General features: G+C 43.6%; 1 protein-coding gene and 1 long non-coding RNA gene across 9 annotated transcripts; both read right to left on the bottom strand.

Annotated features, from left to right (window-relative positions):
* Positions 1-9,749: 9,749 nt before the first annotated feature.
* On the bottom strand, positions 9,750-49,008 carry LOC113613366 (uncharacterized). Its single transcript, XR_003430206.1, has 7 exons — positions 48,089-49,008; positions 41,407-41,566; positions 27,051-27,160; positions 16,613-16,714; positions 14,369-14,533; positions 11,619-11,696; positions 9,750-10,024 (listed from the first exon to the last, which is right to left on the bottom strand). It is a non-coding gene; the product is annotated as an uncharacterized LOC113613366 (long non-coding RNA).
* A 2,174-nt stretch (positions 49,009-51,182) lies between these two features.
* On the bottom strand, positions 51,183-123,072 carry MAP3K21 (mitogen-activated protein kinase kinase kinase 21). 8 transcript variants are annotated; one of them, XR_003430260.1, is made up of 13 exons: positions 121,986-123,065; positions 106,936-107,116; positions 100,949-101,097; positions 99,959-100,134; positions 91,071-91,311; positions 83,389-83,511; positions 81,266-81,416; positions 80,564-80,661; positions 76,946-77,731; positions 75,271-75,446; positions 70,930-71,024; positions 53,317-53,397; positions 51,183-52,233 (listed from the first exon to the last, which is right to left on the bottom strand). XR_003430260.1 is itself a non-coding variant. In XM_027094150.1 (12 exons), the coding sequence occupies exons 1-11, from the start codon at positions 122,821-122,823 to the stop codon at positions 70,962-70,964; spliced, it is 2,982 nt and encodes a 993-aa protein (XP_026949951.1). In that variant the 5' UTR covers positions 122,824-123,065; the 3' UTR covers positions 51,184-52,233; positions 70,930-70,961. The 8 variants fall into 8 exon arrangements, 6 of the variants coding, with proteins under 6 accessions (XP_026949951.1, XP_026949950.1, XP_026949948.1 ...); XM_027094150.1 differs by lacking the exon at positions 53,317-53,397 and having other exon boundaries at positions 51,184-52,233; XM_027094149.1 differs by lacking the exons at positions 51,183-52,233; positions 53,317-53,397 and having other exon boundaries at positions 69,231-71,024.
* Positions 123,073-128,768: the final 5,696 nt, after the last annotated feature.

The raw sequence follows: 128,768 nt of genomic DNA, 5'->3' as shown, positions 1-128,768 counted from the left end.
CAATACAATTGAATGGGACCACAGCTTGTCTGGAATACCCTTGAGCGTATGCTGGAAAAAGTTGGCTCTAGTATTGGAAAGGTCAAACAAGGAATCTGCACCTTGTATTGCCTTCTGTGGAGATCCCTGTGGGCCTCAGCCCCTTTCTGAGGAATTTCTTACACTTTGGTCAAGATTCTGTATACCAAATGCCCTACTACCCTGGAAAAGTGGATTTACCTGTGCTGGCATCCTTGGATAGGAAGAGAAGGGGCATCCACACGTTGCGTTAACTTTCTGAATCAATCAGATCTTTGTTGGGTGGGTGAAGAGGAGGTGATGTAGAGAAAGAACATAACCATAGTGCGGACAGATGCTGAGGGATACCTGGAAAGACGGTGGAAGGCAAAGAGCATCAGAAACTAGGAGAAGTAGAAATCAGCAGAGGGAAGGACAAGGACGGAGGGGAGTATGATTACACGCGGTAGCGTGCTTGAGTCACCGTAATGATAAAGCATTAAGTTGTGAGTAGAGACTGTCTGTGGTTGGAAAGATAACCTTCTCACCAGCTTGCCTCCTAAATGACCTAACGACCCACTGCCCGCTATATTCTCACTCCCCAAGTGTCCTTACCCTGAGGTGACCCACGGACTCCCACCGTGAAGTAACCTAAGTACCTCACCACCCCCTTGCCTCCTAATAAAAGGCAAATTCAGAAATAAATGCTGACTTAGTCTCTCTGGCTCACTTATCTCAGCTGCAACATTTGGGATTGTGCCGGGTCATCGACAAAGGTCTCTTCTGCTGCAACTTTTATTTTGACACGAGATAGCACTGGGACCAAATGGATGGTTGACACAGCAATGCTCTAAGAATATGAAAGAAAGACAGGTCAACCGTCTGGAGTTTTTATTCCTGGCTGCCCAGACCTCCACCTGATCCTACATTTGACAGAAGGTCAGCTGGAGTGTACTGTGGGTGTCAGCTAGTTCAGTCCTTTTGTGTTGCTGTCTCTGCATAAAGAGTTTTTTCTAAAAACGTGGGTGTTTTTCAACGATAAATACATATTTATTGCAAGGAGATGTAAGATGAGAAAAATAACATCGTAATCACTCCTACTATCTAGAGACAGCAATCGTTAATAAATTCAAGTATCTCTCTCCTCTTCGTGCTCTTTTCATCATGAACATTTTTGCCGTGAAATGTTTTATGGAAATTAGATGTTCATAGCTACACAGCATTATGTCATGTGGATATACCAAAATGGAATTAATTCTCTTATTGAAGTTGCCTCATTTCTCAATGATTTAAATAATGCCCCAAAGAATATACTTATATGTAAATCTTTTTTGTAAAGAAAAATATCTATTTCAGAGAGTTATAATTCTTTAGTATGCTAAATATTACACAATAAAGTGTAATAAAATGGAAAGAAAATATAAGCAATAGTGAGCCTCTTCGAAAATTTTTCTATAGTAGATTCTCTTTTATGTGTGTGCATGGTTTTACAATTTTATTTCTAAAGGTCATTTTCAGAAGACAGAATTTTGCGAGTTTTCATACTAAGTGTAGGGACTTCCCTGGTAGCACAGTGGATAAGACTCCGAGCTCCCAATGCAGGGGGCCGGGGTTCAATCCATAGTAGGGGAGCTAAGGTCCCACGTGCCACAACTAAGGAGCCCGCCTGCCGCAATTAAGACCTGGTGCGACCAAGATAAATAAATAAAAGATGAGTGGTAATTATTTTAAAAAATATACTAAGTGTACAGGATGGGTTAGTTTACCATATCTTTATGTACATCTCTGATACTTCTTTCGTATGAGCCACTGAAAGCTGAAGTTTGAACATTCATGGGTTTGACACCCACTGCTAAACTGCCACTCCCCAAAAAAGTTGTGTCTATTTACGGTCTCACCAGAAGAGACTATAAAGGCACCCCGTTTCCTTACACCCAAGTCAACATTGAGTATTACCTTTTTTTAAAATTAATTAATTAATTTATTTTGGCTGCACTGTGTCTTTGTTGCGGCATAGTTGCGGCATGTGGGATCTTAGTTCCCCAACCAGGGATCGAACCTGAACCCCCTGCACTGGGAGTGCAGAGTCTTACGCACTGGACGACCAGCGAAGTCCCGAGTATTATCTTTTTTTCTCTGTGCTTTTGTCAAATTGACATGTGAATGTGACATCTCACCTGAATTTGCATTTCTTCGATAATTCGTGAAATACCCCTCTCTTCATATATTTAATGACCATTTACATTTCTCCTTTCATGAATCATGTCTTGAAATCATTTGCCTATTTTTTTCTATTGGTGTGCTTATCTTTTTTCTGATTGATTTTAAGAGTTCTTTATATATGAAGGAAGTTATTTGCCTGTATAAGGTAAAAACAAACAAACAAACAAAACCCCTGAATTTTCTCTGTTGCTAACAGGGAAAAAGATTTCCCCCACCTCTTTTCAAGGAACATTTCCTTGGAAATAACTACTATTTTTAAAACCTTCCTCTATGAATTTGACATGTATGTAAATCTTTTCAGAGGCTAAACAAGCCTCTTGCCAGCCTTACAACTCTGCAGTTTCTCTTTAGAGCCTGGGGTTCTCTTTTTGAAGTGCAAACGTTAATGAAGACTCTCTAACTCCGAGTCACTGTGGGAGGTTGACCTGGACTCCTTGCTCTAAATCTCCTGATTGTCATGGAGATACAAGGAGATGTTTTATTTTTCCTTCAAATAAGGGCAATTAACTATCAGAGATGGCTACCTCAGTTACCGTGGGTATACTTAACAAATGGTGGGGTCAAGTCCTCTTACAAGAGGGAAAATTACTGTGAATCCTGAAAACCCATGTATGATGGGTTGCATCTTCTAGGTTATACACAAAGGTGGGGTTTCTTTCTGTCTTTTTAATCTCATTAGCATATTACCTGTGATGTGCCTGGCAGTCAGTCTGTTTTAATGTGAATTCAGTAATAAAACTGGTTTCTTTATTTTGTACATCTGTGCAGATTTCCAGAATAGACTGGAGATTTTACTCTTAATTTTTTTCCCAACAATTATATGTTCCAAGCTGGTTTTGCATTTTGTTTATTTCTGTGTTTCTGATGTGTTAATTGATGGGCCGATGTTCTGTACTTGCTCCTCCATCACCATGTGAATTGCCTTCCTCCCCTTTGAAGTCCCAAACCTCTTTTGCGTTGAGCTGAAGATGGTTTTTTTTGTTGTTGTTTTTTTTGTGGTACGCGGGCCTCTCACTGCTGTGGCCTCTCCTGTTGCGGAGCACAGGCTCTGGACGCGCAGGCTCAGTGGCCATGGCCCACGGGCCCAGCCGCTCCGCGACATGTGGGATCCTCCCGGACCGGGGCACGAACCCGTGTCCCCTGCATCGGCAGGCGGACTCTCAACCACTGCGCCACCAGGGAAGCCCCCTGAAGATGGTATTTAAGGGGAGGGCTTGGGCCATTTCGGCAAGTTACTCAGTCTTCCTGGGTCTCTCCCATCTATACATGGTATTAAGCTTTGTTTCATTTCCTTCTGTTAACCTGCCTCATGTCAAATTAATTCTTAGACCAGCTTGAAGAGCTTGGAAAGGTAGAGGAACGTTTATTCCTTCCTGACAACAGTAAAGCACGTGGTGGATTAGTTTGCTAAGGCTGCCACAGCAAAGTACCACAAACTGGGGGGCTTAAACCACAGATATTTGTTGTTTCACAGTTCTGGAGGTCAGAAGTCTGAAACCAAGGTGTTGGCAGGGCTAATTCCCTTTGAGAACTGTGAAGGAAGGGTGTGTTCCAGAAGGATCTCTCTCCTTGGCATGTAGATCCTGATGTCCACAATGCATCCCAGTCCTGTAAGACTGCCTGTGTCCAAATTTCCCTCAGTAGTGTTGGATTAGGGTCCACCCTAATGACCTCACTTTAACTTGATTATCTCTGTAAAGACCCTATCTCCAAATAAGATCGTATTCTGAGGTCCTGGCAGTTAGGATTCAACATATGGATTTGGGGGGAACACAGTTCAACCTATAACACACGGTGAAGTCCTCTATTTGTTATGTCAACAACTGGAGGTGACCATTGCCAGCAGCACCGAGGTGGAACCTCTCCACAAGCCATTTCCCCAGCAGGCAGTCCTGATGACCAAAGGAAAAATGTATTTGCAAGCAGAAGACTCAGTGCCGTCCTATCTCTCTTTTTTTTGTTTGTTTTTTTTTTTTTGCGGGACGTGGGCCCCTCACTGCTGTGGCCTCTCCCGTTGTGGAGCACAGGCTCCGGACGCGCAGGCTCAGCGGCCATGGCTCACGGGCCCAACCGCTCCGCAGCATGTGGGATCTTCCCGGACCGGGGCACGAACCCGTGTCCCCTGCATCGGCAGGCGGACTCTCAACCACTGCGCCACCAGGGAAGCCCCCTATCTCATTTTTAAAGAGGCTTCATTTTCACTTGAGGGAATGGCCTTTACTACAGAAACAATCACTTAAATTGTTTCCTTCTTCACCTTGTCTTTCCATATCTGTTAATTGAGAATAAAATCTCACATATGTGGACTCTGCATACAATTTAGAGGACATTAGAAAACTTTTGTGTGAAAACCCTTAGTAAACCTTTATGGATCCAGAAAAACTGTCAGGTTCTAACGTGATTAATGTGTAACCTACATGACTGGGTAGATTTTTCTCATTTTGCTGACAGACTGTGCTTGAATCGATTTACCAACATCAGACCAAGGATGGATGGGAAAACAATGGCACTGAGAGTTTTCCTTCCCTCCTGTTTCATACTGACAGCATGAGAAGAGGAAGAAAATGGAAGTTTCCAGAATGGGGGATGGGGGGAAGGGGAGGGAAAGTAGCTGAGGAATGTAATAGGATGCAATCAAAGGTCTGTGTGACAGAGGAAATTGTGGGCTTATCTTTCTCCAGTGTAAAGGATCAGCATTCACGGTGGTACAGCTAATTCATCTGAAGTCAGACCTAGGTGTGTTGACTGAAAAAAAAAAAAGGCACAACCTGAAAGTTCAGAGTTATATTTTATTCAGCAGACTTGTTAAGGACTTAAGTCTAGTAGGCAGCCTCTTAGATAACTCTGAGGGACGGCTCCAAAGAGGTAAGGGAGGACCCAGGATATAGAGGAGTTTTTGCAGCAAAGACCAGGTAGTTGGAACATCAAAGGGTTACAGTTAACGAAAGAAAACCAGATATCTCAAGTTAAGGGATTTAGCGCTTTTCTATGTAAGGGAAGATGCAAGAGTCTGGGCTCATTAAAACCATTCCTTTGATATGTACCTAAACCATCTAGGACAAGTATCTTGTTTTCTCCATCCTGAATACCCTCAGGGTGCATCCTCGCGTGTGGAAAGGGGGGATCTTCAGTGGCTGACGGCTTGATGGACCCACATTCTTTGTTTACTGATATGGCAGGTGACATTCTTGGTCCACAGTTGGAATCCTACTCCTTCCACTTACAGGTTCTGAATAGTCACTCAATTTCCCTGAACCTAGGGGTGAACAATGCCCACCGTGCAGAATTCCTGTGTTGATTCGCACATCCCAACACATATGGGAACAACTAACAAATGCCTGATTTGAACCAATGGTTCATTTCCAGGAAAGTAAGGAAGTAAATTAAATGATCAAACAATTCCCTAAGCTGTGGCAAGATGTCCTCTTGTGCTCTTTTTGGTTGAGTAGACAAAGGGTTTAGTTTCCCTCGGGGATGACATCATGGGAGTGAATGTCACAGCCCAGAGAAGAAAGGGGAGAGTTAAAAGTGATTCAGGGGCTTCCCTGGTGGCGCAGTGGTTGAGAGTCCTCCTGCTGATGCAGGGGACGCGGGTTCGTGCCCCGGTCTGGGAAGATCCCACATGCCGCAGAGCGGCTGGGCCCGTGAGCCGTGGCCACTGAGCCTGCGCGTCCGCAGCCTGTGCTCCGCAACGGGAGAGGCCACAACAGTGAGAAGCCCGCGTACCGCAAAAAAAAAAAAAAAAAAAAGTGATTCAGGGTCTTACAACTGTTATTGCAAAAGCACTTTTCTGTATTTATAATTTTCAGGAAGTGGATTATTAGAAAAACCCAGAAGTAACGGATCGACAGTGAATTAGCTACTTGATTGTTGTCAACAGAGGAAAAAACTATAATACAACTTAATCACTGACCGCAATGTGATTTCTTTAAAGAAGGATCTTGTTTTGCTGGTTCCACGTCTGGAAAAGAAGACTGTGGGTGTAGGAGGTGACTGTTGCACACTGTGAATGCTTCTGTGTGGGTGCAGAAAGTGGGGAGGCTGGAAATGAAAATACTGTCATTATTTCTCCTTAAAGGCGAAGCTAAACAGAAGTGGGAGCCATTTGGATGGCTGCTGGTACAGAAAATGCGGTTTAAAAATAAGTTAGGGCTTCCCTGGTGGCGCAGTGGTTGAGAGTCTGCCTGCCAATGCAGGGGACACAGGTTCGTGCCCCGGTCCGGGAAGATCCCACATGCCGCAGAGAGGCTGGGCCCGTGAGCCATGGCCGCTGAGCCTGCGCGTCCAGAGCCTGTGCTCCGCAACGGGAGAGGCCACAACTGTGAGAGGCCCGCGTACAGCAAAAAAAAAAAAAATAAGTTAACATTGCCACTTTAAATTGAAAACAATGCACCCTCCTCGATAGATTGTATTTCGTCTTTGCTTCCAAGTTTATTCTGTATAATGTAAGCAATAGTTCTCAATGTTTTTCCCGGTAGGCAATCTATCGTTGACTTTGCTAATCACTACGTTGCAGGAGTACCTCATCCTGGTAGCCAGCACCCTGGAGGGGTAATTAATCTTTTTGTCTTAAAAATATCCAGTTCAGAAACATGTGTTGAAGGGCTTCCCTGGTGGCGCAGTGGTTGAGAATCCGCCTGCCAATTCAGGGAACACGGGTTCCAGCCCTGGTCCGGGAAGATCCCACATGCTGTGGAGCAGCTAAGCCCGTGCACCACAACTACTGAGCCTGCGCTCTAGAACCTGCGAGCCACAACTACTGAAGCCTGTGCACCTAGAGCCTGTGCTCCGCAACAAGAGAAGCTACTGTAATGAGAAGCCCGTGCACCGCAACGAAGACCCAACACAGCCAAAAATAAAACAAATAAATTTAAATAAATAAATAAAAATGTAAAAACCCAACAAACCTATAAAAAAAGAAAGAAAAAAAACACATGTTGAGCTTGTATGTATTCGAAAGACTGCCATAATGGGGGCTGTGGAGATGCCTGAGACATGACTCATGCCCACTAGGATATCAAACATCTTTCCAGGAGGAGATGGGATTCCTCACAATGGTGGGGAGAAGGGGTGGCTGGAAGTGTTTGAGTTAAAATTTGAAGGATGGGTAAATAAGATGGGGGAAGTCACTCTAGAAGGACCAAATTGAACAAAAACAGGAAGTGAACAATGTCCATGGACGGAACAATTTAAGCCACATTGTTAATAAATGATCATCTCCACCTTAGCAAGGGGTCCTGTATAGTGACAAGGTTCGGGGAAGATACTGCGGGATGGCGGCCATTTGTTACGTTCTCAAATTGCAGTCTGGGGCACATCAGACTGGACAGGAGCGGGAGGCGGCCAAGCGAGAGCAGACGGACCTTTACCTTCTCTGTGTTCTCCCAACTGCTCGGCATTTTGTTTTTAAACAATGCTACTGTATTCAGTTTTAATCTTGTTTTTAAAAAAGCTTAAATCGACCATCCACACAAAATAACAAAACTTTACCTTGTGTGGGTGACTGCCTGTACTGATCAAATAACAACCTGCAGTGAACATGACATGTACGATTACAAGGTGCTGTGTCAATGTCAAACACTTCCAGTATCGTTCCTCTGTCCCCACGTACGGTTGGTCCTGAAGTCTTTTACAGAGAGGAGTCCTGCACTGGCCCAGCTCTGAAACAGACCATGTACAGGAAAGGTCCACTGTGCCCACTCCAGGTGCCAGGTCTCTAGGAGTCCTCTTCTTATTCACAAACTAGGGTAATGTATGTAAGAGTTAAGGGAATGGGACTTCCCTGGTGTGGCAGTGGCTAAGAATCCACCTGCCAGTGCAGGGGACACGGGTTCGATCTCTGGTCCAGGAAGATCCCACATGCTGCGGAGCAACTAAGCCCTTGTGCCACAACTACTGAGACCATGTGCTGCAACTACTGAAGCCCGTGCACCTAGAGCCCGTGCTCCACAACAAGAGAAGCCACGTCAATGAGAAGCCTGTGCACTCCGACAAAGACCCAATGCAGCCAAAAATAAATAAGTAAAAATAAATAAATAAATAGATAAATTTATACATATATATACATATATATATATAAAAAATAGGGGAATGTGCTTAGTCAAAGGCTCTTCTGTCCAAGGACAGGAGGGAGGGGATGAGAAGAAGAACATCCTCGTGGCCTGACTAGAAGACAGAGCTATTGAGTCAGTGGGACGAGATGGGGAGAAGAGGAAATAAATACTATTAGACTTGTTTCTGTAGAACCAAAATCCTCACTGTTCCACATCACGTAGAAACTATGTATTTTCCCAAACCCAAATGTAATGTGTTATTATCACTAAGAACCATTATTTTCTGGTGATTCATTGCCAGCAATATTTATATAATTATGAGCTGGATTAGAAAAATATGGTATCATTTTAGACTTCAGTGAGGATAGTAAGATAGCCCATCAGCCTCTCATATTTGCTCTATAGGACAATATATTCCACTTTAATTTTCTTTTTATTGTTTCATATTCAGATAGGATAGGTCCATAGCTCAATAAATGTCATTTTCTCATTTGCATACAATCACAAAATGAGTACAGGTTTCAGCCTCCAGGCACAAGAATGCCCTGAATTTCATAGCACGAAGCCCCCAGTACTATCACAGCCAGATGTGACAATATCATGTTCTATTACAAGAAATAATTAAGGTCCTCGTCATCCCTTTTCCTTGCAGCAATTTTCTTTAGAATGACCCTTTGCTTTTAAATTTTAGTCTAGGGCTTCCCTGGTGGCGCAGTGGTTGAGAGTCGGCCTGCCGATGCAGGGGACAAGGGTTCGTGCCCCGGTCCGGGAGGATCCCACATGCCGTGGAGCGGCTGGGCCCGTGAGCCATGGCCGCTGAGCCTGCGCGTCTGGAGCCTGTGCTCCGCAATGGGAGATGCCAAAACAGTGAGAGGCCCATGTACCGCAAAAAATAAAAATAAAAATAAATAATAATAAATTTTAGTCTAAGTGGAAATTACTATCAATGCAGCAATATGAGATTTACAACAAATCCTTACCATTGTCTTGGACAATGAGTGAAGAAGGTCTCGAAGACTTATTGGTCCTGCATTCCCTCATGTCGTAGAGCATCTGATACCTGGAGAGAAGGGTCTGGTTCAAGGTCACGATGAATCGTTTTTTAGCAGAACCAGAAGCAGAGGTGGGAGAGTAGTCGTGCTGATGTGAGCTGAGTGAGTGGGACGTAGCAGGAGACACAAATGTGGACAAGTATTTTCAGCATCTTGTCAATGGAGGGGAAGAGGAGTAGAGTGGGGATGGGGGGAGAGGCACGCAGGAGGCGCCATCGTGGTTTTTTTTGGCTGCGCTGGGTCTTCGTTGCTGCGCGCGGGCTTTCTTTAGTTGCAGCCAGTGGGGGCTATTCTTCGTTGCGGTGCGCAGGCTTCTCATTGCGGTGGCTTCTCTTGTTGCGGAGCACGGACTCTAGGCACGTGCGCTTCAGTAGTTGTGGCATGTGGGCTCAGTAGTTGTGGCATGCGGGCTTAATTGCTCCGCAGCATGTGGGATCTTCCCGGACCAGGCTCGAACCCGTGTCCCCTGCATCGGCAGGCGGATTCTTAACCCACCGAGGCGCCATCATCTTTAATGGGTGGGCGGTGTTAGGCTCCTTAATGGCTGAGGGAAGAAGGTGACAGAAGGAGGAAATGTAGACCCAGAAGCAGCAACACTGAGAGAAGGAAGCTGTCTGCCCAGAATATTGGAGGACATGGGGTCGGGGAGCAGGGTGGGGAAGCAGTCTGCAGCCAAGGTCAGACGCCAGCACCTCTTGCCTAGAAACAAAGAGACAAATCTCTTGCTGAGCAAACTAGAACAGAAATAAAACCCGAGAGCACACAAGGTCAGTCCTGAAAATAAATAATTAGCAGCCAGGTTCGAGTCTGTGGCCCAAGAGTCCGTTGCAGGGTTTTAGGAGGACAGAGGACACTGGGAGCTGCTAGGTGATGCCGAGAGCAGAAAGGGTGAGATGCTGAAAGCCACAGTCCCCAGAAGGACATAAATATAGAGAAACCAAAGCTATCAAGGAGTTCGGGGCTGGGAAGATGGAAATAGCAACACGGAGACAGCTACTAGAAGGATCCAATGAATTCTGCTGAACTGTTTTCCTTATATGGGACTGGAGTTTGTTTGGGGAGGACCACGTTTACTGAGGATTGATATTCCAGAACAACCTGTTTTTACCAATGAGAACACTTAAGCACACGGGGGGGGCGTTAAGCTCCTCCCCCCAGCTTATGGTGATAGGTGGTGGGGGGAGGATGACACTCACCCCAGAGCCTCCAGTGTCACATGACCTTGCCTCCCAGTCCTACCAAGTTGACTGAACCAGGTTTATTCCATTAGACAGAATTTGCAACAGGAAGGAACAGGGGTGACTAGAACAACATGTATACAATCTCAGCTTCCAGAGGCTCGAGAAGCCCCAGCATGAACAGTCATGGTCACAGGTGATGTTCCTATGGGGTGCTTCCTCCCTGCTCCCAAGTGGACAGACCTTGTTTTAAAATACAGGTTTATTATTATTTGGGTGTGACAAGCCGATGGATTAGGAGACAGCTGACATTGAAAAGGTAGGTTTACTCACAGTTCCCAAGAGGAGGGGCACACTATGCCATGGGCAGGGGTGGGGGGCACTTGGGAGAGCACCAGGGTCAGTCACAGGCAGAGGGAGAGAGGGAACTGAGACAGGAGCTTTTATCGTGGTCTCTTTAAGCAGGAATAGGCAAGACAGGGCCAGCAGGCTCAGGTCTGGCTAGTTTGAATCATTCCAGGGCTCTGAGGCATGGGGACTGCCCCTGGTTGTCTGGTACCTGGGCCTGGGGGGATTAGGGCGGGGGGAGAGTGAGCCAGGGTGAGAGCCCAGCACAGGAGGTGGCTGGGGTGTGTGCTCTGGATGGCTTGGTTTGTATTTGAAAGGTGTGCTCAAGGGCTAGTTATTTGCCATCTCTAGGAATTAGCTAACCCTGTGAGGGGGAGTCCCTCCGGGGTCAGCCTGGCCCCAGATGTCAAACCATCAGAAGTACAGGAAATAAAAGGCATGATTCATCCCCATCTGCATTGGCATAATACTCCTGGCCTCACCCAGGGAAAGTAAATGACTTGTCTGTTGGGAATTTGGAAGAAAACTGGGCCTTATTTTCATCCTTTCCCTCTCAGGTGGGTGGCTGACTTCAGAGAGCACATCTTTTTTTCCCTGAGTCCTGCGAGCAGCTCAGCCACAGCTTTGCCCAGTGGTGGAGGGCGGCGTGAAGTGCCTCTAACTGGAAGGGGAAACAATGTCCACTTCTGGAGCTGAGTATCAGGAAGTCCGCTTGCCTGAAGAACCGAGCCGCATTCACCAAAGCCACTACCTCAGTAAAAACCCACCTGATATTTGGTTGTATTTCTCCAGTGTTCGGCACTCTGGTGTTTTACTATCGTTCCAGGAACTTGTAAGGGTAACAACTGCAATTATATGGAAATAGATTTTGATCCTGAATACCAGTCAGTAAAATGGCTGGGACCCCAAATACCCTTTCTACCTGGCAAAGAAAACTGAGTGGCTCAAAGAATCTGGGCTGTCATTTAACTTCTTCTGCTAAGGTTTTGTTGCCTTTTCTTTATGAATATGTGGCATATTCCCTTGGGCAACACACAGCATCCAAAAAGACCCTTTTTGTCACTAGTCACTTAATGACAGAATTCAACTCTCTTGTCCATTAGGGTGAGTTTCTGACCTAAGACAGTCTAAGAATGATCAGCAATCCCCTGGGTCCTTACTCTTGCTTCAAGAATCTTAATCCCATGACCAGCCATAAATCCTGAAGCCTTCTTCATTATTCCTCTCTGGCAGTTTACTGCATCTTCTGAAATTGATCTCAATTTGGCATTCCCTGATGTGCCAGAGTCACCACGAGACGGCAGATTTCTCAATTCAGATGAAAAAGATGGGGGGAGAAATGGGACACTGTGGTTCGCTAGTTCACGTACTGCATTTTGTTTACCATAACGCAAGAAATTAAGCCAATGTTTGAGACAGATTTACGCACCATAAAGTATACATTTAAGTGTACATTTTGATTAATTTTGACCTATGTAACCACAGTGTAAACCAAGGTGTAGAATATTTCCATCACTCTTTACAATAGCTCCTCCCTCACCCTTCACACAGAGGCAACTTCTATTCTGATTTGCGTCACCATAGTTTCATTTCGCTTGTTCGAGAACTTCATATAAATAAAATGAAATAGTGTGTACCCTTTTTTTAAAATTAAATTTCTTTTCCTTTCTGTTTTCTTTTGGTTTTGGCTGCGTTGGGTCCTCGTTACTGCATGCGGGCTTTCTCTAGTTGCGGTGAGCGGGGGCTACTCTTCATTGCGGTGTGTGGGCTTCTCGGTGCGGTGGCTTCTCTTGTGGAGCATGGGCTCTAGCCACATGGGCTTCGGTAGTTGTGGCACACTGGCTAAGTAGTTGTGGCTCGCGGGCTTTAGAGCACAGGCTCAGTAGTTGTGGCACACGGGCTTAGTTGCTCCGCGGCAATGTGGGATATTCCCAGACCAGGGCTCGAACCCATGTCCCCTGAACTGGCAGGCAGATTCTTAACCACTGCACCAATTTTTAAAAAAATTAATTTATTTTATTTTATTTTTGGCTGGAAATAGTGTGTACCCTTTTGTGTAAGACTACTTTCATTAAATTTTTTTACATTGCTTCATGTTATTGCACCTATCAGTGATTTATTCCTTTTATTTATTTATTTTTTACTATTTATTTATTTGGTTGCGCCGGTCTTAGTTGCAGCAGGTGGACTCCTTTAGTTGCAGCAGGAGGGCTGCTTAGTTGTGGCATGTGAACTCTTAGTTGTGGCATGTGGGATCTAGTTCCCTGGCCAGGGATCAAACCTGGGCCCCCTACATTGGGAGCAGGGAGTCTTATCCACTGTGCCACCAGGGAAGTCCCTATTCCTTTTTATTGCTGAGTAGTATTTCATTGTGTGGATGTATCATAATTATTTATCCATTCTGGTGAAGTACAAATGTGCATTCTCTCCTTTTGGCTACAGAGATGCTATGAACATTCATATACAAGTTTTTTGTGGACATACAGATTCATTTCTCTTGGGAAGGAGTTAAAATGATGTTAGAGTGTAGGTGTATGTTAACTTTATAAGAAACTGCCAAGGAATTTATTTTTTTTTTGCGGTACGCGGGCCTCCCACCGCTGCAGCCTCTCCCGTTGCGGAGCACAGGCTCCGGACGCGCAGGCTCAGCGGCCATGGCTCACGGGCCCAGCCGCTCCACGGCACGTGGGATCCTCCCGGACCGGGGCACAACCCGTGTCCCCTGTATCGGCAGGCGGACTCTCAACCGCTGCGCCACCAGGGAAGCCCTATCTTCTTGTTTTTATGGAGGAGTCTTGTTCTATCTCACCACATCACAGACACAGAGTGACCTCACCTGATGTTACTGCTCTGAAATTTTTTATAGTTAGCAGGTGACAACCTTGGTCTGGCTCAGAGTGCCAGACCAGCTACCAGCTACCAGAGCTGCTTTTTTTTCTTTCTTAAAATATAAGTTTTTAGTACAGAATATGGCATAACATAGCTCATGCTATATATCTCTCCATGTAGTCTGGGATGTATATGCCTGTCTCCCCAGACATGCTACCATGACTGGTAGACAGAGACACACTTCACCCGCTCTCCATCTGCCACTGCGGTCACCCCCATGGGTACCACTTCCCAGGAGCCATCATCCCTCCCACAGGATGGAGCCTTTACTGTGGTCGAGCCACCAAATTCTCACGGTCGTTTCTACGACTCATCCTTATTAAGTATCAAATCACACAGGGTATTAAGGTAGGCATTGTCTGATGATGATTAGACACACCTCATCTTGGTACATCATGGCAAAAGCGAGGAAAATATTATCTACCATGATAGGATTTTACCTATCTCTATATTTCCCACACTATTTCCACATTACCTGACACATCACTGTCTACAGGAGAGAATAAGATAGAACAGAATATGTAAATAAAGATGTTAACCTGCCACAGTCTGCAATAGTACAGGATTTCCAAACACATCTCTCACATTTCATCTTTGTGAAGGGATCAGGAGGTGCTGTGAGCATTACCTTTATAGCCATTTTCCTTTGACGCCGTTACTCTTCTCCCTTAGAAGAAATTCCTTCCTCAGAGGCTCCTATCATGCAGCTAATTCAATTTAAGAATCAGGTTGAGTGCTAAAGGAATATTTCAGTCATAGCTCTACATAGGACTCTGGTTGGCATCCACTGTTACTAGGGACCAAACACATCTAGTAAGACTCTTGGCTTGGGTTACTTTCAATGCTTGTTGCATAGTACTTATGATGTCTATTTGTGAAAATGGGTACGTTAATGCTCAGAGGGGAAGAAACCCGAATATAAAATTGTACTTATCTATAATGATAACATGTGAAAACAAGGTAACCACATAGATAAAAACCATTAAAGAACATGGAGAAATGGAAAATGTTCACTACTATAAGTTGTATCTGTCTATCTATGCAAAAAATAAGGAGAAAACGGAGTGATTATAAATCTGTGGGAATGACCACTCTCAAATGCAGCGCCCTATGTTCCCACAACCCCTTACGCACACGACTGTAGAAATACTGTATTCTATTTAAACTGATTTGCACAAGTTGGACTTAGTTCCATTTTTAGAGGAAAAAATATTGCATTACAATTTTGTATTATAATGTATTATTTACATGCCAATCTATGAACTCCTTGAGAGCAGGTCCCATCTCATTTGTATTGAAACCTGTAGGGGGCGCACATAAGCTGAATGGGTGCTTAAGAGGCATTGGCTACTGAATGGTTTCACTAGCTGCTCACATCTCTCCACCTGCTGGCCTTAGCCTTGAAGTTCAGGAGCTGCTTTGAAGAGTTCCCTAGCTCAACTTACGAGATACACTTGAAAACCTAGTCATACAGTGACAGCTTGGTGACAATAGGTTTAAGAAAGGAGCGGTGTCAATGACGCTGGTAGCTGTCCTTTCCTATAATCTTTAAACATTTTTGCCCATGTGTCTCCTAAAATTTTTTGTAAAAACAAGTATTTTTAAGTTGACATCAGAAAACTTTTATTTTAAATTTAAATAGTTGCAAAGTATATTAGAGTTTTAAATATAATTTTAAAATATTTATAGAAATTATAATAAATTATTATTATATTAGATAGTGTTATACTGGATATATATAAATTTAAAATAGTAAAAAATAATTCATTTAATTATTTCTGAAGGAGTATAAATACCATATATCCCCTGAATTCTAATAAATACCAGAGCAATTTGATATCCTCCAACATACATAAGTATGTATATATGTATTTTTTTACAAAAAATTGGTGACCCCAAGATCTGATAAAAATAATTTCTTCTGAATTCAATTATGTTTGTAAATATTAATAGGATATCAATCAAAATAAACAGTTATATGTTTTGATAACTACTAAGTGGAAAATACAAATTTTTATTAGAAATGCCTTTTTAATAAGTTGGGTAAAGGTTTTTTTAGATTAGTTTATGTTTCCAAAAAAAAAGATTAGTTTATATTTCCATGCGTGAATATTATAAATTGTAAGGCAGTGTTCATCATCAGTTTTATTCCTATTTTCATGTTTTATAGACAAAAATTAAGAAACACATATGCAAGTAGATGGGGATAGAAGGAGTTTCATTTTAACAACATTACTTTTTAAAATGTTCTTCTTCTGACTTGAATACCTAACGTAACAGTGATCAATCTTTTTCTTTCTTTTTTGATGATCAGCTGACAAAGTGATTCGTTGCACCTTTAATATTCTTGAAAACAAAGTATTGGAGACCATCTGACTTGCAAAAGCATTTATTTCTAGTCTTTGGTGTCATTTCCTTTCTTAGTCTCTGGGACTATACCAAAAAGGATTAACCTTAAGTTATTCAATACCTACTAATTACACCTGGCATTCTTTCCCTTGGAGACATTTATTTAACCCAGTCTAGTGGAGAGGTTAAGAAACTTGAAATTTTGTTCATTTCAAAACATCATTTTCATTTTTTTGAAAAAGAAATACTCATTATGTGTTTTTAAAAAATTTTCTTCAGAACACTGTTTAAGATTTACCTTATGGAAAGTATGGAAAATTTTCGCTGTGTCACCTAAATGCCAAATCCAATCCCTGTTATCAAACAAATCAGCAAAACCAGAATAACTTGTGCCAGAAAAATTGTCCTTGATTTTCCAATTCAATTAAACTTTACTTATATGCATTTCTACGTCCCCCCTCTTACTTCTGAATCCAACTCTAAGAGAGAGACAGACAGACAGATAAGAGATAAAGACACATACCTCTGTTGCTGGGAGAGTACAATACCTCTCCCTGCCTTCGTTATTCCTTAGGACGTCCTCTTTGCTTTGCTCTCAAAGATTCTTCTTCAAAAGCAATAAATTCTTCCACAAAGACCAGAGGATGGAAGAGATAAGGGCATGCAGATAAAAATAGTCAAATATGTATATGTATAGCTGATTCACTTTGTTATAAAGCAGAAACTAACACCACTGTAAAGCAATTATACTCCAATAAAGATGTTAAAAATAAATAAATAAATAAAAATAAAGGGGAAAAAAAAAACCCCAAAATCTCTATGGTTCCACTCAACAACGTAGCTGTATTCAAAATATTTATGACATTGGCCCAAATCAATCACTTCTAGTACCATGCTTTGCTCTTAAGGTAAATATGCATATATACGAAAAGACTAGAATCCCCACCAGGATGGTTCTGCTTTAATAAAAGAGGCTGTGTCAATTATACCCCAATAAAGATGTTAAAATAAATAAATAAATTAATAAATTAATTAATTAAATAAAAATAAAAGAGGCTGTGTGATACCGTTATTTTGACTTGTCCCTTTGATTATATCCCAGAGGGTTTTTATTTTTATTTATTGTTTTAAATTTTATGTGGGATTCTAGTTCCCCGACCAGGGATCAAACCCGCATCCCCCTGAACTGGAAGTGCAGAGTCTTAACCACTGGACCACCAGAGAAGTCCCTACCCTAGAGGTTTTTAGATCCCCTGGGCAATGCACCATAGTAAATTTCAGGGTTGGTTATGGGCGTGTGGTTCTCTATTGCAAAGTGGGCAGAGGGCAGTTTTAAAAGCAGGGGTGGTTAAAGAAGACTGGTACTATGCTTTCTAAAGCAGATCACTTTCAGATGGACTGTATAAATGGAAGTCACACTGGAAAATGATTTCCAAGACTCCCCTGGAAAGTCTCCATGAGTCCCTGCAATCGCACCTTGCCGTGGTTGGAAAGTACTGCCCCTCTTAATATCTATTCTTCTCTTCGTTATTACTAACAGAATCCCAATTTCCCTTGGGGTGGCATTGTACACAGCTAAAATATTCACCTGGCCAAAGCGCTTTGCATTATGACCCATTTTTGCTGATGAAATCTAAGCTGGGGCGGCCAGGGGTTGGCCTTGTCTCTGGAGCAATTGTTTTTCCGATAAAATGGGACCAACTCAGCTGGCATAACCCCTGGTCTTTCACTTTCCCCCTCCTTTATCTTTTTGGAAAGCAGACACACCCTTTGGAGGTGTAGCAGCCATCTTATAACCAGCAGAACAAAGCCACGTGTTCATAAAGGGGAACGGATTAATGGACAGAGCCTGGATCTGGGTTGAAAACCTTGGGAGCTGCTCCAGACCCATGCTGCCCACATCTAGATTTCACTGCATGAGAAAAATAAGCCCTACTTGTCTAAGCCTTTGTTGTCAGGTTTTTTATTTCTTGGCCTCAAATCCTAACTGGAACAAAGGACCCTTCTCTTACTCACCTTGGGCGATACATGATTTCATTTTCTGGCCTCAAAGGTTTTTGCTTTAGGGAATTGCTGTAGGGAATGCTAGTACAATCATATCTACACATTATTATAGGTATTCATTTTTCTGATCAAAATAAGATACATTTATAAAATAAATGTTTTGAACACCAATCAAAACATCACAAGGTTTTTGTAGGCATCACATCTTTGTAACTTTTGTTCCTCGAAAGAGTAGGAGGTCAGTAAATATTTCTCCAACTGTCAACAGTGTCAAGGGTGAAAAGGCCAACTCTAACATTGTTTTTTTGCTTAATTATAGGGAATTTTAATGCATGTTTAAGGGTGACTTGTGAAAAGCTAAATTCAATTCTAACTATTCATGAAGTAGTTATAAATCATGATATCTGAGACGCTGCGAAATAAAATACAATGAAATATAATATATGAATAACTAGGGAAACATCGCCTGAAATGAGAATGGTAGTTTGTAATTGAGGATTTAACACATTTATGAAAATTTATCAGTGAGCTTCATCTAGTGCTATCCCAAATAATACAATGCCTGAAAATCTGAAATGAATCACAATAATTATTCATTGAGGAAATGGCTAAATGCATTGGTAGAAATCTCAAAATGATGCAAAAGGAACACTCTCAGCTATATAATCATCATCACCATAATATTCCCGAGCATTTCAGACATATTTTGTCATATAATCTCTCAACAATTCTAAACATGGAATAATATTATTTTCCCTGTTTTACAGACAAGGAAACTAAGACACAGATGAATTAAGTAACTTGCCTAAATGTACACAGGTAGTAAGTGACAAAGTGAGATTACAACCAAACCAAAGTAATCAGTTCCACTGATGATACGGCCGAGTCACCCCCAACTCCCAGAGATGACAACTGTCAACACTGGGTATAACATAAAAACAGCCACCTGAATGCTGTGGGCAGTAAACAGAACAGGCAGCTTTCGGAGTAAAGCCAACACTTGGAAGAAAGAAATGGCATGGAGTTCGTTTCCCATTTTTTATGGCTTTTAGCCTGATGGCAGGCTACAGGTGCTACGCAGGGCAACTAAAACCCAGAAAAAAACCCCAGTCATCTGTCTACTCAGTATTCTGTGATAACCTATATGAGAAAAGAATCTGAAAAAGAGTGAATACATATATGTATAACTGAATCGCTTTACCGTACACTTGAGACTCATACAACATTGTAAATCAACGATACTCCAATAAAGTATTAAAAAAAATAAGACCATAAATTTTCCTTGAAACATTTTTGCTGCATTCTACAAGCTTTTATATGTAGTATTTCCATTATCATTCAGTTTCAAGTACTTTTAAACAATGCTATACTTTCTTCTTGATTCATGAGACATTTAGAAGGTTTTTTTTTTAATATATAGAAAATGTTTTAAATCATCCTTTTGTTATAAACTTCTAATTGTGAATTGTTTTGTAAACAGAGAGTCTATTATAATGCTTACACTTCAAAATATGTAGGGAAATTTTATGATTAAATTTTATGAATGTTCCATTTACACTTGGGAAAAAAACATGTTTCCTAATTGTTGGATGCCAAATATTATATAGGTCCATTATAACAAACAAACAAACAAACAGGGCTTCCCTGGTGGCGCAGTGGTTGAGAGTCTGCCTGCCGATGCAGGGGACACGGGTTCGTGCCCCGGTCCGGGAAGATCCCACATGCCGTGGAGCGGCTGGGCCCGTGAGCCATGGCCGCTGAGCCTGCGCGTCCGGAGCCTCTGCTCCGCAACGGGAGAGGCCACAACAGTGAGAGGCCCATGTACTGCAAAAAAAAAAAAAAAAAGAGGGAGAGTTGGCACAGCTCTGCCCAGTATTACAGCCTTGTTCATAGTAGAGGATGGGAGACTGAAAAGTATAGTCTGCCACTAGGCTGTTCTCCATGGATTCATCTCTGAGTTCTAGAGAGAGGTGTATGGCAAATAAAACTTAACACTTCCTCACTCCAAACTCTGTAAGACATTTGTCTTATCAACTGAGCATTTATTGCATTTTTTTTCTGCCCAGCGTTCCTTATTCCCCTATTCAGATAGTAATACTTTCTCTTCTTTGTGGAATTGCCTATCTTTTGTGAGAACTGAATGGTGCTCCGAGTCTCAGTATCTTGTCCTTCAAATGCAGTGATTGACCCAAGGAAGGGTGCCTGACCCGAACTGAACGATATCGTGTCCTTGATGAGTTGTTACATAGGGCTGTTGAAAGAGAGAAGCAGTGTCTTTCCTGCTAAGCTGGAATGATGTAAGCCTGAGTCAGTTGGAGACCATTTCTCATCAAACCCATCACACTTGCCCAGGAAGGAAATCTCTCCACAGTAGGAGGGAATGAGGCCGACAGAGAGAGAAATGGAGGGCTTTGAAATGGTAAGAGATGGAGACTAAGGAAGAAGGGAGAGAGTAAGAGGGAGAGGGAGAGAAGCGGGGGGGGGGGTGGGGGGGAGTGGAGAGAGATTGATTCTAATATCGTAAAGCCTTTGAACACTCTAAAACCATATTGTAGATTTTCTGGTTATATACGATCTCATACATTCCCATTTTCTAAAATTCAGAGAGCTGTTTAACAGAGATCAACATAAAAGTAGAGGAAAGGGATGTTCCTGTAACACCAGAAGTATGTGGCCCTATGGGGCCTCTCCAGGATGTGGCCAAGCTCTAGTACAAGTGCTGCAACACATCAACAGCAAACTCAGAGGGATGCACCCAGAAGAACTCTACGGGGAGAGACCCGTGCTTGAGAATTGGCAACTGTGGAAACAGTGTTAGCAGCATCAAGAAGCAACGTAAGTGGTTAGAAAGGGTGCAGGAAACTTCAGAGGAAGTGAGCGGTATCGTGTCTTCGGCACCCATGGCAGGACTCCTGACTTCCACCAGTCACACTCATCCTCACAAGTTGATAATCACTGATGTACCCAGCTATAGACACGTCACTAAGAGGGGGATGGGCAGGTTTCAAAAGAGAAGAGGAGAAAATGATCAGACCCCACGTGAAAGCTTAAGTGAGAAAACTTCTGAGGCCTCGGAGAAACAGATGGGAGCAGGTCATTTAAGGGCAACAGCATTTGTGGCGGTCATAGCTGTAAATGTGACCCTGCTTTTACTCTCGGACTGAAAAGTTCTGGGAAAAATGAGTTACACAAAGCTTCACTTTCCCAACTGGCAAAAAATATATATATATAATAATAATGATGATGTCCATGCTAAATGTGAGAGCAATGTGCTCATCTTGAATCATGTGGAGATATGAGACTCACGGAGCTACCAGAATTAACATGAGAACGATAAAGCTAGGAACAGGTGCTAAGCTTGTGTCCTTGGGAGGCTTGTCAAACACTGAGCTGGGCCCAAGGTCAGGAGAAGAGTCAACATCTAGAGGGAGCAGAACAGTCAGACCATGAGGAATGACCCGAGGACAGAGCTGGCCGGGGCTGGCAGAAGAAGTGAAGTCCTCACTTCTCCAGACAAATTTACTGTAGCAGGTCCACATTAGAGTCCCTCACAGGGTGCAACGGCAAGGGCCTCAACCCAGAATCTGAGTTGAAACAGGTTTACTTCCAAGCCAACTTGTAGAGGAAGAACTCTATAACTCTCTGACCTAAGAGTTAGAAGATGATTTCCTAATCTCGTCTTTCTAGTTCTCTACTGAAGCTATAAAGCAAGACTATTTTTCTATTTTTGATAATGAGGATAAAATGAGAGAAGGTGAAAGCACTTTGAAAAGCTGAATGCTTTTAAAAAATAAGAAATCTTTATAAATAAGTCACTAATTAGTGTAGTGGGGCAGCACCCTACTACTTGGGTGAACACTATCTCCCTCCTCTTTCTCCATCTCTTTCCTCTCTCCTCCTGGCCAAGGCACTTTCATTTCTTTGTCACATTATATAAGCAACACATATATAGTTGGTGCATTCACACACACAAGCATAACACACACACACACACACACACACATCATGGCTGACACTCGTCTAATCCAGTCTGCACTGGTCTAGGAGTGGCTGCTTGTGGCTGATGTCTGTTCTGATTGACAATGTCCTTGAAGTGCCAGGGGTCAATTTTTAATGTCATCCTCATTTGTATGTATTGTGAGATATAGATATAGATATAAATATATGGGGTTTTTTAATTGGAAAAGAGATGGACTATTACTATTAAACTTACTACTATCCCAACATATGCCCCACCCTCAACCTGAGACCTTTTGGTTTGGAGTTGAGGAGCAGTTTACTGCTCAATTTGTTCTAGAACATCCTAAACAGAAGAAGTATTCAAATAAATAGTGGGGCTGCAAACAGGATTGATATTTCTGGTACTCTTTTACAATTTACTAATTGTTGACAGGCATTTAGGCCATTGACAGGAGGACTTTAAGAGAAGCTAGTGATTCGTGGGTAATCTCTCCTCCCCTGGCCGCCCTGATCTTTAAGTGGAAGTTGAAATTTCTTTAGAAATGTATTCTTTAACACTTGCAGAGATGTGTCCTCTTTGTGTTAGAATATGAACTTTTGTAAGATGTAAGGATGAGAATGTTGTATCTTTGCCAAGATATAATGCTGATAAAGGGTTCGATTTAAGGAGTTTAGTTAATTAAATCATTAACGCATGTGAGAAAACTCGTAATGACTCAAATATTTTGGATCAGGCAATTCAGCAGCATTTTATGATGCTTTTAATTAGAGAAGACGCTGTGAAAGATGTTTCAGTTTACAACTACCACCATAGTCAGTAAAATAAAATAGATCCTGGTAGTAAGAGCAAGTGTCCCCATGTTGTCATGAAAAAGATAATGGCTCCAAACAGCCAGTTAGTTGTGGAAGTGCTCTTTAAATAACTACCAGTTGTTATTTTCCTTCTGAAACCTTGTTACTCTGAAATGTAAATGAGTAATTAATGATCCAATGAAAGAGAGATTCTTGTCATTACAGAAATTCTTGTTGTAAATGAACTGGGCTTCAGCTAGTCCCAAGGAAGATGTTAAGTTTTTAACAAAAATGTAGGGAACTTGATTTTACTTAGAAGAGAAACTGAGTTAATTCTGAATATACGCTGGCTTTGAAAAAATGATAATAATAGAAGGAAAGATATAATACCTTAAAACAGTCTGTCAGGGACTTCCCTGGTGGCGCAGTGGTTAAGAATCCACCTGCCAATGCAGGGGACACGGGTTCGAGCCCTGGTCCGGGAAGATCCCACATGCCACAGAGCAACTAAGCCCGTGCGCCACAACTACTGAGCCTTCACTCTACAGCCCACGAGCCACAACTACTGAGCCCGCGTGCCACAACGACCGAAGCCTGTGCACCTAGAGCCCGTGCTCCACAGCAAGAGAAGCCACCGCAATGAGAAGCCCGTGCACCACAACGAAGAGTAGCCCCTGCTCGCCGCAACTAGAGAAAGCCCGCATACAGCAACGAAGACCCAACACAGCCTAAAGTAAATAAAAAACAAAACAAACAAAAAACAGTCTGTCAGCCTGAAAGAACGAAAAGGAGCCAGTCACACAAATTACATAAATTGACTTAAGAAGAAATAAAAAGCCTCACAGACCTAAAATGAGAGATGGAATCAGTAATCGAAACCTTCCCAACAAAGAATAGACCAGGATGAGATGGCTTCATTGGTGAATTCTACCAAACATTTTGAAAAGAATTAATCACAATCTCTCCAAACTCCTCCAAAAAATAGAACAGGAGAGTTCTTTCCTAACTCATTCTATGCGGCCAGTATTACCCTAATACCAAAACCAGATAGAAGTATCACAAGAAAAGAAATTATTGACCAATATCCCTTATGAATACAGATGAAAAATTTCTCAAGAAAATACTAGCAAACTGAATCCAATATCATATTAAAAGGATTATACACAGGAACCAAGTTGGATTCACTGCACCATGAATACAATGGTGGTTCAAAATAGAAAATCAATCAATGTCATAGGCCACATTAATAGAATAGAGTAATAAAACATGTGATCATCTCAATTAACACAGAAAAAGCATTTGACAAAATCCAACACATTTTCATGATAAAAACATTCAGAAAGCTAGAAGTAGAAGGGGACTTCCTCAAGATGATAAAGAGTGTTTATAAAAAACTCACACCTAACATCATAGTAAACAGTGAAAAACTGAAAGCTTTTCCCCTAAGATCAGGAAGAAGCCAAGGATGCCTGCACTCATCACTGCTGTTCAACATTGTAGTGGAAGTTCTAGCGAGAGCAATTAGACAAGAAAAAGAAATAATAGGAAAGGAAGAAGGAAGCTATCTCTATTCACATATGATATGATCCCATATTGAAAGATCCCAAATAATCCACAAGGAAGCTACTAGAACAATAACAATAACAATAAACAAATTTAGCATAGCTGCAAGGTACAAAATTCACACACCAAAGTCAGTTTTGTTTCTAGACACCTGCAACTAACAATCTGAAAAGAGAATTTAAAAAGCAATTCCATTCATAATAGCATCTAGAAGAATAATATACTCAGGAATAAATTTAACTGAAATTTATTTCATTTAAATTATTTTATTTAAATTTATTTCCTTTAAATTTATTTCAGTTTTCACTTATAACCTGAAAACTCCAAAACACTGCTGAATGTAATTAAAGAAAATCTAAATAAATGGAAAGACATCCCATGTTCATGGGTAGGAAGACTTAATATTGTTAAGATGTCAATACTACCCAAAGCAATCTGCTGTTTCAGCTTAATCCCTATGAAAATTCCAACAGAAAAAATAACAAACAAACAAATAAATGTACCTAGTAATTTCTGTTAGTGATAAGTGCCATTGACATAACAGAACCAGGCAATGTGATGGGACTGACTGGAGAAAAGGGTAATTTAAAGTGGACGGTCAGGAAGGGCCTCTTGAGGGTGGTATGGAAGTCAGAGTGATCGGAAGGGGGAAGCCCCACAAATATGAGTGCAGATTCTCAAAGCTGATTTCATTACAACTCTTAGGGAAAACATGGCTTCCATATTGATACAATGTACATAACTGAAAATCACGGTGGATAACAGAAATAAAGATCTAAGACTTTAATTATTACTTCGCTGAGCTTCTTACATTTTCAGTTAATGGGAGGGAGATTGTGTAACTAATTCAAAATAGTGGATAATCTAACAGGCTTTGGTGAGCAGTTAAAATACACACACACGCTCATGTATAAAAAGCACCTGCCATGGGCTTCCCTGGTGGCGCAGTGGTTGAGAGTCCGCCTGCCGATGCAGGGGACACGGGTTCGTGCCCCGGTCCGGGAAGATCCCACATGCCGCGGAGCGCCTGGGCCCGTGAGCCATGGCCGCTGAGCCTGCGCGTCCGGAGCCTGTGCTCCGCAACGGGAGAGGCCACGACAGTGAGATGCCCGCGTACCGCAAAAAAAAAAAAAAAGCACCTGCCGTGTTCACAGACCAGCACCTTCCCTTTGGCTTGGACTCCATGGTGAGGTGCCAAAGTACCAGATGAACAATGGCAATGATTCAATGGTTATGAATATTCTCCAAAATACAATTCATATAATGACCACCAGAGTGGTCTAAAGTCTGGAAAGCCTGAGGGTCACGCTTAGTCACCAGGCAGCTAGTTTAATTAATTAATTAATTAATTAATTTATGGCTGCATTGGATCTTCGTTGCTGCGTGCGGGCTTTTTTTAGTTACGGCGAGCGGGGGGGGGGGGGGCTACTCTTTGTTGTGGTGCCCGGGCTTATTGCGGTGGCTTCTCTTGTGGCGGAGCACGGGCTCTAGGTGCACGGGCTTCAGTAGCTGTGGCTTGCGGGCTCTAGAGCGCAGGCTCAGTAGTTGTGGCGCATGGGCTTAGCTGCTCCACGGCATGTGGGATCTTCCCACACCAGGGTTCGAAACCGTGTCTCCTGCATTGGCAGGTGGATTCCTAACCACTGTTCCACCAGGGAAGCCCCAGCTATGCCAGTTTTGAGAATATGGTACTGACAGGCAAAAGTGATGTGCATGCCAAGGGGATGAAATTCATTTATACATGCTTGGTCAAAATGTTATTAGAGAGAATTGATCCATTTTAGCAAACACTGCTTCCAAACTGGACGTGTCCCACTTGGAACCCTGGCACTATGTGTTGCTGAAACAGGCTTTAACCTGAAGTGGCACTGAGTGTAGATAGCTCCGGAATGCAGAAGACATGCAAGCCAGAGCTCCGGGAAGCCCCACCTGCACACAGAAAGCCAGGTATCGTGTACCTACTTCCTACTTCATCTCCCAGCACTGGCTTCATGGCCCAGGACACAATGCTGTCAGGGACAGAGAAATGCTTTGTGCTTCCTTTGGGGCTCAAGTTACCTAGGAAATGGGCAAAATAATTTATTCACGGACATTCTCTCAAGAAATTGAAAAGGAATACTTTCCAAACAGGATTTAAAAGATGGGAGATGTGTTGGGACAGAAAACAGTGTGATTTTACGACAAGCTCTGCAGGTTTCTTTGAAGAAAGATGTTTCATGTGCTATGTATGGTTCATCACCTTCAAATTACCCCTTGTCACAGGCAGGGAAAAGAGTTCACATGCATACCCTACTCCAGTCACGGAGACGAGGTGCCGTTCAGAGAAAGTTTCAGATGCGCATCTATGCGCTACTTACATTGAGCTAAATGCTGCTTCCAGAAAGATCTCATATAACAATCTAAGTTTTCAAAATATGTATATTGATGATGATTTCTGTAGGACAGGAGGGTGGCTGAGACCAGGAGTAGAAATGAAGACCTGCATATAAGATGCCTAAATACTTGAAAGTTAAAAGTGCTACCTTTATCTATATACCTTCATTAGACCCAGGAGGCCAGGCTCAAATTTAGAATTCTCAGACTCGTGGAATTTTGCTCTAGAAAGTGATGGCACAGGAGAGCTGGCCCCTGGCCCTACTCACCTCCCTTCTCTTCCATCACCAGTTCTGTCCAGAACCAGAGGTGCCTTTCATCCTTGTGTCACTGCCCAGTTTGTTTATTTTCTGCTCCACTTGTACATCAATTTCTCTGCCTAGAAGAGAAGCCAAGGATACTTCATATTTACCACCCAGGAAACTCAAGGAAGAGCAAGGTATCCAAGTAATTGAGTTGAAACAGATTTGCAATAAGGCTAACATTTGACTCTGTTTGATCTAAGAGGAAATCTTCCTGTGTTCTGTTTTCTTGCCTTCAATGTAAAAAAAAGGATCAGATCACTGTTACTGTCAGATTGTTTTAATATTCATCCCAAATGTGAGAAGGCTTAGATTATTGTGAGAGGTAATAAAATATGGCAGGGACAGAAGATAATGATAGTTCTTACTGCTAATTACCTTCCGTGTAACTGAACTTTAAATAAACTTATTGGGATTAAAAACAATTACTTCAGGACTTCCCTGGTGGTGCAGTGGTTAAAAATCTGCCTGCCAATGCAGAGGATACAGGTTCGAACCCTGGTCCGGGAAGATCTCACATGCCGCGGAGCAACTAAGCCCTCGAGCCACAACTACTGAGCCTGTGAGCCACAACTACTGAAGCCCACGAGCCTAGAGCCCGTGCTGCACAACAAGAGAAGCCACCGCAATGAGAAGCCCGCGTACCACAACAAAGAGTAGCCCCCGCTCGCCGCAACTAGAGAAAGCCCCCGTGCAGCAATGAAGACCCAATGCAGCCAAAAGTAAATAATAAATTTATTTTAAAAAATTAAAAGAAATCTGACACTTGTTTGTTGACCACAATTTTAAAATGAGTTTAAAATTTATGAGGCAGTTATTCTCCCTCCCTCCCCCGCAAAAAGGTAACATTATTTTGGTCTGTGTCCAAAGGACAGAAAGTAAGATTATAGATCAGTATAATCTTAAGCACAATATAAACTGTAAACTCCCTGAGTGGTCTCTGTAAGCACCCAGGGAGCTTACAGTTCAACAGGGGTGAGGATGGGGTGGAATCCTTTATCCTAAATACAGCTGTGCTTCTTATTATATAATTTTCGAATTTAAGTCATCGTGACCACATAGGACTTGATCAGTGGTTCTCTTAAGAACTCAGTTTCAAGGTCTCTTTATTATTATTGTTTTCATTTTTACTGTCACTGTGTCCTTGTAATTTCCACAATTTTACAATGAACTGCTCTAATGTAGTTTACTGAGCATTATGTATAATATCTACTCTAGTCTTAGTCAATATGTTTTGGTAAATTCACAATAAAATGCACTTAAAAGCTTGATTGCTATATAATATAAATATACGATATATAAAAATATAATTTAAATACAAAATAATATTAAAAATTCTAGAATTATGTAAGAGAGAGTGAAAAAGGAAACCAATATTAAGCATATTTCACTCTCTTCATTTTCTCTGGGTTTCCTAACAACCATGGCAAAAGGTAAATCCATAGATTGTATAGAGGCTATTATCATTTTAATGAGCACATTAATTTTTCAGGATAGACAGACATTTTAATTTTGGGCACTGAACTCAAAAGAGGAATAAATCGCATTAATTGTATTTAAAAGTTTTAAACAATATAAAGGATCATGTGCTTTTATTAGCATGTAATTGACATATATATATATTAGTTTCAGGTGTGCAGCATAATGATTTAATATCAGTAACTATTGTGGAATGATCATCACAGTAAGTCTAGTTAACACCCACCACCATCCATAGTTACAAACTATTTTTCTTATGTTGAGAACTTTTAAGACCTACTCTCTCAGCAACTTTCAAATACGTGATACAGTGTTATTAACTACAGTCGCCCTGCTGTACGTTACATCCCCAGGACTGACTGACTTTGTAGTTGGAAGTGTGTACATTTTGACTCCCTTTACCCATTTCAGCCCACTGGCTACCTCCACCTCTGCAACCCCCAATCTGTTCTTTGTATCTATGAGTTTGTTGTTCTTCGTTTTCTTGGATTCCACATAAAAGTGAGATCACACGGTGCTTGTCTCTCTGTCGAACTTATTTCACTTGCCATAATGCCTTCAAGGTCTATCCATGTTTTCCCAAATGGTAGGATGTTTTACAAATGGCGGTGTCTTTTTGAGATGAACCTCACTCACTGTAATCAGCTTGGGCCACTTTATTAGCTGTCGGTGCACGAGGAAGCTCTCTACCTTTAGCAGTGCTAAATTCTGGATACAGTTCCCTTTGCTGCTTTATATTCTCTCCCCGAAGAGCATTTATCCTCTTTACCATTATTATTATTTTATTATTATTATTTTTTTTAATTTTTCTTTTGCGGTACGCGGGCCTCTCACTGTTGCGGCCTCTCCCGTTGCGGAGCACAGGCTCCGGACGCGCAGGCTCAGCGGCCATGGCTCACGGGCCCAGCCGCTCCGCGGCACGTGGGATCCTCCCGGACCGGGGCACGAACCTGTGTCCCCTGCATCGGCAGGCGGACTCTCAACCACTGCGCCATCAGGGAAGCCCTTTACCACTATTTTTGATCTAACGATCCATTTTAATTTGGGGATCTTCTTGGAAATTTTATTTTAGAAGGCTGAAGAGGTATTCCATTTAAAAGTTTTATTGTTTTTGTGGTGTGCTTAAAGAATAAGAAACATATCAGGGAAAAGAAACCTCTCTTTTTTGCTCCCTTACTTCTGGGCACTTTGGGATTTAAAGGCCACTTTGATCTTCCTGCCATGACCATCACCATCATTTTTATGTTCAGCTCAGTGTTTCCCTCTCTATTTAGGAAAGCATGTTGCCTGGGTATAAGAACTTAATCTTTTTGGTTTTATCCTGAAACCTTCCCTTTTTCATCCAGATTCATTTTCCTAACTGGCTGGGGAAAGCCACAGGCTCTGTCCTTGAGAAACACAGGGCCATATGCCGTTCATCTGCTCACAGGAAGCGGGAGTGAGCGCCACCCTCGGGGGGGCTGAGATTCTGGCACCAAGCGGTAGCCAAGAGAAGGCCACCTGCTATGCGAGGAAAAGCTCTGTCTCCATAAAGACTTCAGGGGAAGATCCTGGTCACTGCCTAGTTGGGAGTTGTCCTCGAAGTGAAGGCCGTCGGAAATTCTCACTTGCATCTGAAACTGATCAGTATTCTTTCTGCAGTGTCACCTCCCACCATCAAATGAGGCCACAAGTTCACGCATGACCCTGTTTTCTGAAATGTAATCGCTACTGATCTGTAAGTGATGCTTTTGCAACTATGAAAAAGAGCGATGAAATACACAAATGATTGCTTATTCATTTCACATGCTCTTCGCGCCCTAAATATTGAAACCTTGTTTACTGAATGCCCAGCATAGACTAGTTTCCTGCTACATGGTTGTTTCCTGGGACACTTTATCCCCACAGCTGTTGCAATATATCAAGAAAGGCCAACCTGACATGGTTTGAGCAACTTTTCTCATTTCCCTCTCTGGGATATCAGAGCCCTGGCAGTTGGAAGCAGCAGAAAGAAGCTAGGCGATTTCCAGTACAGAATACCTCCCAAGGATGTGGCTTCATTTAAATTTTCCCCTAAGGAAGTCCATTTTGATTGCTGGTAATATTATAATATGTTACAGTTGAAAGAATCAACAAAGTGTCCTTTTCCTTCTGGAGTCTAAAGTATATTGAGATTTTCCAAGTCAGAGCACACTGTGGGATCTTAAAAGTAAGTCATTAGCCTTGCACTGGCTCACTCAATCAGACTGCCTACTCCTACCCTGTAGTCTTCAATTGAGTGGGAAATGAAACTTGGCACCTTCAACATAAAGAACACCATCGATATACTCATTTGTGTGCCAGGCACTGAAACCAATATTCGCTTGCTAGATTCTTTCAGTCCGCTGAAAATCATACCTACGTATCCTCTGTTTTCTTATTTCTCCTTCAATTTGATATAAGGTTTTGGAAGAATTAAAATAGCTAGCTTTCTTACAGTTTCTACTATGTCATCACGAAAGAGAAGCTGAACCACGTGCACAGAGCGGAACCACGTGCACAGAGCGGAACCACAGCGTGGTAGGTCGATCCAAACAGCACGTCGGTTCTTAATCTCCGATAAAGTCATATGTACTTGCTTTGGTTACAATGCCATCTTCTTGACGCTTCTGGGAAAATTTTAGTTAAGCAATGAAAGGTTTATCTAGGATACCTACCATACTATCCAATCTCTAAGAGGATTGCTCAAAAGGAAGGACAAAAGTAAGGCTTCATCTGTTTAATCCCCCAGTTCCAAGCATACAGTGACTTGAAAAGAAACATTTGTGCTTATGCACGCATGCTCGTGCACACACACCCACACACCCACACACCCACACAGACACATTCTTCAAGGCTTTGTGGCTGGCTGATTGGAGGCTTAGCTCTGCTGCTGTAAACAACCTCCTTGCTAATGACTGTCTCTGTTGTATCCATGCGCAAAAGGTTTTGTTTGCAACTGGGAAGAAGGAAGAGTTTAGTGAACAGCAAATCTCAGGGAGGGGGAGAGGAAAGAGGACGATGCAGGAGCCAAGATCCATGGCACCTGCTGGCCTCTCCCTTTGCACTGAGCTTCAGAAACTATAATCAGGAAGGATGAGCCACAAAGGTAAGCCAACTGTTTTCATGGGAGATTTTTGGAAATTTTCAGAAAACAGTAACAGAGATTGAAGGAGCTGTTTTTTATATAGTTTATTGAAGACTGTGGGCATACACAGAGATGCTCGGGGGTCTATGTACCATAAAGTATGGCACTGAGATGGCATTTCTTCCTACACAGAAGCCAGAAGGGGTCTGGCACCCCAAGGACAGGCCATTTGGCAAGTACCGTGAGATCATTTTCTTGGCCTCTTATAATTGAAACCATGCAGAGGGGCTGTGGTGAGTGGAGAGAGAAGGGATTGATTTTGTATAAGGAAGAGGCCCACACAGTTATGGAGGCTGACAAGTCCCGAGACCTGCAGCTGGCAAGCTGGAGGCCCAGGAGAGCCGATGGTGTAAGTTCCATTCTGAACGTTGGCAGGCTTGAGACCCAGGAAAGGCCAGTGTTTCAGTTCTAGTTGGAAGGCAGGAAAAAAAAAAAAAAAAGCTCTGATGTTCAGATGTCCCAGCTTGAAGGCAGTCAGGCAGGAGACCTTCACTCTTACTCATGGAGGGTCGGCCCTTTTGTTCTATTCAGGCCTTCAACTGATTGGATGAGGCCCACCCACATCTGCTTTACTGTCTACCCGTTCAAACGTTAATCTTATCAAAAAACAGGATCACAGACTCACCCAGAATAATGTTTGATCAAATGTCTGAATGCCTCGTGGCCCAGTCAAGTTGACACATAAAATTAACCATCATACTGCCTATAGCAAGTTGGGGGTCAAGAGGTCTTTTTATGTCTTTAACAGTGTCAGTCTCTTTTCCTCTAGGCTGGCAGGGTTTTTGCCGATACACATCTCTCAAAATGTGGGTTCTCTATGAAAGTCATTTCAGTGAACTTGCCTGTGGCAAAAGGCACAGCCATATACCTTTCAAGATATGCCTCTTTCCAGCCTTAATTATGGGTACGTTTGAGAAATCAGGCTTCTGCGGAATCATGTCCACCATCTTTCTAAGAGCCCTTCTGTCCAGCTGAACGGACCTATAGGTGCCATGTGAATCCTTTCAGATGTCTTTACCAAGAGTGTTTCAGGCAGACCCTTGATGTCTTTTTACTCCAAGGCTGTGTCATGTTAGTAGGAAGAACTAGTAGATTTTTTCTTTGCCCTGAGGCTCTGTTATAATGATCCCAAGCCTTGACTTTGTGAGAAATTTCTCACGTTGTAACTCTGCCTCGCAATTTCTGGACTCCCTAAAATTCTTCTCCGTTCTATTTGCAACTAACCTGTTCTTCCCTGAACATTTTCCTCTTACCTATGACACTTTACCATGTGCACCTAGGAGCAACCGAGTCCTGTTCCGATATCCTCCCTTCAAACTTCCTCACCCAAGACTAAAGCTTCCACAGGTACGTTTTCTTTTTTCCAAATTTCCACCAAGTAGTTTTAGCGAATGCTTTCCCACAATGCAATGGGCATGACCATTTATTCAGCCTCCTGGAACCGCTTCCTCGATTTCTGCCCCTCACTACCGAAACTCATTCCACAAAATTTTAGGTTCAGGTTAGGGCAACACCCCAATTTTCATATGAGTTGGCAATGACCACAATAAGGATGCATTTAAAAAAAATCTCAAAACTCACTGGCTGAAAAAACAATAATCTGTTTTTATAGTTCCAGGTCTGCGCGTTGGCTGCAACTCTGCTGATCTTGGCGGGACTCCAGGCTCCAGGTTCCAAGGGTTGATGTGGACTCCATGCAGCTCTCATCACTCTCAGACTAACAGCTACCCAGGGCATGTGGTCTGTTTTATTGTCTCCTTCTCAGACCCAGGCTGAGGGCAGGTGGGTACTTGAGGCGTATTCTGCTCATGGTGGGTCAACCAGAGTGCAGGAATGCCAGCCCAAAGACACAGCCATATTTTAACCCTCTGTTTGAGCCATGTTCACTAACATCTCATTGACCAAAGCAAGTCACATGGCAAAACTCAAAGTTAAGGAACACAGAAGTGCACTCTGCTAACCTGGAAGCCAGGGTGAGTTTGCCAATGGATAATATTACTACAGGTAACTGGAAAGTTGGGACTAATTATTCAATCTACCTCAGTGCTAAAGAGATTTTCTCTCTGTGTGTGAGTCTATCTCTTTGTGTCTGCCTGTCTTTCTCTGTCCCTCTCTCTGTCTTTGGAAATATTAGGAACTTACAGGTCCTAGACTACTGAATTTCAGGTTCCTGACACATCCGTGTCATTTTGCTTTGTTTAAAGTGTGATTATTCTAGACCAACTTAACTTTCATCAATGCATCACCTGTGGTTTCTCTTCTGCCATATATGTACCTTTTGCAATATATGTGAACCAAAGCCAACGAATTTAATTCTATAATATTAGAAAACAACTTTTCTTTTTTTTTCTTTTTTTTTTTTTTTTGCGGTACTTGGGCCTCTCACTGTTGTGGCCTCTCCCGTTGCGGAGCACAGACTCCGGACGCGCAGGCCCAGCGGCCATGGCTCACGGGCCCAGCCGCTCCACGGCATGTGGGATCCTCCCAGACCAGGGCACGAACCCGTGTCCCCTGCATCGGCAGGCGGACTCTCAACCACTGCACCACGAGGGAAGCCCCTTTTCTTTCTTTTTTAATGATTTATTTATTTATTTTTTTTTTACCACACTACGCAGCATGTGGAATCTTAGTTCACTGACCAGGGTTTGAACCCGTGCCCCCTGCATTGGGAGCGTGGAGTCTTAACCACTGGACCACCAGGGAAGTCCCAATTTTTCTTTTTTATTGAAGTATAGTTGATTTACAATGTTGTGCTAGTTTCTGGTGCACAGCAAAGTGATTCAGTTATATATATATTCTTTTCCATTATGGTTTATTACAGGATACTGAATATAGTTCTCAGTGCTATACAGTAGGACCTTGTTGTTTATCTATTTTATATACAATACTTTGTATCTGTTAATCCCAAACTCCTAATTTATCCTTTCCCACCTTCCCCCATTGGTAACCATAAGTTTGTCTTCTGTGTTTGCAAGTCTATTTCTGTTTTGTTCATTTGTATCTTATTTAGATTCCACATATAAGTGATATCATATGATAATTGTCTTTCTCTTTCTGACTGACTTCATTTAATAGGATCATCTCTAGGTTCATCCATGTTGCTGCAAATGGTATTATTCTTTTTTATGGCTAATATTCCATGGTATACATATACCACATCTCCTTTCATGTGTCAGTGGACATTTAGGTTGTTTCCATGTCTTGGCTATTGTAAATAGTGCTTCAATGAACAATGGGGTGCATGTATCTTTTCAAATTATAGTTTTCTCCTGATATATGCCCAGGAGTGGGATTGATGGATCATACGGTAATTCTATTTTTAGTTTTTTAAGGAACCTCCATACTGTTCTCCATAGTGGCTGCACCAATATATATTCCCACCAACAGAGTAGGAGGGCTCCCTTTCTTCCACACCCTCTCTAGCATTCATTATTTGTAGACTGTTTGTTGCTGGCCATTCTGACCGGTGTGAGGTGATACCTCACTGTAGTTTTGATTTGCGTTTCTCTAATAATTAGCGATACTGAGCATCTTTCCATGTGCCGATTTTAGCCACCAAAATTCTAAACCAGTTATAAGTCGCCTTTTTCACCCTCTGCCAGCACTCATGTTCGTTCCCCAGCCATTGTGTTCCACAGCCTTTCCCAGATGGATCCACAAGTTTCTCTCCAAGAGTCTCTGACCATCCTAACTTCTGAGTCATCTAGGGCCAGCCCGTGGGATTTGGAATGATGTCACTCTCACAGACTGGGAACACTGGGGCTCCGTTCCACCTGCTAGGATCCTCCTGAGAACCAGACTTCTGTGTCCCCAGCAATTGATTGCTCTTATCACAGCTGTGCCTGCCTCTGCTTCTCTCCATCCAAGGTGGCCTGGACTGGGGGGACCGGGACAGAGGGTACTAACTGAAAGGGACACAAGGGAACCTTCTAGGGTGACAGATATGTCCCGGAGTCACAGGCATATCCTATGTAAAAGTCATTAAGCTGGGTGCTTAAGATAACGTTTCACCACATGTAATTTATTCCTTAATAAAGCAATGGAAAAAAAAAAACAAAACGAAACAAACCAAAAATCTGCATTATTAATTTCAGGAAAAGTAAAAACTTATATTAAAAAGAAAATGTAATCATAGGACACTCCCTGTCATCTGGACCTAGCTTGGCTGTGAACAATAATTACACAGTTGTAATAATGGATAAATACACGATATATGGATTCAACCAAAAATCTATATTGGCAGGACGGGCAGAAGGGCAGTGTTTGTGTGTAGCAGAGGATTGGGGGGTGAGCAAAGAGAGCTGAATTCTAATATTTTGTAGTAGGAAGTCAACAGACAATGTCTAAAGTCAATAAGCAAATACACAAGAACAAACAAAACAGAACAAAATGGCCTGGACCTGGAGGACCCCTTACCCACCTGCTCACATTCTAGTTGGTTCTATGCAGGTGCCCTTCTAGGCGTCCTTCTCCTCCTTGGCTGGGCTAGTACCTCATCTTGATAGATGAATTTTTTGACTGGGGCCCCGCTGGCCGGGCTCACTTCCCACCACTTTTCCTCACCAGAGCGGAGGTCCTCTGACCAGCCGCCAGGGATATTTTGCCACAAGCAGACAGACCTAAAAGGATCAAAACTGATATGTGTTTGTATCTCAAATATTGGACCCAACAGATTTCCTGACTGTTCTTGAAATTCCCCACACCCACTTCACCCCTGCCCTCTGGGGTGGCCAGCCTTCCAGCTCCGCCAGTTTCTCTTTGACAGATCTTGTTTTTCAAGTCCAGTAGGTCCCAAACGGTTGACTCATTGCTTAACAAAGTCATTATTTACCCCCCGTGAAGGCCATAGATCTGCTTTCAGCACTTCCTGTCATTTTTTAGAAATGTATTGAATGTCTTAGGTTGTTCTAGCAAAGGATTTCGGATTTTCTAAACATAAAGGGTTTGAAGTCCCTTCTGCCTGGAAAATAGCTAACTGTGGCCCTAGAGCATTCAGGAATAATCTTATAAACGTAGCCTGTGTTATTGGGGTAAAGAGTGCTAAGTAGCATCACTATGGGAATGAAGACAGGCACAGTGGGAAGTGTGGACCCCCCGGTGGAGGGGAGTGATGACAGGAAGGGGAGAAAAACAGGGTATTCCTTGGGTGCGATTCAAATGTTATTCTGTGTCCAGAGGGCAAGTGTAGCAGGTGGAATGTTAATAGAGCTCAGAACTCCTGTGGCTTCCATTCTTTGATGAGTGGGATGAGAACAAAAACATTAGCCAGTTATATTTTCCCTACTGAGTTCAGCACAGCAATGAATCTACGTAGTGTGGGCCTGCGGTTCGTATCATTTGGGACATCTCTTTAAGAAAACACTTAGCAAATTAATGGGGCTTCCCTGGTGGTGCAGTGGTTAAGAATCCACCTGCCAATGCAGGGGACACGGGTTCGAGCCCTGGTCCGGGAAGATCCCACATGCTGCGGAGCAACTAAGCCCCTGTGCCACAACTACTGAGCCCACAAGCCACAATTACTGAAGCCCATGCACCCAGAGCCCGTGCTCCACAGCAAGAGAAGCCACTGCAATGAGAAGCCCGCACACCACAACAAGGAGTAGCCCCTGCTCGCCCCAACTAGAGAAAGCCCAGCAACAAAGACCCAATGCAGCCAAAATAAATAAATAAATAAACAAATAAAATGAATTAAAAAAAATTTAAACAACAAAATTAGTTTGAAAGCAGACAAATTCACTGAGTTGTCACAAAATCACTCAGAGGCCACATGAGTTATCAGTGCTTGAACTAGTGGTTGGAAACATGCATTTTCAACCAATTTATTTTGGGCCCATTTACCTTGCTCCAAAGATAAAATTAAAATTCATAAAAACATTGCCAGAGGCACACCAGGACACATCTGAAACAAGACGATGCCGAAAGAAGCAAGATACTCCGTGATGAATCGCCCCCAAATTAGCAATAAGCCCCTAGAAAATTCCAAAATTTGAACAAAGCTACTAAAGCATAAATTATTTGAGGAAAACAGCATAAAAGTTATAAGGGAGTAAAAAATGAATGACTGAAAATATTTCTTTTTACCAATTAATCATTTTGGGGTTTATTATTTATTTACTTATTTTCTTTAAGTAAATTCTGTTCTCTGTCCAGTGCTCATTGAGGAGAAAGGGAAGAAATGGCAGAAGCAGAGTGGAGAGTTCGAGACAGGGACAGAGATAGGGGTTGGGGGAGAGACAGAGAGAGAAGAGGAAACGCAAAAGGCCGAAGAAAGATGTATACCATTTGGAAAGTGAAGCAAAAATTTATGAGAAATTCCACACACATACCAACAGGCACACACAAACTTATTTGATAATAGAAGCCAGGTCTCATGGGGCTACAGATGGATTTTAGTTTTTTTAATTAATTATGTATTTATTTTTGGCTGCTTTGGGTCTTCGTTGCTGCACACAGGCTTCAGTAGTTGTGGCACGTGGGCTCTAGAGCGCAAGCTCAGTAGTTGTGGCGCATGGGCTTAGTTGCTCTGAACGATCTTCCCAGACCAGGGCTCGAACCCGTGTCCCCTGCATTGGCAGGCAGATTCTTAACCACTGTGCCACCAGGGAAGTCCCACAGATGGATTTTTCTTTCCATTTTTCACCTGGCATTTAATGGAAACAGCTGTCTGGCCTGCTGGCAGATGCCCTCCTGGTACCTGTCCCACGAAGTTCCTGGGCATGAACTGTTCTCACACAACACAGGCCCAGGGCAGTCGGGGGGCAGCTGCTGACCCCAGCGTGTCTGGCCATGAAATTGAACAACCAGCAGCTCGCTGCTGCCCCAGGAGAGCTAGGATTTACTCCCGAAGGTGTCTTCTTGCCCCACTTTACACACAGCCACTTCCCCTGTTAAAAGGATAGGCTAGCAGAGCACAAGTGACAGTGGCAGGACCGCGTTTCTATCTCCTAGCGTTTTACAAATAGACTCAGAACTGGCAAAGGGGACTCTGGAGCTGGAAGGCCTGTTGTGAGTCTGTCGCAGTGCTGCAGGTGGGAGACCAGGAGAGCCTCAGCTGCGGCAGTGGCTCTGGGGAGATTTAAAACACATGAAGGGTGCAAAACTAGCAGAGCTTGTGACAGCAACCAGGGGACAAATTGAAAAAGCTGTTTAGATATTTAGCTTCTCAGGTATCTATTGCTGGATGACAAGCCATGGAGAACAGTCTGAAGATGAAGGAACTTGCTGACTTGATACAGATGCTATAAGGAAAGCCCATTTTACAGAAACAGACCCACAGACACAGAAAACAAACTTATGGTTACCAAAGGGGCAAGGCGGGGAGAGACAAATTAGGAGTTTGGGATTAGCAGGTACAAACCACTATATATAAAATAGATAAACAACAAGGTCCTATTGTATAGTACAGGGACTATATTCAATATCCTGTATAAACCATAATGGAGAAGAATATGAAAGAGAATACTTACACATATGAATAACTGAATCACTTTTTCTATGCCAGAAATGAACACAACATTGTAAATCTAGTATACTTCAAAAAAAAAGAGAAAAGAAAGCCAGTTTTTTGTTTTTGTTCTTTTAATAAATTTATTTATTTTTGGCTGCGTTGGGTCTTCGTTGCTGCGCGCGGGCTTTCTCTAGTTGCGGCGAGTGGGGGCTACTCTTCTGTTGAGGGAAATGCATGGGACTTTCAAAAAAATTCTGGGGGGTGATTATTTTATTGCTCAGGTGTCTCCCCCAGCTCCTTCCCTTTATTTATAATAAAGAAATAATATTTATTTATTTCATTTTTTTCTTTTGGGCTTCAGAGAGAACAGGTCTCCTGAAGACTGAGGCCTAGACCCTACGCGGTGCTCCTCTATCCTCTCTCTGAAATTAGGGTAAATTACAGGATAAGCCACTTCTCTTTCTATCCCGCACACTTGAGCCACAAGAAGGAGCTAAAGAGTGCCTGAGTCTCATCCCGAGATGGAGGAAGTAAGGCATCGCCACCTGAGGGGCTTCGCCATGGACGTGGTATTAACTGGCAAAATCGGGAACAGAATTCAGTCAGATATTTGAAAGAACATTTGCAAAAGAAGGTTATAAAAACAATTTCTCAGTGTATCTTGTGGAAATGATTTTTTAAAAAATTACATTGGCCATCTGTATTTAGATGAATTGGTTTGAGTGTAATAGTTATATTATAAATGGCAATACTTAGTATGCTAATATTATATGGATCATGAAAAAAATGTTCTCTGAGATAATAAATAAGTAAATAAATATAAAAACAGTTTCTCGGGCTTCCCTGGTGGCGCAGTGGTTGAGAGTCTGCCTGCCGATGCAGGGGACACGGGTTCGTGCCCCAGTCCGGGAAGATCCCACGTGCCGCGGAGCGGCTGGGTCCGTGAGCCATGGCCGCTGGGCCCGTGAGCCATGGCCGCTGGGCCTGCGCGTCCAAAGCCTGTGCTCCGCAACGGGAGAGGCCACAACAGTGAGAGGCCCGCGTACCGCAAAAAAAACAACCAAAAAACAAAACAAAAAACCCCAACAGTTTCTCTTTTTCCACCAAGAGCTCTATCCCCTGAGTCTATATTCCTCTGGGACGCCAAAAAGAGCAGGACCCAATTCACTAGTTCCACTCGGCATGAGTTCCTCGTCCTCCGTTGGCCAGACCTTGCCTTCCCCAGCAGGAGGTGGATTCTCGGTCTGTCTCACCGGGAGCCACGGAATCTTGGCTTCCTCAGATGCTGCTGTTCTGACTTCACCCACATCCTCAGCCTTCTCATCCCCAGCACACTTCCCACTGCAGTCCCTCGACAGTCGGAAAGTCCACTGGTCACACAAATGTGAGTGTTCTGGTTCCTTCATAATTAATAAATTGGCTTTCCACCTTTCGGATCAATCTTCTGAGCTTAGTTAATATATACCTGCTTCTAAGAGACAAGTGGGGAAATTAAATATCCGAGCCTGCAGGCGGAAGGCGGGGCCTGGCAGAGCGCCGAGCTGCGGAGGGCCTCCGCGTGAGGTCTGTGCGGAAGCACCAGCCGGTCTTCGAGACACCGCTTCAAGGACAGATGCAGGAGGGCAGTTTAAATTCTTCCGCATGCTTATGCTTTCTGTTTACAGGTGCACGTTGTTCCGTCCGCAGCGCAAATTCCCCACAGGCAGTAATCGGCCCTAATGGATCTTGTAGATCTTTGCACAATGTTGAGTGCAAGATACGAGCTTAAATTCTCACTGAGGGGGAATGACTGTTCACTGGAGACCAAGTTTTGTGTTTCTAGTTGTTCTGACCCAAGAAATGCAGTGTTCACGTGGCCTGGCAGATGCAGACAACAGCCAAAGAGGACCTTCGGTCTGTGGCTCTGGTGGCTTTGGTCCTCCATCAACACCGGCCTTTTATGGAGCACTTCCTGTGTGCTCAGCTCAGAGTTTATCTCAGTTAAGTGGTGGAGCTGGGATGTTGATGATGGGCTGATAAGGGGAGCTGAGCTTAGAAGGCAGTAGCCACGGCCCCGTTCCGTAGCATCTAGACAGAAGCGTCACACGGTCAAGTGTAATACGGGAAGTAAGATACCCACGGCTTTTTGTTGTTGTTGTTCTCTCAGTTTGGGAACTCCACTTATGTGTGTATTTTTAAAAAGTTGAATAACATGTGATTACCACGCACGCATTAAACAATAGGAAACGTCTAACCACGGTCGCTGTGCTCACCTGTCTCCTGTGAATATCCTCCCCCGTCAGGACAAAGATAGCAGGTCATTCTTCCAATGGCAGCACGGCATTCAGGGGGCTTGGGGTCCTTGGCTGTAGGCACAGTGGACTCTCCTGTCCGGAGCTCTGCTTCCCCTTCCTTTATCGTTGATCACGCTGCCTGAATGTAGGAATATCACAGGGTCAGAGGCCCACGTGTGCTGATAGGCATCTGAGGCTTTGGCTGTAGGTTTTGTTACCCCCAGACCTGGGTTCACCTCTTGGTGGGTGTCAAGCCAAAACACACGACCAAGCCAAAGATCGGGAGAATAAAGGATTGATTACTGGCAGCAAGGAAAGAGAACACGGGGAATCTTATCTAAGGCGGTGTCTCCCGCCAACAGCAAAATTGGGGAAGTTTTCAGCTAAGGGTCCATGCATGTTCATGAAGGGGCTGAGGCCTAGACGGAGGCCAAGCTTTAGCTGATTGAAGTCACCAGGGTCAGAAAAGGTCAAGCTCATCACCCCTTAGGTTCCAGTTGATCGGGTGGTTGAGCTTCAGGCTAATCCTTACCATTGAAACAGGACTGGGTGTATTTACACCTGCTATATTATCCTTGCTATTGTTACTGCTCTTGCCTGGTAATAGCCTTTTGTTCTGACATTCTTTTGTTTCCTTAAGATCATTAATTACCGAGACCTGTTCAAGGGCAAGCATTGTGGCCAGGCTTAGATCACAGAATGGCTTAGGCCCAAAATGGCTTCTCTTATGTCAAGAAAGCCATGTCGGGTTCCTTTTCTCCAGGGACCCCCTACCCTGTGTGCTCACAGTTATGAGTTCAAGGGTGGCCTGCTGGCCCAGAAGCCTGGGTCATAGTGTGCTGTTTCCAGCTGACAGGGGCAACCGTCTGCCCTCGGTGACTGCAGATCAATGAATTCATAGTTCAGGGGCCTTGTCATCCTCCCTTTTTACTTGTTTCCTACTTCCAGTTATTTTCGTTTCTTAGTTTGGCCCCTGCTCCCCACAGGCCCTGCGAACTCCTTCCCAAATCCTGAGGCTCAGTGGCCCACGGAGAGTTTTATTTTTTGAGTGGGCAGCTGATCTAGCCTCCACCTAAAACTGAATTTGAAATCTTCCCAGGGTTGGGGGTCTGAGTAATCTAAACACAAAGTGAGACAGAAGGTTTTATCTTAATCCATTTTCAGTAAGCGCATTAGTAAATATTCAGCTTTTCAGACACACATCGGCAGAGCCCAGGCAAGCCCAGTGATAAGACATTTTCGGATGTTAATTATGTTTCCTTTTCACTGAAACTCTCACAAGCAAATTCTGTGAGATCAGATGGAATTTTCAGTAGACTTTTCCAGCCAATTTTGTCATGTTGAAAAGCATAATGATTTTCAGCTTGCGTTAAAGCTCCAGTGAGATAATTACCTCTCACTGACAAGGTCAATGGACAGTTCAGGATCTGTTCATTTAATTCTAAGACAATTTCAGCTGCTAATACTGAGCTCCAAAGGCAATGATAACAAAGGGGTATCCTTTGTATAGGAAAGTACAGGTTTCTTTCAGTGTAATGAAGTCTCCATGGCCACAATCCTCATCCTTACCCAAACCCTTCAACTCACCATTTACCCTGGAGGCAAAGGACTGTTGGAAGAAACTGATTGTCACGTTTCATTCCCTTGCATGTTGGAGGGAAAGGAAGGACAGATAGGACTGCCATGGACTTGGCCTTACCTGGTCCATGTTCTCAGACTGATGCTGAAAACTCGGCCTCTGTGCACCAGTGCTGAATCACATCTCGGAGACAGAGTTTTGGGTGAAGCAGAAAAGAACAGCCTTACTGCTTTGCTAGGCAAAGCGGGATACAGTGGGCTCGTGCCCCACAGTACCTCTGTGTCCCAAACTTGGAGGATTTGGTGAGGAGTTTTATAGCAATGTTTCAAAGGCGGAGCTGCTACTAAGGATCCGGGTGTGTGCAGGGCCTGCATTTTTTTTTTTTTTGCGGTACGCGGGCCTCTCCCTGCTGTGGCCTCTCCCGTTGCGGAGCACCGGCTCCGGACGCGCAGGCCCAGCGGCCATGGCTCACGGGCCCAGCCGCTCCTTGGCATGTGGGATCCTCCCGGACCAGGGCACGAACCCGCGTCCCCTGCATCGGCAGGCGGACTCTCAACCACTGCGCCACCAGGGAAGCCCCAGGGCCTGCATTTTTTAAATCTGGCCTCAGGTGGTCTCCGGATGAGCTTCTCTGGTTCTCGAGGAATAAAGAACGCTTCATCAAGTAGTTAACATCTTCCATTTGTTGGGGGTTTTAGTTCTGCAGAAGAGTGCACAGATACTCTTATGTGTATCCCTTGAGGGGGAACCAGGACCTGCCCCAAGGCTGCGCTATTGTTTCTTGACTGCTTCTCCCTTGTCTCTGCAACCCCTCCCTTCCCTGATTAGCAACTGTTTGAATGTGCCCTTGGGACTCAGGGAAGGTCACGGAGGCTGGAGTCTGTTCCCTACAAACAAGAAATGGACACAGAAAGGCTTCCATGTCCAGGAGCCCCACAGGGTCCTGCTCAGTTTCAAGACCTACACCCAGAGAGCTGATCAGGCCCTGGGAGGAGCAGGCATGTTGAAGACCAGCGGGCATCCACTGGCCCCCACCAACGCCGCCCCAGTGTGATGTAACAGCTGCTGCCCTTGCAGATTTTTTCTCAATCCAGCCAGACTGACTGGGGAAAAACAAAAAGAGTGGTGATAATGTCATGAATATGTATTTGCTACTCCTCAGCCCACAGAAGGCAGGGAGGAAGATGCCAGAACAGGGGTCAGAATATGGGGCATGGAGTCCAGGTTTGCCATTTACTCTCTGTGTGATTTGGGGCAAAATACCTAAAATGTCTCAGTCTCAAACGCTTCATCCTTTTTTTTTTTTTGACTGCTTTGGGTCTTTGTTGCTGCGCAAGGGCTTTCTCTTGTTGCGGCGAGTTGGAGGTACTCTTTGTTGAGGTGCACGGGCTTCTCATTGCGGTGGCTTCTCTTGTTGTGGAGCACGGGCTCTAGGCGCATGGGCTTCAGTAGTTGTGGCACACAGGCTCAGTAGTTGTGGCTCGTGGGCTCTAGAGAGCAGGCTCAGTAGCTGTGGTGCACGGGCTTAGTTGTTCCGTGGCATGTGGGATCTTCCCAGACCAGGGCTCGAACCCATGTCCCCTGCATTGGCAGGCGGATTCTTATCCACTGCGCCACCAGAGAAGTCCCCAGACGCTTCACCCTTAAAACGACTGAAGTGTCTATAGTTGGGAAGGATTCAAAGAGATAATGAAAATGAAAGTACTTTATACAGTTTAAAAACATCCTGTGCATGTCAGATTTGTATAATTGTTGCTAAGGAAAACATCCTTTGCCAACAGTTTAAAGGCTGCCAACAGCCAAGTAATAACCTTCTGGCTCGAAGGCCAATTCCAAAGGAAAGCTAGTTTCCTCCCTGAAACAGGTTGTAGAAATTTAAGTTTATCGAATTAGTCTTATAATATGGAGTCCAATACCACCCAGGCAGCCCCTGTCTCATTAGGGTGCTCAGCTCAAGATTTCTCCTGGGTGTTTTAGTCTCAAATGCGTAGGTGTCAGTCAGGGTTAGGGGTTGGGGGGAGTTAAGTTACAAAAAAGACTAGGGGCTTCCCTGGTGGCGCAGCGGTTGGGAGTCCGCCTGCCAATGCAGGGGACACGGGTTCGTGCCCTGGTCCAGGAAGATCCCACATGCCGCGGAGCAGCTAAGCCCGTGAGCCACAACTACTGAGCCTGCGCATCTGGAGCCTGTGCTCCGCAGCAAGAGAGGCCGCGACAGTGAGAGGCCCACGCACCGTGATGAAGAGTGGCCCCTGCTTGCCGCAACTAGAGAAAGCCCTCGCACAGAAACGAAGACCCAGCACAGCAAAAATAAATAAATTTATTTTAAAAAGTCTATAAATGCACCTGGAGTATTTACTTAAAACACGTGCGTGCACACACACACACCCCCGATACACTGGGACGAATGTGCACCGTGTGGAGAAAGACATGAGCAGATAGATTTGTGTTGAAAGGCAGAGGCTCAGGAATTTGGTTAACTAGCTCGTCCTCATATCCATTTTATTTTTCTCTTGGGGAGTTTTCTATTTCTGTCAACCACTGTATTTTTGGTGGAGACGCACTGTGGGTAGAGTGTATGTTATTCTTAAACTTAGGGGTCCAGGTGACCTATTGTTTATCAGAGGGAAGGCTTTTCATGAGCAAAGGAAGCAGAGCATGAGAAAACAAACACACTATTGAAATGGCAGCTTCAGCCAAGCTGCAGCTGTGTCTCACAGCGCCCAAAGCTCCAGAGGTTTGTTTAAGGAAACCGAGGCTTCAGCAGGAAATAAGGAGTGTCCTGGGAGCACTAAGATAGGATAAATCTTTGCATCACTGTCGCTCCTCTACGGCCTGAGCAAGGAACCACTGAGTGGAGAGAAGGCATAACCAAGACCCCATGCAGATTCCAGAGTGGAGACGGGCAGAGACAGAGCCAGCAACCTGGGTGTGAGAGCTAAGCGTCCTGCCTTCCGTGCTACCATATTTACAACTTAAGCTGATGGTAATCAAAGGGGGTTCAAGTGAACATAATTTAACCCATTTCTGGTTCCTGTGTGATATTTGTGGAAAGGGTAAATTTATCTGAAAGGCTAAATCTATTCTGTCTTTGAAATCCTAGTTAAGGCTTAAAATATTAGGAAAACAGAAAGTACAATACCCCAAACTGCATAAAAAGTTAATTAAAAATTCTCACCAAGGACTTCCCTGGTGGTCCAGTGGTTACGACTCTGCACTTTCACTGCTGAGGGCCCGGAGTCGATCCCTGGTCAGGGAACTAAAATCCCACAAGCCATGTGATGTGTCCAAAAAAAAAAGAAATTCTCGTCCAGGTTGTTAACCATACAAAAGGAATGAATGCTCAGTATTGAAAACACTGAAAAGTCATTTATTGACTCATTCAACAGATATTTCCTCAGCATCCATTAGGTGTCAAGTCCCAGATATTTAAAAAATGCTTATAAACAACCTGGGGAAAATAGATGATTCCAATAGAGTTTGCTAGGTGTTTTGACACTGGTGGGGTGAGGTGGGGTGTCAGGAAGGAAGACATTTTCTTCTGCCCTTCTAGGTTCTCCTGGTTGGCCTAAGAATTAACTGGCATGAGACAGATGAACAGGAGAAAATCAAGCAGAAGTTTAATAAGATGTATGTACGGCAGAGACCCAGGAGAACTGAGTAACTCACCAAAATGCTCCAAGCCCTCACCTTAAACACCACCTTCAGCTAAAGACAAAAGAGCAGGGATTTGGGACTTGAAAGGGGAGGAAGGCAATTGACATGGAGATGAAAAAGCAAATGTTCCGCAAACAAATGTTTGCTGGGCCAGGCAGAGACAATGGGACACGGAGTGAACTCTGATCTCTAAGCCCTGTTGCGTTTCCCCACCACACCTAGGCCATGTTCTCTGCAGATACCTCTGGAGATAGCTCTATTCTGAGAACTGACCCTTTATCCAAATTCTTTAGTTAGCTAAGAGGGAGGGAAAAAGAGAGACTTCCTGAGTCTTCTGTCTCTTAAAAATAATCAGCCTAGGGACTTCCCTGGTGGTGCAGTGGTTAAGAATCTACCTGCCAATGCAGGGGACACGGGTTCGAGCCCTGGTCCGGGAGGATTCCCCATGCTGCGGAGCAACTAAGCCCATGTGCCACAGCTACTGAGCCTGTGCTGTAGAGCCCGCGAGCTACAGCTACTGAAGCCCACACGCCACAAGTACTGAAGCCCGTGCGCCTAGAGCCCGTGCTCCGCAACAAGAGAAGCCACCGCAATGAGAAGCCCGCGCATGGCAACGAAGACCCAATGCAGCCATAAATTAATTAATTAATTAATTAATAATTTAAAAAATAATCAGCCTAAATTAATCCTTATGCCAAAGAGACACATTTTGGGGTGGCAAATTCTGCTCCCCTATAAGGGAGAGATGAGGTGGGCATGGAGGGGCTGCTGGGGGTTTCCCAGAGGAGAACGGATCAATCCTGGACTAGGGCAGGTCAGCCTGTGACCAGAAAGGGAGCTTGCGTCAGAAGGTAAATCCACACACTGCTTCCTTCATTGAGAAAGAGCAAGAACTGAACTAAACAGTGTGCTCAGTGAGTCAGTCATTTAACATTCTTGTCTCGTCACAAGCCACTAACGGATTGTCCTAGACCAGCAGCTGGTGTGTGGCACTTTTTTTTTTTTATTGGGGCGCATGGGCTCTGTAGTTTGTGGCACGCAGGCTCTAGGTGAGGCACGCGAGCTCAGTAGTTGTGGAATGCGGGCTCAGTTGCCCCGCGGCATGGGGGATCTTAGTTCCCTGACCAGGGATCGAACTCGTGTCCCCTACATCGGAAGGCGGATTCTTTACCACTGGACCACCAGGGAAGTCCCTGTGTGGCACGTATTTTGAGCACTGTAGCAAAGGACGATTAGGAGTTATTCAGGGGAGAGGGAGGAGGGCATCCCACAGAGAGAAGTCTGGGCAGAGCCAGAAGGGCCTCCACAGTAGAACAGCTGCACAGGATTTGGGGGAGGTAAGGGTGAGAGGTCAGAAAGTCCAGCAATTCAGGGGCCAAGCTTGTTTTAAATGAAGGGAGCAGAGGCAGAGAGAAATCTCGGTCCTACCTTCAACGCTGGCTCACACCAGTCTCCTGTGAAGTCTTCCTGGAGAAAACATTCTGCAGAAACTCTGAGAAAAAGGAAGTGTCCACAGGTAGAAACTGCACAACCTAAAAGGTGAGAATTATGTTTTATTTGGTGGACTTGCTGAGAACTTAGGCCTGGGAGACACCCTCTCAGATAGCTGGAGGGATAGCTCCAAAGAGGTCAGGGCGGAGCCAGGATATATAGGGGTTTTTGCAACAAAGACCAGGGAGTCAGAACGTCTGTTAATTGCAGTTAATTAAAGAAAACCAGACATCTCAAGTTAATGAATGTAGTGCTTTTCTCTGTATGGGCAGATGCAAGAGTCTGGGCTCATTGAGATCATTTCTTTGATATGTACCTCAGCTGCTGAGGACAGGTATCCTGTTCTGTCCCATCCTGAGAGCTCTCGGGGTGCACCGTTGGGGCTGGCTGCAGGGGCTGAGGGCTTGATAGCGAGCGGCATCCTTTGTTTGTTGAAGATTTCTTCCTTAGCTTAGCCTTGGAGGCCAAACGCCCCCCTTCCTTCAAGGGAAATCTTACATTTAAGAAGGGAAACAAGATCAAACCCAACAGGGACACCTATGGGCCAGGTTTTGGTCTTCAAAAAATGCAGTTTCTATCTTCTTTGTTGAGTAATCAGTACTGAGGAAGTTTAGCTACTTTACAGAGAAAGAGAGAAGGAGAGAGGGGGAGAGCCGCCTTTGTCCACAGCCCTGGCCTCTGAGACTGGACATCCAGCAACCGTGTGTGCGGAAAGGATGGGGCTCCTGGGGGGCGCTGCCACATGCCTTCCTGACTGTGGCTGGAAGTGCCCTCTTTATGAGTCCTTCCGTTTGAATTATGCATGTTCCCCCTAATAATTACTTTAAAAAAAAATAAATTTATTTTATTTATTTTTGGCTGCGTTGGGTCTTCGTTGCTGCGCGCGGGCTTTCTCTAGTTGCGGCCAGTGGGGGCTCCTCTTCGTTGCGGTGTGTGGGCTTCTCACTGCGGTGGCTTCTCTTGTTGTGGAGCTCGGGCTCTAGGCGCACGGGCTTCAGTAGTTGTGGCTCGTGGGCTTCAGTAGTTGTAGCACGTGGGTTCAGTAGTTGTGGCTCACGGGCTCCAGAGCACAGGCTCAGTAGTTGTGGCGCACGGGCTTAGTGGCTCCGCTGCACTTGGGATCTTCCCGGACCAGGGCTCGAACCCGTGTCCCCTGAATTGGCAGACGGATTCTTATCCACTGCGCCACCAGGGAAGTCCCCTAAAAATTACTTTTTAAAATCCAGAATCTCCCTGGAAAATGATAAAGCTAAGCTTGATTTCATTTTAAATCAAGAGACTGAGTTAAGACTCATTTATTAGCTGCTTTCCTCCAGGAATGAAGAGATTTGCTAGGTGGTTTCACAGGCTCTCTGGGACAGAGGTGGAAAGTTAGCAAGTAAAACACACACACAACAAACTTCACATACTCTACTCTGTGCCCAGAGCCAATGTTGAGAGTGTCCCTGTGACACACCCCTATGACGACTTTGATGCGTGTTTCCCCCCGCCCTCCGAAGCACCTGTGCCTTCTTGGGGTTCACGGAAGTGCTCTTCTCCAGATGCTGCAAATGTGACTCATGTAGGCCCTTTCCGAGAATACTTAGCTCTCAGCTGGTTTCACAGGAAACCTTTCTACTGTTCAGACTTCTAAGAAATAGGACACCAAGTGACTTCCCTTTTTACTCCTGTGTCTCTGGGGAACCGGTGCTCAGGAGGGACAGGCAGGGCTCTGTGATGTTCTGGGGGCACGTGAACTGGAGAATGGGCTTGTCTCCTTCGGGGAGGCCCTTTGCTTCCCACCAGGCCTGGCATGCAAGAGAGAGAATACAGGCGTTTAAAAAAGAGATGTTAGGGCTTCCCTGGTGGCACAGTGGTTGAGAGTCCGCCTGCTGATGCAGGGGACACGGGTTTGTGCCCCGGTCCGGGAACATCCCACATGCCATGAAGCGGCTGGGCCTGTGAGCCATGGCCGCTGAGCCTGCGCTCCTCAATGGGAGAGGCCACATCAGTGAGAGGCCAGCGTACCGGGAAAAAAAAAAAAAAAAAGATGTTATCTATTATAAAATGGACCGTGCTTCAAAGACAGCCCTGCTTTCCAGCCTGGAGGGCACGTGGAAAATGCAGATCCAGAAACGCTGGGATTCCAGGAAGGAATGATACCTTCTTATTTCTTGTTGGATGAAGGAGAACTCCAGGGAGATTGGGTGTTTGCCCATTAAGCTCTCCCAGGGCATTAGAGACCAGCCAGGATGGCAAACCAGGGAGCTGAGCTTTGCCCTCCGGGTGGGGGAGACGAATGGCAGTGTTTTGTTGAAGGCAAAGAAGAGGAAAGTGTGGCATTAGTAACTGTCCCTGAGTTACCTGCTGAGCCATCCAATCATAGGAAGTTAGAGTTTCCAGGCCCTTTCCTCTCCAGTGGGTCAGGCACAACCCTGACAAACAGTTCCTGCTGAGTGGAGCTTGGCTTTCCTGACTAGATCTTTTTCCAGAAATGTCTATGCATATGAAGTATTTTGCAACTAAAAGTTTTCAATAATTTATCCTAAGTGCCAGGCACTGTGATAAATTACTCCCCAAACATTATTATTATTATCATACCCATGTTACAAGTTAGTGTTGGGGCCCCAGGTAGGACACCCCAAAATGTGCCTCATGGCATATTGAGTATTTTGAATTAAAGTGACTTAAGAAGTGGCCAGTGCAAGAGGGACACTCTGATCCTCCTTTCTGTCTCCCTGAAAGCAGGAAATAAATATCTCAGGTGAAAGGTGTACTCCCTGCATCTGGAGATGGAAGGACACCCTTATCACCAGAGATGGCCGAGAAGCCTCTATAAACAAACCTGTGACCTTCTTCAATTGACCCTAAGCCCAAACTCTGTTTGGATTCTTCACTCCTTGGGCACCCAAAACCTCAGTTTTTTTGTCCCCTCAGTTCCTCACAAGTTTATTGTTTCTTTGTCTAAAAAGTATAAAAGCTGTCCTCTTTGGCCGCTTCTTAGGTCCCATTTCTCTGAGACCTCCATGTGCCTGAATTAAAATTCATTTCTTTTTCTCCTGTTCATCTGTCTTGTGTCAATTTTATTATTAGTCCAGCCACAAGAACTCAAGAGGGGTAGAGGGGGAAATGTCCCCTTCTCCGACATGAGGAAATCAAAGCTTTGGAAATTTTAAAGTTGCCCAAGATAAATGAGTGAGTGGTACAAATGGAATTCAGACTCCAGGCTTTTGTTCCAGAAACCACCTGTTTAACCTCTCTGCTCTGCCCCTCAACAAGGAGAACTTCAGACATCCTTCGTCTGCCTTTGGGGCCAGCCCTCCACCGCCAGGGGGATCAGGAGGTCCTTTGAGGATCGTTTCCCTTCCTACACCAAACGAGGCCCTCTGCTCTCAAATAGTTCTCACACCTCAGATCCTGCTGTGGATGGTCAAGAAAGGTACCAATTCTGGAATCCCATCAGACACCCAGCACCTCAGAATTTCCTGGACTTAGGGCTTCAGTACCTTTAACTGGTAATCGCTCCACTTTTGGTTCATGGTGAAATCTGTAAACACATGAGGAATTCTAAAATTCAATGTATGTTGTTGATCCCACAGCTGTGTCCTTTTCCAGCCTTCCCCAAACCAAAGAACATTCTTTTAAAAATTTAGAAGTAATGGCTTTTTCTCTCTCTCTCGCTTTTTTTTTAAAAAAAGCCTAATATCTTCCTTCTAATTGATAGAAATTATTGTTACAACAACCTGGTAGAATGGAAAGAGCTCCAGATTAGGAGACAAGAGGCCTGAGTTCTGTCCCCTGCTCGGCACCAACACACCTCTGGACTCACGGCCTGTTGCTTAGATGCTCATGAGGCCCCATTTTGTCACCTGTATAATTTGAGGGATGGATTAGATGAATCCGCAGCGTCTTTTCAGCTGGACCATTCTACCATCATAAACATCAATTATCAAACAGCATTTTAAGGGTCTGATAAGCATACGTCTATCAGGTGATAAATGTCCTGTTGGCTTGATGGTAGCCATATTCCCTCTGAGGATCCATTGTATGCTAGCTAGGAGGGTTTTTTCCTCTCCCAGAACACCTCAGCTTGCTTCTCCAAGCTGACAAGAAGAAAAAGCACACACAATGAGTAGCTAATGCATACCAGGCACTGTATTAGGCTCATGACATGCAGTATGTCCTCACGTCAAAGGTGAGGGCTAGAGACGATCAGCTCTACTATATTCACTTGTTTAAGAACTATTTCCTGGTGGGAATGTAAATTGATACAGCCACTATGGGAACAGTGCGGAGGTTCCTTAAAAAACTAAAAACAGAACTACCATATGACCCAGCAATCCCACTACTGGGCATATACCCTGAGAAAACCATAATTCAAAAAGACACATGCACCCCCAATGTTCATTGCAGCTCTATTTACAATAGCCAGGACATGGAATCAACCTAAGTGCCCATTGACAGATGAATGGATAAAGAAGATGTGGCACATATATACAATGGAATATTACTCAACCTTAAAAAGAAACAAAATTGAATTATTTGTAGTGAGGTGGATGGACCTAGAGTCTGTCCTACAGAGTGAAGTAAGTCAGAAAGAGAAAAACAAATACCGTATGCTAACACATATATATGGAATCTAAAGAAAAAAAATGGTTTTGAAGAACCTAGGGGCAGGACAGGAATAAAGACGCAGACGTAGAGAATGGACTTGAGGACATGGGGAGGGGGAAGGGTAAGCTGGGACGAAGTGAGAGAGTGGCATGGACATATATACACTACCAAATGTAAAATAGATAGCTAGTGGGAAGCAGCTGCATAGCACAGGGAGATCAGCTCGGTGCTTTGTGACCACCTAGAGAGGTGGGATAGGGAGGGTGGGAGGGTGGGAGGGAGGGAGACGCAAGAGGGGGGAGATATGGGGGTATATGTATACGTATAGCTGATTCACTTTGTTATAAAACAGAAACTAACACACCATTGTAAAGCAATTATACTCTAATAAAGGTGTTAAAAAAAAAAGAAAAAAAGATAAAGCAAAAAAAAAGAAGAAATATTTCCTGAGAGCATCCAACAACATGCTGATGTTGTTTTAGGTTCCAGAGACACAACAGTAAATGAGAGGAACCAAACTATGACATTATATACACATCAATTTATTCCACAAATACTTATCAAATACCTACCATATGTCAAAAACTCTGCTAGTCGCTGGAGACACCAGAATGAGCAAAACTCTGACCTCATCACGTTGACAGCTCAGCAGACTAATGAAAGGACAACAATGATAATGTAAGAGTGCTCTGGAAACACCAAAGAGATAGATAATAGAGAGAAATGTACCTCTACCATCATCTGGTCCAAACATGAGTTAATCAATATACTTTGAAATTACAAATATGAAATGATCTCTTTGCTTGTTTAGTCAAGTACAGGATTCCACCACTTATCTGGCTACTTTTAGAACGTAAACTTAGGTAAATAGTAATATCTATAGCATCTCCACCTGTATATCTTCATTTTTCTCCCTCTTCCGTTATAAATGAAATCACTTTTGTTCTCAATACTATTCACCTCCTTTTGTGAGAAAGCCCTGATACACTCATTGTTCAAGGCCCATTCTTCAAGACATTGGATTCCAAACAGCCTTGGGTCCTCATCAACACAGCTTACCATGAATTCTCCATAGGCAGCAAGGTCATGAACAGAGCAACATTCTTCTTGATTCAGCTCAGTTTGAAACTACTGGAAAGTCATCATCCCACTTTACACTCTCTTCAGGGACCCTCAGTCCCTGGCTACAATGATGGATCAGATCTGGGAAGTGAGTGAAAGCTTTGCAGAAAAGTGAATCCTTAAGCTGGCTCTTGAGGGATGTGTAGGAGTTTATCAGGCGGACAAGGTGTACTTTGGCAGCAGGAGAGGGAGGAGACTGAGGCCGGGGTTGGAGGGAAAGTAGGAAAGACAGTCCAGGCAGAGGTAAGAGGCTGCATGATGGCCAGAGCCACGTAACCACAGAGCAGGTTGAGGGAGACACATGTCCCTGAGTTCTGGGAGTGACAGAGACATGGAGACATGCTCAAAGCATCAGCTGCTGCTGGTACTGAAGGAGCCCCTGCTGCTAAGGGAACATCTACCAAATTCTGGACCTGAGGGAGTCACTGAGATTTTGAACCAAAGATTTTAAACAGGATAACATTATGTTTTAGGAAGGTTCATTGTATTACTAGAGGAGTATTAACATTTCGTTGCACGTGTATACGGCAGTTCATTGTTCTAGCTGTCCAGACCTGCTCTGTCTTCCCGTTGATTAATTTCCCTTTGGCAGTAACTTCTCCAACTCCCAGCCCCCCTAAACCGGAGTGGCCTGTGTTTTCCTCTCAAGTGGTAAACACCTTAAGGGAAGCTGGAACAAAAGAGCGAATTTCACTATTGAAAATAACTCTGAGGCTTAATGTTTTTGTAAGGCAAAGAGCCACCCACTTGATTTTTATCCATCTTATGAATTTTGATTTTGGGGGGGATGTGAACTAAAAAACAGTGAAGGCGTGTTTTCTGGTTTCAAAAGGAAATTATACATGTAAAATCAGTGCTTCTGCCCTAAACCACTGAGCAGACTTACTGTATTGCATGCTTTTAGTGAATAGACATAATCTTTATCTTAAGTGGTATAACTTGAAGGATCTCTTTTGGATAAAGGTATTAGTCCAGATTGATAAATGAAATTGTTCAGTCTGTCTCACTCTGGTGGGTTTAGTTTCTAAGATACTGAAACTTAGGCTGGGTCATGCCTATTTACATGCCTATTTGTTTTTCTTTCAAAAGCTCAGTGATTCCCAAATAAGTGGATCTTGGCAACTAATAATACGTGCCTTACTTATCCAGATTTCAGGCAATTTTAAATGATCTGATAAAAGATTTTGCAGACATCTGGGGAGATTGTGCTCAGCACTGACAAACAAGGGCCATTCTCATTTCAGAAGGAGCCCTCGTGAACCTGTGCCTAGTAGATGCTCATTGGTGCTCGCTGAGAGCACAGATTGCCAGGAATCAGTATTTGGGTTGAGAGTCTTTTGCTAATGGTGAAAGAACGCACTATAATTAGGTAATTAGAGAAAGGAAATACTGCAAAACAAGTCAAGGAAGTACCATACTGCCTCAGTTCTCAGCTAAAATTTGTCTTGATTATACTACCGAGCATGAGAAGACTCCTACCCCAAAGTATTCCTAGCCGATGAAATTCCAGATAGCCCTGGTATACAAAGCATACTCTAAACATTTGGAATTTACCAACAGATTAACAAGAGCACCGACTGCCCTTCCCCTTTCCCTCCCTCTGTGCTTTCGTCGTCAATTCCATCCTTCTTTTCAAGTTCTTCCTCTGCATTCCTTTGAGGAGAGTGTTTCTCACTTGGCTTTCTTCTACTTCACCTTTTTCATCTTCTCTAACAGTGGCATCATTTGTGACAGCACCATGGTGGGTGTTATGGAATTCTAAGTGTCTCATTAAATAGTGCTTCTGGTATAAGAAAATCAAGTTTGAGACAAAGCCAGGCTTTTTGGTATTTTATTTTGATAAATATTCTGTATTAATCAAGCAATTGAGAAGCCAACATGATGCCAACTTTTATACTCAACTCCAAGGGTGACTGAGGTAGTACCTTTAATACCACAGTGATAAAAATAAATTAAATTTAAGTTATTGGAATAAATATAATACCCCAATAACTGAGTTTTTTCTAATATAAGAGGACTTTTTTTTAAAAAAGAGGGAAAGTTATGTCACAAATCCATCTTTTACATGTAGCTGTTCAGTTTTCCTTGCACCATTTATTGAAGAGACTGTCTTTTCTCCATTATATATTCTTTACTCCTTTGTCATAGATTAATTGACCATAAGTGTGTGGGCTTATTTCTGGGCTTTCTATTCTGTTCTGTTGATCTATGTTTTTGTGCCAGTACCATGCTGTTTTGATTACTGTAGCTTTGTAGCATAATCTGAAATCAGGGAGTGTAATACCTCCAGCTCTGTTCTTTTTTCTCAAGATTGCTTTGGCAATTCAGGGTCTTTTGTGGGTCCATATACATTTTAGGATTACCTATTCTAGTTCTCTGAAAAATGTCATAGATATTTTTATAGGGATTGCATTAAATCTGTAGATTACTTTGGGCAGTATGAACATTTTAACAATATTAATTCTTCTAATCCATGAATATGGGATATCATTCCATTTCTTTGTATCATCTTCAATTTCCTTCATCGATGTTTTATAGTTTTCAGAATATAGGTCTTTCACCTCCTTGGTAAGTTTATTCATAGGGTTTTGTTTTGTTTTTGGTGTGATTTTAAACAGGATTGTTTTCTAGGTTTTGGATAGTTCATTATTAGTGTATAGAAAAGCAACAGATTTCTGTATATTAATCTTGTATCCTGAAACTTTGCTGAATTCATTTATTAGTTGTAATGGTTTTTTGGTGGGGACTTTAGGGTTTTATATATACATTGTCATGCCATCTGCAAATAGTGACGGTTTTACTTCTTCTCTTCCAATTTGGATGCCTTTTATTTCTTTTTCTTGCCTGATTTCTGTGGCTAGGACTTCCAAAACTATGTTGGATAAAAGTGGTGAGAGTGGGCATGCTTGTCTTGTTCGTGATTTTAGAGGAAAGGTTTTCAGCTTTTCACCACTGAGTATGATGTCAGCAGTGGGTTTATCATAAATGGCCTTTATTATTTTGAGATATACCAACACATACCCTCTCTACCAACTTTGATGAGAGTTTTTATCATGAATGGATATTGAATTTTGTCAAATACATTTTTCTGCATCTGCTGAGATGATCATGTGGTTTTTACTCCTTCTTTTGTTAATGTGGGGTATCACATTGAGTGATTTGTGAATACTGAACTACCCTTGCATCCCTGGAATAAATCCCACTTGATCATGGTGTATGATACTTTTTATATTTTGTTGAATTCAGTTTGCTAATATTTTGTTGAGAAGTTTTGCATCTATATTCATCAGAGATATTGGCTTTTAATTTTCCTTTTCTGTATTGTCCTTGTCTTGTTCTGATATCAGGTGGCCTCACAGAATGAAGTTGAGAGTGTTCCCAGCTCTTCAATTTTGGGGAACAGTTTGAGAAGGATAGCTATTAGCTTTTTTCTTCATATGTTTGGTAGAATTCCCCTATGAAACCATCAGGTTCTGGACTTTTGCTTGCTGGGATTTTTTTTTTTTTTAATTACAAATTCAATTTCACTACTCGTGATAGGTCCATTCAGATTGTCTATTTCTTCCTGATTCAGTCTTGGAAGGTTGTAATGTTTCTAGAAATTTGTCCATTTCTTCTAGGTTGTCCAATTTGTTGGCATATAACTGTTTGGAGTAGTCTCTTATGACTTTTTGCTTTTATGTGATATCAGTTGTTATTTCTCTTCTTTTACTTCTTATTTTATTTGGGTCCTCTCTCTTTTTTTCTTGATGAGCCTGGCTAGATGTTTATCAGTCTTGTTTACTTTTTCAAAAAAGCCAGCTCTTGGTTTCACTGATCTTTTCTATTATATTTTTTGGTCTCTATTTTATTTATTTCCTCTCTGATATTTATCATTTCCTTCCTTCTGTTGATGTTGAGCTTTATTTATTTATTTATTTTTTCTAATTCCTTTGTTAGAAAGGAATTTCGTTAAGTTGTTTTTTGAAATTTTTCTTGTTTCTTGAGGTAGGTCTCTATTGCTATAAACTTCCCTTTTAGAACAGCTTTTGCTGCATCTTACAGATTTTGGAAAGTTGTGTTTCCATTTTCATCTGTCTTGAGGTATTTTCTGATTTCCTCTTTGATTTCTTCGTTGACCCATTGTTTTTTCAGCAGCATGTTGTTGAGTGTCCATGTGTTTGTTTCCTATTTTTCTTTCTATAACTGATTTCTAGTTTCATACCACTGTGGCTGGGGAAAAATGCCTGATATAGTTTCTATCCTCTTAAATTTGTCAAGAGTTATTTTGTGGCCCAGCATGTGATCTACCCTGGAGAATGTTCCATGTGCACTTGAAAAAATGTGTATTCTGTTGTTGCTTTTAGATGGAATGTCTCTCTCTCTCTCTCTATATATATATATACACACACACATTTGGTCTAATATGTTACTAAGACCAAATTTTCCTTCTGAATTTTCTGTCTGGATGATCTGTCCATTGTAAATGGAAATTTCTAAGTACCTAGAGGTACCCAGTAATATAGAAATTTGTTTTAGTAGCAACAGTCTTGTGGATTATTGCTCTCATTAGCCTCTGCTAACTCTTTAAATTGCCTATGTTAAAGACCATAGGCAATACAGACAAGAGTGTAGAGACCAGGGTTATACTAATCAAGGACTCTGCACACTTGAAGGCTTTCAGGAGTTCTTACATCTTCTTTGAGGAAATGAAGTCTTTTCCCATTTAAAAATATTATGTTCTCTCTCTCTCTTCCTTTCTGTATTTAAATTGGAATAAATCTTCATTCTGAAACTATTTTGTGAATTCTATCCCATTTCTTGAGCCAATTGGAGCCTAGGGACATTTCTTTGTGTGAGTGACATTTCTTTGTGTGAGTGATCTTCTTGTATCTCTTCTTGTATCGCTCAACCTTGCATATGATTATCTTCCCCAGCCTCCTCAATAGGCTCTTCATTGCCAGCAAAGACACAACCAGATTCTCTAACATTATGGGTAATAGCCTGATAAACACCCAGAGATGGTTCTTCCACAAATGACAGCACCTAATGAGGCTCTGGCAAGAGATATTTTTGGTGATGCTGTTTTAAGGAAATGCTAGGAAAATGCCTCCTGTGGTAACTTACTAGTATGAAGAAGGTCAAGGGAAAGCTTTCATACGTCATGGCAATTTTCAGATGACTAATTAGATTTTGAAATTTAAAGAAAAATAACCACTTCTGTTCATGCCTTTAACTACATGCTTAAAGCAATTTCAAAACGCCTTCAACTAAAGATCTAATTGTAGCTGTGCACAATTAGTCATCACTAGAGAACTTTTCCATTATTATTCTTTTCTCCAGGTAATTGATTTGAACTACTTGAGTTCATATGCTTGACTAGTGTCGTGAATGGATAGAAGCTTGGGAAAATTTTTGGCCCAAGAGTCAAGGAGCAGGAAAGACTGGGAAATATACTGTTTGAGCAATTCAGTAAACAAAACAGTTGAGAAAGATTTCTGTGTTGGATATTATCTGTTGCAGCCAGCAGCATTCCCACTCCTTCCTATAGTCTCTCCTGTCTTATAGCAGCTGGATGCCTGGGAATTGTATTCTCTAGGCTTCTTGATAGGAAGGTTTTAAATATAATTTTACCAATGAGATAGACTCACGCTAGCTTTAAGAAATAGAAGGGAGTTAGAACCCATTCCACTTTGTCCATCAGATGCTGTGGAAATACGGGTTCTGCATAAGATCAGTGTCTTCGAGACAACTGATCAACACTGTCTCTTGGACATGGGCAGAGGCTTTCTGCAGATTTCTGACCGAAAGGTGACAGAAGCTATGCCCTGGCTGTAACCAAGCCTGCAATGGTGGACCTGAAAGATTGTGTCGATCCCCAACTTTTACTCCTCCTGTCCTTCCAACAGTTTTGTAAGAACCTAATTCCCTATATTAAATCCCTTTCTACTTGAAACACTTATAGTCGTTTATGTTCCTCCCTCATCTTGCAAGAGATCTTATTTAAATTATTTTCAAGGGTCAAATGTTAGCCCCTCTTTTAAAGATTATTTATCATACATTATTGGGACTTCCCTGGTGGTGCAGTGGTTAAGAATCTGCCTGCCAATGCAGGGGACACGGGTTTGAGTCCTGGTCTGGGAAGATCCCACATGCTGTGGAGCAATTAAGCCCATGTGCCACAACTACTGAGCCCACATGCCACAACTACTGAAGAGCACGTGCCTAGAGTCTGTGCTCCACAACAAGAGAAGCCACCTTAATGAGAAGCCCACGCACCACAATGAAGAGTAGCCCCCGCTCACCACAGCTAGAGAAAGCCCGCGCGGTGCAACGAAGACCCAACACAGCCAATAATAAATAAATTTATTTTAAAAATTAAAAAGAAAGAATATTTGTCATACATTATTAAAAGACAATCTAAATTGTTTGGAAATAATTTCATGCTGTTTGCTCTTATAAACCAGACGTTTTACTTACAAAAATTAAGCCCTTTTCTATCATTTTACTTTAACTTCGTGGTTCATTACAGAATTAAATTCTCCAAGAATTCCTTCCTGACTGGTCGGATCCCTATTTGCTAAGGATGATTAAGTTTGAAGCAGTGGTTCCCAAAAGGGGAAGGGAGATTTTGTCACCGCCCCCACTCCGCCCCACCCCACCAGGAGATACCTGGAGACATTTTTGGTTGTCATATTGTGGGAGAGTGTGCTATTGGCGTTTAACGGTACTGCTAAACATCCTACAATGCACAGGACGACCCCCAGCAAAGACTTCTCAGACCCAGAATGTCAATTGTACTGAAGCTGAAAAATCCTAGTTTAAACAACGGACAACTTCCTGCAATTTTACGCCTATTGATTCTAAGCTAGGACTCTTCCATTGATTTTTTTACTGTACCCTCCAAATGACTCATTTCCTTCTTGCTTTGCATCTGATAAAACTCAGCACTTTGGCTCCCACTGATTCCCACAAAGTCTGTTCCTTATCCACTTAGCCTTTCCTCTTGTGGAGACCTAGTTCCCACCAGGTATTCCATGGCCCGTGACTGCATGTTTCGTTGTGACGTGCTAATTGGGCGTGGGCAGCTGTCGTGGTAATCCACGTGGACAAGACAGAAGGAGAACTTCTCCATTCATTTCTGTGTACAGGATCATGGAATTACAGGAGGGAATCCTAGAGAATGTCTAAACATACATTCCCCCTAGGTATGAGGAAACTGAAGCTCAGAGAGGGAAATGTACTCCCCCAGAGCTATCTATTTCAAGATTGCTAAAATTCTATCTGATAGCATTCGCAGGACTTATAAAAGCTCTCATCTATTCCAAGATAGAATGTTCCTCAATAGAAGATTTAACCAAAGATGGAAGAAATATTCTACTCAATGCCAAGTCCACTTGGGACCTCCCAAGATCATTTATGCTACCAACACATCTCAACTCAGGATGAATCCAGCTTTGAGAGGGAAGTTCTCCATATTCTTTGGGTTAAATACACCTCTCAGCTCAGGACAGAATGACAGAGAACGTGTGTTGGTTCTGAAAGCTCACCATGCCCAGTTCAGACCTTGCTGTTCCTTCTCCAAGGAAATCTGTAGGAACTCATTAGCTAACATTGCTCCTGCTTGAGTTTCACTCTTCTTGACTATATATATATATATATATATTTAATGGAAACAACTTAAACACCTAAGAGTGGGAAAGAGATAAAAATATGTTTTTTGTTTGTTTTGTTTTTTTGCGGTACACGGGCCTCTCACTGTTGTGGCCTCTCCCGTTGCAGAGCACAAGCTCCGGACGCACAGGCTCAGCGGCCATGGCTCACGGGCCCAGCCGCTCCGTGACATGTGGGATCTTCCCGGACCGGTTCACGAACCCGTGTCTCCTGCATCGGCAGGCGGACTCTCAACCACTGCGCCACCAGGGAAGCCCAAAAATAAGTTTTAATGTATCAATATGATGATCAGATTCGCTGGCATGAAAAAAATTATTGCAGAAGAATATTTATTGGCATGGAGAAATATCCATAATATATTCAACGTAAAAGGAAAACAGATGTTCAAAGGACATGTAGTATGATCACAAATTTGATCTAAAACAGTATGTATACTATGGGAAAAAAATATAGGAAGAAGATGAACCAAAAACACCAACAAGTAGTTATCTCTGAGTATTGTGATTACAGGTGAGGTTTTTCCTCCTCTGCACTTTTCAGAACTTTTCAAATTTCCTGAAAGGAAACTTTTGCAATTTTAAAGGAACCCTTTATTGGCCATGTTAGCACAGAAGAGGCCAAAAGAATAAGGACTGAAAAGGGATACAGACCTTTGCAATCCAGAGGTCACCGATTTCCTTCAAGGCTACAGTTTGTGTGGAGAGGGGAGAAGCCAGATTTGTAAGGGATCCAAAAGCCAGCAATTAAGAAGTGGGAGAGCGACCACAGACCACAGATACCTAAGAGAGAAGTTGAAATGGGGAAAAGGAAGATGACTGCCAGAGATGGTGTTGGGGTCCAATAAGATGACAAATTTTATTTTATCTTTCTAAGAGGCAACAAGATTCACTCATCTTTCTTTTCTTTTTCTTTCTTTTTCTTGTTTTTTAAGATAGAGAAGGATCCTGTATTAGTCAAGATTCTTCAGAGAAACAGAGCCAGTAGAATATATATGTATATATTCTATCTATCTATCTATCTATCTATCTATCTATCATCTATCTATTGAGAGAAACACCCAGGATAATGTTTGACCAAATATCTGGGCACTTTGTGACCCAATCAGGCTGATGCATATAACATTAACCATTGCAGACTCAACAGATAGAAAGAAACTAAATGTGAAAAGGAAGGACTTGACTGATGAGCAAAGTCCTGAGAGGGAAGGGGAATCACAGGGTGAGAAGTGAGGGTGAGACTGTTCAGAGGAGGTCTTCACAGAGATAAACAGAGCACAGAGAGGCAAGCTAGGGCACCTTCAAGGAAAATAAGGAGTTTTCAAGCTTCAGAATGAAAAATGTCCTTACTATTATTTTTTAAAATAAATTTATTTATTTATTTTTGGCCACATTGGGTCTTCGTTGCGCACGGGCTTTCTCTAGTTGAGGCAAGTGGGGGCTACTCTTCATTGCGGTGTGCGGGCTTCTCATTGAGGTGGCTTCTCTTGCTGCAGAACACAGGCTCTAGGTACACGGGCTTCAGCAGTTGCGGCACGCAGGCTCAGTAGTTGTGGTGCACGGGCTTAGTTGCTCTGCGGCATGTGGGATCTTCCCGGACCAGATCTTCCCGGACTAGGGCTCGAACCCATGTCCCCTGCATTGGCAGGCGGATTCTTAACCACTGCACCACCAGGGCAGTCCCAAAGTGTCCTTATTTTTAGGGATGTGAACTCACTAAATTCATTTCTATTAAGTATGAAAGAAATGATTTTTTTAACGATTCATTTGCAAATTGGCTATCACAACCGCAAATTAACTGTTACATTTCTTAACTGTATTCAGTCTCTGAAAATGCTAAAGAAGAAGAAATGAATTATCTGTTTCCTTGAAGCTGTCTTAGATTGTCATTTTCATTAAATTTTATTTTAATTCAATGTATCTATCTAATTAAATATCATTTAAAGAAGCCTGAGTGTTCTGTTGAAATTCATCTCTAGAGCAGACCCAGAGTTCACAAATTATGACTCCAGCTTCGTGACTATTGCTACCACGGGGAAAGTTAACACCTACAAAGAATCTTCAAAGATGAGAAAATCCTTTATTTGGGCGGAGTAACTCTGAAGCATTCCTATGTAAGAGAGAAAGTTCATCAGCAAGATGATCTTATAGAATCCTATCAAATTATCCACATAGAATATAGCTGAGCATTTTGTGCCAAACCTGCAGAATCTCTTTAGCAATTCGTCTATCTACTAGCCTATAAATATCTAGCATCACTTTAAGACTCCTGCTGCAGCTGATGGGATATCCTGAGCATCTATTTTTCTGAAGAGAATAATTGTGTCACATTTGAACACTTGACCCAAGTTATAAACGTAAGCATAACTCACTCCTGCATGTGTATGTTGCCTGTTTACTCTGTCCAGTTTGTTCTCTGTTCATCCCAGTTCATCAGATATAGCCCTGCAAATGTGCTTGCAGTTGCCAGAGTACAACACACTCAAGCTGGCTTAAGTGAAAAGGGAACACATTGGATCACACAACTGAAAATTCTTGCTGTAGGGCTAACTTCGGACGTGGTTAGATTCAGACCTCCAACGCGGGACTGTGTTATGTTGATACCTTGGCTCTGCTTACACTGAGTGCAGAATTCTGCTTTCAGTGTCTAACGATGGTGGGACGCCTAGTACTCGAGACATTTGATTCAATCCTGCCTGTGCTGGAGATACACATTTGGAGATCTGACCTAGCTTACGGCTCTGAAGCTCCTTGCTTGTCTCCCTCTTTGGAACAGATGTATAAAAAAAGATCACTTTATAAAGATCATCCTTGTATATAGCACAGGGAGCTATAGTCAATGTCCTGTGACAAACCATAATGGAAAAGAATATGAAAAAATATATAATATAGATATAATAATATATATGTATAACTGAGTCACTTTGCTCTACAGAAGAAATTAACATAACATTGTAAATCAACTGCACTTCAATAAAATAAAAAAAAGTGAAGATCATCTTCTTGTTTCTCTGAAACTGTTGCCGGAAAATCATTTTCCTCCCCTCTCCTCATCTTTCTAATGCTTTCTCAGATCACATCCATTATTTTTCCTTTTTCTCCTAAGGGTATAAATTTGGCTGTAATTCTTCAAATAACCAAGCTAGGTTGGTGGTCCTTGTCTTGTGAAATAATATGTATATAGTACCATCTAGTGTCCAGAAAGCAGAAAACCCAAAGCAAGCAAGGCAAACAGGATGCTTCAATTTTTGAAACAGCTGAGTTTGGGCAAAATACAGATTGGAGGAAAAATTATGACCAACTCCATTGATTTGACTCATGTTTATACCTCTAGAAATAACGACCTGTTCCAGAGAAAAAGGCCTGGTTGATTGAAAAATTCAATACTTATTAAACCAGAAAATGTAGAGATTTTTCTAGTTTTAGAGCTGTCCCACAACCAAGTCCCATGATCAAACTTACTTTAAAAAAAATGTATTCTTGTAGGGGAATCTGTTTTTCTTTTTTCTTTTCTTTTATTTATTTTTGGCTGCATTGGGTCTTCGTTGCTGCGCGAGGGCTTTCTCTAGTTGTGGTGAGCGGGGGCTACTCTTCTTTGCAGTGCCTGGGCTTCTCATTGCAGTGACTTCTCTTATTGCGGAGCACGGGCTCCAGGTGTGCGGGCTTCCGTAGTTGTGGCATACGGGCTCAGTAGTTGTGGCTCAGTGGCTTAGTTGCTCCACGGCATGTGGGATCCTCCTGGACCAGGGCTCGAACCCACGTCCCCTGCATTGGCAGGTGGATTCTTAACCACTGCGCCACCAGGGAAGCCCTCTTTTTCAAATAATATGTTTTCCTACAGACTTATGTAATAACATTGGGTATGTATTTCCTGTGGAAAACATTCCTTAATAGACTAAGTTAAAACTTCCTGGAGAGACAGTGCTCCAGGAGAAAACTACCTCCTACGTACATGTCCTCATCAGCGGTCTGTTTCTGGCTATCTACAGATGTGCTCTGGGGCTTTCTCCTGCTACTAAACAAACAGTGCCAGGATGAACTGACACCAGGAGGGAAATGACATTGTAGACACGGGTCCACACGCCACTGGTAAGGGAGTGGCAAGAGGCTAGATGGCCACTGAGGTTAGAAAATTAACCAGAATGTCTAAGATCAGATAATGGCAAAATATAATATTAGTTCCCTGTCCTCTGGTTTTAGGCATATGCAGAACCATGTCTGGTTTGTGCCTTTATGCTGTATCTTCCTTCACACTGTAGCAAAGCACAGAAAGGAGGAAGAGTAATGAGTAGGGGCGTGCTCTAGGTCATGGTCATGCTCATTCCTTTGACTCCTTTGGCGCCCTTGGGATTTCCCAGGGAGGCGGAACTCAATAGGGCTGCTCCTTTGAATAAAATTGTTGAGCATCCACTTCCAGTTAGGAGGGAAAGAAGTGCTGATAGCTCTAGGAAATGGAGTAATTCTGAGACAATGTTAGCCTGAAAAGTTTAGCTTTATGTTCTTAAAAAAGATTTTAGTATTTAGTTCTTTAAAAGTTGTTATTGGGCTTCCCTGGTGGTGCAGTGGTTAAGAATCCACCTGCCAACGCAGGGGACATGGGTTCGAGCCCTGGTCCGGGAGGATCTCACATGCCGTGGAACAACTAAACCCGTGTGCCACAACTACTGAGCCTGCGTGCCACAATTACTGAGCCTGTGTGCCACAACTACTGAAGCCCGCGCACCAAGAGCCCATGCTCCACAACAAGAGAAGCCACTACAATGAGAAGCCCATGCACCACAAAGAAGAGTAGTCTCCGCTCGCCGCAACTAGAGAAAGCCCACACACAGCAACGAAGACCCAACATAGCCGAACATAAATAAATAAATTTAAAAAAATTGTTATGGATTAAGGGAAGATATTTGGGGAGTTTATGTTATCTTCCATTGCCTTGTAATCTTCTGGGTGCTTCTTACCTAGGTGAGCCATCCGTCCTCTTTCCATCACCTTCTGCATTTCTCACTCTTTCCCGGAAAGCCTTCTTCAGGTTTCTTCTCTTTGCCTTCCTCATCTGACCCATCCAGCATCCTTAACTATCACCAGAATTTGAATGACCACAGAATCTCTGTCCAACTCCAACCTCTGCCTCAAATTTCACCTCCACTCGACCGCTGAATGTCTCTAGAATTTTCCATCACTCAGAACTGCAAACTTTGCCTCCCCCACCCCGCCACCAAACCCTCATGTTATCTAAGCACCAATTTTCCTCTCAGTGTTTTATTTCTGATTGACCCACAGCTTCCCAATCGGCTAACTCTTCTGTCCTAACTGACCTCTAGCTCTTTTTTGCCAGTTGTCCCTGATTTGGAGATTGTAATCTTCATTTCTTGGGCTTCCTTTCCTCATTATTCTTTCTGTAAGACCTGATAACATCAGTGCCTCTAGTCCCCTCTCTATTTTACACATCACCGTCATATTCAATATTTGGAAGCATTTTCCAGTCTGTTATGGAACAAATTGTGTTGCCTCCACCCCCCGCCTAGATTTGTATGTTGGAGGCCATATAATCAGGCCCCCAAGATGGCTGTACTCTTGCTATCTGTCCATCTCCTGCGCGACCAGTCCCTGCCTCACCCACACCTACACACCGGACTGACCTTCCCTCTTCATCACAGAGCCTGATCGGTGAATGCCTACACACCTGCCCGCTGCTATAATTAGATAATGATAGTTTATCAAAGGGAAGTCATCTGCCCCATGAAGGTTGTTAGCCCGAGGGGCGATGAGGGACGTGCCCCCTGCTGGTTTCCCTGGTAACCGATGAACCAAGCTGACGTCAACTCCCCCTGTAACTGGCAATCTCCCCCTCCCCCCCAGGGGGGCAAGACTGCTGCAGTGTCCTGCCCGCCAGCTTCTGCACATGGTGTGGCATCGCTCCAGGACCTTCCTTCAGACGTGTACGATGCCCCACATCCATTAAGCCACGGATGTCTCTGTCTCTGACTTCCGGGCTCTTTCTTCAGTCTCGAGGCTGGGCAAGTACAGGCTTGCAGGCCAACGGGTGCAGAAGCCTAATAGCCAGTATCTCAGAATGTGACTGTGTTTGGAGACAGTCCTTCCAGAGGTAATCCAGTTAACCTGAGTCACTGGAGTGGGCTCTAATCCAATATGATTGTGTCCTTACTAGAAGAGGAAATTGGGAAAACAGACATGTACACAGGGAAGGCTACAGGAAGACACAGGAAGAGCTACAAACCAAGGGGTGAGGCCTCAGAAGAGACCGACCCTGCCAACACCTGGGTCTCAGGATTCTGCCTCTAGACAGCCTTCAGCTGCAGCATCAACTCTTCCCTGGGTCTGCAGCCTGCCAGCCCACCCTGCAGAATTAGAACTTGTCAGCCCCTATGGTCGTGTGAAACAATTCCTTAAAATCAACACCCCTCTCTCTAAAATACGTGTACGCACATCCTATTTGTTTTGGTCCTCTGGAGAACATTGACTAGTACACACTACAAATTAAAACCTATAATTGTTTTTTTTAATGCCAGATTCAGTGCCAGATCTTTAGACTAGTAATCCAAGTTCTTCACAATAATATCCCCAAAGTCCCATTCCAACTATAGTTTATGTTACTTTCTTTCAATTATCCTTTGATCAACCTGCTAACAATAACATTTATTGAAAAACCAACTATTTAACATTTAAGAAACATTTTTTCCTGTGGTCTAAATGCATAGACTGGACTCAGACTGGACTCAAATCCAGCAATTTACTTGATTTCTCTAAGGTTCAGTTTCTTTATCTGTAAAACGGGAATAATTCATCCGATTATTCTGTAACTAGTTATTGAACAACTACGGGTGACACAAATGCATTCATGATGTTGCTACTTTTTTTTTTGAAGCTTTCTATTTTTTAAAATTATTTATTAAAAAAAATATTTATTTATTTTTGGCTGCGTTGGGTCTTTGTTGCTGCGTGTGGGTGTGGAATCTTCCCGGATCGGGACTTGAACCCGTGTCCCCTACATTGGCAGGTGGACTCTTAACCACTGCACCACCAGGGAATCCTCCATGATGCTGCTACTTTAAAGACTAGTCAGCGGACGCGTCCACCTCCCAGGTGCTGGTGCTGTTTACTAAGAAGAGGACTAGAGAAGAGCAAATTTAGGGAAGGAGATGAATCACGAGTTTTATTTGGACTGTGTTCAGGATGAAATCCCTCTTAAATATCCAAGAGGAGATGATAAGTAAGCAGCAGGATACGTACAAATGGAGCTCTAAGATTAGAACGGGGCTAGAGATGGAAAATGGAGAGTGATTTGCCTTGAAATGCATTTAGAGCCATGAGATAAACGACATGAATTTCGATGAGCCAACAGGAGAAAATGCTTCAGGAGTTAGTCAGCAGCTGTGCAAAATATTAAAGAGGTTCCATTATGGGATGGCTGCTTGAGGAGCTCTGAGGACCCACTCCGCAAGGAAACAAGCACAACTGCTGAAAGCTATCTTAAATTTTTTTTTTCTTTTTAAGTCTCTGGAAATTGTCTTAAGGGCATACAGCAAATAACAAAATATTTGTTCAAAAAGAATACACTAGGGCTTCCCTGGTGGCGCAGTGGTTGAGAGTCCGCCTGCCGATGCAGGGGACACGGGTTCGTGCCCCGGTCCGGGAGGGTCCCACGTGCCGCGGAGCGGCTGGGCCCGTGAGCCATGGCCGCTGAGCCTGCGCGTCCGGAGCCTGTGTTCCGCAACGGGAGAGGCCGCAACAGTGAGAGGCCCGCGTACTGGGAAAAAACAAAACAAAACAAAACACTAAATCTTGCTAAGAACAGTTGAACCTGGCATCTGAGCTATGACCTGCTCCCTCCCGCCTACTCTTCCACCCTGACCGAGCTCAGCTTGACAGAAGCTCCATTCCAATCAGGTTTGGCTAGAAACATAGGACTCCCCCCCTCCCCCCTGCCCCCCAATCAGCTCCCAATCAGGGAAAAGCTATTTCACTGGCAGGCACAGGACAGCAGCATTTCTCATCCCCTCCAACTCTATATTTAAGAGGTTAAATTCCTGGAAGTGTGCCTAAGAGGTCAAGGGCTCCTTTCTCCATCCAGCCACCCCACACAGGGTGGAGGCTCTCCACCAGTGAGAATGCTGGCTTCTTACATGCCCTCACACCAGTGCACCTGGAGAGCAGAGGTTCTATCTATTCTGCGAGAAGCAAGCCAAGGAGACTACAAGTTACCACTCCACCCAGGGCCCAGAGTATGGCCCAGATATACTGCCCAGAGCAAGACGCATTACACAAGAACAGAACTACCAAGCTTTCATCAAAGGAACTGACTTTATCTGAAACAGAGTGTGGGGAAGTTCAAGCCTAAGGGAACTCTCAAAAAAACCCCCACAGCTCTTAATTAAGAGCAACAAGCTAAATCATAGTCTAGCTAGTTCACCAGATAGAATCAGGCAAAGAGCCAGCTAAAAAGAGCCCACCTGGGGTCGGAACAAGCCTTAAAGACGGGCCCCCAAACCGCCCCTGCTTGAAATTAATTGGAATAGGCTGTGGAGGAATTTGTGTCCCAGGGAATAATAAAAAAATAGAGTAATCAGCCAGCAATTACGGAAGCCTGACAGCTTGCTGTAATACCAAGTGAAGCCAGACAGCTTCACAGAGAGATCACAGGAAGAGACAGTCCAAGAGAGCTGTGCTAAAACAGCTGTGTGCACGTCAAGGCTGCATCTTCTGAGGAGGGACACCAAAGGCTTCATACTGTGGGGGAAGAGATTTCACTGAAATGGTCCAGCCAGATCACTAAACGAACAAGCAAACAACAACAAAAACAAGACCTGGAGAGAAGGTGAGGGGAATCGTGATACACAGTTGCCGCAATGTATTACCTAAAATGACCACTTTTCAACAAAAAGTGAGACATACAAAGAGACGGGGAAGTGTGACCCATACACTGGGAAAAACGGAGGCAACAGAGATGGCCTGTGACAGGGTACGGATCTCAGATTAATACCTTGAAAGCTGCCACTGTACCTCAGTTCAATGAACCAGAGAAAAATATGCTTGAAGGAGGAAGGTATGATGACAATGTCTGGTCAAAAAGAAGACGTCAATAAAGAGAGAAAAGTTTTAAAAAAATGAAATGGAAATTAGGGAGTTGAAAATACAATAACTAAAATGAAAAACGTCACTAGGGGGGCTTGACAGCAGATTGGAACTGAAGAAAGATAAGGGAACCTGAAGAGAAATCAATATAGCACATGTAATCTGAAAAAAAAAAAAAGAGAGAAAAGAATGAATAAAAATGAACGGAGCCTCAGAGAAATGTGGGGCACTACTGAGTACACCAATATACGTGTAATGAGAGTCCCAGGAGACAGGAAAAGAAGCAGAAAAAATACTTGAAGAAATAATGGCTGAAAAGCCTACCTTTGCTGGAAAACATCTACACATCCAAGAAATTAAACAAACTCCAAGTACGATATATGCAGAGATCCACACCAACACAGACCACGGTAAAAATGCTGAAAGGCAAAGAGGAAATCTGGTAAGTTCCAACAGAAACAAGTCAGAAGCTAGTGACTCTGCAGGGAGCACTTCTCACCCAGCAGAGGTCCTGACTTCCTCCAGCTGCCTCCTCTAACCCCCCAGGTTAGATCTGCTCTGCCAGCGCTATCAGAACAGCAACTACTTCACCTTTTATAACCCGCATTTCACTTGTAGTCAGGCTTGGCCACATAATTTGTAGGGCCCAGTGCAAAATAAAAATGAGGGGCCCCGGTCCAAAAGTTCTTAAGGATTTCAAGACAGTGTTAGCAAAGCATTAAAATCAAGCTCAGGGACATCCTGAGTGTGAAGCCCAATGCGAACCCATGAAGCTGGCCACGCTTAGCTTCTCAATGTCTTTCTTACTAGAGCTTAAGAACCATGCAGCCAAGTACCCAGGTGGTGTCTCTCTTGCTCATCACTGAAATCCTTTAGTCTTTCCCAGTGGCTATCACAGTAGGCACTTAATGAGTCTGCAGCATATTCAACTTACTTATTTCTTGCTAAACAACAAGAACAACTAGTTTTTGCTCCACTGTATGTGGCACTTATTACATTGTTTCATTCATAAAAGCCTCATCTTTCACTGTGTTTTAGCATGTTGACCTTTTCAGAAGTAAAGAGTACATACAGCTTAAGCCCAATTATTTTATATTTATATTGCAGTTCTTAAATAATTTCATCATATTTATAAACCCACTGAACAGAACACTGCTTTTTTTTCTGAGTTGATCTGTTGGCTATGCAGGTTTTAGGACCTTCTATTTCATTTCACAATTACTGAGGAGGTATCCCGCCGTATCAACCAGTTAGCTTTGTTTTTAAGTAAGTACTCAGCCATTCTAGAATTTTGAACTTTTTGATGTGTGAAACACTATCTTAGCTTCGGATTCCACAGAAGCCTCCATCTTCTATGCTATATGTATGGTTACAACAGGTGTGAACAGGTAAATGGTGGTGCGTCTTTGGAACTTTATCAAACTTCTCTGTGCCCGTTTCACATCTGATGAAATAGGGATACTACTACCTACCTCACAAACTTCACTGAAGAGAATTATAGGAAGTGCCTTATATGGGCACCTAGGAGAGTCCTTAACACTCAGCAGATACACAACAGACATTAAATTTTTCTCCCTCTTATACGATAGGGTGCTGCCTGGATCTGCACGAAATGCTACCATCTACTTTTCTAATTCACCGGAGTTTTTCTTGCTTACCAAGAATCACCAGACGTTAGGTGGGTTTTGAAATTCTTCTGATTTAAACATGCTAATAATCAACATGTCTCATTAATCACAGTGCTCTAGCATCAACTGAGATTTACTTCATACAGTAATTCACTCTGCGAAAAGGTGCGTTCTGAAAAGGTGGAGTTGCAAAATTCTCACGACGAAATGCAACGTTTCAACGTAACCAAACAACATTTTAAATAAAGTATTTCATTTAATCCCGTGATTCATATCATGATCCTTCAGTTTAATGAACTTAGCAGGTTAATACCTGACTTACTAATAATCTTCATTAACACATTTTCCTTACTGAATACAAAATGAACCATTACAAACTACAGCCACAATCATCAGGAGATCAAAGCCACTGAGCAAGTAGACAAGCTATAAAAAAAACTTTATTAAAAAAAATAGACAACATATGTAAACATCTTTTTCAGTCACAAAGCTTCATAATACAGCGTATCAGGCCCAGGCCTCAAATCTCTGCAGTGGGAGCACCTTAACTGTTGACTAATAGTAATCAGCTTAATTTATCTTTCAGTGAGCTATTAAGTCTATGTGAAAATAAATAACCAGATTCCGCTAAGTATACCTATACACATAGAAAATCGCAAATGTACAACAGATCTCAGCAAAAAAAACTATCTGCAGTAACATGTGAGATCGAGTCCTTATATGACAATTATCTTTTTAATGTAACTTCATTTCTAAAGTCATCATAATGTAGAGTTGACTAAAATAAAGCTAAACAGGAACAGAGTAGAGGGACCACACAGATGGACATCCATCACTCCCCTACCCTCACACAGAGTGCCACACACCCACACACACACACACACACACGATGTTTTGGTAGAAGCAAAACTGAAAACACAGTTTCTATGTTTCGTGTTTCATGTATTACTGTAGGCACGTATTTCGTTTACTTTTAGCTGGAAGTTATATGCCCTCATATGACTGAGTATGAAGTAGCCAACCACAGTTTCAAATGTGATACGATTTTGAGGAAACCAAATCTCTGTTATGTAATTCAATGACCACCCCAAAGTGAAGCCAAATCATAGAATGGACCATAACACCACAGAATGTAATTAAGGACCTGAGATTGTGCTTCAAGAATTTCCTTAAGGCAAAATGCGCTTATATTAAAATAATCCTGTCATGCCCTGTTCATCGTTTGCAGTGGCATACTTGTTAGATGACTAAGAGGTTCTAAAGTGGCCAAATAATATAATTTTCCTCCTTTTTTTTTCCTACTATAGGTAGATACTTTATCACACCTGATTAAATCACTGACCTTCCAGTTATTCAGTAAACCTTAATAAGCAAGGTAAAATTTTAAATGAAATATCAAGTAATGTTTGCAATTACAGTTTTTTACTGTAGGGAAAATTTAAAATGCTTATTGTGTGTCATCTGAATAACCATATTCTAGGGAGAGAAGCATAATAGATTTAACAAAAGAACCCAGGCAAGTTTACCAAGCTCCTGGATAGCCATTTCAGTAGCTTAATAACTCAGTAGTTTATTTGTATCGTAACTCTATGATTTATAAAAGTGACTCATAAAATAATTTAAAATCAACCTGATCTGCTATCCAAAGATTAGCTTATAAACCCACATCTGAAAATAACTTAATTTCTCCATTCTATCACATCAGCTTGTCCCACCCAACAGATATCTAACATGTATCTACAATTAAGTGAATAACTACTATTCTAAAACACTTAAATTCTAACCGTACTGCTGTTTCTTGACTTTGCAGTGTTTCTAACTGTATTTGAGATTATTAGGATGATTATGCATTTAAATAGAGAAAAATAATATTAAATGACATGAATTTTCTTCGGCACGTAACGCACACATCGATTGATTTTTAAAAACTCTACGACAAAAGGAAACGCTTTACGCTTCTGGATACCAAATCAATGGCTACTGATGAAGGAAGAAGGAAGATCCTTTCTACAGGGAGAACACACAGGTTAGCACCTCTCCACTGTATACAGTATGGTCTGAGTCAAATGTCAATGACTGGCTTTTTGAAAAATCTACTTTGGAGTTCTAATGGATAAAATTTTTAGAAGTTACATTCATTAAAACTTTTACGAGTTACATTCAGTAAAATTTTCTCAAAGAGAGAAATAGTGCATATTTTAGGTGAGATCTGGACATACTTATGCATTGTAAGCCTACTGCCGAGTTCGTTAGATAGTTCACATAGGACTCTCCATCTGTTCTAGTCATCAAATTTTTTTTACATAAACATCTTTACTTGCTAACATCACATTACTCTTGGCTTCTTGTTGCACAAATAACAAAAAAAAAAAAAAAGGAAAGAAATGGAAGAAGGTAAAGGAAAATAGAAAACAAAAGGAAGGAAACAGGAAGGAAGGAAACAAAAATGGCGCACTCATTACAATTTCTGTGTGTACTAATAGACAAGGATATAAATGGGAGCGAACAGAGCATTTAAAATTGTGCTTAAACACAGATGTACACTGTTGCACATTTGTTTTACATGTGTGTAGTGTTTCAAGTTGCTAGGTAAGAATCCAGTGGAATAACAATACAGTCAGCCAACCGCAATCACATATATTTTTGGAGAAGTTAGACATCCATTACTAGTTTAGTAACATGGCCACAGCTTTGAAAACACAGCAGCATAAAACAATTCAAAGGTAGACACACTGTTTTCATTTGTTCACCTTAAAAAAAAAAATGCTTGAACAATATAAGGCACTTAAGACAGAAATTCTTTCTCCAGTTCGTACAGGGATGGTCGGCTCATTCTGCTTCTTAGCCTGCACAGAGGCACCGTGCAGTCCCTGCTCTGGCCTTCCACGTCGGCATCCAGTAAGGAAGGCACGTGGGGCTTAGTTCTCTCCTTGGCACCGAGGGGACAGTCAGGGGCTGGTTCTGGACCGCCCGCCACAGGGCAGGCCTGTGCGGGCTGAGACTCTGTTCTCTGCGGGAAGGCCTTTGGGGCACCTACCTGGCTTCTTAGGTGGGGAGGACGGGGCAGAGGCATCATATGGACAGCTCTCTGTTTTTCGGGTGGGACCTCACTTGGCAGGTCACTATGGGGTCCAGGCGGCGAGGGGGACGTCCCCCAAACCCACTCAGGGGGCAGCTGAGAGGCTCCGGGGGCTGAGATGAGAGCTGCACCAGCTGGTTGAAGAGGCAAAGACAGTGTGTGATTAGAAAGACAGTGATGTCGAAATCAATGGATAGCAAGGAAAATAACCAGGATGACTTCCCTTAGGTGACCACCTTAAAGTGAGCTTTCACAAAAGAACCTGAACACAAACCTTACCTTTAAAATTGTTAGGAGAGAATGTTTGTTTTTATGGAAAAGTACTACAAGGTTGGAAAGACTGCTTGAACCTATGGAAACGACACCTATAAAGAGCTAAGTCATCATCATACACTTAGGACAATGATTATTAGAAGTGTTTTATTAACAGGATAGATTTCACAATGGGTTAGACTGGACTAAAGTTAAGACTTAAAAATGACGGTGAATATGACTGAATTGACTCTCAGGTGATGATTTGAAAAAATTAATGAAAATAAGAAAGCAGATACTGTTTTACATGTTACAGCCTCCCTTTTTTGTTCTGAAGAACTGACTTACTACCACTGTAGCAAATAATCATTGGCTTCAAACTAAGAAAAAAGAATGCTTTTTTATGGGATTCTTGTGCTAGGGTTTCACTGTGTGCAATTATAAATTACTAATACTTTATTGCATCATAAAAGGGCAATAAACCAATTTATCTAAAGACAATGAACAATAATATGAAAAAAAATCTTGTCTAGGCGTAGCACTTAAAGAGATAAATGAAAAGATAACACAAATGAAAGCAGTTTCAGTTTTAATATACTTTATAACCGATCCTAGCATAACATTTTACAAACTAAAAAGCATTTTTCATATACATTATCTCATTTAATCCTCATGATCTATATCTGAGGTAGTTGTAATTATCTTTACATACAAAAGGAATACTAGTCATTCCCCACACAGCACCTACTGTCCATTCGACTTTTACACCCCCTAAACTCAATCTCAACATAAACCTGGGCAGCAAAGCCAGGTGACACTGTGTCAAACGACTAGTTTTACTGTCAACTCTCCCACTAATTATTTGGTTCAGATTTTGGCAAATGACTCTCCTTCCTACCACAAGGGGCTTGGGGCAGTTATTCTCCATGTGCTTTTTCTGTTTTTGTTTTTTTTTTGCGGTACGCGGGCCTCTCACTGCTGTGGCCTCTCCCGTTGCGGAGCACAGGCTCCGGACGTGCAGCCTCAGCGGCCATGGCTCACGGGCCCAGCCGCTCCGCGGCACGTGGGATCTTCCCGGACCGGGGCACAAACCTGCGTCCCCTGCATTGGCAGGCGGACTCTCAACCACTGCACCACCAGGGAAGCCCCTCTTTCTGTTTTAATATTCTGTTATGTATTTAAGTTACTGAAACTTAATTATACTCCTCCAAGGATCCAAATGATAAAATCAAACAAAAGAGCAGGGTAAAATTCAAAGATTTATGTGAAAACAAATTTGTAAATGTAATCACTTGGAGAAGATAAAATCAGAGAGCCATACGATTTTACAGTCTATCCTCTACAGTGGTGTTTGGTACTTTCACCCACGAATGCAGCCTACCTGGGGGCTGAGAAGCACTTCCATCAGACATGGTCCGTCGGTGATGTGCTGCTCTTTCTTTTGAAGAAGCAGTGTAAGATGCGTCCGCACGTGCTGGAACCGTGAAGGGAGGAGACAGGTTTCCCCACACACCACGATGGGTCTCCAGTCCTGGCACGGGGGTTGACTCCTGATCCCTCCTTCCAAAGGCAGGGCAAGGATCCGGAATGGGCACCTTGGGGTCACAAGGGACGTGTGTGCTGCTCTCGAAGGAATCTTCGCCATCAGTCTGCAGCAGGCACTTGGTGGAGAGAGAAGGCATGGACAGGAGGTTCGCGGCGCTGGACGGAGGGAGCGGGGATGGGCTGCTGGTCCCCTCGCCTGCGGCTGGCAGCCTAGTGGCGGAGCTGGCACTGCTCCGGGACTTAGGCGCCCGCTGGAAGATGCCCTCGCGTTTCTTCCTTTCTTCCTTGGGCAACGGGTCTTCAGCAGCCTGTGCTTTCGCGAGCTCTCTGATGTCCAGGCCCAGAGCCACCGACGCCAGCAGCACGGTGCAGCCGTACAGAGCAGACTCTGTCTTCTTCCTCTGGGGGGATCTGCTCAGACTGTTCGGAGGGGTCCCCTGAGGAATGCTGGTGGCAGGGCTCACCGGGGTTCTGTCCTCCCAGCTTTCGGGTTCCACCAGATTCTCTCTCTGGCCATCTTTCCAAAGAGGGAGATCGATGTAGGCTTGACTCGGTGATTTTATCTGCTTTGGTTTCCTGTGTTCCAATCCGTCTGGGGCAAGTTGTGGCTCTTCACATGCCCCTACGGAGAAGTACAGATACACACAGGCTAGGACCATTTTACCGTAAAAACCATGCAAGCTATACTGTAAAACGAGGCTGAAATCTAATAAATACATATTCTAAATCAAAACACATGGAGTCCTTTGCAGTTCAGCAAATGGTTCGTCAAGGAGGACCCTAAGGAAGGGGCGTCCAGGGTGCAATGACTCAGCTCCCTGCACAGGAACAGGCGAGCAAGTCCTCTGCTGTTTCCTGTCCTTCAGGAAGTGGATCTTCACTGGCATAGAAAACAGAAATTTCTATAGAAACAAAGTCATCAAGATACAGAAGTGCACATGCACAGACAGCAGCAGGAGGACACGTCAGACAAAAGGTGCCCTTGCGCGTGACCTAGATAACTGGGCCACGCCCTGTTGCTACAGGAACCATCCTGCGTAGAGCAGTGAATTCTTGGCACACTTCAGACTATGGTGGTGCCCAGCAGCCTGTTTCAACAAGCTGCCATTAAAGTGTAGGAGCCTCGCATCAGGAGAAGATTCTCCAGAGGTCAGAGCCCCAAAGGGTAACATATTCTGCTATTGGAGAGGAAGCTATAATTCTTATTACTTAGGGCTTAACCAGGAACGACTGAAACGACGAACTCCCTCATCTGGTGTCCAGAGCATCCCCGACAGAGACACCCGTGATTTCTGCAGCCTTGCGTCCACTGCACCTAAAATGTGCTCGGTTCGCTAGACCAGCCGGATGCCAGCTTTTCTCCCAACAAGCCCGTGCTCTTCCCAGCTTTTCTCCCTTCAAGCCCAGTATCTTCCTCTGCTATCTTTCTCCCCGTGTCCTCCTCCCACTGTCCCATTTCCCTCAGACAATTCTATCTCAAAATCCTGCCTGGCCCTAAGAAGGCCTGACACTGCCCTTCTTCCCACATGTGATCTTGGCTTCCGCTGAAGCCTCTCTGGTGTCGTTCGGTTTCCTCCGTTTTCTACTTTCAGGTCACAGCGGCTGTGAGCATCCCTGCAGGTTTCATCTTGTGGGGGGTCTTCCCCAAATAGTGCCTTCATCAAGTAGGCACGAACTGCGCTTTGATGGGTTGAATGCACGGTACATGTAACGAATAACAAATTATTAAGCCATCATTTTTTTAAAAAAGAGGGTAAATGCTGTTGGCAAGTAAAAGCCATAGGTTTCGAAGCATCCTGAGCACTTCCTTTCCCACACTTTCCTCCTGAGCGGTCATGAATCTACACGGATCCATCACCATCCTTCCCAGTCTTTCTACGACTGATGGCATGATTCGCAGCCCCCAAACCAAGGTGACTATAATCAATATCTACGTCAGATCCAACTGTCCTTTTAGGATCCTCTTAGGCATTCAGGAGATACTGAAGACTTGCTATGCACCAGGCCCTGGGAGTAGAGTGGTGAACAAACCAGATAAAATCTTTGCCTTCGAGGGGCTGACATTCTAATTTGGGGTGACAGAGAACACACACATTACTGGTGCCCATGCAGACCAATAAGGATTTCAGGGAAGAGCGATGCATAAGTAAAACTGGGAACTAAGGTGCAGGGATGGGGTGAGACACCACTGCAGCTGAGGCGGTCAGGGGAGGTTTTCAGGAAACGCTTGGGCTGAGACAGAAACACTTAGAAGGATGAGGCCCCAGAGATGGAAGGTGGGAGGGGGACCTTCAAGCAGGACAGACTGTGTAAACCTTTTGCTCAGTGGCCCTTCCAATGAACTACAGGGTTAACTTAATGGAGACCCAGCTGAGTCAGCCAAATACATCCTTTTATTTCCTCCAACTGTCCTGTGGAAGAGTTATTCATAGGATCAAAATACTCTAAGAAAGAATAAAAAAAATTCAGGGAAAAAAAGCAAGAAGACTTTTTTTCAACAGTCACAAATAATGAAACTTGTACTATAGAATTAACAGTTTTATTACTATTAATTGTTCTTCATTAGTCCTCAAACACCATCTGATGATGAATCGTAGTGTATAATGAGAGACCCTCATGCCTTTACAGGCGAGAAAGAGTCAGAATACAGTAATGAATGTGACATCAGAAAGCATCTACGCAGGGATTACACAGCACCTGCCTTGTGTTTACCTGAAAGTACTTACGGAGATATTTATGCTGAAACCACACGCTTGTGATGAACACAGAAGAAGAAAACTAAACATGGGCAGTAGGTGATAAGGTGCTTGTAAAACTGAGCATAGCACCGATCATAAGTTCAAGAAGTTTATACCGTGTTTTGCTAAGACATCTCTAATTTGACCACAGTACCAAAGGGCTGCCTTAAATTGTCAAGGATAAAGACCAATTTGCTTTTCTTCAGAGTTACCCATCATTGAAAATTTCCAGCAACTTCCAAATCTCTTCAACCTTTTAATATCTGAATATTGAATAGGAATACTGAACACTGAAAGTGATGATGGTTCATTTAAACTAGAGATTCCAGTGTAATACTCTCCAGCAGTAGTCTCCCCACAACTAACCCGCCTGACAATATCTCATCAGGTCGTGGGGTGGGAATATAACCTCAGCAGAATTTCAGGGCGCCTACATTTTCATATTTACTATTTCCTATACTACAGTAATTTGGTTTTATATAATAAATTACACTAATTTTTCTGGTGAAGAATAAGAGTGACAAATTCCTAATAAACAACGTGGAGCCTAATTACTTTCCGCCACGAAGACTGACAGGACAGAAGATAACTTTTGAGCTTAGTGTAGCCACTGCGACTCAGTATATGTGAGGCTGCTAACCTTTCCCATGTCACTTCTAGAACTCTCAGAGGCTCAGTCTAACTCAAGCAAATTCTATTTCCTGAAGCACATTTACCTGACTGGTCCACAAATAATGAAGCCAACGGCATGGTTTTCTGATTTTTTATTAAGATGGTTGACCAAGGACTGTTGCCATCTGAGAGAGGTCTTATTCTACAAGAGAAAAACGTTTATTTTGATATAATAGAACCATATGACACACAAATTAGGTTTTGGTGGATACACGCTAACAATATTTTTAGGTAGTGAAGAGAACATATTGGCCTCTATGTTTTAAAGAGCTAACAAAGTACAGATAAAACCTTAACAAGAGACAGAGAATCTTTTTAATTGCTTAACTAAATAATAATTGATTTAGTAGGATAAACCCATCCTAGAAATGAAATTATATTCAGGTATCTCTGTATTACTCTAATTGCTTTTTAAAAGTTAGGTCTGGCCTAGGCTTCCCTGGTGGCGCAGTGGTTGAGAGTCCGCCTGCCGATGCAGGGGACACGGGTTCGTGCCCCGGTCCGGGAAGATCCCACATGCCGCGGAGCGGCTGGGCCCGTGAGCCATGGCCACTGAGCCTGCACGTCCGGAGCCTGTGCTCCGCAACGGGAGAGGCCACAACAGTGAGAGGCCCACATACCGCAAAAAATAAATAAATTAATTAAAAATAAATAAATAAAAGTTAGGTCTGGCCAGTGCAATATTTAAAACGCACTGCTATTTATCACAGTACACACTGGAATGCCACCAGATGTCACACAAGTACCTTTCTTTGCAGTCAGTTCTTTCTTTCATTTGAATGGAATTTGGACCCCAGGTACAACCCTTTTTCTTGAAATTCCTTTTTACATCTTCAAATTCTTCTTGTCGACAGACCGTGTTCCTGCCCCAAGTTTTATTGCTTTCATCTGAGGTCACTAAACAGAGAACATCATCACTCATTAACCAATTAAAAAATTGTTAAGTTAAAATGAATCAAATCAGTTGTAAAACTATCTTAGTCGAAACGTGTAAACAATTGAGAAACATGAAAACAACGAAGAAATTATTTCTTTCACCCTACTGCTGGCAAAGTTCTATCTCTAATAACAGCAAGAAGAGTGAACTAAGTTAAAAGATACATATTTGAGGTAAATTAGCCATAAAGAGTTATTTATTTATCTATGTATTTAACATTATGCAACCGTTAGGATTTCATTTTATTTGGGGGAAAAAAGGTCAAATTGAACAGTTAACTGAAAACAAACTTAATACTTAATTTTTTAACCAAATCAAAGTTTTGAACCTAAGGAACAAAGGTATATTTTAAAATTGTAATTTAAGCCAATTTTTCATGAGTCATCACAACTGTCTGGCTTCAATTACCTTTAAAAATCTGAATGTATGTAAGTTTCCCCACGTCTTGCCTTATTTCACCCCCTCTTGGGCGGTTTACACTCACGTCTAACGCCCACATGTTGCTGACACACACATGTGCCAACCCCCAGCCTCTCTGTGCACTGACAGTTGGCTTGGGAATCACTGGGAGAGTGGCTATTACTACCCACTTAGAAAACAACCCCGTCACACACCAGAGGTTCTAAAAACACAGCTGAAAACATTATGACATACCTCCCCAGGGGGTAAAAATATCCCCTTTGGGTCTAACTGAAACTCTCACAGTGCGAGGATGCCAGATGAATTAGTATATTTATTTTTTCCACTAGGCTGAACACTCTAAAATCAAAATACTAAGTGGTATTTCGAAGGACAGATCTTCCCCGACTTATGATGGGGTTTCGTCCAATAATCTATCCTAAGTTAAAAGTATCATAAGGTGAAAACGTGTTTGATACACCTCACCTACGAAACATCATGGCTTAGCCCCTGCCCACCTTGAATGTGCTCAGAACACTTACACTAGTCTATAGTTGGACAAAATCATCTAATGCAAAGCCTATTTTATAATAAAGTCAAATGTCTCATGTGACTTACCGAACGCTGTACTGAAAGTGAAAAACAGACTGCTTATGTGGGTACACAGTGGTTGTGAGTGTATGGGTTGTTCACCCTTGTGATGGTGCACTGCCCAGCATCACGAGAGAGGATGGTACCCAGTATCACTGCCCAGGAAAAGATCAAAATTCAAAATTCGAGGGCTTCCCTGGTGGCGCAGTGGTTGAGAGTCCGCCTGCCAATGCAGGGGACACGGGTTCGTGCCCCGGTCCGGGAAGATCCCACATGCTGCAGAGCGGCTGGGCCCGTGAGCCATGGCCGCTGAGCCTGCGCGTCGGGAGCCTGTGCTCCGCAACCAGAGAGGCCACAGCAGTGAGAGGCCCGCGTACCGCAAAAAAAATAAAATTAAATTAAAAAAAATTCAAAATTCGAAGTACAGTTTCCACTGAATGTGAATCACTCTGCACCACCATACAGTCAAAAAACCCTAAGTCGAGCCACCCTAAGTGGAGGGCTGTTTGCATCAGGTTGGTCAACACAGACCAAATTCAAGCTAACTTTCAAAAAGCAAAATATTTTTTTCCTTGAAAAACAATGAAACAAATGGAAGTAACCTTGAATTCCTGATTTCAGCTTTCAAAATATCCATAAAGAGGCTACTGATATAACGAGGTCACGCAGGCAGGCGTTTAACAAAATGTCTCACGATACTATTTCACTTTCTACTCTGTGGCCTGGTCACATCACCGATTGCGTGGAATCTAAAAATCATTGATTGTGAGAACAAGAAAGTGAGACTAAGGAAGATAAGACCAAATCTTGCTTTCCAAATAGTCCTGACACCTCCTAAATATCACAGGGTTAGAACCGGCTATGAATGTCTGCTTCAGTTGGATCCCAGTCAGTTAGTGACAGAAAACCGCCCAGAAGCCCCCTGTGGGGGAGAAAGCTCACGCTGTATGGCCCGGAGTCGGGGGATCACCGTGGGGCTGCTCGGTGTACTGAAGCTGCTGCTGTTCAGGCTCCTCCGTTTGTCCAAGTTGGGGGAGGCCTGCACGGTTATTTTGTGCTGGAAATCTGTCAGATATGGGAAAAAAAAAAGAAGACAACTGAGAGCCCATGGTTTTCGGTTATTCCCGTAGCCCCAGCTTTCGCACATGGCAATAAAAGCAGGAACAGCCAGACAGTAAGAATACGGTGTATCTCACAGTCTGTTCCTAGTTTCTTACTTATCTTCCATTCAGGGCTCATGTCCGTAAACAATGACTCAGAGTCATGCCGCATGAGGCACGGTGAGAGACACACGCTCACAAGGAAAGAAACTATTACTGCGTATTGCAGAACTCACGGTTTTCCGGGGAGAGAGAGTTACCTTCGTTCAGTCTGATAGAGTTGAAAACAAAATCGAGATGGGAGACACCCTGGGTTTACATGAGTCCTGGTTCTGTCACTAACGGACTACAGACCCCAAACTAGTCAGGAGCCTCTCGGCGCTGGTCCCTGTGGTTGTTGGCTAGAACAGCAGACACCTCCCAGGGTTGCCGTGGTGATTAGAACAGAAAGCGGACGGTATGCGGGGCTCCGGACATGCTACCCCAACGTTTACTACTTAGCCCGTCACATTTCCACGTGACCATCCACTCTTCATCAACCTTCCTCAACATTCAGGTCTGTTTCTTTGGGTCTTCCTTTCCTGATGCAGGCTCCCACGTCACAGAAACTTACATTAAGTACATTTTTATGCTCTTCCCCTGTGGATCGGGCTTGTGTCGGTTTAATTTTCAGAACCAGCCAGGGTCAAGAGAAACTCCCCCTTGCCTGCAGTTGAAAGCGTTTTGTGGTCACGGTACGTACATACGATGGTTACTATTACCTAACTGTAATATAGGGTAGCTCTCATGCCAGAGATATGCCAAGAACTATGGGAACATATGGAAGAAAAGTCATATTACCAGAGGAAAGAGGAGGGTGTCTGGGAAAACTCTGTTAACTGCCAGAAAAATTATCAGAAACTTGGAAGCAGGTAAAAGAAATTACTGGATGTTCTTTCAGTGCAGTGCCGAGCTTAACCTCTGACTGATGTTCTATTGACTGGGCTATTTTTACAACTCAGTAGGAGCAGAGGTTAACTTGTAGATTTTGTCTGGTGATGATGCAAATAACTGCTGTCTGGTGTAAAAGAAAATCCCAAAGGTTATGATTTACTGCCATATTGGGTTTGTATTTAGCCTAGCAATCTAATCCTAACATTTCTTTACTAAATTGACCATAAACACTTAGGTCCTCAAATTCTCACGTGAACCAATTTTAAGTGGTTCCCTCATTAATTAATAAGTTGAATAAAATTATTGACACATGTTCATTTCACATAGGCAAGACAGCTATAATTTGCCTTTCTGAAAATTAAAGAACTTTAAAGAACCACTTGGTATTTGAAATGAGGAGTTCAAATTTGGTAGGCAAGACATCTATCCAATTGCTCATGCTAGGAATTTGAAACTTTTCTTGATATTGTGTTCTCCCTGACCCACCATATCCAGTCAAACACAAAATATCTTGTAAAACTCGTTATATATCCTTCTTAGAGTTATAGCTGAGAAATTTATATTCTCGGTTCTGGAACCAGCAAACTCCAGATGTGAATGAATCCCAGCTTATCACTTACTAGCCACATGAATTTTGGGAAAGTGACTTAATCTCTTTGAAGTCACAGCACCTTCATTGACAAAAATGGAAAAACTAATTATTCCTATTTCACAGGACAGTTAGGAAAAATTAAATACAAATAAATACAGAAAACACTTAGGTACAGGGCTCAGGACATAATAAATGCTCAACACACATGCGTGATGCTTTCTGTTCTCTCCATTTCCGCTGCCACCATCATTTCACGCCGAGGCTGCTACAATCCCTTGCTCGATCTTTCAGCGTCTCTGTTTGGCCCCTCTGGTCTACCTCACAGCAGGCAGATGTCTTTTTAAAAATGCATGGCTGACTATCATTCCCCTGCTTAAAATCCCTCAAAGGCTTTTCATCATTCTTAAAGTTACAGGTCAAAATAATAACATCCTCTCCAGTCCCCTGCAAATCAGAGTCTGGGCTCCTTGTGCCACCCTAGCCTCACTGTGCCCTGCTCTCCCATCACTCGCCATGGTCTACACCAGGGGTCAGCAAACTTTCCTAAGCAGTGCCACACAGTAAATATTTGAGTTTCTATGAGCCATATGGTCTGACGGAGCGAGAAAGCATTCCCACAAACACATAAATGCGTGTGCTCCAATGAGACTCTATTATGGACGCTGCAGTTTACCTTTCCTGCAATGTTCTTGTGTCAGAAAGTCATTTTTTCTAGTATTTAAATGTTCTTAGCTTGTGAGCTATACAAAACAGGCGGGAGGCTGGATTTGGCCCAGGGGGCAGAGTCAAGCCACACTGGTCTTTTTTCAATTCCTGGAAGAAACCAAGTTTCTTCGCAGGTGTTCCCTGCCTGTTCCCCTCGTGTTTGGTAAATTCCTACTTCGAGTCTCCATTTAAACGTTTCTTTGTGAGGAAGCTGTCTGTGATCTGCTTAGACCAGGAGACATCTCTCTACTCATCACTGTCACAGGACTTTTCCTTCACAGTAGTTCATAATTACAGCAAAAAAAAATAAGCATTTGTTTAATTATTAGCTTAAGGCTGCCCCCAATACAATGTCAGCTCTCTATGTTGGGGGGAAGGAGTCAGCTGCCATCACTGTGAACACCCCCAAATGTGCACAGGAAAGGTACGTAGCAAATCTTTGCTGAATCAATGTCTTCTCTGTTTAAGATTACAAGTAACACATATGCGTTAGTATACGGTATTTGTTTTTCTCTTTCTGACTTATTTCACTCTGTACGACAGACTCTAGGTCCCTCCACATCTCTACAAATCTCTGCAAATGACCCAATTTTGTTCCTTTTTATGGCTGAGTAATATTCCACTGTATATACACGTGCCACATCTTCTTTATCCATTCCTCTGTTGAGAGACGCTTAGGTTGTTTCCATGTCCTGGCTATTGTAAATAGTGCTGCTATGAACACTGGGGTGCATGTGTCTTTTTGAATTACGGTTTTCTCTGGGTATATGCCCATATATGTGGAATCTAAAAAAATGGTATAGGTGATCCTATTTGCAAAGCAGAAATAGAGACACAGACATAGAAAACAAATGTATGGATACCAAGGGGGGAGGGGTGGGATGAATTGAGAGATGGGGATCGACATATATACACTATTGATACCATGTATAAAATAGATAACTAATGAGAACCTACTGTATAGCACAGGGAACTCTATTCAATGCTCTGTGGTGACCTAAATGGAAGGAAATCCAAAAAAGAGGGGATATGTGTATACGTATAGCTGATTCACTTTGCTGCACAGCAGAAACTAACACAACATTGTAAAACAACTGTACTCCAATTAAAAGAAAAGATTACAAGTAACACAGGGGCAGAGATCATGCTGTGAAGACAAAGCGAATGGAAATGACGTGCCAGATGGGAGGCTCTGTCCATCTACCATCTACGTGAGCAAGAAAGACTTAACTGGGCAGAGCAGTTAAGGAAAGGAAAGAATGGATGCAAGAAAGCAGCTCATCAGGGCAGAGGACGAACTGAACTGGGGGAGGGGAAGCAGGTAGGAAAAGAAAGAAATATTCTTATCCAAAAGCTATGAAACAGTTTAGACCGAAGTGCGTGATAAAGGTTCAACGTGGCCCGTGGTCTGTCTGCACGCTGGGGATGAGCCTCCAGCCCAGAGCAGAATGAGGGCTGCTCTTGCAGGCCTCCGCACTAGAACACAGAATCAGGCCACGGCATCTGGATGGCAAACCATGGGGAACAAATGATGGGAGGGGAGACGCCAGGCACAGCTCAGGGAAACAGCATGGAAGGTTTTAAGGCCAAGGGCGAGTTACAAAGGCACAAGACTGGACTTCCACGATCCCTAAGATCTGGAGTGCTTCCGGTCTTCTGAAAAAATCGAAAGACTTTCAGTCAGGGGGAAAAAAAGGCGCTCTGTGCTTTAGACATAAATAAAATATTCTTTATGATAAACATCCTTGTCCCTATGAAACGGGGAAAGCTTGATTCTGTCCTAGTTACACATTTAGGAAAACTTGGGCTGAACTGTGAAGGGGCCCTGGCCAATGTCCAGTTTTTCTCTGGACCGCTTGCTAGACGTGTTCTCAAGGTATCTGCTCATGGCAGGTTATCGTGTGGGCCACAGGCTTCTGAGTAAACCTGTACTTGCGTTTCCCCCGGCAATATTTATGGACACTGACGCGGCTCGGTGGGAGCCACCGCTTCTGCAGCGGAAGCCGCAGTGTTCTTTGAAGAGTCCTGGTGGAGCTTTTGTCTCCTCTCCCTATGGGTGTGCACACACTCACTCACACTCACGCATCCCAGGCGGGACTCGGGCACTTCTGAAATGGCTCAAGTGAGAATACCAGGCTTTAGAGACACGCCGGCTTCTGAAAGCTTCAGAACCTCTTTGACCGGTTTTATATGTTCTAAAAACACAACTTTGGTTCAGAATGAACATAATACAGCAGGAGTGATACAAAGAGGTAACAATATAAAAATATCTGCCACGAGCGTTCTTTTTCGTTCTACAAATTCCAAGGATGCACAAAATATCATTTACAAACTCTTAGATTATGCTGTCTCGTTTTATAAGCATTTCTCTTCCTTATTCGCTAGTTATGCAGGATTGCCAGCAGGAATAATTACATTTGAGTTTTCCGGCAGTAAGTCACCATAGCTATAAGTAGCCATGAGAGTCAAAGCTACCATCAGTGATTCTGAAGGACAAAATTACAATACTTAGATAATTATTCACATTTAATAACAAATTTTTGAAAGATGCACAGGCATAAATATTAAGAACCAGTTTGTAGGAGTCTCAAATATGTTTCTGAGAAATTCTTTAAGCTAGTTACACATGGAAAAAAGCCTGCAAAAGGGGTTCAAGTAATTTGGTATGCTGAAAGGAAAGTATCACCACCCCTCAATCTATCACCTATCAGCCGTTTCTTCCTTAAAAATGTACCATTAAATAGTACTAAAATCTGGTACCTCAAAGAATTTTCTAGCAGATGATAATATCAGAATCAGCTAACTCCCATGAACTTAATAAGGTACAAATAATTGCTTTCTCTACTCAGCAAGATTCCTGAAGGAGAAAAATAATTATTTTTTTAGTTATCATTCTTTTCTTTGGATCTTTGGATGTGTGTCCTACTTTGGGATGTTGGGCAAGTAATCCCTGGGTGTGTATGTGTGTGTATGTGTGTGTGTGGAGAGGGGAGTGTAGAGCTGGGGGATTCGAATGAGAAAAAGAGTTTCCCTAGTGGTACCAGTGTCACAACAATGTAGCACCATCTTGTGGGCAGAAGAGGTAACTGCCATCCTAAATTATAGAAGTTGCATTTCATTCCTTCAAAATGGATCAGGATTAGTAGATGTTATGCGTTATGTTTTAACTAGAATCTTTTATTAAGCAGCACAAGGTAAAGTAATGTGTAACTAAAAGGACCCCTCTATTCTCAGAAATAGAAAAGGCAAATAGTACAATCCAGGAATAATATAAATCTAGCAAAAACGGTAAAATATATTCAATTTGCGCTGAATAAATGCAAGGTATTAGGCCAAGCAACATTTGAGAAGAAGAACCTCGGGAATCCTGAGATATTTTATTTAATCACTCTCCCAGGAAGACTAAAGAATCACTGGAATGATTTCATTGTTTCCCCCAAGTTTATTTTCCATCAGTTTCTAATTAGCTCCCCCATCCAAAGTTTTGCAAGGCAATCAATAAATATTAATTATGGTAACATAGTCACAGCACAGATAGAAGAATGCTGATACAGCTCAGGACTGGAGAAGAAAACTCACACTGAGCGCCGCTCTGAATTTGTCTATCGTCTATACTGAAAGCAGAAGCCTCGTCATACAGAAAATATTTTAAATTATGTCTGACATATCAGACCGTCCAGTGAATGGTCCTTCGAGTTACACTTTGGCTAAAAGCAAATATTAGAAAAGAACCTGGAAAAGTACCTTTTTTGTTCCCAGAGAGGGCGAAGGTAAAATGAATTAAGGACCCATTGCCTGTTCTCACCTCATCAAAACACATAATCCATAATGTATACTGTGTACTCCTGGCTACCCCATTCCAGCAATTTTCTGATCAGTTGAGGACTTCTGCCATAACCTAAAAGATCACAGTATGCTGCAAGGCTTCTAGGATTTTGCAGTAAGTATTTTTACAAGACAATTTATACATACTTTATATAAAACAAAACTGTTGTTACTGTTATTTAAGTCAAATTTCCACACCATTATCAAACATCTCAGGAAAACACTAGAATCCACGAGGAGCAATCTAAGATGTAATACATACAGAGAGAGACACAGAGAGAGGTAGAAACAGATATATAGACCTTACTGCACATTCCATACAGGTGCAGCCAGCTCTGAGTTCTGTCACAGTCCTTCCCTGGTAGAAAGAGCTGCAAAACACAGGCAGACATCTGGTGTGCCCTTAAGCAAAGTGTAACACATAACATCAAAGAACTTGATTTCGTGAACTAACATATGTTTGCTCTTTTGCATTCTGTTTAGTGTCTCCTAACACGTATTCCTTCTATGTTATTGTCACAATGGTTCAGAAACATTTTTAAAAGTTTCCCTAGAATTACTGGTTCGTTCTCATACCTCAACGATTTTGAACCCTCAGATGAAAGTGGGCGTGTAACCGAGGCACTAGATACACTTTGCTGAGGGTGTGAATAGCAACCTTAGTGCCCCAGATCACAGCCCCGCGATCCTTGTGGAAGCAATAACTTAGTGACAAAACCTAAGTATGTTCAGATTTTAAAAGGTAATTGCAGCCAGACAGTTGTGATGACTAATGAAAAGTTGGCTTAAATTACAATTTTAAAATATACGTCTGTTCTTTAGGTTCACAACTTTGATCTGGTTAAAAAATTAGGTACTAAGATTGTTTTAAGTTAAATGTTCAATTGGACTTTTTCTCCCCCAAAGAAAATGAAATCCTAACTGTTGTATAATGTTAAATACATAGACAAATAATCAGCTCTTTGCTGCTAATTGACCTTGCACTTGTACCTTTTAATTTATTCCACTTTTCTTGCTATTACGATTAGAAACAAGAAGTTCGCCCTGGGTAGGGTGAAAGAAATCATTTCTTCACTGTTTTCATGTTTCTTAATTGTTTGCACGTTTTGAGTAAGATAGTTCTGGGCTGGATTTTCACCATGCCGAGTGATGCCGGTTCAGCGCAATCAGCTAAAGAGCAATTAGTTCTGCTTTGATTTCCAAAGGAGTAAATCAATGTCTCCACTAACAGGAGAGGATGCTTGGGGTGGGATTCCCAGCACCCAGTGGCCTGCGGTGCACTCCCTCCCTAGGCTGTTTCACCCGTGAAAACTCATTAGGTCGTTACTATGACCACGAACTGAAGCAAGAGATGAAGATCTCATTCGTTCGATGCTTTAAAAGCTCACTCCCCCAGTTCTGATGAAACAAAGAAGCGCGCGGGAGGGATGACCACCCGGGTCTTAGGGAACATGGGGACAAGATCGTACCTGAAGGTAAACTGATCCGACGCCCGTCTTTGAGCTTCAGGCGGCTCCTCTTAAACTTGCCCTTCCTCTTCTTGACGTTGGGCTTCTCCTGGCTCAGCTGGAAGATGAGGATGTTGAGCTCGCGCTCCAGCACGTCGATCTCCCGCGCGGCCAGCTGCTGCTCCCGCCGCCTGAGCAGCTCCTCCTGTGACTTCTGCTGCAGGGCGGCCCGCGTCAGCTCTTCCTCCCGGGACCGCAGCTCCTGCCGCAGGGGACAGCGTCAGCGTCACCTCGGGCTGCCGCGTCCCGCGCAGCTCCGCCGCCCGCCCGCTGCAGGTCCCCCGGACCACGCCCCCTTGCAGCCAAGACGGGCCGCGCTGGACCTCAGCACATCAGGGACTCGCACGCGCACAAGGCTCCCTCTGGCCCTTCTAGGGTTTTTATGTTTCATGGTTTTGGGGGTGTTTTTTAGGGGGGCGGGGCGGGGGGGCATCCTGCTTTATTAGGGGCCGTGAGCATCATTAAGTGGCAGGTTTTGAGCCTTACCATGTGGTTTCTCAGATTTGCCCTTCTTCATGGAAGGCTCTTTACGAAATTTTTTGGGTTTTTTTTGGCGGTACGCGGGCCTCTCACTGTTGTGGCCTCTCCCGTTGCGGAGCACAGGCTCCGGACGCGCAGGCTCAGTGGCCATGGCTCACGGGCCCAGCCGCTCCGCGGCACGTGGGATCTTCCCGGACCGGGGCGCGAACCCGTGTCCCCTTCATCGGCAGGCGGACTGTCAACCACTGCGCCGCCAGGGAAGCCCATGGAAGGTTCTTTATGAGATTTTTACCCACCTTTTTCCAAGCCCAACTCAAAAGAAGGCAGATAAGCACCCCTGAGGCCGAGGCCCAGCGGGCTCATCCCGGGACACGGGCAGGCTGCACCTCATCCACAGGGACGCACACAGGACACCTGGCCACGGCGTCAGGTGTGAAGAGCGCCAAGCTGTGGGCCCCAGGGCCCATCTGTCTGTGGCCCTTCTGGTTTTATGGCCCGAAAAGGGTCATCACACTTTGTTGTCGTCTCTGGCTTGTACAATCACCTGACACTAAGACGGGCATCAACACACAGCGACCGAGTACCGATGTTAAAGTCCCATTTAAAATGAAAGCCAAAAGGGAAAGCTTGACTAATGAAAGGATAGTTCTTCTCGTCGCAAAGACTGTGGCGGTTCCGATGTGTTTCCTTAGGGTATTTAAGAATCTGCTTAGGGAATTAACACACCGTGGTGGAGAGGTTAAGGGGAAAAACAAGGCGAACGTGACAGGGGTCAGGTGAAGGCCCATGAGAAATGAACACGCAACATCGCTAAAACGATAAGCTGCTGGAAAATACAGTCAGTACACAGAGAACTTATCAGGATCCCACGGATGGGTGGAAACCGTCACTTTATACACAGATATCATGAATTAGCTAACAAAAGTCCCTCTGTCGTGATACTGGCTGATTAAAATGTAACTTCCTCTCGGTTTTGGTTTTAGAATGATTGCACTTGTAAGAAATAGAAAATCTATGAAGAATACTTTTATTCCTATTAATTTATTCAGTAGTAAAACTGAGAACTCTATTGTTTTTAATCTACATCCGCATTCTTGTTTCATTTCTGTAAAGTGTTCCGTCCTGTACCAGAGACATAAATATTCCTTTCTGTGCTGAACTGCTTTCTCTTCCCGACTAGCCTGCCATAAATCAAGCACTCCCATAGAAAGCAAGGCATCTGCAAACTTTTAGTTCCACCGCTCCAGACAAAGCTAATCTTAGGATATCCTAATGCCAAACACTTTGTGAGAAACTCCGCCTTCTCAGGTGGAGCTCTGGGCTGTGAGCTTTGAGAGCTATGAGTACGGCGTGAACATGTCACACTCTATTACAAGCAGGCCGCTTTCCAGAGGCCACCTCAAGAGTACTGATGTGTGAAGAGACAGTGCAAGACAGAGGCTCACGGAAGGAACGAGAGCTGGGCCACGGGACTGGAGTCATAAAGGAAAATAAACGTGGAGGGCCATCCTCCCACAGACAAATGTGATAATATCAAGAAGAAAAGGAGAGCCCTAAAAATAAAGGTTCTTTATTCAGATCAAACCAATTCTGAACTTACGGTAATTCTACCAAAGCGGACCGAAAGTCACCTCTGAAACATTCTTTATTTTTTCTAAACAACCTTCATAAACGAAATGGCAGGAGAAATGATTTTCTTAAGACCAACTGATATTCACATTACTTCTGCTAATAAGCATCAGCTGATTTTTATAGAACAGTATTTCTTCATTACATTGTGCCAGATATAAATGACTATTTATTACTTGAAAGGAAAAAAAAGAAAATGTTACCTGTGAAAAAAAATTCTGGAATCCATTATTTAACGGGTGGCTTTCTTCAACCAGTTTGTCCAAATTGGAGATTTTACTGTAGTGTATTTGGGGACAGAGGCTCATTTCCAGTCGGCTTCTAATTTCTAACTCACTACCGTCTGCCCTTTTGTTAAGATATTACTTTTCAGTCGTGTAGATAACAATCCGATTAGCCATTGTGAAATGAAATGGCATGAGGAAGAGATAAAGGCAGTAACTGCACTTAGGCTTTTTGTGTTACTGCTACAGTAATTGCATAAGAAACCATTTTAGATTCCAGGTCCCAAACCAAAATGTGAATCTCCTTGCAATGACTTTATAAATTAAAAAAAAAAAAAAAATCACTTGCCTAAGACTTCGTAAGAGAAAGAACTATCATCAAAGAGAAAGCAGCCAAAGGACTCTTCCTTCTGAATGAATTTTAAAACATGCAAAAGTGTGTAAAAGAAAAAAAGTCTGGGGTGTTAGAAGCCCTTTGGATACTTTGAAATTATGAAGCACACAAAAACATTCTTTCGGTCGCTGAGATCACTCCTCAAGCACTACGTGTTTAATTGCTCGGCACAGGCCACTTAATAATGGAAAATCCAAATTCCTGGCAGTAGGTGTTAATCATTAACAGTGACAGGCCTTCGTACAGTGGTTCAAAGACAGGTGCACGCACCCAGTGCACAGAGACAGACACCCAGAGATAAGAAGCCAGGAATCTGGGGAGGAACCGGTATCTATGGAGGCTACAGTTTACTGAATAACACAGAGCACGGCCAAGTCACTGACCATTAATTCCAAGTCTGACGCCTCCTACCTTAAGCAATCAGTGAACAAGAAAGGGAGATAGAGCACGTCTACTGTGCTTTTGACTCCATCAAAAAAGATGCAATTAGAAACCTTGGGGGAAAAAATAAAGGACTATATATTCTTTAATTGTAAATCAAAGGCTCACAAGATACCATAAATGCTGTACTTCAAAAAGCACCGCACAGAAATCACGTAAAAAGAAGAAGTAAAGATACCACTAGAACGAAAGTGAATCCAAAGAACAACAAAGAAACTACTTTTAAGACTTCAAAATGGAGAAAGAGGAGCCATCCATTCTTTTCTTTTTTTTTCTTAACATCCTTATTGGAGTCTAATTGCTTTACGATGGCGTGTTAGTTTCTGCCGTATGACAAAGCGCATCAGCTGTGCAGATACATGTTCCCGAGTCATCCATTCTGAAGCATGCTGTTTTTGATTTTTACAGTGCATATGATAAGAATGAACTCACTGAATGTGCCTCTATCCTACAGTGTCATAAATAATTATCAAGAATTAAAAATAAGAGTTTAAAATAATAATAGTTATTAATAACATTGCTTCCACACTTAAAATTCTGTGATTTCAAGTCTTATCCTTCCTCCAAGTCCTCTCCCATTCTCAAATGTTTTTACTTCGGTTATTAAACATCTAATTTTAGAATTCCTGAAAACCATTTGGGGAGGTGTATAAAAACAAAACAGAACAAAAAACAGACTCTTTCCTCTGTCATTTTAAGTCAACGAAATGTATTAAAGTATCTAAAAGACATATGAACAATATCACTGATAGTCATCCTTCAAAGAACTGCAGGATTTAAAAAGTAACGCGCTCAGTCCTTTTCCAGTATGACTACGGCTCAGAGCCCCATTTCCCAAACGCCTGGGCCGGGGATGGGGAGGGCGGTGCTGCTGGGAGCCTGCCCGGCTTCCAGCAAAGCCACAGCTTCCTCTGCTGTCAGGCTAGCACTGTTAGCACCTGTGAAGTGGCGCGCAGGCTCTGAGCCCCGGGGGGGCCTCACTCGTGCAAGCCCACACCACCCCGAGGGACCGAGACAGCATCTCTGTGACACTTCACTGTGGGAGGCGCTGGCAGAACGGTCTTGGTCAGCAAGTGGCAGAGCCCCAAGCCCAACGAGACAGCCTGGCTGGAGCCCTCGGTCTGAACCACTTCTCTAGACTGCTAGAGATTCCGGCATTCTGCTAAAGACGTAATATAACGAGGGGGCAGGGCCGGCCATAGGTTTGTAGACGTCCATACAGTCAGCCCTGCGGTCTGCCTGAATTCCTGGAGGGCAGGGAGCAGAACAGCTGAAGCAGAGTCCACTGCGCTGTGGACCACCAGCTCAGCTCCAAGTGCTGGCAAGTTGTTGACTCAGAGACCAGATAGATCTTCATCCCTGGAGCATTCAGCCGAGAGGTCCTCCTACTTCTGGTTCTTCTGAAAACAACCTGAAACACAGTTCCTCCCTCCAAGGTCCTTCCAGCACCGAGGACAGCCCTGCGCTCCCCGCCCCTTTCTGTGTTCACTTCTCTTCTCTGTAGGCTCAGATGTGCTGGCTCCTCTCCCGCCTTCCTGGCCGTCCACCTGGGGAAGCTCTTTAAAACATGGTGCCTATAATCAAACGTGAGGCTCAGGATAAGAGCTGAAGAGACTCAAATGGGACTGACTATTTTTTATTATATGAACTCTATGTACTTATCAGTGGGGTCAGGGTCTAAGGTTGCATTTGCCAGTTTTGAATTTTTAAACCCACAAAATACTGAAAAATCTAAGGAAGAGAGTGAATTACCTATAAGTCTGCTATTTGAAAAATATGGCTTACCAAAAAAAAAAAAAAGAAAGGAAAAAAGGATTTTAGCAGCTCACAGATTTCTCCCTAACCTTTATTTTTAATTTTAACTTAATTAGTTAAAATTATGAAATATTTAAAATATACTACGATTAGAGAGAATAGCAAATACCCATGCACTTACTATCAACACCTAATAGATGCGAAATTTTTACCGTATCTGTTTCAGGTCTGTGAAAGTCCTAGGCGCATCATATCTAATCCTAGCCCCTCCCTCTTCAGATCTGCTGTCCTTAAGTTGGTTTGTATCCTTCCTCTGTCTATACTTTCAGTCTTTTTGTACATTTGAATAATATTATTGGGTTTTTTTTAAAGTACTTGATCCATCACTACCATTTTCTTTTTGTTTTTAATTAATTAACTTATTTATTTAGGCTGCGTTGGGTCTTCGTTGCTGCGCGTGGGCTTTCTCTAGTTGCGGTGAGCGGGGGCTACTCTTCGTTGTGGTGCGCGGGCTTCTCATTGCGGTGGCTTCTCTTGTTGCAGAGCATGGGCTCTAGGTGCGCGGGCTTCAGCAATTGTGGCTCGCGGGATGTCATGGAGCACAGGCCTAGTTGCTCCGCGGCATGTGGGATCTTCCCGGACTAGGGCTCGAACCCGTATCCCCTACGTTGGCAGGCGGATTCTTTTTTTTTTTTTTTTGCGGTACGCGGGCCTCTCACTGTCGTGGCCTCTCGCGTTGCGGAGCACAGGCTCCGGACGCGCAGGCTCAGCAGCCATGGCTCACGGGTCCAGCCGCTCCACGGCATGTGGGATCTTCCCGGACCGGGGCACGAACCCGTGTCCCCTGCCTCGGCAGGCGGACTCTCAACCGCTGCACCACCAGGGAAGTCCCTGAATAGTATTGTTTTATGTGGTTTTATAAATTTACATAATGTGATTATCCCTCTGCAACTGCTTTTTCTGCCCAGTATTATGCCTGAGACTTACTCATGTTGAAACATACAGCTGGAGTTTATTTATCTTAAGTACTGTACAGATTTCCACTATATGAATATACAGTCGCTTAGGTACCTATTCCCCTATTAATGGATATTGGGGTTGTTTCCAGTTTTTCACTATTACAAACAATACTTCAGAGTGAATGACCTTAACCTCCTTGTGCATAATGTGTGGGAGTTTCTCAAGATTATATAACCAGAAGTTAAACAGCTGAGTCGTCTGCCTCTTTCATAGCATAAGATTCAAAGAAGGACTCATGGCATTTATCCAATTTTAAATTCCCTTTTCACTTAAAAATGTTCACTTAAAAATATGACAATAAAATAATAATTGCTAATATCTCTTACCTATTAAAATACATATTATGAACATGTTAAGAAACTTTACTTAGGTATTTATTGTATTTACTGAATGTCTACCACGGGCCAAGTACTTTGTTCAGTGCTGTGGATGAACACGACCAAGAATGAAACAGTATAGTTCCTGAACTTAACCAGCAGAAAAGGCAGACCAAGGACACATAAAGACGCAGATAATAATAAAGTATGACTCAGCGTGGGCATGATAAGGGAGGCGCAGGACACTGTGACACACTTTACGTGGTACGAGAGGATAAGGGAAGGGAGCTCTGGGAGCCTGAGAATGAAGAAGCAGCACCTGTGAGGAGGGGATAAAAGCCAGGGCGGGGTCGGAGGAAAGAATATACATGAAGGCTGGAAGTCAGGAGCGTGGCGTTAAGGGAACTTGAAGGAATTCAGTCTGGCTGGAGAAAAAGTGAGGTTCAACATGGAAGGACAAGGAAGTTAATGAGGAAAAGGGATTGGCCACTGAAGTGAGGTGGGCCTGATTTGCGTTTTAGAAGGCTCACTGGTGGCGGCGAGGGGCTCAGTTAGGGGAGCAAGGCTGGATGCGAGGCACCCGGGTAGGATGCTGCTGCAGTACTGCAGGTGATGAGTGGGGACAACAGGGGTCAGGGGAGTGAATTACCACTGAAGGTCTCTGTCACAGAGAAGACCACATCTTCAAGACCTTTGAGACTGGGTACCTAAGAGAACAGTAATCTCATTACTACACAAAGGAAGCAGACGGAGGGAAGGCAGAGGTTGGTTGGAAAGTGTTGCCAGTACATCAAGCCCCCTTTTAAAACCCGTCAACAAGATCCAAATCCCGAGCCTGGCCGGCAAGGACCACGCAAGGATACACAGGCTGCCACGTCCATCTGCGTATCCCAGCGCTCTAACACGCTTCCCAGCACACAGCAGACATTTAATACGTTTGCTGGAAGGAAATTCTAACGCTGGAACGCAGAAAAATGTCCCCAAAGACAAGCTCTTAAACTGTATTTTTTTTCCAGTGAACAATTTGCCCTTTGGGGAATACCTGTGACATACATTGTATTCGTTCCCAATTCAGCCTGATAACAGAAGCAAGTTGCTCACGGATAGAATCTGGGCATATGATATCTTGGCTTCACGCACAGAAGTATAGACACTAGCTCAAGAAATGTTTATACATATGTATTCAAACCACATCTCTTCATGCCCTCTTTTGCCCTTTCCTCTGCCCTTAGGTTGGCTATAGGCCTTCAGTATTACTGTCAATGTGAGAGTCTAGTGACATAAAGGAGAGCCATACTACATAAGTCAAGGTAATTTAACATGGGAGAAGGACTCAGCTATGTCATAATCCCATGTTTCCATGACGTACACTGGAATAAGCAAATGGACTCTTTATTTAGCAAAGCATTACTGCCTACTGAAAAAGAATTCTATTTTAGAATCACAAATATATGAGGTATAAAAGTTCCTTTCTGGACAATTACATGGCTTTGTAATTGTAATTGACAATAACCTGCAATGTTGTATTTTAGCCCAGACATTTGTTGCCAAGTACAAGAAGTTAACCTACTGAACAATTATACACCTCAGACAACCGGAATAAACCTTGAGTCATCAGAATGCTCAAGTACTACAAAACTATCTTCTAAGAAGTAAATACGGCCTAATACTTACTATGCGTGAAGCGTAGTACCATGCCCTGACCTTGGGGGCTTCAGTGCCTGCTGACAGTCAGCCGTCACCAGGAGCTCACTGTACAATACCTGCCTTCCAATCAGGTGCGCTTCTGCTTCTCCTACTTCACACTTTGTATGTGGTTAATATATATGTAGCTTCAGCACATTTAACATTCAGGTTTATTGTCCTTCTTCTTCTTAAAATACATAAACCAACCAGAGCTTCACTCATCATATTAAGAAATTCAAAAATTACACACTTTCCCAGCTTCTCCAACAAAGCAACGCCTTGGAGATAAAAGGGTGGGGGGAAAGGAGGAGGGACTGGTATAAAAGAAGCTTTAAAAGACCTAACTGAAAACATGAAGCCCTCATTTAAATCCTGATTGGCACCAACCAACTGGAAGAAGACATCTTTGAGGCAAACTGTGACATTTGGGTATGGAGTATCACACGGTATCCAGGAATTACTTATTTTTTTAAGATAATAATGGCAAGAAAGATATTTTAAAAATTCCTACCAGTTAGAGATGCATACTGAAGCATTTAAAGGTAAAATGACGAGAGTCTAGGTTTTAAGTTAAAATACTGCAGTTAAAAAAAATGATAATGGGAAAAAGAAATGAACAAAGTGACAAAATACTGACAATTATTGAAGCTGGTTAATGTATACTAAGTGTTTAATATGCCACTCTCTCTCCTTTTTAAAAAATTTTTTTACGTTTGAAAATTCCTCTATTGTTTTCCAATTATATGTTTTGAGTACAGTTCTGTTTCGTTTTGTTTTGCCTGGAAGGAAAGAATCAACAAGTCCGAAAATATTTTAACATAATGCTGACAGTGGTTCTTGACTCAGGTTTTCCACAATCTCCGTAAGCGTGAGCACATTATGCAATTAATATATATCACTCACCTTTTCCTTTGTTCTCAACTCATCAAACATCTGTTGAATTTCCAGCTTCCAGTCATCTTGCATGGAATGAAAAGATTCTTGAGGCATTTCAGTCATAACTGCCTTTTCAATTGCAGTCAATTGTTCAAGAATTAAGGCAAATGATGGACGAATATGAGGGTCCTGTTGCCAGCATTCTAAAATAAACAAGAACCACAGTAAGTCCATTTCTCAGCGTAGTTCAGATTATCAGCCCATGTTGACTGTGTCTGCTGAAGATTTTAAACATCAATTGATAATGATTTTGCAAATTTTATTTTATACAGTGTCTGTGTCGGCAGCCTGTGTAATAATTACTATTAGACGAGGCTCTTGTATTCTGCATTATTTGACATTAGTATGTGGATGTGTGTTTTCTCTGCCTTACCATGTACCATGAACTCTGTCCACCTAAGCTGCCCTGGCCACATGACTTACAGATACAGAGTTCTATAACTCAACCCAAGAAAACCAAAGTCTCTAAAATGGTACAGTCACAAGAGAGGTTCTAAGAAATAGTCTAATAAGTAAGGTAACTTGCTGCTTACAAAAAGAGTTACTTAACAATTTTTTAAAAATAAGATCAAAATAGATAAGGTCATGGCAAAACCATGCCAGTTAAGACTGTAAAACATTTCTGATCATTAGGTAGAATTAAAAATAGCACATATGGAGCCAATTCAATATTGTCTTTGAACTCTGCTAGTGTATTTGATGAAAAGTTTATTACCATTCAACTGAATTTTGTATAAATGAGTCACTAGATTGTTTTTAAGTTACTTAGTTCATCAAAACTTTACCTGACATCTTAGATCAAAGACATGGCTTCTAATTCTTAAAATAGTATAATCTAAGATCAACTGAAAATTAGAATCACAGAAGATACCTTTTTGGTTAAAAAAATATACAGATATTCTAATGAGCAATTCCCCTCACCCCCATAGACACACAAAAACAGAGATGCCCAAATACCTTTCATGAGCTTGGCAAACGGCTCAGGGCAGGTGGAAGGAATGGGCAAAGTGAGCTTATTGACTGCCACCCCGTAGGCCACAGCAAGACCGTCAATGCCACGATAGGGGACCTCTCCTGTGAGCAGTTCCCACAGCACCACTCCATAGCTGGAAAGCAGAGTTTTCATAAAGTTAAACGGGGTCTTTTCCTCATGACACGGTTGGCGGGAGAAACGTATCAGAGCCTTCATCCAGCCCCTAACGAGAACCTTCTCTTCCAACAAAGCCCATATGGACCCTTATCCCAACACGAGGGGTGGGTTCTTCCAGTTAACATTCCAGACACATGCAAATACACTCCTTCCCGAAATCGGTTATGCCTTCATTACAGGAAATGAAACTACTTAACGGATAGGAAGGCTTAGGAGCAGTACACGGTTGAATTAAACAGGGTCCAGAAGCAGGACACACTTGAAGAGCAATGTGGTTGTTCCGATGTCTGTCTTTCTGTCTCAATTTTTCCACACCTCTTGAGGATCTTCAGGACACTGAAGATTCCAGCCCCATATGACGCACCACAGGACTGAAATCGAATCATGCTACTTTTTTTTTTTTTTTAAGATTTTTTTGATGTGGACCATTTTAAAAGTCTTTATTGAGTTTGTTACAGTATTGCTTCTGTTTTATGTTTTGGTTTTTTGGCCTCGAGGCATGTGTGGAATCTTAGCTCCACAACCAGGGATCGAACCCGCACCTCCTGCATTGGAAGGCCGAGTCTTAACCACTGGACCGCCAGGGAAGTCCCATGCTAACTGTTTTAAAATAGGTTTTTGAAATTGTTTCTTTCTGCCCCTCCCTTTCTATTTAGGAGATGTGTTACTAATGTTTCCACCTAATGCCTAATAGTAACGGACAAAGAAATCCTGTGGGTTTTCCTGAGCCTGCTGGGAGGACATTAACAGGTCTTCTTTGAAATGGAGGAAGGTGAAGTGAAAGGAGAATAAACAAAGAACAACTGCAGCTGCCATGCTCTCCAAAGCATCAGATGTGATGCAGGTTCACTGCTGCTTCAGTTTAAGGGCAAATGCGATCACACACAAGAACGAGAAAACACACAGTATAAAAGGATCTCTAAGTGAACTTTTAAAATGAAGCTAGAAGACCAAATTTCAGTATACGCCTATACTAGACAGTCTCAGACACCCCAGTTCAAGGCAATACAGAGGAGCACAGAAATAAGCCTTGTACATCATATACGTTTATTCTCTTCTACAAAACCAGTCAGAACCTTGGCTTTCCTTTATCTTCTTCAAAACACAAAGTGCACTCCAATTATCTTTTGACATAAAACATCGGTCACTCCTGACACTTGACTTTAAATTAAAACACATAAGCGTATAAGGAACAGTTATATTTGCTTTATTTTTAAGTTCTGTTAACATAACTAGTATGGTCCTATTTACTTTTCTGATCTTTTAAAACTTCATTCACTTTAAGTTAAAAAAAGAGCTTGAAATTTAGAGAAGTAACTTAATTCTCATTTCATATGCCTAAGGAAAGGCAAAACAGCTCAGAATAACCCCAAAAAACCCCCCAAAACCCACATCATTTAAATTTGCTTTGGAACTGATTTCTGAGTCTCATTTGATTATCTCCCGATCTTAAGAGATGTGGGGATTCACAGCATCACAGATACAATAAGCCCTCCGTGAAGAAGACCTGGCCTGCAACAGGCGTCTCTGGAGCCCAGGTGGTCACCCTGGCCATCATCACTTCATTTTCAGACCTCTCCACTAGTGCCCAGTGGACCCTGCACTACATACTGAAAACATTCAGAAAAAGAAGGCAGAAACAACAGAACGTGCCCTGAATTCAAAGGGGCCTCAGGGATCCTCCCACTGATGTTCCACGGCCCTAAAAGCAGGGGCGCTTCCATCCTGAGGTCCCTGAGCCCAGGGCTCCCTCTCCAGCAGGGGGCGCAGCAGGGCATCACTGAAAGACAACTGGACCTAGAAGCGGCACACCTGAGGCTGAGCTGTGGGACCACTACTACCTGTTGCCTATGTCTCCACTCACACGGCCCTGAAGCCGACCTTGAATCATTGATAAAGTATCAGCGACATTTCCTCTGCCATCTCAAAAGCACTGTTTTATGTTTTGTTAAAAAAGGAATACATAATGCAGAACCTGTAAATTATATAATGCTATAACTATTAGCAATTAAGGTGCAACCAGGATTTTTCAAAGGCTATCTGCTTAGTATCTTGAAAATTATCTATGGTATGGTGCATTAGTGAGACACATTCTTAATTTCAAGAGTAAGTAAACTGAACTCAGATCAATCAACAAAACTCATCTCAGTGCAGGGGACCAAAAATTATTAGAATAACTGAAAATTGAATAAATTCAAAGAAGCTTCCTTGCTATTCTCCTTAGCAAATAACAAAATTAAAACCAACAGTAACAACATAACTTTGCCTCTTGGAAGTTTCAGAGAATGAATAATTCAGGATAGGTCATTTTTCCAGAGAGAGGTATTCTGGTAAAAACCAATGTGAAAAAAAAGGGAGCTATTCTGATGGGACAATTTTTAAAGTGTAACACATATTTTTCTGCTCTCTGAAACTGGGTGGGATATAGTATAAAAAGCCCTCTCCTGGGGACTTCCCTGGTGGCGCAGTGGTTAAGAATCCACCTGCCAATGCAGGGCACATGGGTTCGAGCCCTGGTCCGGGAAGATCCCACATGCCACAGAGCAACTAAGCCCACGTGCCCCAGCTACTGAGCCTGAGCTCTAGAGCCCATGAGCCATAACTACTGAAGCCATATGCCTAGAGCCCGTGCTCCCCAACAAGAGAAGCCACCGCAATGAGAAGCCCACGCACCACAACGAAGAGTAGCCCCCGCTTGCTGCAACTAGAGAGAGCCTGTGTGCAGCAACGAAGACCCAACGCAGCCAAAAATAAATAAATAAATTTATTAAAAAAAAAAAAAAAGCCCTCTTCTGAGCATACAAGTAGCCTAATGATTAAGGGCTGTGGTAGCAGGAACACGGCTCTTAGGCCAGGGACCAGAGTCTGCTACTCACTCACTAGTTTTACAACCCTGAGGAAATTTCTAAACCTCTCAGTGCCTTGGGTATGTACTCTGTGAAACTGGGGTAATCACGGGAGACATTGCAAAAGTTCAATGATAGCATCTGTCAAAGTTACCTCGTAGGGTAGTAACTGGTAAGGAGGAAGTGGGGCGAGAGAGGATGATCACTAAATACACCAGTATATATAGCAGCCCCCAGCACCACAGACCAGAGCCATGCTTCTTGAATGCAATTATTTCTATGGGAATATTATGAAGGAGGTTCTAAAGCAAAGGTCTGTGCAGTTCAGAGGGACAGCCTTCCCTGCCTTCTGCATCCTGACATCTACGACTCTGCTGGGCTTTAATATATCCATGCGTTCTGCAGATGTGTGTGGACGTCTGGCTCCACAACCAGGTGGTTCTGGAAGCCAGCAGATTCCAGTCCTTTTCATAGCGTTTCATGCTTTCGTTCGCTCCTAGCGCCCACTCTGTTCTCAGCTGCCTTTCCTTTTTCTTTTTTTTTTTACCAGCTTGGCACCCCTCTCCCCTCTTCTGCTTAGATGCTTCTACTGAAAATCAGATAACCGAGCTCATATAATTGAGAAATAGAAATGAACAGATTTTGAGGGAAGGCCTCTCTCCAGGAGTGTCTGGACTTCAAAACCCATATTCTGGCTGATTTTAGAAATCTGTTTTTTCTTACTTTTGAGTCTATGTTTACAGCAGGTGAGGTCGCTCTAAAGCATTTATATAGGTTGTACAGCGTTCGTCTAGCTTATAGTTACAGAGTTTATTTTAAAAGGCACACATAGTAAAATGGTTACAGTCTTAATTATTCCAAATGTAAAACTGATTTATATTTTATTAGTTTTCAGAGTCTTGAAGTATAATTTCTTAAAATAATCACCTATTTCACTGAAGTATTTTGGCATTACATGGTCAGAAAATTACTGTGATTAAGTCAAGGAAAACACATGGAATATTTTATAAAGACACGTGTGGCTCAGTCTCCACCAGCAGAGTGTAAGGCATTAAGTCAGGGGTGAGGCACAAGCTTCTGTGTTTTTCAAAACGGCCCTAAGACACTACAGAACCCCTGGCACAGGTGAAAAATTTCTTCACAGTCACAAGTAGAACAATTAAATTAGAAGCCTGTATTTATACACTGCTGGTGGGAACCAGAACTGGTGGAAAACAGTCTGGCAGTTCCTCAAATGATTAACCATATAATTACCATGCGGCCCAGCAATTTCACTCCCAGGTGGAAACCCAAGAGAAATGAAAACTCATGTCCTCACAAAAACTTCTTCATAAATGTTCAGAGCAGCATTATTCAGAATTAGCCAAAATGTGGAAACAACCCACATGCTATCGACTGATAAACGAATAAGCAAAATGTGGTATTATCCACCCAATGGAATATTATTCTGCAATAAATAAGAATGAAATTCTGATACATTCTATGACATGAACCTTGAAAATACGCTAATTGAAAAGCCAGTGGCAGAGGACCGCGTATTATTTGATTCCATTTACAGGAAATGTCCAGAATAAGCAAATCTAAAGATACAAAATGTAGATTAGTGCTTGCCTTGGCTGGGAGGGAAGGAGTGTTGGGGTGATGGCCAAGGGGTACATGGTTTCTTCTTTGGATTATCAAAATGTCCTAAACTGACTGTGCTGATGAAGGTAAAGGCCATGGAACTGTAGAGCTTAAATGGGTGAACTGTATGATGTGTGAACTGTATCTCAATAAAGCCGTTAAAAAAACAGAAAAATCCTGGAATTTTAATACGAGTCACACAGCATTTTATGAGCATTAAATGAAGGCAAGTAAGCTCCTGGTGCATTGTAACTATAAACAGAGTGACTTTTCTCTGTTGTTCTGGTAGGGATGGTGTCTTTACCCCCTAATGAGACACAGCCAAATGGAAAACCCAGCTAACCTGGGATTCCATTTTGGTTCAGCTCTCCATCCTCAAACCAGAAGCTTTAATCTTTAGATAATGCAATCCATAAAATGAAGGAGGTTATCTAAATTTTTTTCTCAAACTCCTTCCATGCTAATATTCTGTCTGTGAGTCATGAGGAATCAAAATTTTTGCTTAAAGTGAAATTTATGTTTATTTACCAACTGGCCTTACGAAACAGCATTACTGTTTACTCAAGTTATAACCAGTTTTAATCAAACCTCAGATTTAACAAGTTTCTCTTATCAAATGGAAGTCACAGGACAATCAAAATCTCAAGTTACCCATTCTGCTGTGATTACAACAATCTTGATCCAAACCACAAAACCTTCTTCAAAAAGGCCCATACAGATCTTCCTCAACTTACAATGGGGTTACGTCTGGATAAATCCTTCGTTAGTTGAAAATATCGTAAGCTGAAAACGCATTTGATGCACCTAAACTACTTGAACCTTAGCCTGGTCTTTCTTAAAAGCGCTCAGAACACTTACATTAGCCTGCAGTTGGGCAAAATCATCTAACACAAAGCCTATTTTATAGTAAAGTGTTGACTATCTCATGGAATTGATTGCATACGATACCAAAAGTGAAAAACAGAATGGCTGTCTGGGTCCAAAATGGTTGTAAGTGTATCAGTTGTTTCCCCTCGTGATGGCGGGGCTGACCGGGAGCGGCAGCTCACTGCCTCTGCCCAGCCTCACGAGAGAGGACTGGACCACGAAGCACTAGCCTGGGACAGATCCCAGTGCCAAATCCCAAGCACGGTTTCTAGAGAATGCACATTGCTTTTGTGCCATTGTAACGTCAAAAAAACCTGTTAAGTCAAACCACTGCAGACTGGGGACTATCTGTATGGTTATGCTCAGAATTACTGAGTATTTGGGGACTCATGTAAAGGACGTGTAGCAACCAGCTTCTGCAGACACCTGCAAAAACAAAATGTGTGGTGCTTACTCACCTCCAGATGTCGCTTCCCTTGGAGAACAAAGAGGACTTGATGACTTCCGGGGCCATCCAGGCATAGGTGCCTGCTGCGCTCATCCTGGTGGTCCTGTGCCACTCTCTTGCTAACCCAAAATCTGTAATCTTCAACGTCTTATTGCAGACGTCATCATGCTCTATCTTCTCCAGCAGCAATACTGAAGAAGAAAATCAAAGGTGGAATACTTTCATATTTGTATAATCTTTCAGTTACAAGTTTTCTTTGGCTTTTAAAACACAATCTTCACTGCAGTTGGCAAAGTACTGAGAACGAACCTACATTTTACCATTTTATCTTACTTACATCTTGCTTTTCATAACCTTTAGTGGGTCGTTTGTGCCTAAAGTTACAAGTTTAAAAAAAATTCACAGGGCTTCCCTGGTGGCGCAGTGGTTGGGAGTCCGCCTGCCGATGCAGGGGACGCGGGTTCGTGCCCCGGTCCGGGAAGATCCCACATGCCGCGGAGCGGCTGGGCCCGTGAGCCATGGCCGCTGAGCCTGCGCGTCCGGAGCCTGTGCTCCGCAACGGGAGAGGCCACAGCAGTGAGAGGCCCGCGTACCGCAAAAAAAAAAATCCACAGACACAGTACAGCTTTAGCACTCTTTATGAGAAAGTAAATGATTTCTAGGGGCAATAAACATTTACTGAGATATCACAGGTAGAATCAGAAGTCTGTGAAAGTTTACTTGATAGGAAGAAAATATTTACATTGTTTTTCTTCCAAGAAATTAGGTCCTGATCTAAATGCAGTCTTTTCTACTGAATGCTTCCGAGAGTACTGCAAATAGATGGCATATTACCATAAATCATTATTATTGAAGATTATCTTATGTTAAATTGCAAATTGCTTATAGATATGTTAACTCATGGAGGTATTTTATGAGATATGATTGCTTTACCAAAGATTGAAATGCAGCAAAAAGTTAAAACTTCAGAGAAACATTATCCAGTTGCTGGTTTCCCCAGCCCCCAGCCTCCTGACAAAATACAGAACGCCCAAGAGCAGCTTTCAGGAACCGAGCTGATGCCGGGACTGCCCTGAGCTCTCTGTGCAGCAGGAGCTAAAACAACGGAGCTTCCCATCACTGCCCACCTGCACCCGCCTGCCCCGCCCTTCCCAGGGCCTTGGGTTCCTCTCTCCACTGCTTGACTTCTCTGCCTATAACGAAGCAGAAATGTCTCCCCGGTTTTCCATGAGGCTCTAATGCAGCTCCATATCCACGCTACTCCTTCCCATTTGCTACAGAAGGAATGGTTTAAACCTACTGTTTTTTTCTAACTTATCTCCTCACTCCTTCCTTAAAACCCAGCCTTCCAACCTGCAGTGCAGTTTTTCTAGTTCACCCGAATGCCTCGCAGATGGCCCGTCTCCACTTCCCTGCCACCATGTGACTTCTGGCTTCACTGTCCCTAACCTGAATTCCAATCGTTCTCACTGGACTGGGTGCTGTCCCTCTCTCCTCTCTCGCCCACATGCCACCCCGAGCAGATTCATCTTCCTATAGTGTTGTGGCATCCTTTTATTTTTTTAAACCTCTCATGAATAAACTACCGATACATGTCACAACAGGGATGAATCTGAAAACCATTCCGCTAAGAGAAAGAAGCCACACATGAAAGGTTATGTACTATGATCCCGTATGACATCCTGGAAGAGGGACAGAAATCAGACCAGCGGTTTCTGGAGGCTGAGGGGAAAGGTCTGACGGCAGCGCTACACGGGAGAGTTTTTCCGGGTGATGCGAATTCTCTCTTGGTGGTGGTGGTTACAGGATTATATGCATTTGTCAAAGCTCATCAAACTGAACGCCCTCGGGGGGGTGTGACTTTTTATATAAATTATACCTCAATAAACCTGCATTAAAAAAAAAATTCCATGGTTCCCCATAACTCAGGGAGAAGGTTCACACACTCCAAAACCTGGGCAATCACCGCCCCTAGATTCGCACAGCAACCTACACTTCAAACTACGCCCCGTGCCTCTACGGACGAGCTTGCTCTGCTCAAGGCAGGCCGGCTGCTCATCCAGCCCAAACGATACCTGCTCAGCGACACCTTCCAAATACCCCCAAGCCGGGAACCATCACCTCCTCCACCCTCCCGTGAGCTCTGTGTTTCTGTGACAGTTCTACGAGGCACCAGGTACCAGACTGTGTGCTTTCATCAGACTCCTCCACTGCTGTTAGCTCTGAGACAGTGAGTATGTTAAGTGTGAAACAGGGGGCGTACAAGTGAGGGAGAGAGAGTGTGTGTGTGTGTAGGCGGTGAGATGGCAGGGAGAGGAAGACAATGGTGAGAGAGGCGTGCAATTCACGCTCACCCACGCGCACCCACTCTGTGTCGCGTCTGATTCAGCGCAGGTGCTTAGTGTTTGCAGGTGAAATTAACAAAAGGGGCCCATTCTTATGTCTGTCCTTTGCCCATGCCACTTCCTACCTAATAGAAATAAGAACCAAGTCCTAAGAGTCACCAGCCATCGTCAGTATCCACTATATTCCTTGTACTTCACAAGTGCTATTTCATTCAAGCCTCACAAAAATCCCAAGAGACAGGTCTTCATTATCAGAGAATAATTTGTACTGAAAAAAATTCAGCAACACTGAATCCAATTGAACAGTAATCCAAACTTCAGTTAACAGAATATATGTCTATGGGGCGGGGGAGAGCTGTTATTCGGGTTTCACCTTGAAAAATAACATAAAAATAAGTTTATTTTATTCTTTATTTAACAACATTTTTGTCATCGTTGCAACTATGCACTAACTCTTAGAAGGACAAAAACGAACAAGTGTGGGAGGTTTCTTAGACTAAATTATCCAGACAAAATTGGAGACTAGCATAAGACACTTCATGTTTGATCTGTGGAATGGGATCTTAAGGGGGACCACTTGCCCAAATGTTATAGGAATAATGAGCGCTGACTGAGCACATTCTGTCTGTCAGGTACACTTACAGGTATTTTAATCAGATAATCCCCACCACAGTGCTATAGGTGGATATTATTAATCATCTGTACTTGACAGATGAGGAAACTGAGACACAGAGATGTTGAGTAATCCATCCAAGGTCACGCAGCTGAGGCGCAGTGCCACTCAAGCAGTCTGACCCCTGGGTCCGTGGTCCTAACTACTGCCTGCATTGCTCAGGTGACAGTTTTATCAATTTTTCACAAGCGATTTCTTTATCCTTTGGAGAGCTCTCTGTATGCAGCTGCCCATGCTCTTCCTTTCTGATTTCCTGCCACTGGACAGTTATCATCTGATCTAAGTGGAGGCGCTGTGGCGTAGTGATGGAAGCATGCACTCCAGGGCCAGACTGCTCGGTTTGGACTCTGCTTCTGCTTCCTTGCCTGTCATGGGAATTAGGACAGGACATACATCATAACGTTGTAGAGACGAGGAAATGAATACATGTAAAGTGCTCAGAACAAGGTCTGAGACGCAGTAAGCATTTTATAAGGATGACACATACGTATACCTACACACACCCTTTATTGATGGGTTTGAAAGTGTGTTTAGCAAACCTTCAAAATCACTTTCACGGATGTCAGGAAATCCTATCACTTTGCAAGGCCTGAAATTTCACTTTGCAATAGATTCACATTCGTATCATCAATTTAGACAGTCACAGAGTTAATGCAACTGGAGAGAACCAACATGAGACAGCTGAGTGGGGACTTATTATAAGTCGCCAATACTGAATAAATACTGCTGTGTTGTGATATTCCTTTCCCCAAGCGATCTTCTAACTGTAAGACTTGGAGAGCAAGCACCTCCTTCTATCCCCCAATCACCTAACGCAGTACCTTCTACATCAAATGGCCAATGGAATAGTTTCTATTAATAATTATCACCAGTTCTAAGAAGATTATTGCCTACCATTTATTAATCCTCTTCTATGTAGAGCTGTTTCCACTCACATAATATCTCATTGGATCCTCATGCCATTCTATGAAATGGAAATTACAGTCTCCAGTTCACAGTTCAGAAATGTTATCCCAGATCATACGCCTACAATACAGGGCCACGCTTCAGATCCCACCTGCATGACTATCTTTCCAGTCTTCGTGCTACATATAAAGCTACCAGTTATGAAAAGGGGGCAGAACAACCAGAAATTTCATTTTGTTAATTTTTGAATTTTCCTTCCTTCCATTCAGTTTAAGGAATATTTATTTCTCAGTCCTGATGCCTCATGAATATCAAGAAAAATAAATATTTAATCCTTTAAAACCCCATATACTTAAGCCACAGAAACAAAAAATAACAGATAGATTAGCTACTTCATCAGCTGTATTACATTTTTCCCCCTTATAATACACACTAATTTCACTTTTAAACAATGATATCCTTACCACCAAAAAAGACTCCAAATTAATGATCAAGATGGCTTGCAGTTCTATAAAACTTTGTTTTCCAAGACACTTTCACATACATGATCTCCTCCTTCTGAAAAACACCCAAGTTAGGAAGGCATGAGGAAGCACTGATTAAAATGGGCATTAAAACCACGCTGTGTCCCCAGGCCCCAAGTAAGGCCTGGCAGCCCTTAAGGAACAAAAAGCTCAGAAAGGCAACTCTAAAATAAATACAAACGGAACTCCAAGCGAGAACGAAAAGCTAAATATTTTAAATTGATCGCATTTCTCAAGCAATGCCGTGGCAGAATGCGGTATTAGCAGCCTTTGCGTCGCGGTCTTTAAAACACCTGCCCTCACCCGGAGTCCAAAGTTTCCACGGGAGCTTTCAACTAACAGAAAACAAGTTAAAATAACACTCTGAACGTCAAAAGTTTAGAGTTCCATGAAAGGCCCATTGTTCTGGATTCTATTTCAGAGGTGTTCAGCAGAATTCCTCAAATTCCTTATCTTTGGGGCAAAGTGACCGAAACCAGAAATAGCCAGTGTCCCGACAGGTCACGTGACCGGGCACCTGGCCAGGTTTCAGCCGAGGACAGGCTGGCGGTGCTTCCGCCTCCTGACCTCACCAGGAAGAGGACCTCCGGGAATGACCATGCTCAGAGGGGCACATCCGCCTTCTGGGCCACAGAAATGGTCAATTCTCCTTAGCGACCTAGCGACCGGCGTTTCAGCCCCCGGCTTGTGCCGCGTCCGTAAAGATTTTTGACCCCCGTCAGCCCCATTCTGGGACAATCAGCCTCTACAGCTTGTGCTTTGTCTACTTATTCAACCATGAGGCACTCGATTTTTCCGGCGCCTTTGAAGTTTCACTGTGGAATTTTCCGAATTATAGTATATAATGTATATTTTAAAAAGCAATTACAATGTGTCCATTCTATTTCCTCAACATTTATGGGAGTGCTGGTCCAAATTCCACTTGAGTCAAATAGGTTCACTTTAATTAACCTTTAACTAGGAATATGTTATCAAAAAAAAAAAAAGGTCATAAGAAAGAAATCAGTTGAGAAAAGCAACAATGTGAAAGAGTATACTAACAAAACACCTGTGTCTCAGTCTAAGACAGGAAGGTTACGCTGTGAATTTCAACTCTGAAAACAATCAACCATTCATTTACAGGGGAAAAAAAATGATAAGTTTCTAAGTTTACCAAATAGCACCGATTTTCCTCACATTTCTTCCGTCTGTTCCCGCACCTACACCACTCATCTGCTCACCAGTCTCTGGAGGCCTTCATCCTGATCTTCAAGTCCCTTCTCAACCTCGGTCTCCATGATCTTTTCAGCTCTTCCTGGACTCTCCGAAAAAAACCCTACACTCTACGATTCTGTGTATTAAAAGCCACTTCTAAGAAACACAGCATTGCGTCAGTGTCTCTGAGCTCCTGGTGCCTGCTGCATGGACTGCCTTCCCCTTGCATCCTCCGCAAAACCATACCTGGCCTCCATTTCCCACAGAAGCAACCGGGCACCAGCCCTGGATTCGCTGCACTGCAGCACTAACTGTGAGACTGCCTTCAAGTCCATTGGCCTTTGGAATCTCATTTTCTCCTTCTAGTAAAAACAAAACAAAACAAACAACAGAAAACAGAATGTGCAGCTTTGTCACTGTCTCCCTGTTCCAATATTATATGAGCCTGTAGATATCAACACCATGTCCCCCTGGGTGCCTTCCTCATAACCTCACTAGAAGTTCTCTGCATTTCGAGCGCACTTAAAGCTGTACCACTCCCATCACTACACTTAAACACTGCCTTATCTCACTCGTGGGTCTCACCTCTCTAACTAAATTGTAAGCAACTGGAGGAAAGAATTTGCACCCGGTTAATATTTGTTTAATATTGGTTTATTTCTACTGCACAGCATCTACCTTTTTCTTTTCTTTTTGCGGTACGCGGGCCTCTCACTGTTGTGGCCTCTCCCGTTGCGGAGCACAGGCTCCGGACGCGCAGGCTCAGCGGCCATGGCTCATGGGCCCAGCCGCTCCGCGGCATGTGGGATCTTCCCGGACCGGGGCACGAACCCGTGTCGCCTGCATCGGCAGGCAGACTCTCAACCACTGTGCCACCAGGGAAGCCCCATCTACCATTTTTATACACTCAATAAACAGTTGTTACATGAGTGAGTGACTACTGGAAGGGGAAGAATGAGCAGGAAGAAGATGAATTAGTATAAGCCTTTCCATGTCAAGTCAGCTACTGATTATAGAAAACCGACTCACCTGTGCCCTCAACAGTACAGACTGTTTTAGAAATAATGACAACAAAGCAGTTATTTGGATACTGATCCATCAGCAGTGACTGACACAGCTGATCATTCTTCCCTGAATCACATCCTTCTCTGGCTCCCCAGCATCACAACATTCCCCCGTTTTCACTCCTTTTCTAGTTGCTCCTTCTTCTGGTTCCTTCCTGTCTCCGGGGCCTCTAATTGATGGTGACCCTCCAGGACTCAGTCCCTGACCCCTGGTCTTTCCTATGAGCACTCAGTCCCCAGATAATCTCAGCCAATCTCAGGGCTTTCATGCCACAGACATGCTGCCAACTCCCAAGTGATCGCCTCCACCCTGGTTCTCCGTCTGTTCTCAAAACTGCAGCCGTGTGATCTGCTACAATGGCACTCAGAGCCTGGGCCTCAGCCCAAACCTCTCCAGTGGCTGACGAGACCCTGCATGGTCTGACCCCCTTCTGACTCCCTGGTGCTCTGTGATTCCCTTTCATGATTCTCCTGTCACACCGGCCTCCTGCTCTGGGGAGCAATTTCCGTTCCCTCTATGAGGGTTTGTCTCCCCAGAGGACCCACTTTCCCCCTTCTTCAGGTGTTGCTTCCTTTTCTGGAAGGCCTTCCTTAGCCATACACTCTAAGCCGTCAACGCCTCACCCCAACATTTTCACCCTCCTTTCAACTTTTAGTTTTTCTACTGAGCACTTACCACCCTCCACCATACTACATCTTTCACCATTTACCCTTTAATGTCCATGTTGCCCACTGGCATGTAAATTCCACGAGGGGAGGAATTTGCTTCTGCTTTGCTCACGACTGACCACCCAGAGCCTGGAGCGTCCCTGGCACGTAGTACACAGTCACCAAATAACTGTGATGTGAATGAATGAGTCAGCTCGCTAAACACAAGGAGAGAGACTTCTGCAAAGTCCAGAGAGACGCGGTCAGCTAAAACACAGCTTCACATTGCTCTTAACACCAAAAGCAAACGCCGCGGTACAAACCTTTTCATGGACACACACAACACACAGTTTTAATGAGAAAACTTCCTACAATTCATTGCGTGAAAATCTAGCTCTCTATTTCTGTCAGCGGAGTATTTTCAATATTTTGTCAAGGTATGGAACAAAGTAAACTGATGAGGGAGGAATCTTCCATAACATGCTCCATTAACATATTAGTAAACGGAAAGTAATGTAGTTGATGTTAGAGTCAGTATTTGCAGAAAACCTGAAACAAAATAACTCCTGAAAGTCAATTAAGCCAACAATCACTCAAACATCCTATATACAATTACTTCCCCAAACGGCAAGTGATTTGCTCTTTTTCAAAGAGCGTAAAAAAAATGTCCTAGTAGTGAACTCTGGTAGTGAAACAGTTACAACTGGTAACTCAGTACCTCCTGCCTTCTCCTTGACCCTCAATTTATCAACCCAAGTTACAAGTAGACCTGCCAAAGCGTGCAGATGGCAGTACTCCCTAAAGGAACAAAGCTCAGGCCTGTTTCCTTGTGCCACTGGCTGGCCTGGATCAAGTGAGCCAGATGAACTAAAAGACCCTCACACCCAACCAAGATGAACAGATGTGTGACCACGTGGCACTATATTTTGCAGAATGAATAATAATAAAGTCCTTGGGTTACAAAGAATTGTAGAAAACTTTGAGGTACCAAGGAGTTCACACACACACAAATCAGGAAACATTTAAAGCCCTCAGAGAGCTTCCAAACCATATGTAAAAATGAGTATAGTCCCCAGCTTACATTTAGGTTGCATCTTACAGTTTATTAAATACTTTGACAAATACCAGGGGTCAGCAAACTATATCTTATGGGCCAAACAGGAGACTTAAAGAGTTGCAAAAGAGACTAGATGGTCTGCAAAGCAATCATATTTATCATTTATCATCTGGACCTGCAGGGGAAAGTGTGGTGATGCCAGGCATATACTCTCTCACTGATCCTCACATCACCCTATTCAGAAAGTCGGGGCCCATGAGCCCATGGCTGGAGAGTAGTAGAGTCAGAGCCCAAATCTTAGATGCCACAATAGCACCATTTGTCCCCCCAGGTCAGTGGGACAAATGCTTGGATAATCCTTTCCCCAGAGACACAAGTCCCGAATAAGCCACCCATACCCTCACTTAGTGCCTACTGTGACCCAGCCATCCAAGGTCACCAGACAGTTCACTGGATGTGGGATACAGTCTGTGGCCATGGTGGAATTTCTATACCAACCCAGAGAACCATGAGAACGGACCCACACATCTGGTCCTTTGGACAGCAGCTTCCAAACTTGGCTCTGCACCTGAATCACCCAAAAGCTTTTTAAAAAAATATCTTGCTGCATCCCAAGCTCAGGATGGATTGATGGAAGCATAGGGTGAGGTTTGTATTAAAGCAACTTAGTAAAACATTAATGGTAGAATCTAGGTGGTGAGTACACAAGTGTTTACTTAAAAGCTCCTTCAACTCTGTATAGTCCAAGATTTTGAAAATAAAATGTTAGGAAAAAAATTCATTGCTTGTTCCCAACTAAGGCAACCAAATCAGAATATCCAAAAGTGAGACAGAGAATTTTATTTTTAGAAGTTTATGGAGAGCTTTTGATGCTACATTAGGTGTGGGAGCAACTGCTCTGGAGTGCCATTCTCCATCAGCAGAACGGGCCATCTGGCCTAGGGGTTCTCAAAGTACGGTCCCGGGACCCGGAGCAGCCCTAAGGTGGCGACAGATTAAATGCAGAAGCAGCTGTGAATGTTCATCTGTCTTCCTTTATGTCATCAAAGTGAGCTTCAAAAGAGTAAAGCAATGCCACTCTCCTCACTAAATTTGTTTTGGAAAATAAGGGTTTCCCTCTACATTAACGTGTAACGGATCTATTGTTACTTTTATATTAAATACCTTTAGATTTATCATTTTAAATTTCTAATATGGCAAATATCAATAGCTAGAACCCACATCAACAAAAGCTCTTTGGGGTTCTGAGAACAAGCATCTGAGAACTGGTAACCAAGTTCTGGGATTAGAGGCCCTGGATTCAATTCTCTGACAAGTGGAGTGACCCTGATCAAGTCAATTAATCCCTGGCCTCAGTTTCTTCATCTGTAAAATGGGGATACTTAAAGTACCTACCTCAAAAGGTCGCTGTGAGGAATAAATGAGGATAAAGTTTGGACAATACCCAGCATCTAGTAAGCATTAAATAAATGTCAGCCATTGTTTCTGTTACTACTATTATTTACTTAAAGATAAAGCAATACTTGAAGAAGATGAATTTTTAAAAATAACTAAATTCATACTGATTCAGAGTCAGTTGTACAAATTTGTTTCAGTCTCCAAAATAAAACCAGCACAGTTGGCCCAACCTCACCAGGAACCCTTCTTCTGGCCCCTAAAACTCCTTCATTCCACCTTTTGGGAGCCCTTCAAGTACCACAGAGGGTTTGGAGACAGTCACACTGAAATTTGGAGTTAATAGTAAATCTGGTCATTATCTTCTAACTCTGGTGCCCTAAATTCGTTCATTAAACAAACAGTGATTTTAAAAACTAGGCTCTGGTCATAAATGAGAAATAATTTATGCCAAACCAATGTCCAAGTATTTTATTTTCTATTTCTGCCCTGATAACCTATGATAGATACAGTCATAAAGCAAAGTATCCCAAGCTTATATGTTTTTCTTTGTAGATGTTTGTCTTACAGCAGATCAGAGCACTTTCCTCCTCAGAACTGTCAATGGCTCGCTTTTGCTGTGAGACAGTCCACACCTCTCAGTGTGCCATTCAAGGCCATGTTGTCTGGCCACTTGTTAAACGCCTGTCTCCTTCCCAGCAAAAGCCCGTCTTGCTTTCTTTCTAGCCACACCTGACTCCTAACTGTCCCCTAAAAAAGCCACCTACTTTCATGCGGAATCTACCCAATTGCCTAGGAAGGGATAAAAAAATATTAAACAGATTTTCCCTGCAGTATCAGCAGTCAAGACTTTCAGGCTCAAGGAGGTTGTATCACTTGCCCAAGGTCACACAGCTTGTAGAGGAAGACACCAATATTCAAACCCAGGTCTGATTTCAAAGCCAAGGCTCCTTCCGGTGCTGCACTATTCTGGAAAAGTTCAACCCTCCCAGGCTAGTGTGGGAAAGCAGGAATTACAGACGGCCTTCTGAAATGATGGAGATTTCCCCTCTCCTCTTTCCATTCCCATACTTTAATACACTTGACAGTGACTACAAAGTGATCAGAGATGCACAGTGAAAGTGAGCATAAGCCAGCACTAAATTACTGCCCCTCCTTTCAACTATAAGAAATGAAAAGTGGACTATTTATTTTTTAATATGCAAGCATAAAAATGGTAGGGGAAGATGGCGGTGACCTGCTCTTCTTTCAAGAACATCTTTAGCCAATTCTGTTTCACAAGCTGATTAGCTCTCTGTCACCACTGCGCTCTCTGGACTGATCTCCCTGGACCCTTGGAATAGGAAGAGGCTGTGGTATGAAGCTGCACAGACAAGAGAAGGGAGAAGACGCATTTCTCTTAACTGATAGTAGCGTAATTAATAGCTCCTCCGGATCACTCTTATGAGCTTTTTAAGCACCTTATCTGGAGATCACGTTGGCTATAATTTTCTCAAATAGTTCCTTTATTAACACTGCCCTAATGAGAGAAGCTAAAACAGAATTTAGACTCCTTTTGTAGTTTGTTCTAGCAAAAGCTCTAAATTGCATTTCATAATAAGTATAACTATGTCTATTTATAGACTGTAGATGTCCTTGTAGATAATTATATAGATAATAATTACTCCCAGAGGGCTAAAAAAAAATTGGGATCAAAAAAAATTGGGATAAAAATTGGGACAAATAAAAAGTACACAAATAAGCAGCTACCAAAGTCTCTGGCTCAGTTTGTCACGGAACGTTTATTTTCTGCTTTAAAAAAAAAAAAAGGTAGAACACAGTAAGCAACATTAGTAAGAAAGGAACCATAAATCATGCCATGCAATTTTCTTTCAGTCCTGAACTACACCAGAATAAACAAAACACTTAGGACTAAATTCTAATAATTCAAACCCCCTCAGCAATTCACATACTGTACCATTTTCTTTTCACTCCGTCCTGGTAACTTCCCTGAAAACCACTTCCATTGCTACCGCCCTCAGTCAAGTCAGTGTCTTCTCTGGCCTGGAGAACCTCCCCAGCCTTCACTCAGGCCAATTACTAGTCCATTCACCAGAGCGGCCAGGGTAATCTTGGAGACACAGACATCATCCTTCTCCCCTTCGCTCTCCACCCGTCACCATGCTTTCTTTTCCTCTACAGCACTTCCTGATATTTTCATGACTGCCATCCAGCTTCCCTATCAGACTAAGCCCTGTGCTGGAGGGGACACTGTTTGCCATCTGCTTTGCCACTTGTGTCCCGGGGCCCAGAAGTGCCTGGTACAGGGTGGGCCCTCAAAATCTGTTGAATAAATGAGTTCCAGCTCATGATGATTTTTCTCTGCTCTGAGTGCATATAAAACTGGCCCTTTTCACAGTAACTCAAGGTTGCTCTGTCTGGCTCTCTAGTTGTGGTATACAGATTTAGCAAAGCGTTTTCTATTTACTTTGCATCTGGGAGTGACAGGGCCTAGCATATTTAAACGACATAAATGATGCTTAAAACTTGCTAATGTGGCTCAACTTTCAATCTTTTGCTGTTAGAGAAGGGACAAAGTTGTTTGTACCATCACAAGATCAGCTTTTATTTCAACATAAACACTGTCTCAGACTATACGACAGAAAAAAAAAGACCAACGAGAAAAGATAAAAGAAAACATATTGAGAGCCATATCTTACTTTGATAACTTTAAACATTTGCTTTAAACAATAATTTCTACTAGCTCGGGTCCAAGTAGTCCTATACTGGCTCTTTGTTACAGGAGTAGACTAAAGAATAAAACTAAAATTCAATATTGATTTTTAAAACCTTGTTGACATTATCATTAACTCACTACCACCATTAGCAAATAACCAATGAAGTCAAACAAAATACACTGTAATAGAGTCTCTGCTGTACTCAAACAGTCTGAACAAGAAGTTATGGCTTCAGGTCTTCCCTGGTGGCACCGTGGTTAATAATCCACCTGCCAATGCAGGGGACACGGGTTCGAGCCCTGGTCTGGGAAGATCCCACATGCCGCAGAGCATCTAAGCCCGTGTGCCACAACTACTGAGCCTGGGCTCTAGAGCCACAACTATTGAGCCCGCTGTGCCACAACTACTGAAGCCCGCACGCCTAGAGCCTGTGCTCCACAACAAGAGAAGCCACCGCAATCAGAAGCCCGTGCACCGCAACGAAGAGTGGCTCTTGCTCGCTGTAACTAGAGAAAGCCCGCGCGCAGCAACGAAGACCCAACGCCAAAACTAACTAAATAAATTAATTAATTTTAAAAAATTAAAATAAAATAAGTTATGGCTTCATATATCATAAAAGGGTCCCAAAGTATCTGCATTTATTCATTGAATAAATAACGCCAGATCCAAGATAAAGCAATGTGCTAGATGCTGTGATCTGCACCTTTTAGGCCCCATTCAAAGTGCTATGTTGTGGAAATCAAAAAACTATAAAAGTGGTCATATCGTAACAAACATTTGGCTAGGGGAGTGACCTAGCCAATTAAGTCTTTTTAAAAAGTACGATACTTCAAGTGCAAAGGCAACCCTGCCTGACAATTACAGAAATTAAAATGCTCCAGGAAGTTTGGCAACTTATTCTGAGGGTGAAAAGTCTTTCGAAAACGAAGTTGCAGCATATAATCACCTTCAGATTACATAATATCTCCCAGAGACACAGTAGTCTACTCGTTCCACCCTACAAGTTTTTCTGGTGTCAATAAAAACTATTTAACCACGTTATTATTCCAGGGTCATATTATTTCTTTTCACTATTTAACAGTATTAGTCCTTTTAAAGTTTTTCATTTCTACGTTGGAACATGGATTAATCTAGCCTCCTTATGCTTTTACAAACACTAGCAAACTTGCTCTTCTTTGTGAACAGGTCACATGGACCTCAAGCATTACTATGAAACAGCCTAAGCATAATACAAAAGTAATAGTTACAGACCCTTTAATTCTTCCATCTAAGGACGAGTCCAACCCAAAGAGTTTGCCTGTGTTGGTGATTTTTTTTGTTTTTGTTTTGGCTGCGCCCCAGGTCATGTGAGATCTTAGTTCCTGGACCAGGACCAGGGATTGAACCCGTGCCCCCTGCAGTGGAAGCTTGGAGTCTTAACCACTACATCACCAGAGAAGTCCCCGTGTTGGTGATTCGATGTCCTGAAACAGAGTAGGTCTGTAAAAGGCCGGGTTCCATGTCTATCACAGAACTGCGGCAACTGCGAACAACCAGAGCAAGCGGAATGCTCCTGCTGTCCTTAAAATACCCGGTTCTACAGCAAGCTTCCGGCAGACAAAGGCTCACAGGACTTCACTGGGGAGAGAGGCTTATGGGATCCATGGGCAGGACACTCAGAATGTGAAGTGATCTGCAATACTGAAGAACAAACTTTAAGCAGCTAACGCTATTATATCTTTTATACGATGAAACTTAATAGGATTTGCGTTTAGTTCATTTGTCAGTTCCTTACTGACATCTGGAAAATGCACCCTGATTTATAAACAAAGTGAATGATACAGGCCAGGTCTTCAGGATTTCAAGTACCTGCACAAGGACAATGAACTTGCTCTGAAATCCACCCCAAAGTGCATGATGGCACAAATGGTGTTTCTGGGTCTGAAGACTATTCACCAACACTCAAGCCACCGAACCAATAATGAAAACCTACTTCATGGGCAGAGACATTTGAATGAAAACTCTTTGTTAACGTCAAAGGACACGAAGCCATATTTAAAGCGGGAAAGGAGAGACCTCAACACAGTGCTTGTAAAGCTGAAGCGAAGGGCAGTTTGATGTAGGCCACTAGGCAAGACGGGGGGCCATGGGTTCCCGAGGACGGCCTCGGTTTGCAAAGTTCTATCCAAATGAACCACTTATTGTACCCAAAGGCCAAACAGCACCGTGAGGTTTCCAGAAAGCCCCGATATTTTACAACTGTGTCTTCGGCAAGCAAGTCTGATCTGCCTTTCTAAAAAAGGCACCTGAAAGAAACCCGGCAAGGTAAGTGTATCACCTGCCCCAAAGCAAGTAACCAGGGTCCAGATGGCCCTCTGAGCCCCGGAAGGCCGGCTTAGGAGGGGCTGCCGGCGTCGGGAGGCCGAGCCCCGCCTCCTTCCCCCGAGCACCTGGCCCCGCGGAGCCCGCCCAGCGCCCGCACCGAGGTGGGCTGCGCTGGGCGCGGTTGCGTCCTCCGCTCCCCCTCCACTCCCCCCACCCCACCCGCCCTTACTTACTGTTGCTGGACTTGAGGTCCCGGTGCAGGATGGGCACGACGGCCTCCTCGTGCAGGTAGAGCATGCCCCGCGCGATCTGCACCGCCCAGTTGACCAGCACGTGCGGGGGGATGCGGCGCGCGCGGCGCGGCCCGGGCGCGCGGGGGTCCGGGGCGGCGTTGGCGGCGGCCAGCGCGCGGTTGAGCGCTCCGCCGCGGGCGAACTCGAGCACCAGGCAGAGGTGCGGCTGCCGCAGGCACACGCCGCGCAGCTCGATGATATTGGGGTGCCGCAGCATGGCGAAGAGCCGGGCCTCGCGCCGCACGCTCTCGGCCGCCGCCGCCGCGTCCTGGTCCGGGTCCCGGCGCGCCGCCTTCACCGCCACCTCCTGGCCCTGCCAGGTGGCGCGGTACACCTGCCCAAAGCCCCCAGCGCCGATGAGCTCCTGGAGCTCCAGCCTCTCGAAGTCGACGTGCACAGGCGAGCCGGGCCGCGGCGGCGGCGGCCGGGCGGGCGGCGGCGCGGGGCGGGTGGCCGGGCGGCACGGCGCCACGTAGTTGGCGGGGAAGATGCCGAGGCGCCGCTGCACCTGGCCGGCCCACCAGCCCTCGTCGCCCGACACGGCGGCGTCCTGGGACAGCACCTCCACCAGCTGGCCGCGTCGCAGGCTCAGCTCGTCCTCGCCGCGCGCCTCGTAGTCGTACAGCGCGGCCCACAGCCCTGCTCCCGCCGAGGCCGAGGCCGAGGCCGAGCCCGAGCCGCCGGAGGAGGCGGACGACGACGACGCGGAGCCGGCGGGGGCGCCCGGCGCCGGCGACCCCGGCCTGTCAGCCGCGACCTCGGCACCCGGCAAGGCCATGGAGGGCGACGGCGAGAGCGAGGGCCGAGCGCGGGGCGGCGGGCTCAGCCCCGGGGGCGGCCGGGGACGCGCATCGTCCGGCAGGGTCACCTCCTGCGCCCGGGAAGGCAGGGAGGAGGAGTCGGGGCTCGGGGACGGCGGGTGTTCACGGGCCCACTACCCGGAGGCCACGGCTTCAGCCCCCGTTCCTCCTCGGATGCCTCTGCTGCTGCAGCGGTCCCAGCGGCCGCCGGGGCTGTCGCTCCATGGTGGCGCGCTGGGCCTGCGGACGGCCTGCAGCACGCTCGGCCTAGCCGCCGCCTGAGCCCGCCCCCAGGGTCCGCCCCGGCCCCGCCCCCTGGGCCAGACACAGTCTGCGCCCGCCCCCTCCGGGTCCGCTCCGCCTCGCCCCTCCCCCTGGGCCCGCCCCGCCCCCTGGGCCAGACACCGCCTGCGCTCGCCCCCTCTGGGCTCGCCCCGCATCGCCCCTCCCCCAGGGGCCGCCCCGCCTCCAGGGACAGCCCACCTCACCTGGGCCCACTCCGCCCCCAGGGCCCGCCCACCGCACCCGGCCCGCCCAGCCCCCAGGGCCTCAGGCAGCCCTCGAGGCTCGCGCTATGCGGCTTTGGGTGTGCCGCGCCCTTGTGTCCCGGGAGGCGGAGTCAGCCCAGGGCTGCGAGAGGTTTCGGGGAAATTGAAATTAAGCCCAAGGTCAGGCTCGGAGACTACTATTCTCCACTCTTCTCTGGAAGCCGGTGGCAGCGGGTGAAGAGTATCTGGTGTCTTAGGCGGGACGGAGAGTGGGCTGAGCGTCGCGGTGCGCCCCGGGACAGGTCCAGAACAGATGGAGAGCGGCTGCGGACCGCTCACTGGGCGGCGTGCAGCCCAGGATTGAGGGGTGACGGAGCACCGGCCAGTGAGCCGCGGGTCGGCGGGGAGCTCATCCTTGGTGACAGATAATCCCGCGTTTGTCTTTACTGTCTGCTCAAAAGGGAAAGGACCTGTGAACCCATAGGTTCGGGTGTAGAAGGCACTGGCAACCACTGAGTGCTCGAGCCCCTGGCCTTACATATTCCCTAGGGAAGGCGAATAAAGCAAGAGAGTCTGTTCACAGAAAGTTAAGTCCTCGCCGATGTGCTGACTCTTCGTTTACCGGGTGCACGTCAACGTCCTGGGAAGCAGGGCCTCCACCCTCCTCCATTTGCTCTGGGTAGCGATCGATCGCCTTCTGACAGTGTCAGAAAGTGAAGCTTTTATGCTTGGAGGCTAGGACAGTTTCAGGTCTAGGGATAGGAAGGAACTTTGGGATTTTCTTGTATGAACATGTTTTCTTCTCTGTAATTTTTGCATTCATTAATTTAGAAAAACCTTCATCTTTGAGGGTTTACTGGTGATGAGGTCTGTGGAAGGGAGTACCATAATTAGTCCTCCTGAAACAGACTGCCACTGTGAGATGTAGCCAGCCTCTCTTCCTCTGCGGCCGAAAGCAGCAGTGCACAGCCCAGTGTCACAGGGCCTTTCCCTCTCCACCCTGTTATCCCTCCATGCTACCCCTATTTACAGTTCCTGCTACAATCACGACAGGCCACGATATCCACACACCCGTGGATCTCTTCTCTATATTGATGGAGATGTTGGACAAAACCTTCCAGGTGCGAATACGTCTAATTTAATAGATATTTATTTAGCACTTACTCTAGCCTAGTCTCTAGGTGTAAGAGACTAGGCTAAGGATTGGAGGTTACAAAGCCCCAGATCTAGAGAGTAAGAGAGAATAAGTAAGTGCCAGGACAAAAGAATAAGCCAAGTGTCCTGGGCTCAAGGCAAAGGAACGATCCATTATGCCTGGGTTCTCTGGGGGATGCTTTGCTGAGTGTCATTTGAGCTGCGTATGACTAGGATTAATAGAAAAAAAGAAGAAGGGAATTCCAGGCAGTGTGAGCAAAGGCATGTGAGTACAAATAAACAGTGGGCTCAGTGAACTGCTAGAGGTCGAGAGTTTCCTGTGGCAGGAGGTGAGGCTACAAAGGTAGAAGAGAGTGCAACTGTAAAAATCCTAAAGAAATGAGAGTGTCCTGTAGGAGGCCAGCGTTTCCTGAAGTGTGGGTCCTTTACTGCCAGAGAACAGAGACACTATCTTGCTTTTATAAAGATAGGACATATAATAACATTGAATTGCATGATAAGAAAGTCATTGCCTTTGCAGTTTTCTTTCAGTCTTTCAAATTATACCATTTATTGGCTGTGTGACCTTGAACAAGTTACTTCTCTGTGGCTCAGTTTTCTCATCTGTAAAATGGGAATTATATGAAATAGTACCTACCTCATAGGCTGGCTGGGAAGACTAAATAAATTAATAGATGGAAAGGCTTGCGAAGGTGCTTAGCACGTAGTAAGTTCTCAATAAATATTAGCTCTTATTGTGGTATATATATACAATGGGATATTAGCCATAAAAAAGAATGCAATAATACCATATGCAGCAACAGGGATGGACCTAGGAAACATCATATTACGTGAAGCAAGCCAGAGAGAGAAAGACAAATACCACATGATATCACTTGTAAGTGGAATCTTAAAAAAAAAAAGAGATACAAATGAATTAATATATAAAACAGAAATAGACACATAGACATAGAAGACAAACTTGTGGTTGCCTGGGGTGGTGGTAGGGAGGAGGGATAGACTGGGAGCTTGGGATTGGCATATACACATTGCTATATGTGAAGTAGATAACCAGCAGGGACCTACTGTCTAGCACAGAGAACTGTACTCAGTATTTTGTGATTGCCTGTAAGAGAGTCTGAAAGGGAATGTATACATATATATATATATATATATAGCTCACTTGGCCGCACACCTGAAACTAACACATCATTGTAAATCATACTTCAATTAAAAAAAAAAGCTGCCAGGATGAGCTGGTCACCCTGCGTGTAATGATCTAACAGTATCACCACATCAGGGTGTCAGTGACAGGCCATGAAGGCAGTAAACTAGGTGTTATTTATCGGGGTATCTTTGGTGCAGATGCTGTGCATTTAACTTTTTAAGCCCCCCTCAAATCATTTGGGGAATGAGGCTGGGAATGGATAATTACACTGAGAAAAAAATATTAGCTCTTATTATTAATACCCTTTCCAATGAAGAGAGCAAGCAGTTCCTCCGATCAGCCCCTTTAGCAAACCTAGTTTCTAATTATTTTGTTTTTCTAGTATTTACATGTATGGTTGGCCACAGATAGCCCCAGCTTGCAAGTTTTGTTACCACATGAGTTTTGGGGCCACCTTACGAGATGAGTTTTGGTTTTCAGAGCTTTTTGGGTTCTAGAATTGTGGATGAGGGTTTGTGGGAGATGTTCGAGGTAACCCCACCCAGGTTTCCAGCTTAAGCAATTAGGTGGATGGTAATGATGTTACATGACCCAGGGAATAGTTTAGGGAGAAGGCTTTTTTTTGGTCATGTTGTCTTTGGGATGATTTGGGGACAACTCGTTATAGAGTAGGAATGTCAGAGCATCAGGAGATCAGAAAGGAGAGCATTTATGGTGGGAACGGAGTTTTGGAAGTAATTCTCTAAGCCAATGTCAAACACTTGACATGAACTATTCGGGCCACATAGAGAGCAGGGGGACCCAGTGTGTGCTTCTGTGTTAGAAGCCCTGTCCACACCTGGCAGACATCCACCCTGGCAGACTCTTCCTGCCCTTCACGGACTCTCTGCTGCCTTCCAGGACCTCAAGCCTCTCAAGTTCCAGAGGGATCCGTCCTCAGGGCCTTCTAAATTAGCTAAACTTGACCCCTTGCTGGACTCACACACCTGATACAAAGAGGGGTACCAAGTGGTTATCACTCTCCACACCACGACTCAGAGACTCATCCTGTGGACCCCCCTTGAACCTCCAGCAGTACGATCCCCTGAGACCTTTTCCCCATTTGGGACCTCTGAGCAGGAAACTGTCCTGGCAGGGAGTCTGTCTGTGCTTGATCCTTCCTAAAATTCATCATTTGTTACTTTCACATCTGTTTTTTTTAACCCTCTGAATCCTACAGCTGGGGAAGTAGCATAGGTGTCCTGTGCTACTCAGAGGTGAGGGCTGTAGCCACGCCCACTCTGTCTGGCCCTGCTCATTCCACCAGGAAGATAGTCACAAAAGAAGAACAGAGTGTGAAGACGGAACTGGAGTGACAAAGACATTTAAATAGAAGTTGATAAAAATAAGAACCAAGGGGGAAGACTTTGAAGAATCAGACAAAGAGGGTAACAGGTTGGTGTTAGTGAAAACAGAGGGAATGGCCATATGGATTTGCTCTCTTCAAAGAAAAAAGTTGTGGGGACTTCAAAGGTGACACAGTGGTTAAGAATCCGCCTGCCAATGTAGGGAACACTGGTTCGAGCCCTGGTCCGGGGAGATCCTACACGCCACGGAGCAACTAAGCCCGTGTGCCACAACTACTGAGCCTGCATGCCACAACTAATGAAGCCCAAGCGCCTAGAGCCCGTGCTCCCCAACAAGAGAAGCCACCACAATGAGAAGCCCACGCACCGCAACGAAGAGGAGCCCCCCGCTCCCCACAACTAGAGAAAGCCCGCGTGCAGCAATGAAGACCCAATGCAGCCAAAAATAAATAAATAAAAATAAAGTTTTTAAAAAAATCAGCTTTAGTTGTGCGCAGGGAGACAATTTATAGTGAAAAAAATAAAGAGTAAGAAAGTGGAGATGGGGAAAATTAATCTAGAGCTGCCCTTGCCATCCAGGATCTTAGAGAGTCAAGATTAACAAGTAGGACGAAATAGCGACGTGAGAGGGACATACTGCTTGGACTGTGTGGAACAGTAGAGCAGTTGAAAGGCAGTGGGGATCTGTGAGAAAGAGGGTGACGTACAAAGTGACCAACTGTCCCAGGTTCCCGACACAGGCCACTCAGGGCTAAAATCCCAGGATGGTCACCCTCACGGTGAGATGGTGTAACAGAGGAGAGAGAACTTTCAGGGTTGGTGCGGTAAACAAGTGGATGGTAAAGACAGGATCCTAAGAGGATGAAGAAGAAAGCATAAGGAAGAAAGGACAAGGATGTTGGTGTTCACAGGCTATTGTCACGACTCAACGACAGGAAAGAATATTTTCTGGAGAAAAGCTGAGAAAGGAAGCTGGATTAGAAAGGACTTAAAAAATGAGCGGGGTGTCTGGACATGAGGAGAGATGAGAAACCCTGGAGGGGTGAGAGAGCGGGGTGAGGAAAAATATTCCCTCAAGAGCTATGTGTAAATTCTTTAAGACATGGAACAATCTTCCGGATAAAAAGATGGTTCTCGAATTTTTAGTTACTTTTATCAGACCTTCATACTTGTAGGTGTAAAACAGTATATTAGGAAGATTAACAGTTCAATGGAATTGCTCAAACTTTTTTTTTTTTTTTTTAACATCTTTATTGGAGTATAATTGCTTTACAATGGTATGTTAGTTTCAGCTTCACAACAAAATGAATCAGTTATATATATACATATATTCCCATATCTCTTCCCGCTTGCGTCTCCCTCCCTCCCACCCTCCCTATCCCACCCCTCCAGGCGGTCACAAAGCACCGAGCTGATCTCCCTGTGCTATGCGGCTGCTTCCCACTAGCTATCTACCTTACGTTTGGTAGTGTATATATGTCCATGCCTCTTTATCGCTTTGTCACCGTTTACACTTCCCCCTCCCCATAGCCTCAAGTCCATTCTCTAGTAAGTCTGTGTCTTTATTCCTGTTTCACCCCTAGGTTTTTCATGACATTTTTTTTTTTAAATTCCATATATATGTGTTAGCATACGGTATTTGTCTCTCTCTTTCTGACTTACTTCACTCTGTATGACAGACTCTAGGTCTATCCACCTCATTACAAATAGCTCAAACTTTTTAAGACAAAAAGCAAATCGATGCCCCGGAACTTTGGAAATGCCAGCCGTCATGAATTATTTACCTT

This window comes from Aethalodelphis obliquidens, unplaced genomic scaffold, assembly GCF_003676395.1.
Source record: "Aethalodelphis obliquidens isolate GAN/ISIS:26980383/991018 unplaced genomic scaffold, ASM367639v1 scaffold87, whole genome shotgun sequence".
Lineage (NCBI taxonomy): Eukaryota > Metazoa > Chordata > Mammalia > Artiodactyla > Delphinidae > Aethalodelphis > Aethalodelphis obliquidens.
This window is presented reverse-complemented; position numbering and strand designations above follow the sequence as displayed.

Bases quoted from the DNA above. Each gene is read 5' to 3' on its own strand.
- MAP3K21 (XM_027094147.1), bottom strand. From the start codon at position 122,823: ATGGCCTTGCCGGGTGCCGAGGTCGCGGCTGACAGGCCGGGGTCGCCG. The intron at 101,098-106,935 runs GTGAGTAAGCAC...TCTGCTTTCCAG, and splicing joins AAGGGAAGCGACATCTGGAG to CTATGGAGTGGTGCTGTGGG. The intron at 77,732-80,563 runs GTAAATGTGCTT...ACTTCTCCGTAG, and splicing joins ATTATTTGTGGACCAGTCAG to GGGCATGTGAAGAGCCACAA.